Source organism: Pleurodeles waltl, chromosome 1_2, assembly GCF_031143425.1.
Source record: "Pleurodeles waltl isolate 20211129_DDA chromosome 1_2, aPleWal1.hap1.20221129, whole genome shotgun sequence".
NCBI classification, from domain to species: Eukaryota; Metazoa; Chordata; class Amphibia; order Caudata; family Salamandridae; genus Pleurodeles; species Pleurodeles waltl.
The window spans coordinates 725,691,065-725,835,243 of NC_090437.1; positions in this window are offsets into that span (position 1 = coordinate 725,691,065).

Genomic DNA, 144,179 nt, shown 5'->3' on the forward strand with positions numbered 1-144,179 from the left:
GTCACCGACCCCATGGAGATCATCCTCCCAATGTGAGCACCAGCTCAACCATCCTAAGCAGAATGTCTTTGGCCACAAATACAGGCCTGGTCCATTCCACAGAACCTACAAACTGTTAGTTTGATAAAAACATCACAGTGTTTATCCCAGAGTAATCTTCATGAGGGAGTATGGCCACTCTAAATAGGTCAAATATCCTGCTAGTTCTGCAACACATTCCAGGATTGGCACATAACATATCAGATGATCTGACACTGGTACAATTTAAACCTCTGAGTTGCATCAAATCAAAAGAAACAACAATTGCCACCTGGATAAACAGTGCCTTTGCCCAAACATTATTTGCTGAAATTACTCAATTTGCCAGTTGAGGCATCCGAGTTCAGGCACCAGAACAAGAAAAGTACCCACATATGCTGATGGAAAGCACCATTATCAAGCCAGGACAAAAGCAAGTAAAGCGTGTATCTCTTCAATACCATCTAGTAATGTCTTTTCAAACTTGAGAATATGGTGTGCTTCCTCTCCAAAGAGGCCAATGGCAACACATGGAATCATAGTAGACTCACAAGCCCCACTCTGCAAAAGTTACTAGCAGCCAACCTGGTAAGGAAGTCTTTAACCCATTTCTAGCATTGAAAGAGCAAACAGATGACACTTCACAATAAACCACAGCAATGCATTAACATTTCTGCAGAGTGCCGACTTGCTACATCTACAAGAAACTCGGTCATTGTCCCGCCATCTAATACTGGGCTCTGCAGAATTCCAGCACCCTTCTAAAAAGATCAACTTATTTGGTAGACCTTCTGGAGGTCTATCCATCTTTGGAAATTTGGAGCTGGTAGCAACATCAGTAATAATAAATCCTACCACGGATATGGTACAGGCTACATTACTGCTTGGCCTGAAGCTGAAGAGGCTTACAACACTGATATTGATAACAAATGTGTAATTCAACTGCAAAGATAGCCTGAGGCATGACAAGATAAGAGAACTTGGGGCACTTTGGAAGACCTAACTCACACCCACCTCATCAGTAAGATAATATTAACTGGCAATGTTAACACCCGCAACATAGGGGACAGACTCACAGAAAAATTCCCTATCAATCCTGCAGGCAATTCATCAACTGAAGTCCGCACAACATGTACTGCCACTCACAGAAAGGCCCAAGTAATATAACAGCATCTCATCACTGGACTACTTGTTCATGAGTTATGCCCTCTTTGGTCTACTTCTGGAGTTATCAATCAAACAGCACAGTCTAGTGACTAGGAAGAACAGCTCGTGTGCTCCAAGAGACCAAGGAAAAGGAGTGATGCTACCGACAATGTTATAGCATAAAGGTGAACGAGAGTAAAAGAACCTTGACTCATGCTACTCACCTCTACAAACAAAATGGATCCAAGGAGTTATGGCACAAATGTGTAACAACCAACAAACTACCCAACAGGAGTGTATTGCAGCATAAAAAGCAACAAGGAGATCTGCAGTGGCTGCATGTCTGAAGCCTCTGGAAACAATATAACGAGGCTGAATTCTAGCAGTATGTCAGTAACTTAAACAGCCACTCTGATGACAGACATAATGGAGACACAGCAGATGCTTGGATTAAGCATATCCAAACACTCTACTGTATGTCTCCCACCAGATCCAGCAATGTCAATCCTCTAGTGCCACACAACAGCATATTACCCCACAACTCGCACACTAGAAACAGGTGTTGACCCCCAACTAGCCAATCATCAAGTCCAATGCAAGAGGACCGCTCCACCATGATTAAAATGAGCATGAACACAAGAAGGGACAGGGCCCCAGACCCGAATGGGCAGCCCTGTCACCTATTCCAGGAGGATTGCACATTCTGGGTTACCTTTCTGACTCCTCTTTACTGGCACTGCAGTGCTTTCACCATAGTCACTAAATCTTGGAAGGGTTCAATTTTACAACCAATGCACAAATCGAACTTGCTTCCCAGCCAAATAACCATCTGCTTTTTGCTTTTTTAATTATTCTGCAGCTTTTGACGACGAGGATAGGAAAATCCTCTTGAACAAATTAAAAAGCAGGAGAATCCTGAAAAAGCTGCTGCATGCTATAATCACACTCTATTCCCAAACCTGGGTTCAAATCAAGCTCACCCAAAATGCGGCAACAGCTATAGTGTACACGGACCAAGCCCTTAAACAAGGTTGTGTCCTTGTGCGCCATGCTTTTTAATCTGTACACCACCGCCCTAGGAAAATCTTTAAAAACTGCAAATCTGCGAGTACCTTAAACTGGGCAGGAGTATCTATCGCTGATGCAGTAAGCCGATGACTAATGGACCACACGGAACTGGGAATGCTTAGAGCCCTGGATATATTAACTGCATGTAACCTCACCCACAAACTAGTGTTGAACTGCAAGAAGACAAGTTCATCATATTCAGGCATTACCCCAATAAACATAAGCTGCAGTGGAGACTGGAAAACCTGAAAATAAGGACCTCTCCCAACTACAACTAACAGGGTGTGTGGTTTGCGAGCAACATCAAGCCGAAGGTGTGTTTCACCCGCACAGAAGAAAAGGGCAAGGCAGCGGCCTATGCCTTGGGCAAACTATACACCACCCTACATAGCCCAACCACCAAAGCCATTCAGAAGGTAGTCAGAGCAAACCTTCAATCCTTCATCTGTTATGGCCAAATAGTCTTTCCAGAGGCTTTAACGGACACCCTTACACTTAAAACGGCATCTTACAAATCCCCTCATATGTCCACAACTCCATAACACGCCTGTAAGTAGCCTCCCGGGTGCTACTTGTGCGCACTGCCCCACTCCGTGACGAAGTACGGAGTCTGGAGCGAGGGGCTTAAAAATAACCCGAGGCGGGGCCGCAAGGTCTTTTCTGCGCTCGAACTACAGAGCGCATGTGTGCATGTTTTATTGCGGCTCCTGAGACACACGGGTGGCAGGCCGTGAAATTATATCGGCCTGCACCCTCTACATTTGGTGACGAGGCGGTGCCCACGCGCTGCGCTTGCCTGCGCCCGCTCCACCGGACCAGAACTTTTGTTTTCCTTTCTCCTGCTCCACGGCCCCAGTGCCCTCGGGGCCCAGCGCAGGAATAAGGCCGGCAGGCCTCAGGAGATCTCGAGGCCCTCCACAATGCACACGTGTGGTGCAGTCTGCTGGGTGTCCTGGCTACTTCTCCCTTGAAGAGACTGGAGGACACACTCATCTCCACGGCACAGCAAAGAGTGAGTCTGCCACCCCTCCTCTCAGTTTGCCTGTCACCGTGTGCTGGAGTGCAAGGATCAGCACCTGCTCCTCCTACTGCCAGCCCTGCAGAGGTGTTTGATCCTGCTGTCAGGGGCAGACTGCGCTGGAGCAAGACATCAAGGCTGCCACCCCCACTCAGTGGACTCGAGGCTGGGCGTCTACGCTGCCCAAGAAGCTGCATCCCTCAGGACGAGGGAAGGAGGTACCCTTACTCTTGTCGCTCCACTCCTCATCCACACCAGGCACACGAAGGGAACTGTGGCTAATTCCCAAGCGTGGTCATGAGCTCCCCACCAGAAGCCAACGCCCACCGCCCAGTCCACCACCATGGATCCCACTCTGCAGGCCCGGATGGAGGAAAAGGGGTGTGGCAATTGAGGCGGTGAACACCGTATGCCAGGTGCGTGCCCAGCAAGAGGCAAGAACTGCTCCAGATGCGACAAACCCAACCACTTCGCCAAGGTCTGCCGAGGCGGGCGACCTCGTACTGGAACCACTCCCACGTGAAGGGCCATGGTAAAGCGGATGACAGACAGGCGGCAACCGTGGCAGCGGCAAACCGACACCCGGACACCACCCAGTATGTCGATGAGGACGAAGAGGAAATATTTTTGGTCTCTTTTGCTGACAGACGGGATCAGAGGCAGCGGCCTCCTCCCATGTACACCATAACAGTCAACGACACTTCGATATCAGCACTCATTGACACCGGAGCATCGGTCAATGTTATGGACGTCGAGCAATTCAACAGACTATCTCCTCCTCCTGAGCTTAAACCCTGCTGCACAAAGATATATGTGTGCGGTGGCGTGGAGCCTCTTCCACTCAGAGGAGCAATAGAAGTCACGGTCAGCAGCGACGGGCATGCCACGCAAGCAAAATTCCATGTGGCGGAAGGAAAAAAGGGCACACTCCTAGGGTGTCACACGCCAGAAGATCTGGAGCTGGTGTTCTTCACCCGCCAGGTGCACGATTCACATGCAGAAGCGGTGCTAGAAGAATTCCCAGACCTCTTCCGCGGACTGGGGAAGCTGAAAGGCAAGCAGTTTCATATACATGTGGACCCGGTTGTTCACCCCATGGCCTTGAGACATCGGACGGTGCCGTTTCACCTGAGGCCTCAGGTGGAACAAGAACTGAGGACACTTGAAGAGCTGGGGTAATAGAGAAAGTGAGTGGGCCCACACCATGGGTTTCACCTCTGGTCATCACCCCAAAACCCAAACAGCCCGAAGCCATTCGTCTCTGTGTGGACATGCGCCTCCCCAACAGTGCCATCAAACGGGAGCACCACATCACACCCACTATGGATGACATCATAGCGGACTTGAACGGAGCACAATGGTTCTCCAAGCAGGATTTGAACTCAGGATACCACCAACTTGAGCTAACCCCGGAGAGCCGCATTATTACCACCTTTTCAACACATGTGGGGCTCCGCCGGTACAGACGTTTACGTTTTGGAGTATCATCAGCGGCCGAGATTTTCCAGAACGCCATCCAAGAGAATCTGTCAGGCCTGGCAGGCGTTATCAATTTAAGTGATGACATTTTGATTTTCTCCAGCTCTCTGGAAGACCATCATAAGCACCTGCAAGACACTCTCCAACGATTGTCAGAGGCGGGGCTAACATTGAATAGAAAAAAATGTGCCTTCTACTGCAACTCCGTTGATTTTTTTGGCTACATTTTCTCGGCGGAATGGCTGAGAGTCGACCCCAAGAAAGTGGAAGCCATAAGAGGAGCGTCAATACCCCCCAACGCCACAGAGGTCAGGAGCTTCATCGGGATGGCCACCTACTGCGGGAGGTTCATCCCCAATCTTGCCATGCTCTCCGATCCCCTCCAGCGACTCACGAAGACCAACATTCCATGGGAGTGGGGTCCGGAAGAGGACAAAGCTTTCCGGGCCGTAAAGGCAGCCCTACTAGACACTGCAGTGATGGCTTATTTTCACCCACACAGGAGAACTGAAGTGGTAGTAGATGCCAGCTCCTTTGGGCTAGGAGCAGTGCGGCTGCAGGAACAGAGGCACCAGCAGTGGACGCCGGTCGCTTACGCCAGCCGAGCCCTCACGAACATGGAAGCTCGGTACGCACAAATCGAAAGAGAGGCATTATCCATTAGGTGGGCCTGTCAGCATTTCCACTTATATCTCTGCTGAAACGAGTTCAGTGTTGTCACCGATCACAAGCCGTTGGCATCCCTCTTCGCAGGCTCCACCAGGCTTGCTCCTCCACGCATTGAGAGGTGGGCTGTTCTTCTGCAGTCGCATCAGTCCCAAGTTGTATTCCGCCCCAGAGTTAACGGTCCCGCAGACTATCTGTCGAGACATCCTTGCTCGGAGGAACAATCAGATGAAGAGGGTGAGCGGGTAGAGAGTTTCGTAAGCATGATAGTGGACATGGCCTGCCCTACGGCTCTCACAGTAGGCGAAATTGCCGATGCCTCAGCTGGAGACACCCTCATAAGCCGGGCGAAGGAGGCCCTATGCACTCGCTCCTGGAAACGTTTCCTGGACAAACAATCGGTGTCTGACACAGATATGAGGAGAGCGATGCAACAACTGTGGAAAGTGAGGCTGGAACTCTCGGTGAGTCCCGAGGGTCTTCTCCTAAGAGGGCAACGGTTGGTGGTACCCCGCAGCCTACAAGGTTGAGTGGTGGATCTGGCGCACCAAGGCCATCAAGGAACCGCGAAGACGAAGGCGCGCCTGCGAAGTAAGGTGTGGTTCCCAGGAATGGACACCATGGTGGACGATGTGATAGGGAAGTGCCATCCATGTGCCATCACCACTCAGGAAAATGTCATTGCCCCTGTGTCGTAACGGAGCCACCCAGCACTCGTCCATGGTACACAGAATCAGCCTAGATTTTGGCAGTTTCCCAGATGGGCGTCTGACGGCTGTGATGGTAGACACATGTACCCGGTTCCCCGTGGTAGAGTTGGTGGTGTCGACGGCGTTCGAACACGTCCGTCCTGTTCTGGAGAAGACGTTCGCTTTGTTGGGTTTGCCGGATGAGATACGAACTGACAATGGACCCCCTTTCCATGGTCAGGAGTTCCATGATTACTTGCTCTCACTGGCCATAACGCATAGAAGAATCACCCAGCAATGGCCTCAGGCGAATGGAGACATTGAGAGCTTCATGAGGACATTTAATCGCGCCCTGCGAATAGGTGTGAGCCAGCAAGAGAACCCCGAGCTTTGCCTCCACACTTTCCTGAGGGCCTACCGTCAAACCCCCCTCAGCACCACGGGGTGTGCCCCGGCAACTTTGCTTTTCAGCTCGCCACCCAGAGACTGTGTACCAGCGGGTGGAGGCTGGCTTCTGGCTGCCTTGGACATATTCAGGACGCAGGAGAAAAGAAGAATGACCAACCCTAAGGCCAGCGCCAACAGAAGGGCAAAGCGCCCCGACCTGCATGTTGGAGACACAGTCATTCTGAAGGACTGCCACCCCGGATGGAAGTTTTGCACCCCATTCGAGCACGATGTTTGGAGAGTGGAGAGCATCATAGGGACCATGGTGACCGCCACGAGAGGAGGACGGCAGGTGACAAGGAACGTGTTGTGGTTCCGGAAGGTGGTGCCCTCGGAACGGGGTGTTGGCACAGGAGACGGAGAGGAGGAAGAATGCAGAGAGTTTGAAACCGGGCATGGTTCGCAGTCAGGTCGGTCGACATAAGAGTCGCAAAGAACCAGGGAGTTGGGCCGCAATGTCCCGGTAAGAGTCAGCTCCCCTGACGAGCAGCCTGCAGGGAGGCCTGAGCCCCGAGATGGATGGACCAGGTACCACTTGCGGCCGAACCCCCATCCCAGCCAGAGGCTGAAGGACTTCCTGTGCTGAAGAGGACTGTTGATGATATATATATATATATATATATATATATATATATATATATATATATATATATATATAATTTCTCTCTCTCTCTCTCTCTCTCTCTCTCTCTCTGTCTCTGTCTTCTCTACTTGGTTTGGGTGATTTGTATTTTGTTCTGGTGTTGGTTGTGATGTACTAAAACCGGGGGGGATGTAAGGAGCCTCCCAGGCGCTACTTGTGCGCACTGCCCCACTCCGTGACGAAGTACGGAGTCCGGAGCGAGGGGCTTAAAAATAAAAGGAGGCGGGCCGTGAGGTCTTTTCTGCGCTCGAACTACAGAGCGCGTGTGTGCGTATTTTATTGCGGCTCCTGAGACACGTGGGCGACAGGCCATGAAATTATACCGGCCTGTGCCCTCTTCAACGCCTTGTGTTTGGTTTGAACGAGCAACCTCTGGAGAAGTGAGCAGCTTTAGTCCGACATTACTCTAGAGTCTGTGCTTTATCACTACATACTATGAAAGAAATAATGAAGGGCATTTTCAGAAATGAGAAGAGCCTGTGGTCAGAGTATCTGCCTGCAGGCTGCTCTAAACTAAATCTGGTCACAAACAATTGGGAAAACCTGGTAAGCCACCCCACAGTATTAAAAACTGTACTGAAAAAACAAGTCATGTTTTTATCCAGGCAGTAAGACTTCAAATCCATCAAAGACTCCAATAGTAACATCCAGGTCATACTGAACTTGCACAGAGAAAAATGCTGCATGACATATTTAAACGTAAATATTAAGAAAGCCTATTCTCAAGCAGATTCTCTTCACAAAACTCATGGCACTCCCAATTAAGAAGTGTAATATCAGCTAGAAGTAATTTGCAAATATTGACACATGTAGACTCTGTCAGTCACAGGAGGGATCACTGGTTTACCTGATCCGCATATGTCCGGCTCTCTTAAATGCACACCACACTTTATAAAGCCACTCTTTTTAAAATATGGTTCACATTTATGCAGAGGCAAATGAGATGCTCTTCAACCTGTTAACCTCCACAGAGCTGGCAAGAGTCATCAAATGTATTGATTTATCTCAAAAGCTGAGGCAAGAAGAACACACATTTGAACCTAGGTGGTCTCAGCAAAATGACATTCTAAATACTGCCAGCATCTTGCACTTCAACGTATGGTGCAAACCAAAAGGACTCACTATGGAGCAATATCGTAATTGAACCTAGGATCGTGTCCATGCAACTGAACGTGAAATAGGGAACACGTTTCTACAAGTAGAACTTTGCACTTTAGTGGACCAGTGCCCCCTGCTGGCTGTCCGTAAGACCCAAAAAACACAGTCTACACTTTTACAACCGGCACTTTGCACCTTTGTGACTCTGTACTCCTTGCTGGCTGCCGGTTAAGTGTCACAAGTACAGGCCCAGTAAGTAAGGCCTGTTAGAAATGGGGTTTTTGGTTGGCAGTCAGGTTACCCCCTGTCCAAGCAAAAGCCCTCACTCTAGTCAGGGTAAGTCACACACAATCCAAGATTATCCTGTGCCCACCCTCTGGTAGCTTGGCACGAGCAGTCAGGCTTAACTTAGAAGGCAATGTGTAAAGTATTTGTGCAATAAATCATACAATACCACCAGATAGCACCACAAAAATACACCACACAGTGTTTAGAAAAATATATAATATTTATCTGGATAATTGTAGGTCAAAAAGAATAAAGTTTGCAATGGGAAATTGTAGGGATATCACTGAAAAGTGATATACAGGCCCTCATTCTGACCCTGGCGGATTGAATCCGCCAGGGCCGAGGGCAGCGAATGCACCGCCAACAGGCTGGCGGTGCATTCATGGGCATTCTGACCGCGGCGGTAACGCCGCGGTCAGGAACGGGAAACCAGCGGTCTCCCGCCGGTTTCCCGCTGCCCATGGGAATCCTCCATGGCGGCGCAGCAAGCTGCGCCGCCATGGGGATTCCGACCCCTTTCCCGCCAGCCTGGTTCTGGCGGTTTACACCGCCAGAACCTGGCTGGCGGGAACGGGTGTCGTGGGGCCCCTGGGGGCCCCTGCAGTGCCCATGCCAATGGCATGGGCACTGCAGGGGCCCCCTAACAGGGCCCCACATTGCTTTTCAGTGTCTGCTTAGCAGACACTGAAAAGCGCGATGGGTGCCACAGCACCCGTCGCACACCTTCCACTCCGTCGGCTCCATTCGGAGCCGGCATCCTCGTGGAAGGCGCTTTCCCGCTGGGCCGGCGGGCGATCTTTTGCAGATCGCCCGCCGGCCCAGCGGGAAAGTTGAAATGCCCCCCGCGGTCTTCTGACCGCGGGGCGGTGTTTGGGCTGTTTCCGCCCGGCGGGCGGCGTCCGCCGCCCGTCCGGGTCGGAATGAGGCCCACAGTGTCTTAAGTCTTTAGAATATAAACAAAGTCTCTTTCAAGCACAAGTACCTGGTTTGTAGTGGAAAAATCTCCTCAGAGGGCCACAAAAGAAGAGGTGCGTGGAAAAAGGGTGTGTGCGTCCATTTCTCCCCAGCACACACGGACTTGCGTCGTTATTTTCCACGCGGGGAAGTCGTGCGTCGTTTTCCGGCGTGCGGACAGTCTCTTTTCGTGGATCGCAGGGATTACCAGATGTCCCGGGTCTGTGCGTGGATTTTCCTGCTTGTTTTCCGGCTGCGCGTCGTTCTGCGGGGCTGCGCGTCGAAATTACGATCTCACGGCAGGCGTCGCGTTGATTTCTCCTCTAGAGGTCAGGCGGCGTTGTCCTTGCGAAGCCGCACGTCGGATTTTCGGTCGTCCCAAGAGCGTTGCGTCGATCAGCGTCGGTGTGCGGCGTTTTTCTTGCCGCAGAACAAGCTGTGCGTCTAAATTTTCACCGCACGGAGCGTCCAAGTGAAAGAGAGAAGTCTTTTTGGTCCTGAGACTTCAGGGAACAGGAGACAAGCTCTATCCAAGCCCTTGGAGAGCACTTTCACAGCCAGACAAGAGTTCAGCAAGGCAGCAGGCCAACAGCAAGGCAGCAGTCCTTTGTAGAAAGCAGACAGGTGAGTCCTTTGAGCAGCCAGGCAGTTCTTCTTGGCAGGATGTAGTTTCTGGCTCAGGTTTCTTCTCCAGCAAGTGTCTGATGAGGTAGGGCAGAGGCCCTGTTTTATACCCAAATGTGCCTTTGAAGTGGGGGAGACTTCAAAGAGTGGCTAAGAAGTGCACCAGGTCCCCTTTCAGTTCAATCCTGTCTGCCAGGGTCCCAGTAGGGGGTGTGGCAGTCCTTTGTGTGAGAGCAGGCCCTCCACCCTCCCAGCCCAGGAAGACCCATTCAAAATGCAGATGTATGCAAGTGAGGCTGAGTACCCTGTGTTTGGGGTGTGTCTGAGTGAATGCACAAGGAGCTGTCAACCAAGCCCAGCCAGACGTGGATTGTAAGGCACAGAAGGATTTAAGTGCAAAGAAAAGCTCACTTTCTAAAAGTGGCATTTCTAGAATAGTAATATTAAATCCGACTTCACCAGTCAGCAGGATTTTGTATTACCATTCTGGCCATACTAAATATGACCTTCCTGCTCCTTTCAGATCAGCAGCTGCCACTTCAACAGTGAATGAGGGCAGCCCCAATGTTAGCCTATGAGGGGAGCAGGCCTCACTGTAGTGTAAAAACGAATTTAGGAGTTTTACACTACCAGGACATATAACTACACAGGTACATGTCCTGCCTTTTACCTACACAGCACCCTGCTCTAGGGGTTACCTAGGGCACACTTTAAGGGTGACTTATATGTAGAAAAAGGGGAGTTCTAGGCTTGGCAAGTACTTTTAAATGCCAAGTCGAGGTGGCAGTGAAACTGCACACACAGGCCTTGCAGTGGCAGGCCTGAGACAAGGAAAAGGGGCTACTTAAGTGGGTGGCACAACCAGTGCTGCTGGCCCACTAGTAGCAGTTAATTTACCAGCCCTATGCACATAAAGTGCACCTTACTAGGGACTTATAAGTAAATTAATAGTCCAATCAGGTATGATTCAAGGTTACCATGTTTTAAGGGAGAGTGCAAATGCACTTTAGCACTGGTTAGCAGTGGTAAAGTGCACAGAGTCTAAAAACCAGCAAAAACAGTGTCCACAAAGTGGAGGGAGGTAGGCAAAAAGTTAGGGGTGACTACCCTAAGGCTGTCAGGTCTAACATGTGTCCCCTCCCAGCTGAAAGTGGGGAGAGCTACCCGACCTCCTGGGAGCTCTCATCGCTAAGGCGGAAGTACCTGGAGAGACCATCAGCATTGGCGTGGTCACCCGCTGGGCGATGTTCCACCGTAAAGTCCATCCCTGTAGGGAAATGGACCACCTCAAGAGTTTTGGATTCTCACCCCTCATCTGCATGAGCCATCTGAGGGGCCTGTGGTCTGTCTGAACCCGGAAGTGAGTCCTCAAACAGGTAGGGTCTTAGCTTCTTCAGTGCTCAGACCACAGCAAAAGCTTCTCTCTCAATAGCACTCCACCTCTGTTCCCGTGGTAATAGCCTTCTGCTAATAAAGACTACCGGTTGATCTCGGCCCTCCTCATTTAGCTGTGCTAGGACTGCCCCTATGCCATGCTCTGAAGCGTCTGTCTGCACGATAAATTCCTGGGAGTAGTCAGGGGCCTTGAGCACGGGGGCCGTGCACATGGCTTCCTTCAGGGCGTCAAAGGCTTGCTGACAAGCCTCTGTCCAATTCACCAACCTAGGTTGTTTCTTGGAAGTGAGTTCCGCCAAGGGTGATACAATGGTACTATAGCCCTTGACAAATCTGCGGTGGTATCCTGTGAGGCCTAAAAAGGCTCTCACCTCAGTCTGCGTTCATGGTGGTTGCCAGGCCTTGATAGTTTCAATCTTGGCCTGGAGTGGCTGCCCTTGCCACCACCCACTAGGTGTCCCAAGTACACCACGGAACCCTGCCCAATGTGGCACTTACTAGCCTTGATGGTCAGGCCTGCCTGTTGCAGGGCCTGAAGCACCTCCTTGAGGTGAAGCAGGTGTTCCTCCCAGCTGGAACTGTAGACAGCATGTCATCCAGGTAGGCTGCACAGAAGGCATCCTTGCCAGCTAGGACCCCGTTAACCAACCGTTGGAAGGTAGCGGGGGCATTTTTCAATCCAAACGGCATCACCCGGAACTGGTAATGGCCATCAGGGGTTGAAAATGCGGATCTTTCCTTAGCCCCCTCAGTCAGGGCGATCTGCCAGTACCCTGAAGTAAGATCAAACGTACTCAGGAACTTGGCAGCGCCCAGCCTGTCAACGAGCTCCTCAGCTCGGGGGATGGGGTGAGCATCAGTCCGTGTGACTGAGTTGAGACCCCGGTAGTCCACACAGAACCGGAGTTCTGGCTTCGCACCTGGGGCAGTAGCCTTAGGGACCAACACCACTGGGCTGGCCCAGGGACTACTGGATTTCTCGATAACCCCTAGAGTCAACATCTTGGAGACCTCCTCCTTGATGCTGGCCTTCACCTTATCCGACAACCTGTAAATTTTGTTCTTCACAGGGAGACTGTCACCGGTGTCAATATCATGAACACAGAGGTGGGTCAGTCCAGGAGTAAGGGAGAACAGGGGGGAGAACTGCTCCAACAGCTTATAGCAGTCTCCTTTCTGGTTTAGAGTCAGGGAGTCAGAAAGAATGACCCCGCTTACTGACCCATCACCTTCTTGGGCAGAGAGGAGGTCGGGGAGAGGTTCACTCTCCTCTTCCATTCCTTCATCTGTGACCAGAAGCATGTTGATCTCCGACCTCTCAAAATGAGCCTTTAGTCGGTTCACATGGAGCACCCTTAGGGGATTCCTAGGGGTTTGGAGGTCCACTAGGTAAGTGGCCTCCCCTTTCCGCTCCTTGATTTCAAATGGGCCAGACCAGCGGTCCTAGAGAGCTCTAGGCTCTACTGGCTCTATTACCCACACTTTGTCTCCAGGTTGAAGCTCTACCAGGGTGGCCTTGTGGTCACACCAGTGTTTCATTACCTCTTGACTGGCCTCAAGGTTACTTTGGGCCTCTTTCCAGAAGCGGGTCATCTGGTTGCGGAGGGCCAACATGTAGCTGACCACGTCCTGAGGGGGTGCCTTTGGAGCTTTCTCCAATCCCTCCTTGACAATGCTTAAGGGTCCCCTGACAGGGTACCCATAGAGAAGCTCAAAGGGACTGAACCCTACCCCCCTCTGGGGGACCTCTCTGTAAGCAAAGAGAAGGCATGGTAAGAGGACGTCCCACTTACGCCTCATGGCCTCAGGGAGGCCACCAATCATGCCTTTCAGGGTCTTGTTGAATCTCTCCACAAGACCATTAGACTGGGGGTGATAGGGTGTGGTGAACTTGTAGGTTACACCACACGCATCCCACAGAGACTTCATGATTGCAGACATGAAGTTAGTGCCTCTGTCAGACACTATCTCCTTGGGGAATCCCACACGGGTAAATATACCCATCAGAGTTCTGGTCACCACCGGTGCAGTTACGGTCCTCAGAGGGATTGCCTCTGGGTAACGGGTGGCATGGTCCACCAAAACCAGGATGAACCTGTTGCCTAAGGCAGTTTTGGGTTCCAAGGGACCAACAATGTCGAAGCCCACCCTTTCAAAGGGGGTGCCAACGGCAGGAAGTGGAATCAGGGGGCTTTTAACCCTTTTTCCTGCTTTAACACTGGCCTGGCAGGTAGGACAAGATCTGCAGAATTTATCTGAGTGTGTTCTCATTTTGGGCCAATAAAAGTGGGTGACAAGCCTGTCAAAGGTCTTGCATTGCCCCAAATGTCCTGGCAGGGGAATGTCGTGATCCAGACCCAGTAGGAAGGTTCGGTAACATTGGGGGACCACCAGCGTACGTGCTGCCCCAAAGGCCGGAACCTTAAGCTCACTGTAGAGGAGATCATTCTGCCAATATAGGTGGTGATCGCCAGAGGTGTCACCTGCCGCCTGGTTTGAGGCTTGTTTCCTCAGACCTTCTAGAGTGGGACATTCTTTCTGCGCCTTGCAGAATTCCTCCCTGGTGGGTCCACTCTCAACTTGCCAGCCAGCAAGCTCAGGTAAGTCACCTAGGGTGGCAATGCCTTCCCCAGTTGGCTCGGGAGCCTCCTCCTCAGGAGCCCCGTCAGCCACTGCGGGAACTTCTGGGGCCGGTTTCCCGTGTCCCTGGTCCCTCATCTTGGCAGCTCTCTGGGCCATCGTTCCAGGCTCCAGACGACCTTGACTTCCCTCTCGGTCAGCCATGGACCGTGTGGTCATGCAGACCCACTCAGGTAACCCTAACATCTCCAGGTGAGACTTGAGCTCCACTTCTTTCCAAGCAGTATGCTCAAGATCATTGCCTAACAGACAATCTACAGGCATGGCAGAACTCACAGCTACTTTCAGAGTACCAGAGACCCCCCCCACTCAAAGGGAACCAGAGCCACCGGTAGGTGACTCTCGCGATTGTCAGCGACTATGACCTGTTGGAATGTATTAGGTACTATCTGCTCTGTTGACACCAGCTGACTCTTGATAGTAGTCATACTGGCTCCTGTGTCACGCAGAGCCTCCATCTTCTGCCCATCAATGGTGACCCACTGCCGGTACTTGGAAGCATTTTTGGGCATGTGGACCTTGGGCACCATTTCTCCTTCTCCCAGGGACACTAGGGAAATCTCTACCTGTTCCCCAAAGCTATCTGGGTCCATCTCCCCCCGAGCGCTACACTCGTCAACCCAGGTGTCTGTCCGGTAGTGGACGTGCCCTCTTGGGGCACTGGGGATCACCTTTATAGTGACCATACTGGTAACTCTCCATGCATTTGGGGTTAGGTTTCCCTGACCTGTCATATGTCCCTGGCTTTTTCCCAAATTTGGAAAAGGAAGGGTTGCCACCCCCTCCCTGGGAATTTTTTTGGGGGCCTTTGGAGAGTTCCTTATCTGCAAGTTTATCTCCCCCCTCTTTCTTCTGTTGGGAACCCTGACCACCTTTGTGGGAGTCCCCCCCAGGTACCTTCTTGGAAACTCTGGTGCTAACCCAGAGGTCCGCCTCCTCAGCAAGCTTCCTGGGATCAGTCTGCTTGCTCTCCACTAAGTGCTGGCGCAACTCTGTATAAGTAGTATTAAGCATATGCTCTCTTAGAATCAAGTCATATAAACCTTTATAATCAGCTACCTTGTTGCCCCGCACCCATCCATTCAGTGCCTTACTGGAGAAGTCAAAGAAATCTACCCATGTTTGTGTGGTTTGTTTGGTGCTGTCCCTGAACCTCTGACGGTATCCCTCAGGGGTCAGCCCAAACTTGGCAAGTAAAGTGGCTTTCTGAAGTGGGTATGTGTTTTGATCAGGTTGATCCAATGTGAGGAGTGTATCCCTCCCCAATGGCGGTACATAACCCCACATAGCTACCCCTCATTGCCCTTCAGGAACCTCATGAGCCCTTAGTGCAACTTCATAAGCAGCTAACCATTTATCTATGTCATCTCCCACCACAAAACTGGGCACCACATTTTTGGGTATACAAACCTTCTTTTCTCCAGCAGGTCCTGTCAGTATGCTGCCACCATTATTGCTGGATTCAGACTGTCTTGCCTTGATCTCCAGCTCCTTGAGACTCAGTTCATGAGCCAACAATAGTTTCTTTTCAGCCAAAGCTCTCTCAGCCTCCACCTGTTTGGTTTCTCTTTCTGCTTCAATTTGTTTGGCTGCTCTTTCAGCCTCAGCTTGCTTGGCTTCTCTTTCTGCCCTTCTCTCCTCCTGTTGAGCCTCAATTTTCAGTTTTGCCATTTGCAATTGGAACTCCCTTTCTTCTCTCCTTTCCTCTGCGGTCACGCTTTGCACAGCGACACTGCTCCCTGGTCTGGAAGGGGGCACAATTGCAGTGGTAACACCATCCACAGAAAGTGAAAATTCCTCTGAGGGGCCATTTTCTGGCTCCTCTTCATCCTCTAAATGGGCTTCTGCCCAGGCCCTCAGCGCCACTTAAAAGTCCTCCTTTCCGGAGGCCCCTTGGGTGGGTACCCTCAATGCCCTGCAGAATCCTCTTAGTTGTTTGACCGTATATGTATCCAACTGGACTAGGTCAAAGTCCCCTGTCTGAGACCCAGTCAGAGGCATGTTGAGTGAGGATTTAGTTTTTGAAAATTGTCAGGAAAAAAACGGATTTGCAAAAAGAGATAAAAACCAAGTTGACCTTCAACTGTGGGTAGGTAGTGAAATACTTAGCTACTGTATGTCACTGCACAAATACAAGTCCTATCCTCACCGCTGATCACCAATGTTAGAAATGGGGTTTTTGGTTGGCAGTCAGGTTACCCCCTGTCCAAGCAAAAGCCCTCACTCTAGTCAGGGTAAGTCACACACAATCCAAGATTATCCTGTGCCCACCCTCTGGTAGCTTGGCACGAGCAGTCAGGCTTAACTTAGAAGGCAATGTGTAAAGTATTTGTGCAATAAATCATACAATAACACCATATAGCACCACAAAAATACACCACACAGTGTTTAGAAAAATATATAATATTTATCTGGATACTTGTAGGTCAAAAAGAATAAAGTTTGCAATGGGAAATTGTAGGGATATCACTGAAAAGTGATATACAGTGTCTTAAGTCTTTAGAATATAAACAAAGTATCTTTCAAGCACAAGTACCTGGTTTGTAGTGGAAAAATCTCCTCAGAGGGCCACAAAAGAAGAGGTGCATGGAAAAAGGGTGTGTGCGTCGATTTCTCCCCAGCACACATGGACTTGCGTCATTATTTTCCACGCGGGGAAGTCGTGCGTCGTTTTCCGGCGTGCGGACAGTCTCTTTTCGTGGATCGCGGGGATTACCAGATGTCCCGGGTCTGTGCGTGGATTTTCCTGCTTGTTTTCCGGCTGCGCGTCGTTCTGCGGGGCTGCGCGTCGAAATTACGATCTCACGGCAGGCATCGCGTCGATTTCTCCTCTAGAGGTCGGGCGGTGTTGTCCTTGCGAAGCCTCACGTCGGATTTTCGGTCGTCCCAAGAGTGTTGCGTCGATCAGCGTCGGTATGCGGCATTTTTCTCGCCGCGGAACAAGCTGTGCATCGAAATTTTTGGCGCACGGAGCATCCAAGTGAAAGAGAGAAGTCTTTTTGGTCCTGAGACTTCAGGGAACAGGAGGCAAGCTCTATCCAAGCCCTTGGAGAGCACTTTCACAGCCAGACAAGAGTTCAGCAAGGCAGCAGGCCAACAGCAAGGCAGCAGTCCTTTGTAGAAAGCAGACAGGTGAGTCCTTTGAGCAGCCAGGCAGTTCTTCTTGGCAGGGTGTAGTTTCTGGTTCAGGTTTCTTCTCCAGCAAGTGTCTGATGAGGTAGGGCAGAGGCCCTGTTTTATACCCAAATGTGCCTTTGAAGTGGGGGAGACTTCAAAGAGTGGCTAAGAAGTGCACCAGGTCCCCTTTCAGTTCAATCCTGTCTGCCAGGGTCCCAGTAGGGGGTGTGGCAGTCCTTTGTGTGAGAGCAGGCCCTCCACCCTCCCAGCCCAGGAAGACCCATTCAAAATGCAGATGTATGCAAGTGAGGCTGAGTACCCTGTGTTTGGGGTGTGTCTGAGTGAATGCACAAGGAGCTGTCAACCAAGCCCAGCCAGACGTGGATTGTAAGGCACAGAAGGATTTAAGTGCAAAGAAATGCTCACTTTCTAAAAGTGGCATTTCTAGAATAGTAATATTAAATCCGACTTCACCAGTCAGCAGGATTTTGTATTACCATTCTGGCCATACTAAATATGACCTTCCTGCTCCTTTCAGATCAGCAGCTGCCACTTCAACAGTGTATGAGGGCAGCCCCAATGTTAGCCTATGAAGGGAGCAGGCCTCACAGTAGTGTAAAAACGAATTTAGGAGTTTTACACTACCAGGACATATAACTACACAGGTACATGTCCTGCCTTTTACCTACACAGCACCCTGCTCTAGGGGTTACCTAGGGCACACATTAAGGGTGACTTATATGTAGAAAAAGGGGAGTTCTAGGTTTGGCAAGTACTTTTAAATGCCAAGTCCAGGTGGCAGTGAAACTGCACACACAGGCTTTGCAATGGCAGGCCTGAGACAAGGAAAAGGGGCTACTTAAGTGGGTGGCACAACCAGTGCTGCTGGCCCACTAGTAGCAGTTAATTTACCAGCCCTATGCACATAAAGTGCACCTTACTAGGGACTTATAAGTAAATTAATAGTCCAATCATGTATGATTCAAGGTTACCATGTTTTAAGGGAGAGAGCATATGCACTTTAGCACTGGTTAGCAGTGGTAAAGTGCGCAGAGTCTAAAAACCAGCAAAAACAGTGTCCACAAAGTGGAGGGAGGCAGGCAAAAAGTTAGGGGTGACTACCCTAAGGCTGTCAGGTCTAACAAGGCCCCATTGATAACTCCTGATCTTGTTTGACACTCTCAACACTTTCGTCTTTTAATATCCCTGTGTCCCTTGTCGGTGGCCAGTTAAGCCACAAGCACAGACTATGATTCATCATCAGCACTCTGTACTTTACTGACTTTGTGCTTCTTGTTGGCTGCCGGAAAGATCCACAAGCACAGGCTGATAGATTGGGATTGAGTTGCATAGCTATGCTACCTATTGCTCACTGTTCTATTGGAGAATTACTAATTTTATCACCAATCTTTAGGCCCCAGTGGGCTCCTGTAATGTGGCCGAGAAGGTTCATTGCATACACAAATTGCATTTTATTGACCGTGTGTTATAGTGATCGTTATATTTTTTATGATTCATAAGACATTGCCTGAAATCTTTCAAGTATGACAAATGTTATTTTATGTTCCATGACATCTTTGTAACAACTTTAATAAATTGAAACAAATAAAGTATTACTTACCAATGCAACAAAAAATAATAAATGTTACTAAATTACAAAACAAAGAATTAGCAAATAATACTCTTTTATCATTTTACACAGACTACCCAAAAGAAAGAAAAATTACTTTTAACCCAACAAACTGGTAGACAATCTCAACTATGACAAGGCACCACAATATATTAGTAAGTAAGTATACATAAAAAATAAATTATAAATTCACCCTAACAGTGGCCAAAAATACACACAATGCCATAAACCTCAACAAACTAGCAAAAAATACATTTTTAAATTACTTTTTTCCTCTTTCAACAGAAAACATTTGCTTCATGTTAAAACGAGCTGAAAGGAAAAGCTGCAAAACCATGCAAACCATTTGAACAAAACACAAAAGTAAGTAAATAAAAAGTAAATGCATTTTTAAATATATTTATAACTAACATGCAATAGTGGAACTATATTATATATTTCTATTATTAATGTACTTACAGATGTAATGCCAGAGTGAGCCAAATTTATCAATTCACAGAAAGGAAAGCAATTGTTAAGTCTCAGGGGCTACACCTACACCAAAGGAAGTGCTTGGGCAGAAATTATTGAACTGGAAATGTACTAAATATTATTCTAATACATGCTATGGAAGAACAACTACAAAAGAAAATGTTGTAATTAATGTAAAAGTGTACAACAACCCCCCTAAATATTACAGAAATAGAAGTTAGATAAGTTCTACAGTGTATAAGAGAGGCAAGCAGCACTAGTTCTTATAACTCCACAAGCAGGCGGAATCCTTAAAATTATACTACCCAAAGTCCTGAAACACATAGCAGCCTAACTACCATCTATTCCCACTCTAACACGTCTGATTACATGCACTGAAAAAGCCACCAGTGATATCCTACCTGCTCCTAGAAGATACCAAGACATAGACAAAACAGACCATTTAACAATTACACATAATGAAGTGAAGAATATTCCAGAAAAAGACAATTCTCTTTCAAAGTAAAAAAAAATGATGCCTCCCTCCTCCTTTGCTGCCACAACAATGAGCCCAACGCTTATAAGCGACTTTCATTCTCCACTACGTGGGAGCCCTGAAATTGGCTTGGCTTGGGTGGAACTTCATCCTCCAGCCTCCTTTGATGCTATGACAATGTGCCTTTCATTCTTTGCAGAGCGGGAGCCTTGAAGTGAATTTGGTTGGAGTGGGACTTCGTCCCGTAGCCTCCTTTATTGCCACAACAATGAGCCCAGCATTTATAACCACCTTTCATTACCCACGCCGCAGAGAGCATGTGGGACACACACTGGCGTGTACCCAGGTGAAGACCGGGCCAAGGGACCCCCACCCCCTCTGCTCCCTTTCAAGTTGTACTTTGTGAATTAGTTGTTATTTACTATATTTGTGTGTTTACTTCTAGGAGGACCTTGTGAGTGCCCTCAACCATGAAGACTACTTGTACTTGCATGTAAAGTGTCATTTAGTTACCATGAGGGTACACGTGCCTGCCTGCCTTTTTCTCTTTCTACTCACATTATTAAGAAATTGGCTGTGGCTCACTTTTTAAGGGGCATATTTATGAAAAGTGGTGCTGCACCTAGTGCAGGACCACTTTACGGCCCCCCTTAATGCCACAATGTGTGCATTGTATTTAATATATGGCGCACCATGGCAGTAGTTAGGGGACTAGTGTCAGAATTGTTTACGGTAATTCGGTGCTGTGCAGGATTAGCATAAAAAATGTTGACGCTAATTCCTCAAAGAACCCAGAGGCCCATTGTAACCAATGGGAGCCTCCTTCAACGCTTGCTTTGAGCAGGCATTAAATGTGCCGAAAAAAATGATGCAAAGAAATCTCATTGAGTTCTTTGCGCGATTATTCCACCCCCCCACTAATAGGGGAATGTCCCCTATTCATACATTATGCCTGGCGCAGGTATAATGTAGCACACAGGATTACAAAGTGGTGCAATGTATGCATTGCGCCACTTTGTAAATATGGCACAGCGTTTTCGGCTATCTAACGCCACATTAGCGTAATAAAAATAATGCTGTGTCATTAGAATGGTGCTAAGCCGTCTTAAATCTGGGCCTAAATGTAAAGACCCCATAGGTCAATCACTCAAGCCATTGTAAATTTGCTGATTATTGTCTTTGCATTGCTATATTGTTTGTGATTTGCTGAGGGTACAATAAGGGATTCTTCATTGCACTATCTGCCCCATAACTCTGATCAACAGGCTTTTGTTGCTTACTTTCATACTTCCTCACTCCGATCCTGAAAGCAGTCTTTCCAGAACTAGGAACAACAATAGGAAAACAAAAGTGCATCGAAAAACATTCAGGTGAGCCCATAAACAAGAAAACCCCTGGCCCAGCCCCTACAATTGCATGTTACAAGACGTTGACAATCTCATTGAGGAAGTAGAGCAAATCCTATGCCCCAATATCTCAAACTCAACAGACACAACAAAAAAATACAAAGGCAGCATTTCAATTTGGCAAAAAGGGATCTAAAAACAAATCCTCAGAGTCCAATGAACCCCTTGCCCTGCATAAAAAGATACCTATGCCCGAGGATAACACTGTTATTGACCCCTGAGCCCAACTCTAAATAGAACCTCACATCCCGTTTGAACCCATGATACTTTGTACAAATCGTTTTTCACCTTTGGCAACCTGTGATGCATTGAATAAGGGGACCAGCTTGAGATCAGCTGGCACTGAACAGCCAAGTTGGTCAGACATGATTATAGAGTGAATAAAGGATCTATGGAAAATCATTAACATCATTAGGGCAGAGATATCGGAATTAAGAGCTAAGGTGTGCTTGTTGTTGGAGCAGCACCCATGGCACAGGCCACCCACTATGCGTCTGAACTGTCAATCAACTGGGGCTGAGTAGAAGAGCTTTGGGGCAGATTCCAGCTCTCTTCTGCTTTTTGGGGAGCACTACCCTTCAGGCTGACCTCGCCCACAACATTGCCCTCTGGCACACAAATGGAAATAGCCTTGGGCCCCCTATATTCTGATAGGAAAACTGGTTGACAGCCTCACCAGCACTCCTATGTATAGTGTGGACCCAGGATGCTTGTTTCTGGTCCAGGGAGGGCCTGACTTAGCAGTTTGGCTGGACTATTCAAATGGGGAGCATGGCCAAGACTAATTTGTATATGGCTGGGTGATGTGCCAACCAAAATAATGATGGATTAAACCCAGATCTGTGACTGGGGGTGACTGGGGGTGAGTGTTTGAAAACTTTCAAATCTCCCACCATCATTATGTTTTGTAGTGTTCCTGTCCTCGGGACCTCACACCTACCTTCTGCAGGTGGCAACTCAGATTCCATCAAGTTGACATTTAAGAGTTCCTCCATTGTAAGTGGCCTTTTATCACTCAAAGCCCATACATTCCCACCATCTAACTCTAATATTTTAAACCCACCTGCACTAGAAGAAATAGAGAGCTCTTGAGTTCCCTCCAGTGTGCCCTCATTGATTTACTGGAGCTACCTGGGAAAATTACTCCTAATAGACCAACATGGGTAACACTAAAATCCAGGCAGGGGAACCCCACAGAAAATTACAATTAGAATATAAATCTTCTGTTGGCTCTCCCTGAGTTGGTTCAAACTGACTGCCTTATTGTGGGATAGCCACCCATTCCAACTTTGCCTTGCATGTCTCTAATGCTGACAACAATATGCTCTCAAGGAGTTTAGACGATTAACACTCCTGATGATAACACTCTATCAATAGATTCATGAAGAATAGTAGTACTAAGGAGTAAAATGCCATTAGGTGACTGGGGGCTCTTTTTGATTGAGCAGATGTAATCATGATCAAGGAAACTTGGGAATTAGCTCCATCTTGCTAATAAAGGTTTAAAACCTTTTACATACCAGCCATAGGATCCCAGTCTGGTAGGCTATCTTGGGGCTTGTTATGTAGGTCAGAAGTTCCCTGGACTGCTGGACTAAAGAACTAACTATTGATTCTCCTGACATACTAGGGTTAGTCTTTTCATCCAAGAATGTGAAAAAATGCTCTATATATAATGTGTACAATAGAAGCATAACAAAGTGAACCGAGTCACAGGTTACACTACTCTTGAGAGAGTGCACAGCAAGGGCAGACAAGACCACTGCTTTCATTGTTGGGGGACATTTTAAAGTATGTTTTGAACCTTCATCCTTCTTACAGGACATCTCATGTGATGAAGATCAATTATGGGGCATTCTGCAGTTATTAGGTCCCTGGACATCGTCCGTGGCTAAGGTTGCTTTGGAAATAGCTGAACAGCCTCAGATCTGATAAGAAGGCCCACCTACAAAAGGAACAAATCTCTGAGTAACATAGACTATACCTACATCTAAATTCCTGGCCAAACCTCATCAATATGGAAGTTTTGTTGCGATTTGAAAGGGACCACTTCCCCTTGTTCTTCTCCCTCAAGTGCAGCCCTGAGCCAACTGGTTCTTGATCAGAGCTGCCCAGTGGGGACTTAACTATTAACAACAATTGGAGGGATGTTATGTGGGACACTGTAGTTAATTATGAGGATGCACACAGCCATTTATATCACCCTTTAAGTACAATTGTGTCCATATTTTGTGGTCATGGCCTCTCCCCACACAGTGGTATTGACCACCATAACAAATGCTTTGAGGATCTGAAGAACTCATTCTTCATTAAACCCCCTGCAGTGCAGCAACCTACACCAACTGTCAACCCAACATGGTATGAGAAGGCCTGCAGAATAGTCAAATCCCACTTAATTAAAAGTGTCCCTCCATCTGACATCTAGGCCACTAAAGCCAAGTACAAAAATGCCAAAAAACATGCGAAAGCAGTCTGGGGTACATCTACCTGTGGTGACATTCTGGATGTTGACCAGCCTGGGAACCAGGCAGCTTTCTGGCAAATGATCAATCATGGTAGCAAAAGCAACATAATAAGACCAGAGGTTCATTCATTGATTACTTTACTTTATTCGGTACAAAAAGACCTTAAAATACATCAAATAAATAAAACATACAAGTTTCTCAATCATAAAATTTTTCTAAAAAACAATATTAATACATTTTCCGAATACCATGAGCAGCATATATAAAATTGAACAGAGCCTGAATTATGTCCATATTTCCCAAATCATGTAGGTGGGAATAAGCAAGCTGGCTAGTTCTAATACTGTTAGACAGAAATAACGGATGTAAAAACCTTTTTCTTGGAATAGCATATAAAGTGCAAAAAAGCATAAAATGTAATGTACTCTGAGATGTCTTTCCGTCGCAACGACAAGGAGGAAGGTTCTTGAACCAGGTTCCACATACTGGAAATGCTGCCAGGTAGTGTTAAGTATTTAAACGTAGCCTCGTGAGTAAAAACCTTTGTCGCTCGTGATTAATAATGGTCTAATACAGCAGCTTTGGTTGAAGTTGTTGTGTCTCATGCCTCATCCATAGTCTCATTACACCAGAGGCTGGCTCCATGGCCTGATTTTTCTGCCAGGATATGTCTTTAACCTTCTTGATGTCCTGTCTTGTTAGAGTATCTGGTTTAAGGAAAAATTCTCCTAATCCTAATGATAGGAGAGAGAGATAAACATGTCTGAGCCAGGGTATATCCAGAAATCGTGACAAGAGGAGACAATCCTGTATCACCTTTCTACATAAAAACGCTACTGGCTTAGTCCAGATTTTTACCCACAATATAACAGGTTGAAGTTTTATATAGCTAGATATGTATCGCAAACCTACTTCTTTATGATAGAACATTACTGGCGTAGATTGAGTGTCTGCTAATAACCTTCTTAAAAATGTATTTTCTATAATCTGAAGTCCTGTACATTCTGCATACCCCCAAACCCCAGCTCCAAATGTCGCACTAGAGAGACACTTAGAGGAGAAGACAGTCATCATTTCCTTAACAGGTTTATGTCTGAGTCTTTTCGCTAACCTAAAAACAGCTTCAATGGCTTTTTGGAATTGTATTGAACGTATACTAACTAAAAATTTCCCTTTAAAATCTACATCAATGGGGACCCCCAGATATGTAAAATGTGGGACCTTAAGTATCTCATGCCCGTCTAAAATGAATTTTTTCGTTTTTGCTAATTTGGGTCCGGTCTTCATCACAAATGACTTAGTTCTGTTAATTTTAAGACCGAGGTTCCCCATAAAAATATTAAAAGCATTTAACAAAATCTGGAGGCCATTTGCTGTCCTTGAAATGAGTACTGCATCGTCCGCATACAAGAGTACAGGGATTGGAGAATTATTGATGACTGGAGAATCCTTCCCTGATTCACAAAGAAATTTCTCTAGCCCATTTATATACAAGAGAAAAAGAAAAGGGGCAAGAACACATCCCTGTCTGACCCACTTTAATTAGGGAAATTTCTCTGTCAAACATCCCTCCCGGGAATAACGGACCCGAGCCTCTGAACAGGCATGACGTTTGCTAAGTAATATAACTATATCTTTATCCACGCCTGTTGGACCTGACATGCCTTAGGGTGGTCACCCCTAACTTTTTGCCTGCCTCCCTCCACTTTTTGGACCCTGTTTTGCTGGCTTTTAGACTCTGCACACTTTATCACTGCTAACCAGTGCTAAAGTGCATATGCTCTCTTCCTTTTTAAACATGGTAACTTTGGATCATACCTGATTGGACTATTTAATCTACTTATAAGTCCCTAGTAATGTGCACTACATGTGCCTAGGGCCTGTAGATTAAATGCTACTAGTGGACCTGCAGCACTGGTTGTGCCACCCACTTAAGTAGCCCCCTTAACCTTGTCTCAGGCTTGCCATTGCAAGGCCTGTGTGTGCAGTTTCACTGCCACCTCGACTTGGCATTTAAAAGTACTTGCCAAGCCTAGAACTCCCCCTTTTCTACATATAAGTCACCCTTAATGTGTGCCCTAGGTAACCCCTAGAGCAGGGTGCTGTAAAGGTAAAAGGCAGGACATGTACCTGTGTAATTATATGTCCTGGTAGTGTAAAACTCCTAAATTCATTTTTACACTACTGTGAGGCCTGCTCCCTTCATAGGCTAACATTGGGGCTGCCCTCCTACACTGTTGAAGTGACAGCTGCTGATCTGAAAGGAGCAGGAAGGTCATATTTAGTATGGCCAGAATAGTAATACCAAATCCTGCTGACTGGTGAAGTCGGATTTACTATTACTATTCTAGAAATGCCACTTTTAGAAAGTGAGCATTTCTTTGCACTTAAATCTTTCTGTGCCTTACAATCCACGTCTGGCTGGGCTTGGTTGACAGCTCCTTGTGCATTCACTCAGACACACCCCAAACACAGGGTACTCAGCCTCACTTGCATACATCTGCATTTTGAATGGGTCTTCCTGGGCTGGGAGGGTGGAGGGCCTGCTCTCACACAAAGGACTGCCACACCCCCTACTGGGACCCTGGCAGACAGGATTGAACTGAAAGGGGACCTGGTGCACTTCTTAGCCACTCTTTGAAGTCTCCCCCACTTCAAAGGCACATTTGGGTATAAAACAGGGCCTCTGCCCTACCTCATCAGACACTTGCTGGAGAAGAAACCTGAACCAGAAACTATATCCTGCCAAGAAGAACTGCCTGGCTGCTCAAAGGACTCACCTGTCTGCTTTCTACAAAGGACTGCTGCCTTGCTGTTGGCCTGCTGCCTTGCTGAACTCTTGTCTGGCTGTGAAAGTGCTCTCCAAGGGCTTGGATAGAGCTTGCCTCCTGTTCCCTGAAGTCTCAGGACCAAAAAGACTTCCCTTTTTCACTTGGACGCTCCGTGCGCCGAAAATTTCGACGCACAGCTTGTGCCGCAGCGAGAAAAACGCCGCACACCGACGCTGATCAACGCGACGCTCTGGGGACGACTGGAAATCCGACGCATGGCTTCGCAAGGACAACGCCGCCCGACCTCTAGAGGAGAAATCGACGCAACGCCTGCCGTGAGATCGTAATTTCAACGCGCAGCCCCGCAGAACGACGCGCAGCCGGAAAACAAGCAGGAAAATCCACGCACAGACCCGGGACATCTGGTAATCCCCGCAATCCACAGAAAGAGACTGTCCGTGCGCCGGAAAACGACGCACGACTTCCCCACGTGGAAAATAACGACGCAAGTCTGGGTGTGCTGGGGAGAAATCGACGCACACACCCTTTTTCCACGCACCTCTTCATTTGTGGCCCACTGAGGAGATTTTTCCACTCTAAACCAGGTACTTGTGCTTGAAAGAGACTTTGTTTATATTCTAAAGACTTAAGACACTTTATATCACTTTTCAGTGATATCTCTACAATTTCCCATTGCAACTTTATTCTTTTTGACCTACAATTATCCTGATAAATATTATATATTTTTCTAAACACTGTGTGGTGTATTTTTGTGGTGCTATATGGTGGTATTGTATGATTTATTGCACAAATACTTTACACATTGCCTTCTAAGTTAAGCCTGACTGCTCGTGCCAAGCTACCAGAGGGTGGGCACAGGAAAATCTTGGATTGTGTGTGACTTACCCTGACTAGAGTGAGGGCTTTTGCTTGGACAGGGGGTAACCTGACTGCCAACCAAAAACCCCATTTCTAACAACGCCCATACCCAGCAATACCCTCCACAATTTCTTCCTGTTAACTGTGTCAAAGGCACAGGACAGATCCATGAATGCTAGATGTATACAACCCCTTTTGGCTTTAGTGTATTTCTGGACTATAAGAGTCAAGTTAAGAGTTTGTTCTACTGTGCCCACACCTGGGCGAAAGCCAAATTGTATTTCTGAAAGGGAGTGAGATTCAATCGCCCATTCTTCTAGCTTATTTAGGATCACTCGACCTAAAATTTTGACTGAACTATCCAATAAAGAAATTGGGCGATAACACAAGGGATCTGCCCTATCTCCCTTCTTAAAAATTGGAACGATGATCGCCTCTTTCCAAGAATCTACTAGAGGGCCTGCCACAGCCGATCTCAGGACGTTGGTAAGCAATGGTCCCCAGAAATCCGGAAGTGCTATATATAAATCAGCAGGAATTCTGTCTGGGCCAGGGGCTTTCTCAGAGGGGCAGTCTTGAATGGCTTGTTTAACATCATCCACACTCTTATAATATTGCTAAAAGCCAGACTTAGCTGATCATTTCCTGCAAGCTTCAGACAATTTAACATTTCTGATTGAGCATTTGTCTCTATGGCGAAAGTTTTTATAAAATAGTCCACCCAAGTCTTGGCTGGAATGACAGTGTCCATGGGCGTCTCATGTTTATCATTCAGCAATGAAGAGTTAACCACACACCAAAATGCAGTTGTGTCTTTGATTTTACTTGCAACCATCAGTTCCTCCCACGCAGATTCGCTTAGTTCGACTTTCCTTTTGGCAAGTGCTTCTTTATAATTTTTCCTAGCAATCTTAATTGCTTGTCGATCTTTGGGAGATGCATTGGTTGTTTTTTTTAGCTTGCTTCAGGATGTGGTACATGCATGGTTAAACCATCTTGAGCCATGGACTTTGTTAGCACGTGAGGGCTGTAATTTCTCCACCATATACTTTGTCAGAGAGGAAAATGCACGGATAATTTCATGGGGGGCCCTATCTTCATCCAGGGATGTCATAACGTCTGACCATTTATTCAAGAATAGATCTTTGAAGAAGGTATTACTATTTATCTTTCCCCATTTGATTGTGAGTCCTTTTTGGGATGAGAGCTTCATAGCAGGGTGTCGCTTCCCTCTTCTTGAATCGCTCGTCAGGTCAAAGTTAATCACGATAGATAGGGGGTTATGGTCACTAATACAGGTCGGGATCACCCTGAATTGTCCTGCAATAGAGGATAATTCTCTAAAGTAAATAATATAGTCGATAGTAGTATGAGTATCCCCCCTTACAAATGTTGGCATCCCTCTAATAACTGGTGTGGGAAAAAAAAGAGAATTTACTGTTATCAGAGAGTTGAGGGCATTCCCATATGGGGAATGTTTAAAATGTTGAATGGGATTATCATTTTCGTCCAAAAGTCCACAGCAATCCAAGAACTCTGGCTCCCACAGGTGGGCATTAAAATCACCAACCCAGACTATTCTTAGGTCCTTTTTGCTAAAAGTTGTTACCTTATGTATTAGCGTCTCCAAACTACTGACCACACTTATATCAGAATTATCAAAGGTGTTATTATAGTAATTGATCAATAGTATATCAAATGGCTCTGCTAATTTCAAAGATAAAGCCAGAAAAAAGGGGATGTGCCCACAAAACGTGCTTCCATCCCTCCGGCCTCCACAGATAAAAAGGTAACCCGACAGCCCTTAGCTCCACCTGCGGAGGCCTTAGTTGCAGGAACACTATATGTGGTATAACCATTAATATGCGGGGATTCTGTGAGCCAGGTCTCCTGGCAGCAGATAAAGAGATTTTCCGTCACTAATTTTGTCCAGTCAGGGTTTCCAATTTTAGATTTTAAACCTGCAACATTCCTGGAAATAATCCCTAGGGCTGTCATACTCTGTGTGTTATATATGTCGGGGGCTCCTTTAGATTGTGAGGGGGACTGTGGAAATATATTTGTCTCCAGGGGGCCTTGCAAAAAAGGCTTGATTACTAATGGTCAATCTAACTGCTCTAGTGAGGTCAAAGGCTCATACCTGTTAGACAATGTCAAGACAGTGTCAGGGGAGTTGGAGGGACCAGGGTTGCTAAAATTCTGATTCCCAAGATGAGTTTGATCAGGATAGCATGGAGTTGATGTCGGGAGATAAACTTAGTCAAACGTTGTACTCTTATATGCCCTACAGATGCTCTCATAGTCAAAAGATGGTAGTACAGAGCATTGACAATACAGGGACTTCTAAAGTTTATTATAATACAATCCCCAGGTGATGCTTTAGGGGATGAGCCAACCCAAGGAACCCTTCTTCCAGTTAAAATGTCCCCATGGAAATCTACCCGCCCTCCCGAATGTTTTCCTACCCAATGAGTCACTTTATTTAACAGTGACACATGGGACTCGGGTGAGTATTTTCTAATATAGGGACATTTTCCAGGATTAAAATATAGGGGGCACATGCCAACGGAATCCTCGGGCAGGCTACTTGAGTTCTTGTAATCTCATGACCCACTAAGCCTTCCCGTTTGGTTGTACCCCACTGAGACTGTAGGTTTATAGAATCCTGGAGTACCTCTAAGTTCAGAGGTTTTTGGGTTGGGTTCTGGGCAGGAGTCAATCTAAAGTTTCGATGCTGATGAATGGGCGGAGCTGGTAAACTTTCAGGGATGGAGTGATTATTCTGAGGTTCTACCCTCGGTGGTATAGGTTTTATTATAAGTTCAACCTTCTGCTCGAGGATAGCCACTCTCTCCAGAACTGATGAACACAGCTTTTTTATGTCTCTAAGTTGATCTTCAATCTGAGAAAAACAGGTTATAATTGGATCCAGATTTTTACAGTCTTTTGGCTGTTTCCCTATAGTTTTTTTTTTTTTTGAGGTTTAGATAGACATTTCCTCTTGTTCTTCTTAATTCCCAATAGGGACACTCCAAAGTCATCCCTGTCTGCAGGAGATCCAACTTGATCTATGGGGTTGCTGCAGTATGGGGGGGGGGAATTACTTGCCTGCTTTTTTTTGGAGGTGGACTCTCTGGAGTTGTGGGAGTAATTAAATCAATTTATGTTGTTACACAAGGGTTTCCTATCTTAGTCTTGCTTAACGAAGATGTTACAGGCAAAGTCCTTCCCTCCCACCTACCCTTTCCTGCTTTCTCAAGAGACGACTTTAGAGTGGCTTCTACTCTCCCTATCTCCGTCTCAATGGCACCCATTACTGAAGTTAGGTAGCTTGTTATTAACCTAGGTGGGGGGGCCTCCTGAATGGGTTCCCTTCCCCCGTTATCTCCCTTACGTTTTACCATTTAGGCAGGCTAGTCCTTTATCCCAAAAAAAAAGGCGCCATATATTTCTTTAACAAGTGTGTTAGTCTCAATGCCCCAAGTTAGGGAGAAGTAAAGCCAAGTTATACTCAGGTCCTGCTTGGCTCAAATTGTCCAGCCACAACCTTCTGCCACACCAAACCCCCTCAAGTTGTAGCGCAGTAGGCCTTACGCGTATTTCGCCTATATTAGTCAGCAGGGTACAGGGCACAAACTAATTTGAAAATAAATAAATTTTAAATACCCAAATCACAAATGGCGAAGACTCCTCCTTGTCTTCCTTAAGTCAGCGGCTCTCCATAGGAAAGGACCTCCAGAAAAGAAAAAATGAAAGGGAGGGGGACCAGCCCAGTCTCTTCCTGGCGATGACGGGCGAAGGACGGGCCCACCCTTGGCCCGGGCTTTGCCCAGGCGCCGCCTGCGCGCGTCCCGCGCGGCGGGAGTGCATCCTTAGTTTTAAAGGGCTCCTGCCCTGCTTCACCACCAGCACCACCAGCAAACGTGCGCTTCCCCCGAGGCGGGAGCGCGTCCTTAGTTTTAAAGGGCTCCTGCCCTGCTTCACCACCAGCAAACTCGCGCTTCCCGAGAGGCGGGAGCGCGTCCTTAGTTTTAAAGGGCTCCTGCCCTGCTTCACCACCAGCACCACCAGCAAACACGCGCTTCCCCAGAGGTTAACATCTTAGCCGGGTCTGGTTTAGTCACTTTCAAGCTCTCTACACTGAGGATACCACTGGTTCTGTAGGCCATGATACCCTACATTTAAAAGAGCCATCTATAGAATTAGATAATGATCTATTTTGTGCAAGTACCATGGTGTTGAGGAAGCCAGTTGACGACAATGATTTTTTTCTCTGGCCAAAACAAGCCAAGTCAAGCCATCTGTGTGCAGAAAGCAGGCAAGTCTCCAGTGCTGGTCAAAATCCCGATCACTGTGGATCTATTCAAATCAGGCTAGAAATGTAGGCCCCCTTTCTTTGATATGGTCTGCAGAGGCACCAGTGTATCTTAAGTGAAGCTGGATTACTGCTTCCTCTGCTGGATAATATAGTGTGCCTTCAGACTGATAACTATGCACAAATTAGATGGGGAACTACCGGGGAAAAACAGACCAGCTAAAGGTCGTTAAAGGGGTCAGACAAGGATGTGTCCTTGCCCCTACACTATTCTTATTATTTATAAATGGTTGTGTGGGTTGTGAAAATGATTGTCCAGTCCTGGGGGCATAAAGTTTTATCACAACCTTTCCTTCAAACCACAGGTGGAGAGTGCAATTGGGACTTGTTTTGGCCTTTTCTAGTTCCTGAGGAAAAACTTGTTTGTGCTCCCAGCTCCTTGTCAGAAGATGGTAGTCCATGCATTCCTAACATCCCAGGTAGACTACGCCAATGAATTATACTGAGTTATCCCTCAGTACCAACTTAAGAGACTCCAGTTGGTGCAGAACAGTACAGCTCGACTCCTGCTTAACATTCCAAAGAACATCTCTGTTCAGGCCCATCTCAAGGAGTTGCATTCGAGAGTAACATTCAAGGGTCTTGTGCTAGCCACAGTGCTTTCTGTGGCCTAGGCCGCAAATACTTAAGAGACGTCCCCACTATAATCCATCCAGAAATTTACATTCTGCTGATGAAGAGGAAGAAATAGGGAGACACCTCCTTCTCTGTGTTAGCAGCTATGGCTGGAATACTCTTACCCTGCACCTTAGTGTCATTAAGGATGCTGGTTCCTGTGAATGCGGCTTGAAAACCTGGCTTTTTAACTATGCCTTTGAGCTTTTGTCCCTCTCTTGTGAGATCAGCAGTCAAGGAACCTGTAGTGTCAGGACACTTTCTAGAGTAGCCGTGCACTTTATAAGTTCCATTTAATTTGGTTTGATAAAGACCTTGTCCTACTTTTTATTGACAAAACTTTATTAGTGTCAGAAACCACCAAAGGAATTGAGACTGTCCTTGCCAGGTTTAACCTCTCCTGCACCAATCACAGCTTAGCTATTACTACCAGATACACCGCCAACTACCATACAGTGCACCAACACCACTGACAACATCACCACCCCATAGAACATCTCAACTTCAAGCTCCACATTGACAACAAAACAACAATCAGAGGCACTCTCACATATCTACCCCCAGACACGCACCCCAGCTTCTGCAACGCCCTCACAGACTTCATTGTACTCCTAGCCTTAGACTACAAGGACTACATCTTCCTCAGCAACCTTAATGTCCAGACTGACACACCCAACGACAACACTGCACACTCCCTCTACAGTACATACAGCCATGTTACATACCTCACTTGGATCAGTCACTCCACCATCCACTGCACCATCTCCAGTCCCTGCACCTCTACCTCAAAGAAGACCAGCACCCCTACTGAAGGTGGAGCAAAATCTCAGAGACCAGCTGGGCAGACACCCTCAACACCACCAACCCTACTACCGTCACCAACCTTGAACAGGGAGTGAAAAACTTCAATGCCTACATCGCCAATTGCGCCAACAGCATTGTCCCATTCAAGAGCAACATCCAGAGAAAATCCTCCAAAAAGGCTAAATGGTACACCCAAAAATCCAGAACAGTGAAACGAGAGAGCATACAGCTGGAGAGGAGATGGTCGCCAACAAGGTCTCCACTGACAGAGCAGCCTTCAAAACCTACCACAACCTGTACCACTGCCTGGTTAGGGTTAGACAGCCCTTTCCACACGCATCAAAACCAGTGCCAACAACACCAAGGAACTTTTGAACATCATTAAGGAACTCTCCAACCCGGCTGCCAGCGAAAGTAACATCACACCTCACAGGAGCTGCATGACAAACTTGCCTACTTTTTCCATGACAAAATTGCACCCATATACAGAAACTTTGAACCCCAACCGACACCTACGGACTTCCTCAACAGATAGGCCACCACCGTAATCAACACAAACCATATACTCACCACCTGAAATAGCCTCTCCACCCAGAACATCACCTCCACCATGAAATCCATCCACTCGGAAGCTCCCACAGACCCATGCCCACACTACATCTTCAACCTTGGAAACCAAAGGATCGGACAGGAACTCACCACCCTGTTCAACATCTCTATCAACACTGCAACGCTGATGCCTGGAAACACCGCAAAGTCAGAACACTACTCAAAAAACCCTCTGCCAACCCCAGTGAACCCAAAAATTACTGGCCAATCTCCCTGCTCTCATTCCTAGTGAAAGTACTGGAAAAGATCATCAACAAGCAAATCATGACATATCTCGAGCAGAACCAACTAATCAATGCCTCTCAATCTCGCCTCCACGGCAATCACAACACCAAAACTGACCTGATCACAGCCACCGACGACATCCGAACCCTCCTCGACTGAGGCCAAACAAAAGCTTTGACCTCTCTGGAGCCTTCAACAACATATCCCACCTCATGCTGATGGATGGTTCCATGGATGTGGTGTCTGGGGGTATGTTGGGGATGGTGGATAGGTCTGTGGGTGTGCTGCCTGGTGTATGTTGGGGATGTGGATGGGTCTGCGGGTGTAGGTGTGGTATCTGGGGGTATGTTGGGGGTGATGGATGGTCTGTGTGTGTGGTATGTGGGGTATGTTGGGGCGGTGGTGGTGAGGGGGGAGTATCTGGTGAGTGTTGTCTGCTTGTATGTTTTGTGGTGTTTCTGCTTTTGTGTGCTGCTTCGAATGCTTAGTGTGTATCTGCTTATGTGCAAGTGTGCTTTGAACAGGCTCCCTGTTTGTTGTGTCATGACCGGAGATACCATAGCCAGCTGATTCCCCACAGATGTCAGCCCTGCCTCCCCTTCTTGCCTGGGATGATGCTAAAATGACAAATACAAATAGGTTTATTGCATGTGCCAGAACACACTTGACCAACAGTGCTGTTCACAGAACGTTACTAAAATATACAGTAGACCCCAGCTGCAAGGTCCACTAAATTGGTTTCAACATTAGCAAGATCACGTGCATGCATGGTACATGACCTGTAAATAGTTGCTCACAGTAAATTCATAATCATAGACAGCTCCAATTGCATGAGGGAAGTTGTCTTATCACAATACCTATGTATCAGGTAGGAGACCTCATCAGCTTGAATAGTTTGCCTCTTGTAGCATACCCCAGTAACCTGATGTCATCGAATAGTATGGCAATGCCAAATTCATTTCTACAGATTCCAATAAAGGAAGCAATCAGCAAATGTTCATATGCCTAATACCACATCATGATGAAATGCTGGTCAACTAATAAAATGCACTGCATTATATATCAATTTAGGACAGTCAACGTCATATGTGACACACTAGTGAGATAGCATCACCCTTCACACACTGATGACAAGTGGACTGTTGAGTGCAAATGTCACCCACAACATCCAACAACATGAGCTGATTAATCACTGTACTCAGCCATCTGTCTGCCCAACACAGTAGATTTGTAGTGGACTGGATTCTGCTGTGTTCCTGGTCATAAGGACAAAAGGCAAACCACATCAGTATGCACCTACTACCAAACCTAGATGGACAATTACTCTTCTTGTGCATCACAAATGGCTCTCCCTCAATATTGATGGGGAGATGCCTGCCCATAACACACAAATTTAGCAATGTAACATATGATTCTTGCCAGGACTCACCCCCTTGTAGTTGCTGTGATTCCCTAAACCTCCTATCAAGCTCAAGGCAGGCCACTGCCAGTAAGCATGCCATTAGGGGGTCAGGGTCTGGTGTTCGGCCCATCCACATTGGGAGGACAGTTCCAGCTGGACCTCCATGCCCAGTGGCTCCCCCAGGTTCCTCACCTTCTGGATGATGGCTCTCCAAATGGCTTGTTTCTGATTTGTGTTGACCTGTAAGGATGCAATAGATGAATAAACAGATCATAATTGCATATTTTAGTGTGTATATATATTTGGTTATCACACATTTTGTATACACCTAGCACACACATTTTTAAATTGTTAACACACTACATGTGTAATTCTCACATGCTGAAAACTACAGGGACATAAGTAGACACTTTTGTAGTCAAGTGCTGACTATCGTCAATCCTGATCATGACATACACCGACTAAGCCAGCCCACTAACATCATGTAGCCCAGAGCCAACCGACATGTACTGTGATGTGAGCTACTATCAAACACAAAACACCATTGTGATCTTTCGAAAGGTAAACTACTTGTGTATGACTATACAGGCACCTTTACAGCCAGGTCCATTGACTTGTTGCATACAGTCCAAACAGGCTAAAAGGGCTGGCATGTGTGTCACTGAGAGCTTCCTCTCTGGGGATGTGTGGACATGTGAACTACATAATAGAATATCATACTATGTCTGAGTTTGTGTGGTATGCACTGATATCTCATGAGACACCTTTTACCATCTGTGGTAATGTTAGAAAGGTGACATTCAACATACCATTGCATGTTTTATTCGATTGGTTGAATGTAACAAAGCAAGTGAATCACTTGTAATGATCTCTTCAGAATTAACCAACTATCTGCAATGTATGCTTATCACTTGTGCAGTAGACCTGTACAGTGCAAACATGACTTATGGAAATGTGACAACAGACTGTTGGAGTAAGGTACTCATCATCAGTAAATGTCACACATTGACAATGAGGGTCAATGGAATGATGTACCAGGTCAGAGGGTTACCCCAGTCACCATTCCAAATGTAGTCTATGTAAAAGCATTCAGGGCTACTATTGGTTCAGAAGACCCATTTTGGTAACATTCACAGATCTGCAGGTCTACAGGAAGATTACCCTGTGCATCAGTTGTATTGACACAGTAATGAGCCATGGCCCATAATGGGCAAAACCGCTTGTCACACCTTTCTCTCTGCAGACTGACCGTACTGAACCCACATGAACATCACATTTCCATCACTTCAATACATAACAGTACATCTTGTGGCCATCCTATATGTGAGCTCAAAGTTGCGTGGCACTCTGAAGGGGTCAGTGAGTTTTAAACAGCTCTCAGGCAACAGTTTACCAAGGCCTGATCTGGGCTGAGTGATATGTGGGACTCTAAACATAGCTAACATTCTCCTCAACTGCTTCTAACAGTATACATACACTGCTCATCCTGTAATGCAAATACATGCATTTTCTCATTTACCATCATCTGATAATCAAATATATCACAGGTACCCTGAAAAGTATACTTGCATTTATATGTGAATGCAACAGAAGGAGGATCTTGGGCTGTCATACATCACACAACAAAATGGTGATTTGAACTACATAAAGTACAGGGCTCCTTAATCCATTCTATTTTCACCCTTTTTATAGACCATAAAATGGAGCTACAGTAATCTAAAAATCTCTTTGAGACTCAGAGGCACATTGTAGCCTGTGAGAAAAAAAGGATGGTGTTCAACGGAGTCAAATATGTATATGAGATACCTGTTCCTCTGGTGAGCCACAGAGCTGACCGCATAGGGGAAGGACTTTTTCAACAAGTTTCTCTAGCTCTGGAGAGAAGGCAGGGGCCCTCTCATCTGCTTGACCTGACATGAATGAGCCCATAGGTGGCAGACAGCAGCTAAAGTGAAGGAGGTGCTGATGACAGAAGAGTTAGGAGGCAAGTGAGTTTTTTTTCAAACCACAGTGAACGTGTACGCTATATATGCGGTCATCAGAGTAGACAGGCACAGCCATTGGCCCACTACCATCACAGTCAACATTAGCCTATGGCTGTGTCCACCATAAATAAAACCACCCACTATGCGGTCGACTTCTGCCAGCAGTGACAGCTTCCAAAAGTCCAAGATATGAGGTCAGGTATCCGCTATTTTAGAAGTTGAAACTACAGTATTGGTGACTGGTAAATGCATCCCCACCAACACGTCACCACCACTACAAATGTGTTGTAGCATGTTTACATATGTACTCCTCCATTGATCAGTAATTTCTTTTACTCAATCATCAGTGTAGTACATTGCTGGTCATAAATGCCATATAACTGCAGTGCACTGTACACCTCCAGTGATGGTATTTTGGGAGAACAAAACAAACTTTACAATATCAAGGTGATCATGAGAAATATTTAGGTGTATAATGTGCACATACATGTTGCAGACATATGTGTAGACCACAAAGGGGATTTTAACAGGATTTTGGGTAGTAGACAATTGTAATGTGAAATATGTGTAATGGGTTTTAGCCAAGAATGTTTTGTCACATGACTTACTCATCATATATGTTACTCTGTACGCTGTGATAAATGTTTGAATGTATTTGATTCAACACATAGGTACCCTGGGAGAGGGAGGAGACAACAACCTCCAGTGTACCGTTTATTTCCAGACCGTCAGACAATGGAGGAAAAGGATGTTATAAAGAAGTTTTGTCTGAATAGGCAAGCAATACAAAATTTATGTTGTCAGTTGGACCATGAACTCATGCCTCAAAATACTAATCCAATATGTATACACCCTATTGGGAGACTCATGGTAGTATTACACTTTCTGGCCACAGGATCATTTCAATATACAGTAGCTATATCTGGTGGTATGTTGCAACCTATGTTTCGTGGTGTATTAAAAGACGTGCTTTAAGCAATGATAAAAAACATTGACAGCTATATCAGGTTCCCGAGATGTGAGGATTTAGCCAAAGGGAAGGTTAACTTTTATGGATTTGGTCACCTCCCACATGTGATTGAAGCCATTGAAGGCACCCATATTGCATTAGTGCCACCGCAAGCCAGTGAACAAGTCTATCACAACAGGAAGCACTTCTATTCTATCAACATGCAAGTTGTCTGCATGCCAGATTTGTATATTTCAAACGTCTGTGCCGGTTCCCAGGTTCAGCCCATGATCCCTTTGTAATGCGGAACATCACCATACCCCAGCTGATGTCACAACTACAACAAGAGAGGGCCTGGCTTGTTGGTAAGTAAGATCTGTCCTTAATTTTTGTGTGCAGTGTCAGGTGCTTTAATCAGAAAGTGTGTGACTCACTGTACCAGTTATGTCTTATTACAAGACAGGAGACTCCGCATACCCCAACTGTCCTTGGTTGTTAACACCGCTGAGGAATCCAACTATGCCAGAGGAAGTCTGATTCAGTGAGGCCCATGGAAGAACACAGCGGCCAGTGGAGTGGGCTTTTGGGCTCTTGAAGGCCACATTTCATTCTCTGGACAAGACTGGGGGAGCCCTCTATTCACCCAGAAAGGTGTGTCAAATCACTATTCCCTGCTGCATGCTCCATAACATCACCCTGTAACAGAACATCCCTTACATCACAGAGGAGGGAGAGCCTGAAGTGCCACCAGATGAGAATCTTGAAATATCAAATGATGATGATAGTGGTAAAGAGGAAGGAACTGACTTGCGATAAGATCTCATCAACAGCTCTTCTCATGAATGAAAGTATGTCATGAGATGTCATAACTTTGGCTATTCAATCATCTCTTGTTGTGATGATCTAAGGAATATGTTTGTTGCAAATGTTAGGAAGCTGAAGCTCTGGCAAAATGTGTGAAAGGGTGTTTGCTGAAGAAAGTTTTGAGACATTCTCATTTTGTCAATTTTGCTTTGTTATGGTCAGATGTATTGCCATGGACTGCATTCTCCAGACTCTTTCTATGTGAATTGTGCCATATGCATGGTTTCATCTTCATTTGGACATTTCAGAGTTGTGACATTAGCAGGTATATGATGCTGTTGAGTAGACATTGATAGTTCCTGGGAATGTATGTCACAGACTTTGGGTGTACAAGACCTGTGTCAAGACATATTACACAGTAATAGGATGGAAGTAGTGTCCATAAAGCATTATTTGTGTCATCATATGCTCAGACAATATGTATTTGTAGGCCCAATTCATGTTACTTTCCCTTCACATTGGCTAAGTACTCTTTTTGTATGAAATTTATGTAGCTGTTGATGTGTTTCATCATTGTAGGCCAAAGTGCTTGTGGTACATCACTGTCATTTGTTTGTGACACACCTCCAGCTGCAGAAACACTGGATTGTAATGACCCTGTTTATCAGAAACTGTTATACTGCTATTTGTCTGAGTCTTGCTTTACATGATGCAGGATTCCTTTTTTGGAGTCGGCAATATGGCTCCATCTGATGACCTCAACCAATTTCATTTTTGCCTTTTTTACAAGACAATGTCTAGTACATCCCCTCTGTTCATCTTCTGGAAGTCTGTGCCTGTAAATGTGATCACTTACGCAGCATAATTCAGTCATGGATGATTTGCTGTGTTTCTGTCATCTTGCCAGCCTATTAATGGAATAATGGAATAGAAATGTCATAAGCCGAGACACTTGTTTGGATCAGTTGGTGTAATATGGTTGTGATCCTGAGGTAAACATTGTGTACATGCAACATATCCATGCCTACACAATTAGCTTGTTTTGTCATTGTATAGCTGACATGGTATGACATATCTACATTGTTAAATATGAAATTTACTACAGCAGACAATGTGTTTGTGACTTTATTAAAGTGGTAAAGGTGAAGACATACTTAGCACAAAAACAGGCATACAAGAAAAGTGAAGTAGTCAGTGATGGTGAATGAAACAATAGATTTAGATGCCAAATCATCTGAAATCCAAAGTCCAGATCACTCCGCCCATCAGAAATGAAATAGTGCTCAGAATTAGCCCACAGAGAGAATGTGTGACACACAATGGAGGAAATTAAGGTTGGGTTTTCTTGCTGGCAGTGGTGGGTATCTTGCCATCTGCACCTCCTGGATATTTACATGGACATCTCCTCTTGCAGAGGAGCTAGGGGGGATCAGCTGCTACAGAGGCAGAGGAGTCTGAAGGTGCTTCTTCCTCTGGCAGGGCCTCCCATTCTGTGGCTGACAGAGATGTAGATGAGCTTGATGTAGTTGCATTACAGGAAGGGTTTGATGGTGGTGGAAAAGCCCTGCTCAAGGTTGTATGGATGTCTATCAGCACCCATGTTAGGCAGCCCAGGTTTGAGTTATGAGCCTCCATCTGTTGGTACATGTCCCTCTGCAGCTGCTTCATTTCCTGGAGTTCTGTGAGTTCGTGGTACATCACTCCTTGGGACTCCTGATAGACACCTAAGACTTGGCTGATGGTGCACTGGTCATGGTAACCCCAGTGGCCTCACTCTGCTGGACCACAGCATCCCTCTCAGGGACCCTACCCCCACGAGCCTGTGCCCTTGGCCCAGAGTGCCCTCTCCAACTGGATCCTGATTCCTCTTTGTCAGGGCTGATGATTTGCACTTCAGGATCCAAGACTGGGGGCACACAACTTGACTAACTGGGATAGGTATACAGGTTAGGGGAATGTTGTTGGCTGAGATGTTGTTGTAGCTGGGTTGGGAGGTGTTGGTGTGGACACAGTGAGACACTGCTGCCGTCTGCCCAGGCTGACCAGATATGCCAGGTCTGTCATCTACGTCCACACGTCCATGAGTGTTGTCATCACTGAGGGCTTCATCCGGGGATAGATTGGGAGTCTGTTCAGTGGACAATCTCTGCCGAGGTTCTGTTCCAGATCGACATGTTCTGTAATAGAGCATTGTTATTAGTGAAAGTGTGGAATCTACATCCAAATGTTTTGTGTCACAGTAAGTAGAGACCTAGGGAGATCTTAACATGAAGGGTTTCCTGTTGTGATATATTTCCATGGTATTGAACTAGTTGACAAGACATTTGTAGAGGTTGCAAACATTTGTTAGAATTGATCAGCTCATTAAATGTGCTGATATGTTGCATTTTGGATGAAGAAATACACAAGACATCTACCAAACAGCTAAGCCAACACAGTGGAGCAGTAACAAGCGTCTTTGACCATTGCAAGGCCTAGTTGTGTATGATACAAGCAAACACACAACCTGGTTGTATATGTAGCATTAGTCATCATGTGAGTAGTGCAGAGTCTATGGGTTACCTGCCACTTTCAAATGGACGAAGCACCTTATTGACTTACAAATAAGTGCTGTACACACTTGGTAAGGTGTCGTTCATGCCATCAATAGTTTCAATTGAGGAGACCAGGAAGGCAGACACATCTCTGAGTAGAGCATGATATATAGATTGCACAGTCCATGAGAAGTAAAAATCGGTTGTTACATGGCAAACAAGTGAAAATGGCAAGAGCACAAACGCCTCTTGTTTTGAGTCACAGCAATAGGGCCCAATGGCATTTGTAGTCATGCCACTCTTTCTGCTTCCCAACACTTGACAAATGGTTAGTCTTACATACCTGTTGCCAAACTGCAGTTATGTTGGACCATACATTTACATATTGACACATACCGTGGGTCCTGGTATTATTTTTTAATAGCAACATACTTCAAGACCTAATACCAACACATGGCATATAGTGGAGAATAATACATGTGATGTTATATACAACAATACACGTTGACAATCTAACGTCTCTGATACTTTGGGTTTCAAATGTTAGGAAAGTAGATGGACAGCACAATGGCAATAGCTGAGATGAGAGCATACAGGACATTAAAGTTCTGTGACAGTTATTGTGGTGTAACTTACCAGACTCTGCTCCCCCAGCTATTCCTGTCAAGCCTCAGGATGCAGGATGGCCAAGACCTTCTCCGCCCAGGGAAAGAGGTGTAATGTGGCACTGGAAGGACCATCACTGTTCTTCTGGGCCTCCATGCATTGCTTGGAGGCCAGGGAAAGCACCTTCTCCCTAAGGTTTTTCCATCTCTTCCTAATATCCTCCTTGTCTGCAAGGTGGTGCCTACAGCATTCACTCTGTCAACTATCCTTTGCCACATTTCCATTTTCCTACTGAAGAGAGCATGTTGGACTTTGGCTCCAACAATTGTGGCTCTAGTTTTATGATCTCATCCACCATGACTGTCAACTCATATTTTTGGTTATAACGACGACTTTATAGAATTGAAAATTGACCACTCTCACAGGTTCTCTCAGCAATGATTTTCTAATTTATTGTTCTCGACATGAGGGGACTAAACTATTGACGTTTATGGAGATAGTTCTGCTAGCTTTTCTATTTTAAAAGTAATACATTGGCTCATGAACTTTTAAATGTTTTAATCTATCACAGCACTTTACCTTAGTTGTATTATATGCAAGCTTCTTAGGAAAATCTTTGTAACTGTAATTTTTTATATGTTGTTTCGGTTTTGAACTCTATTGTCTATTGGATATGTTGTTTTATATGAAATAATGAACATTGTATAATGTGTAAGCTGCTTTTAAGTTCTTTGTCCAAAATAACCGGTTTTGAATGAAGGAACAATAGCACTAGCCTATGTTCCTGTCACAGAGGTAGTCAACCACTATAACTTACTAATAGAGAGCCCTTTTCACCAACAAAATAAAGACACACATAGGGCCTGATTACGAATCTGACAGTCTAAAAAACCGCCAGACTCAAGGTGGCTGTGGCGGTCTGACTGCTGCATTACGAACCTGGTGGTCCAACTGCCGTCTCCACCAGGATCTCTGATCCTGATTGGATGATGGCGGTCTTGGTTGTAATTAGCCAGAGCAATGCAGAAGTCATTGTTGCCCTACTGATTACAACATTGTTCTCCTCCAGCCTTTTCATGGCAGTTCAATCGTCATGAAAAGGGGTCACAGGGAGTCACTGCACTATCCCTGCATATGGCTGTCCCCCTGCCCAGCACCCTTACTGTTCAGACAGTGCACATTTCAGGGGTGCTGGTGCAACCTGAGTGTAGCAGCATTGCCAGCAGCTCAATTATGAGCCGGGAACAATACTGCACACCTTTTCCACTGAGCAGGTTCCCGCCCATCTGCCCTGTGGGAAAGTTGTAATGGGGCTGGTGGGGAGATCTGGAATTTGACGGTTGGATGTTTCCAACTGCCAAACTCCTAATGACCCCTTTAATCCCATAATGGACTATTCTGAAGACACTGGGTTTAGCAGACTGCATTGGCCAGAACATAGACTCCAAGCAAAATCCCAGATACCATGGTGGAATGACAGCACCCTGGCAAAAGAAGCCAAAATAAAGAAAGCAGCAGAAGGATGGCACGATGCCTTCCAAGCCCCACTAGGTAGAACTCAACCTACTTTATACCAATTTATTAAAGCATTACAATAAGACCAAATCCACCTAGAATGGAGAATAGAACAATCTGTGACCCAAGCTGGCCCTTAACTTAATAAAGAAAATAAAAAATGTACCACAATCTACAATGTAAAGTCAAAATCTTCATAAAAAAGAAAGGACTAGACTACTTAGAAATAATATCAACATTTATCCTCAAGTACATTTTAACCTACCAAAAAACTCAAAATCTACAAAATACTCCAAAACAAAAAAACATATATATATATTTTAATAATAATATAAATATTTTATTACATCAGTGAAAATATTATATAATGGGGAAAATTAATATTCACTGCCATAATTAAACTATAAATATTTTTAATTATAAAATATAAGACTGACCAACTAACCAACTTCAAAACAAATGCAATCCATCACATCAAATAAATACAATACTCAATCCAACATTTCAATATAATAATAACATAAATATAGCATGAACAACATACTATCACATTTCCCACCCACAACAACAAATTATTATAAAACTTAGGACCTTATTACGAGGCCGGCGGGCTTAAGACCACTAGCCTCGCGGTCGGACTGCAGAGGCTGTGGTGGTCCGACCGCACATTTCGAGGTTGGCTGGCAGACCCGCCAACCTACTGTTGTCCCTGCCAGGATCAGTGATCCCGACAGGCTGACGGCAGTCCTGGTTGTAATCAGCCAGGGCGGCGCTGAACTCATCGTCATCCTGCTGATTACGCACCTTGTTTTCTGACAGACTTTTCATGACGGTCTCACCGTCATGAAAAGGTTGGTGAAAAAAAGTGCAGTGAGCTCCAGGGGGCCCTTTCAGTGCCCATGGCCAAGGGGTCCCCTTGCCCAGCACTCTCGAAATGCGCACTTTCTACTGTTGAGACATTGTGCATTATGAGGATGCTGGTGCCCTCTGCGTGCAGCAGCATTGCCGCCGGCTCTATTATGAGCCGACGACAACTCTGCTACACCTTTCCTATTGTGCTGACCAGGGGAAACCTTGGGTTCTGCCAGTCAGCCCAGTGGGAAATTTGGAATGTGGCGTGCTGAGAGGTCGCCAGCACCGCAGCGACCTCCCCTTCAGACGGGTCTAGCACCAAAGTATAAATATGAAGTTCCTTTTGCACTGAATTAGAGTTAAAAAAAATTACGCTAATTCAGTGCAAACAGAGTATAAATCTGCCCCTTAGCGTCAAAAAATGAAGCTAATCTGGTTAGAGTAATTTATTTTGACTCTAACCTGCCTAACATCATTTTTTTAAGCTAGCCTACCGTTTGCAACAGCTTGCACCATTCCATAAATATGGTGCCCAGCTGGTGCTAAAAAATGGTGCAAGCCGGTGCAAACCTTTTTGGTGCAAAACTGCATTAGTGCACTTTTGCACCAAAAAGTATAAATAAGGCCCTTAATATTCACACTTCAATGTAAACCGGCTCAGGAAAGGTGACAGGCAGTAAAGGGGTGACATTTACTGTTCCCACTTCAATGTAAACCAACTCATGGAAGGTTTTGAACACTAGGGTGGTGACATTTACTATTCCCACTCCAATCTCAACAAATTTGGGGAAGGTTTTGGACTCTCAAGGGGTGACATTTACTATTCCCACTCCAATTTAAACCAACTCAGGAAAGGTGTTTGACACTTCAAGGGAAACATTTATTATTCCCACTCCAATCTAAACCAACCTAAGGAAGATGTTGGACACAAAAAGGGTAAAATTTAGAATCCCCACTCCATGGTTGGAGACGCTACTTGTTGTATGGTGTTTGAAAAAGATGAGTTTTGATTCTCCTATAGACTTTTGAAATTCGCCTTTGGTTCTCAGTTGGGCAGGGATAGCATTCCAGAGTGACAGCTACTGGCTCTGGAATGCTTTGGTGACATCATCCACCAAGCGCTTCATACTTTTCTGGGCAGATAGCAAATAGGTTATGTGTGGCTACTTTAAAAAACTTGCTTACTTTTGGATATCTTCTGCATTGTTTCCCTTCTCTGTCTCCTAAGGTATGCTGTTTGCATTAAAGACTATTTCAAAAACCCTGTATGCGACTTATAATAACTTGCATTTATACAGCTTCTAATAGCTGTGAAGAACAGCCATCAAAATTAGCCATGTTAATGTCACTCAAAATGTGTTGTCCTCAGAAGAAAAAGGCTAAATTAGCCTTACCAGTTTTCAAACTTTATGTTAAATATCATAACAGTATAGATTCACAAAGCGACTGTGTGCAGAATAATCAGGATTGACTTAAGTGTTAGTGGTGCCTGGTGCAACAGTTTTTTTTGGCCTCTTCCCCCCATGACCACCTCTTCGAATTCCTTCACTACCAGCCAGCAAACGTGCTCCTCATCTCTCCATAGCTACTCTCTTACATACATTTAATTTGGTTTAAGGTGCTTGTAAAGCTGGCTTTACTAATCCACTCAGCTATCCACATAAAAGATAGTTCTGCTCTTTACAGCAGGCATATTAACTCTCTGCACTACTTTATGGTGAGTCAAAACTGCAACTGGACAGAACTCTGATCTTTCTTTCTATCAGGAACATTAATCACAAGAGTTATTTTTACATTTAATTTGCTACCTGAAAGCTGGATGTGCAAGGAAGTTGTCAGGAGGTGCTTTTAAATCACAAGTTAAATTGTAAGTCATTGCTAAACACAGCACCCCTCCTTTAGTCAGTGCCACTATCTCAAGGAAAGCCAGGGTCGGCTTTAGCTGGTGATGCCCTGTGTGACAATGTTTGTGGCTGCCCCCAAATGACCACCTTTGCCATGGATTCCTTCATTACCAGCCTTTTATAGTCCCATCAAGAAGTCTCTATAACCACTCCCTCTCAGATGCATTTAATTCGTTTTATAGCGCCACTCATGCTAGTGCAGTGTGTCAGAGCACTTTACATCACAAGCACATTACACAGAGGCAAATGAATCATATGTGTGTAAATCAGTGCATAGGAAATATTACATAAGACTGAGGACTATAAGTTGTAAGAATCATGTCATCCCTATTGGTAGCCAGTATAGATTAAGAGTGCTTGTTCTGGAGAAGCACAAACATAAAATTGTAAAGACCCCACCATGGTTGGGGGTTATCTTCACTAATACAAAGTGATTTCTACCCAAATGAACCGTTTTTGCAACATTTGGATCATGAAAGACTGGGTTAAAAATCATAACCCACTAACCCAGTGGTCTTCAAACTTTTTAATGCCGCGCACCCCCAGGTGAAACAAAAAAACATTGGGCCCCCCTCAGAATTTTTCACAATTATTTTAGAAAGATGGCAATGTTTAAACAGGTCTAGACCTATTTAAACATTGCAGTTAATTACTGTTACCTTTTTAAAACTACAATAACATGCTTCTGATTAAAACAAAGGCATGTTATCTGTATAATATTTCTTTTGGCCAGAGTTTGCTCCCCCCCCCTGGGATCACTTGAGGCCCCCCAAGGGGGGCCCGCCCCACAGTTTGAAGACCTCTGCTCTAACCTATAAATTGCATTTTCCATGCAGCTCTTTGGTGACATTTTCTAGCTCATTGTTCTATATTAGAAACTGCAAGTAACTAAAGAATCTGTCTGATAAAAGAAGTAAATCACTGACCTATTAACATTATATGCACCTTGTAATCTGCATGTTACATGTTCTTTGCATGAGGCATATTAACCCTCTGCGCTACCTTATGATGAGTTCAAACTTCCACTGGACAAAACTCGATCTCTCTCTCTCCAGCAGGCCCATTAATTATCGGAGTTATCTTCTGCTTTTAAAACCATAATATACTTGCAAACACAGCGCCCTCACCTGAAGTCAACGCCGGTGCAGTGGCACCGGTAGCACCGCCTTAGAGCCGGCCCTGAGCATAATGCTTTGAATTGGGGTGCAAACACCCTCATGATGTCTACTGTGAGGGATTTGCTCTAACTTCCACTTGAATAGCGGCTGTGTTTGGTAAGTTACACTTTGCCAATCATATTCAAATTTATCAGGCAGAAATTGACGGTGTGCCTCATCATTCTCAATAGTGAATGCTCATACAAAAGTCTGGCAGCACAGCAGTACTCCATCATAGCGTTTAACTTTGCAATGTTCCAGCATTAGAAACCCTGTGATATAAAGGAACAGAATTTGTAAATTACTCAAAATGTGGTCTCTAAGGAAAAGATATTGGTGTGAGAATGCTGTGTTCCTTGAAAACACATGGCCTCATTGCAAATTTGGGGGTAATGAGACTGCCAAACTCGCTGTGGCGGTCAGACCGTTGCGACTTTGATGATCCTACCACTAAATTACTACTTTGGCGGTCGTACTGCCAAAGGACAGCCATCGCCACTGGGAGCATGGTTCCCGATGGCATGGCAGCAGTCAGTCTTACAATCAGCCATGGTGGCCTGAACTCAGCACAGTCTGGCTGACTACAACCCCACTTTCCTCCAGCATTTTCACGGCAGGCTCCTGATGGAAAGCAAGTGCCAGGGGCCACAGGGAGGCCCCTGCACTGCCCATTATCATGTTGTGGGCACAACATGGGCCTCCAGCCCAGCACAGTCATAATGTGCACTGTCAGCTTTGCAGACAGCGTGCAGTCAGAGGGTGCTGGGGTGTTAGGATATTGCCTAGGCTCCCTTAAGGGAGCCAGGACCAATATTATAACACAGTTCATGTCGGTCAGTCCAGCAGGAATGTGAATTACAATGTCCCCACCAGTCAGCACGGCAGGAACATTGTAATACGCTGAACATTGTAATACGCTCAGGGACAATGTCACCGCTATGGCGGTGGCGTCCTGGCCATGAGTTTGGCAGTCCAGTGGGGGGATCACCAAACTTTTAATGAAGCCCACTGCCTGCTATTTGCAATTGCTTTAGTCTTGAGATGCTGAGTGTAAGCTGGCAAAAATTGACGGCCTACACTCTGAAAGTGGTTACCCAATGCCATAGGCAGACTCTACTATTTCCATGGTTAGTATCTTCAGAACAGGTTTGTTATACCTTTCATCCTTGGCGTGGTCTCCCCTGTCTTTTTTACCTCTGCCTCCCATGTTTTGACTGTGTTTTTGCTGTTTTTGTTACTCTGGGCAGTTTACCACTGCTGACCAGTGCTAAAGTGCAAGTGCTCCCTGTGTACAATGGATGTATAAATGGCTTTTCCATGATTGGCACATTTGATTTACTAGTAAGACCCTAGTGCAGTGCACCAGAGGGGCCCAGGGCCTGTAAATCAAATGCTACTAGTGGGCCTGCAGCACTAGTTGTGCCAACTACATGAGTAGCTCTGTAAACATGGCTCCGGCCTGCCACTGCCACTGCAATGTCTGTGTGTGCAGTTATAAACTTCCAATTTGACCTGGCAAGTGTACCCATTTACCAGGCCCAAACCTTCCCTTTTGATACAAGGTAGGCCCTAGGTATCCCCAGGGGCAGGAAGCAGTGTATGTTAGAGGTGGGACATGTACTGATGTGTTTTACATGTACTAGCAGTAAAATACTTCAAAATCCGTTATTTATTGCTGCAATGACTATCTCTCTCATTGGTTAACATGGGAGTTGCTTTTAAATATTCTTAAAGTGCAGTTTCCCTTTGAGAGAAGATAGAGGTGTGGAGTCTGGGGTCTCCAAACTCACAATTTAAAATTACATCTTTTGGTAACGTTGTTTTTTAAATTGTTTGTTTGAAAATGCCACTTTTAGAAAGTGGGCATTTTCTTGCTTAAGCCACTTTGTGACTCTGCCTGCTTGTGTATTCCCTGTCTGGGTCTGTTTAACAGTTGGGCTGTTTGTGAAACCCCTATAGACAGTGAGACAAAAGAGCTGGGGTGTAGCCTGCATATCCTGATGAGCCATCTGATGCTAGAGTGGAAGGAAGGAGTGGTCACTTACACCTGAATGGGCTGTACCTGCCCTCACACAATGCAGTCTCCAACCCCCTGGTGTGAGTCTGGAGCCAGGCCTAAAAAAGGCATGATCTTGTGAACAACAGAAACTTTCTTTTGAAGTTTGCCTACTTCAAAGGCAGAAAGGGGTATAAGTAGTGGACCCAAAACTACAGATTTTTAGATTGCTTCTGGAATCAAGAGGAACCTCTGCCAAGGAAACGAGCTGAAGAGCAGGAGGAGGATTACTGCCCCTTTGCCTGTAACAGTGCTTTGTTGGGTTGGCCTACAGTTACTGCTTCTGCCTGAAAGAGGACAAAGACCGGATTTTGTGATATATTCCTGCTTGTGAAGAATCCCCAAGGGCTTGGCTTGAGCTTGCCTTCTGTTTTGAAGTCTCAGGGCATCAAAGACTTCCTCTGCCAGCACCTGGACACTCTGCTGAGACTCCTGCCCTGTCAAGTGATTCCCCATCCAGTCTCACACAGAACACCATGCAGGGAAAATGTTGATGCTCCACCTGGAACGCAGCTGAAAAATGATGTGCCACCCTCAATGCAGCTAAAATCAATGCTCCACCTGCATTGCGGCTAGGATATCAATGCATTGCGGCTGGAGAAATGACGCAACACCTGATTGCAGTTCGTTGCTAACCCCATGCAGCCTGGTTTTTCAACAATGTCCAGCCGGATTTCTCACACATCATCGCTGGGCACCATAGTCATTGAGAACCTGCGCAGATCTAAGGTGCCCTGTCCGGGAATCGATGCATCACTCTCTTGATGGAAGAAAATCGATGCATCAATGACTTTTCTGATGCACGCTTGCCCATGCAGCTTTATTTTTGACGCAAACCAGGTACTTTGTGTAAAAGCATTGTTTCCATTGTTTTCTATGGAGTAAGACTCTTATTCTTTTGAAAATTCATATCTTGACTTGTGTATGTTGGATTTTTGTCATTTTGGTCTTGTTTGATTTACATAAATAATACCTTTATTTCTAAACTGGTGTGGTGTCCATTTTGTAGTGTTTTCACTGTATTACTGTGCATGTTGGTACAAATATGTTACACATTGCCTTTGAGATGTCTGACTGCCTGTGCCAAGCTACCAAAGGGGTGAGCAAGGGTTATAAGTGTGTATCTCCATTGCCCTGACTAGAATGAGAGTCCCTGCTTGGAGAGTGTGCAAACTGACTGCCAACCAGAGACACCATTTCTAACAAGCTTTGAAAGTGTGTTACCGGTAGAATAAAACATAACCTGTAACATATAGGACCTGTTAGACCTGACAGCCTTAGGGTGGTCAACCCTAATGTTTTGCCTGCATCCCTCCACTTTTTGGACACTGTATTTGCTGGTTTTTAGACTCTGCGCACTTTATCACTGCTAACCAGTGCTAAAGTGCATATGCTCTCTCCCTTTAAACATGGTAACCTTGGATCATACCTGATTGGACTATTTAATTTACTTATAAGTCCCTAGTAATGTGCACTAGATGTGCCTAGGGCCCCGTAGATTAAATGCTACTAGTGGGCCTGCAGCACTGGTTGTGCCACCCACTTAAGTAGCCCCTTTACCTTGTCTCAGGCCTGCTATTGCAAGGCCTGTGGGTGCAGTTTCACTGTCACCTCGACTTTGCATTTAAAAGTACTTGCCATGCCTAAACCTCCCCTTTCTCCACATATAAGTCACCTCTAATGTGTGCCCTAGGTAACCCCTAGAGCAGGGTGCTGTGTGGGTGAAAGGCAGGACATGTACCTGTGTAGTTTACATGTCCTGGTAGTGTAAAACTCCTAAATTCGTTTTTGCACTACTGTGAGGCCTGCTCCCTTCATAGGCTAACATTGGGGCTGCCCTCATACAGTATTGGAGTGGTAGCTGCTGATCTGAAAGGAGTAGGAAAGTCATTTTTAGTATGGCCAGAATGGTAATACCAAATCCTGCTGACTGGTGAAGTTGGATTTAATATTACTATTCTAGAAATGCCACTTTTAGAAAGTGAGGATTTCTTTGCACTTAAATCTTTCTGTGCCTTACAATCCACGTCTGGCTGGGCTTGGTTGACAGCTCCTTGTGCATTCACTCAGACACACCCCAAACACAGGGTACTCAGCCTCACTTGCATACATCTGCATCTTGAATGGGTCTTCCTGAGCTGGGAGGGTGGAGGGCCTGCTCTCACACAAAGGACTGCCACACCCCCTACTGGGACCCTGGCAGACAGGATTGAACTGAAAGGGGACCTGGTGCACTTCTTAGCCACTCTTTGAAGTCTCCCCCACTTCAAAGGCACATTTGGGTATAAAACAGGGCCTCTGCCCTACCTCATCAGACATTTGCTGGAGAAGAAACCTGAACCAGAAACTACATCCTGCCAAGAAGAACTGCCTGGCTGCTCAAAGGACTCACCTGTCTGCTTTCTACAAAGGACTGCTGCCTTGCTGTTGGCCTGCTGCCTTGCTGAACTCTTGTCTGGCTGTGAAAGTGCTCTCCAAGGGCTTGGATAGAGCTTGCCTCCTGTTCCCTGAAGTCTCAGGACCAAAAAGACTTCTCTTTTTCACTTGGACGCGTGCGCCGAAATTTTCGATGCACAGTTTGTTCCGCAGCAAGAAAAACGCCGCACAACGACGCTGATCGATGCGACGCCTTCGGGACGACCCGAACTTTGACGCACGGCCTTGCAAGGACAATGCCGCCCGACCTCCAGAGGAGAAATCGATGCGATGCCTGCCGTGAAAGCAAAACTTCAACGCGCAGCCCCTCAGAACGAAGCGCAGCCGGAAAACAAGCAGAAAAATCCACGCACAGACCCGGGACATCTGGTAATCCCCGTGATCCACAGAAAGAGACTGTCCGCGTGCCGGAAAACGACGCACGACTTCCCCGCGTGGAAAATAACGACGCAAGTCCATGTGTGCTGGGGAGAAATCGACGCACACACCATTTTTTCCACGTATCTCTTCTTCTGTGGCCCTCTGAGGAGATTTTCCACTCCAAACCAGGTACTTTGTGCTTGAAAGAGACTTTGGTGGTCATTACAACCCTGGCGGATGGTGTAAAAGGTGGGGTAATACCGCAAACAGGCCGGTGGAAAAAAGAAGGGAATTACGACCCTGGCGGTAACCGTCAACAAAAACAGTCACTTTAACACTTCGCCCGCCAAGGTGGTACAGACAAACAGCGTGGTGGTCACCGCCAACAGACAGGCGGGAGACAAAGTACCGCCCACACTATTACAACACACCAAGCCGCCACCTTTTCCGGGGTGGATTCACCGTGGATAAAAACACGGCGGAAACAGCCTTTGCTTTGGGAAAACGCTCACCTCAACACACTCCACGAGGAACGACGACTCCATGGAGCCGGAACTCCAAATACTACCTGCCCTTGTCTTTCTGCTCCTGTGCGAACAACAGCGACGTAGGCGCAGAACATACCGTTGAGTACTGCATCTACGACACGGGGGAGGGGGGAGGCAAAAGTTAGGGGGACACCCACCAAACAGCCCCACCCTTGCATATTACAACATACACACCAATGCAGTCAAAAATATCACATTAACAACCCACAATCCCCCCGGAAGAATGCAAAGACAAAGCGAGATCCGTTCAAATATTGTAATGTGCCAATATACATGTCATATAAAAATATACTGAATCATATCTCGAAATCTGTCATATTTATATATACAATACAAGAAGTAGTGCAGATATGTACACAACAATGTCCGTGCACCAATAGTCCAAAAATGCATGGGCGAGGCCCACAATAGATACCTGACCAAAATCCGAGAGAACACTGCCAGGGCATCAGATTGAAACACTACAGGCACCTCAGGGGGAAGGGAAGAGGGGGCACCTCAGCCACATGACTGCACAGCCAGATCCACGACGGGGCACCAGCCCATTGATGTATCCTGGGGAGTGCAAAGCCACAGTCTCTCATGTCTCTACAGTGGGTGGTTTGCCCACTGGACCATCCTGGGGAGTGCAAAGCCACAGTCTCTCAAGTCTCTACAGTGGGTGGTTTGCCCACTGTGCCATCCTGGGGAGTGCAAAGCCACAGTCTCTCAAGTCTATACAGTGGGTGGCTTGCCCACTGTGCCATCCTGGGGAGTGCAAAGCCACAGTCTCTCAAGTCTCTACAGTGGGTGGCTTGCCCACTGTGCCATCCTGGGGAGTGCAAAGCCACAGTCTCTCAAGTCTATACAGTGGGTGGCTTGCCCACTGTGCCATCCTGGGGAGTGCAAAGCCACAGTCTCTCAAGTCTCTACAGTGGGTGGCTTGCCCACTGGACCATCCTGGGGAGTGCAAAGCCACATTGACGCAAGTAGATGCAGTTCTCAACTGGCACTGGGTGGGACTGGTGGCCAGACTGGATGAGTCTCCCCGTGAAAGTTCCTGTCCTGTCACTGTCCCAGCTGCACATGGGAGAAGGATGCCTGATGTGGCGGCCTATTCATACCCACACAGTGTTTGCCCTGATCAGCGGTCTTCACCATGGCGGTCTTGGCCTTGTTCAGCGGTGCTTTGCCATGGCTGGCTATGGACTGTTCAGCGGTCTTCACCATGGCGGTCTTGGCCTTGTTCAGCGGTGCTTTGCCATGGCTGGCTATGGACTGTTCAGCGGTAGCCTGAGATGGCGGTTCAGATACTGACATTGGTGTGTGGCATGACGAACTCCACACTGGACATTGGTGTGTGGCATGACGAACTCCACACTGGACATTGGGGTGTGGCATGACGTTCCATCATCGCCCAGCGGGGCTGTGGGATCCTGGTCCCTCCTGGGCACTGACTCCGGCGGTGGTCTCCTGACCAGTGACGATACTTGGGCCCTCCTGGGCACTGACTCTGGCGGTGGTCTCCTGACCAGTAACGATACTTGGGCCCTCCTGGGCAATGACTCTGGCGGTGGTCTCCTGACCAGTAATGATACTTGGGCCCTCCTGGGCAATCACTCTGGCGGTGGTCTCCTGACCAGTAACAATACTTGGGCCCTCCTGGGCACTGACTCCGGCGGTGGTCTCCTGACCAGTATCGATACTTGGGCCCTCCTGGGCAATGACTCCGGCGGTGGTCTCCCGACCAGTAACGATACTTGGGCCCTCCTGGGCAAAGACTCCGGCGGTGGTCTCTGGACCAGTAACGACGGTGCTGGCGGTTGTGTCTGGACCCCCGGAAATGATGGCGCACTTCTCCGCCGTGACACTCACAACAGGCTGGGCAGACTTCCTCGGAACCTTCCCCACCTTCTTTGGAGTTACAGCTGACTCACCAATCGCCTTCGATCCCATTTCACTTGTTGTCCCACCAGGAGTCTTGACACGGTCCCGTCGTCCACTCTCCAATTTCGGTGCCTTTACAGGGGGTGGGCTGACAGTGCCTTGGCTCCGGGTCCTACTGCCTGCCCTGGTGGATGGTGCACTCCAAAAACCTGGAACACGCACCACTGGTACTGGAGGCTTTTTGGCTGAGGCGCTACGACGGGACTGATGAACTGGAGGGGGAGTGGGGGCAAACAGGTCAATTTGACAGAGGGACAGTTTCTGATGGACACTGGGATGGGTAGTTGGAGGGTGTCTGGGAGTGGAGGTAGAGGAGGTGGTTGTAGGAGGTGTCACTTTAGGTGTTTTGGGTGCAGGTGCAGGTACTGGAGGCTGTCGTGAGGTGGATGGATGTTGGGTGAGTGATTGCCGGCGTTTGTGTACTTTGGGAGGGGGCGTCACAGACACACTGGGAGAGGACACAGGGGACGTGTAAATGGCAGTGGAGGTGGTGAGTGCAGGTGAGCGGCTTGTGGTGCTGGGTGTTCTGGTGCGAGTCCTAGTGCCTGTAGATGTGATGCATGCAGGTGTGTGTGTAGACGAGACTGGGAGGGAGGAGGGAGAAGAGGAGGAGGGGGACACAGTGGAGACAGTGGATGTTGCTGTGTCTGTATGGGTGTGATGCTTCTGTGAGTGCCTGTGGTGTGTGTGGTGCCTATGTTTGCTTGAGCTACTTTTGGGTGTTGACTTGTGTGCCTGCTGGTCTGTAGGTGTGCTTGGGATGGGCTTGGGTACAGGGGATTGGGTCTGGGTGGAGGAGGTTGGAGGGGGAGGCTGGACACAGGGACAATGGCTGCCATCAGTGCTGAAGCCAGAGATTGCAGGGTTCGCTGAAGGACAGCCTGACCAGAATGAATGCCTTCCAGGAATGCATTACCGTGTTTCAACTCTCGTTCTACACCCTGGATGGCATTCACAATGGTAGACTGCCCAACAGTGAGTGACCTGAGGAGGTCAATGGCCTCCTCACTGAGGGCAGCAGGGGTGACTGGGACAGGGCCTGAGGTGCCTGGGGCGAAGGTGATGCCCACCCTCCTGGGTGAGCGGGCACAGGACACACGCTGAGGGGCTGCTGGGAGGGCGGTGCTGGTAAGGGAGGTGGCGGCTGTACCTGTAGAAGTGGGGCACACAGATTGTGCCGCCACCACAGGGGAGCTCCCATCGGCGACCGAGTCCGTGTTGCTGGTTGGTGATCTGGTGGCTGACGTGAAGCTCCCCTCGCCCTCCATCCCACTGGTGAATTCAGAGTCTGTGGTGTGGCCCTCCATGGCCATGTGGGATGCAGCTCCCTCATGCTCCGGTGCCACTGTACCTCCGCCTGTTGATGCTGATGTACAAAAGGACAGGGAGAGCAGGAAAAGGGGGGAAACAGAAGAAAGAGAGTTTTAGTGCATGGCATACCGCTACCGTTGACGGACAAGACAGACGCAGCAGCCCCATGCATTACGCCGTGCTCCTGACCTCTGCACATGCTATTTCTGGGATATGGCCTACATGGCAATGGTAGTAATCTGCCCACATGGATGGCAAAGGGGCAACTATACATCAACTTCCCTCTGTTTTGAGCTGGGGTAGAGTGCCACATGGCCTACATAACGGAGGGGCCTTGCCTACCTAACTCGCCCTGGCCTAGGGACACCCACATCCCACCACCCCCACCCAGACACGTCCACTGCACGTAAAGTCCATATGATGAGGTAGTACTCACCCCCTTGTGTCTGCTGTGATGTCCTTAAGCGCCCATCCAACTCCGGGTTGGCCACCGCCAGGATCCAGAACATCAGGGGGGTCATGGTGCGACGGGCACCCCTCCCACGTTGGGAGGCCATCCCCAGCTGAGCCTCCCCTGTCTTCTTGCTGCAGCGGCGAATGTCCTCCCATCTCTTACGGCAGTGGGTGCTCCGTCTCTGGTGGGCCCCCAGGGTCCGGACTTCCTTGGCGATGGCACGCCAAATGTCCCTCTTCTGGTGGGCGCTGACCTACATGACATGCACAAGGAAAGAGGACAGTCATTACCTACTGCACAGTCTTTGTGATTGGCCCCCTCCCAACTCTATCCCTGTGGTCCATTCATCCCCATGCATAACTGTTCTATGTACTCTGCCCCCTTCCCTCATCCACCCAGCCCTCTCCACCCAAGCCTAGCCCATACAACGTGCTCCCTGTGTTGGTCTGGAGGACCGTAGAGTAGCGTGTACTGGGGGAGGACCCCATCCACAAGTTTCTCCAACTCCTGTGCAGTGAAGGCAGGGGCCCTTTCCCCAGACGCAGCAGCCATCGTCGCTTCCAGACCGAGGTCACAGCAGCACTAGCAGTGTAGGTCCTCTCCTGTCGAATGTCAGGTATCTAGTGATTGAAGAGATAGAAAATGGTGGTGACGTCCGCGGCGGTGACGTCCGCGGCGGTGCGCATCATCACCGGCGGCGCACCTGTTCATTGGCTCCTGGGACCCATAGGGTCCAATGTTAACCAATGCAGCATTGCGCCGCGCTCTACGACCGCCTACCGCGACGGTGTCCAACGCCAGCGCAGTTACCCCACAATCCCATTGTCCCAGTTTAGAGGTCAGGCAGCAGCCATTTCAGGGGCCCACATGGCTTCAATTACTACTGCGTCACACATACCGAGGCCTACACTCAAAACCTTACCCGGATGGGTTAATTGTTTGTTGTAGTCTTGTGTGTGTCTGTGGGTACATACCTGGAGGAATGCTGACAGTTTCTTAGCTGTTGTCCTTCTTAGGCACTGTCAGTTGGGACATATTGGAAGATGGCGGAATCCGCCGGTGTACCGACCGCTGGTGGACCTGTTGACAATGGAAGAGAGACATGTCATCGTGACCTACAGGTTTGACCGTGCCACAATCCAGGAACTATGTACCCAGTTGGAGCCAGACCTTATGTCACCAATCCGCCATCCGACTGGAATCCCCCCTGACGCGCAGGTGCTGTCAGTGCTGCATTTCCTTGCAAGTGGGTCTTTTCAGACAACAGTGGCCATGGCATCAGGGATGTCCCAGCCTATGTTTTCCAACGTCTTGTCCAGAGTGTTGTCTGCACTTCTGAAACACGTAAGGAGATACATCATTTTCCCTGAGGTGGAGGATTTGCCTACAGTGAAAGCTGATTTCTATGCCCTTGGACATATCCCCAACTTCATAGGTGCCATTGATGGGACCCATGTAGCTCTGGTCCCCCCCACAGGAATGAACAGGTGTACAGGAACAGGAAGAGTTATCATTCGATGAATGTCCAGATGGTCTGTTTGGCAGACCAGTACATCTCGCAGGTAAATGCTATGTTCCCTGGCTCTGTGCATGACGCCTACATCCTGCGGAATAGCAGCATCCCTGATATGATGGGTCAACTCCAGAGGCACCGTGTATGGCTATTGGGGGACTCTGGTTACCCCAACCTGTCATGGCTATTGACCCCAGTGAGGAGTCCCAGGACCAGGGCAGAGGAACGGTACAATGAGGCCCATGGGCGGACTAGGAGGGTGATCGAGCGGACCATTCGGCCTCCTGAAGGCCAGGTACAGGTGCCTCCATATGACTGGTGGATCCCTATTCTACTCACCGAAGAAGGTGTGCGACATCATCATCGCCTGCTCGATGCTCCATAACTTGGCATTGCGACGCCAGGTGCCTTTTCTGCAGGAGGGAAACATCCTGAACAACTAGGTCTAAACAACTACTTGCCTGAACCACTACTGCTAAACAACTAAAAAGTCTCTACAACTAAGTACTGAACAACTACTGTCTAAACAACAATTGTGCCTGAATAACAATTGTCTGAACAACTAATTTTAAGGTAAGGTTTTCTTTTTGGTTTTTATGGTTTATTAGTTGTTTAGAATATATATATATATATTAGTTGTTCAGGCAATTGTTATTCAGGCACAATTGTTGTTTAGACAGTAGTTGTTCAGTACTTAGTTGTAGAGACTTTTTAGTTGTTTAGCAGTAGTGGTTTGGGCTATAGTTGTTTAGGACCTAGTTGTTCTGTCACATATTCCTGCAGGAGGATGATCCAGATGACAGTGTTGTTGCAGCGGGGGAGCCTGTGGAGCCTGTGGACAGTGATGAGGAGGAAGCTGATGAAGATGAAAACGACAACAAGGAGTCAGTCATACAGCAATATTTTCAGTGAGACACAGGTAAGTGCATTTTCATGTTTCACATATTATTAACTTTCACACGTCTACCTCTATCCTGTACCTATATTTCACTCCCTATTTGTTAACTGAGCTGTCCCCTTCCATTTCAGTTTCACTATTGTGGTAACCTACGTGTCAACAGCTTGCACCCTTGAAAGGCTTGTGATGTGTGACATTGGTATGTTGACCTTCCAATGGGTAACTTTTTTAACACTGTAATTGACAATACAAAGTTCACAATCATTGACTGACTCCAGTTTTATTAGTGTTTCAAGGGTGTTTATTTAAGTGCATAACAATGAAAGGGGGTTGTGAAATGGGGATGGGTGATGGTAGAGGAATGTCCATGGCAGAGTCCAGTCTATTAGTCTCACAGGTACATTGCACATCTGACCATTGGAAGTGGAGCTGGGGCAGTTCCGATTTGGACAGGGTAACAAAGTGGGACAGTGGGAGGACGATCAGGGTAGTCTTATTTCCTGGCGGGGGTCTTGCCATCTTGCTCTGTCCTGTTCCTGGATCTCAGGGCCCGCTTGCGTGGTGGTGGTCCGTCTGCAGGGGATGGGGTGCTGGTGTGTTGGTCCTGTGGCGGTGCCTCCTGTCCACTAGCGCCGGCGGAGGTGGTTGGCATTTCATCGTCGTGGCTAGTGTCAGGGGCCCCTTGGAGTGCCACGGTGTCCCTCAAGGTCTTTTGAATGTCCGTCAGCACCCCTACAATGGTGCCCAGGGCGGAGCCGATGGTCCTGAGCTTCTCCTTGAACCCCAAATACTGTTCTTCCTGCAGACGCAGGGTCTCCTGCAACTTGGCCAGTACCGTTGCCATTGTCTCCTGGGAGTGGTGGTATGCTCCCATGATGGAGGAGAGGGCCTCATTGAGAGTAGGTTCCCTCGGCCTGTCCTCCCTCTGTCGCACAGCAGCCCTCCCAGTTCCCCTGTGTTCCTGTGCCTCCGTTCCCTGGACCGTGTGCCCACTACCACTGCCCCCAGGTCCCTGTTGTTGTTGGGGTGGTGGGTTCGCCTCGGTGCCCTGTAGTGGTGGACACACCGCTGATTGACCTGTCCTGGGTAGGGAGGTTTGGGCCCGCTGGGTGGGTGCTGTGCTGGTGTTCCCAGAGGGTGGCAGTTCGGAGTTGGGCTGTGGCTGGGCAAGGGGAACGGACTGTCCTGAGGCCCACGATGGTCCGGGCTGGTCATCAAGATCCAGTGGGGCAGAGCTACTGTCATCACTGTGGGCCTCTTCTGGTGGTGGAGTGGTGTTGTCTGGACCCTCTGGTGTGGTGACGTTCCTTCGGGTTCCTGCGGGGGTATGAGTACATGATTATTGCATGTGTGTGTTTCATGATGTGCAATGTTTGGGTGTGCATGTACCCCAGTGCAGGCATTCCTGTGTGGGGGCTTGTGTGGTGATAGTTGGGGGGTGTTGTGGGTCTGTGCAGTGGGCATGCTTTAGTGATGGGTATCCATGCTTAGTTAGGTCATGCAGGTTTTGGGGTTGGGATGGGTGGTTGGTGTCATGGGTAGATAGGTGAGGATTTGGAGTGATAGGGGAGGGTGTGAGGATGGGGGTGTGTGATAGTATGCAGGTAGGGTGGGGGATATGATAGTTGAAATTTGACTTACCAGTGTCCGTTCCTCCAACGACTCCTGCGAGGCCCTCAGGATGCAAGATGGACAAGACTTGCTCCTCCCATGTTGTTAGTTGTGGGGGAGGAGGTGGGTGTCCGCCGCCAGTCCGCTGTACCGCAATGTTGTGCCAGGATACCGTGGAACGCACCTTCCCCCGTAGGTCGTTCCACCTCTTCCTGATGTCCTCCCTATTTCTTGGGTGCTGTCCCACAGCGTTGACCCTGTCGACTATTCTTTGCCATAGCTCCATCTTCCTGGCGATTGATGTGTGCTGTACCTGTGATCCAAATAGCTGTGGCTCTACCCGTAGGATTTCCTCGACCATGACCCTGAGCTCCTCCTCGGAGAAGCGGGGTGTCTTTTGCGTGCCATGGGGTGGTGCGTGTGATGTGTGGGGTGGTGTATGTGTTGATGAGTGTGGTGAGTGTAGTGGTATGTGGTGTTTTGTGCGTGGGTGTTGTGCGGGTGATGCTGTAGTGTGCCTCTGTGTGATGGGGTTCTCTATTCTGTGCTGTATCTCTCTGGCCTTCTCTCAGAAATTGTGGTAGTAGGGGTTTGTGGGTGATGTGGTTGTGTGTTTTATATTGTACTGGGTGTGTGGGAGTGGTGTGTGTATGTGTATCAGGTGTGTGTATTTCAAAATGTCCAATGTGGCGGTGTTTTGGAGCTGTGTGTGTATTTTGAGCGCGGCGGGGTGTACCGCCAATGGAATACCGCGGTTAAAAGACCGCCACGTGGATTCGTGGGTCGTAATAGCATGGGCCTGTTTCTGTTGGCGTGGAGGATTTGTTTCCCCATGTTTATCGCTGACCTTTGGTGTGGCGGTGTTGTGTGGGTGTCTGAATTTGGGCGGATTCCGAGATGTGTGTCATAATAGCTGTGGCGGTCTACCGCGGCCGCGGCGGTGTATTGGCGGTCTTCTGCACAGCGGTAAGCGCCTTATACCGCCAAGGTCGTAATGACCCCCTTTGTTTGCTTTTTAAACACTTAAGACACTTTATATCACTTTTCAGTGATATCTCTACAAATTCACATTGCAACTTTATTCGTTTTGACCTACAATTATTCTGATAAATATTATATATTTTTCTAAACACTGTGTGGTGTATTTCTGTGGTGCTATATGGTGGTATTGTATGATTTATTGCACAAATACTTTACACATTGCCTTCTAAGTTAAGCCTGACTGCTCGTGCCAAGCTACCAGAGGGTAGGCACAGGATAATCTTGGATTGCGTGTGACTTACCCTGACTAGAGTGAGGGTTTTTGTTTGGACAGGGGGTAACCTGACTGCCAACCAAAAAACCCATTTCTAACAGACTTAATTCTGATTTCTTAGAAAAATGTCAGATTAGAAACCAACAGTTGTTACTGCCTAATTTAGAATTTCAAGGGCTGAGTATTGGATAGTGGCAAATTTTACACAGGAATAAAAAGCAATCTTTGAAGTAATGCAGTGGTAATTGTGTAGTTTTACTGTGTTAGAACCAAAACAGCATGATATTCCTCATTCAAACCTGCAATATTGAAAATGGGCAGAAAATTCATTCTTCTGAAAAATCCCTATTTTTAATAATGGTTAATGGTTATTCCTCAAGGCAATTTCAGCTCGAAATGAGAGTCATAATATATATTAATAATACTGTGAGTCTCTCAAGGTTGCACAAATGTATGCCACAAATTTGACAAATTTGCTTTTAGGGGGTCCGAATCCGTTTAAAGAGGAAGTGCATACGAACGAGCTTTAAAAAAAAACAATGGTTTGAATCTGGTATACATCACATAAAGTACACCGATGTATTTAGAATTATTTTAACCTTACTGTCTGTGTTTCCATCACACTTCTATGCTACGAGGGAAAGTTCCTTTTCTGCACTTGGGTGAGTGTCGTAGTTTGAAAATATCTGGACATTTTTTAAAAGAAATAAACAGATTTTACATTTGTATGTTTTGATAAAGCTCTAAGCTTTGTTCCTTCTCCTCACACTGTGCATCGGTCACATTTTACTTTGAGACATACATGAACAAAGATATGCATAATAAATAGAAATAGTAGTAGTTTGTTAAAAGTATTCTGCTTTAACTTACTTCTATGGTATGATTTTCGAGCAAAGCGTTATCCTTAGCCTCTATTCTCTGCTAGTCTTCTCTTCATCCATAAATAGGAAGGTTCTGCTGCACCACCCCCACTCTGAGTTCCAGCATCCCTGCCTACTTTGTTCTTTTTCGCAAAAGCAGCATGGCTATATACAGCTCTGGGACTTGTACTGGTGGATTTGGCATCTGTTACTGTTCCATATATACGTAATACAGAGAAATTCTTTAAGCTATCTTATCTTGAATCAAAACTACCACTGTATTTGACAGGGACACAGACTTCGTTTACTTTCTGTAAAGTGCTAACGCTATGTGAGTGTGATTTACATATCCCTCTCCAAGAGAACCTACATTTACAAACTACGATCAAACGGCGCAAACTAGCAAAATACAATTGGATTTTGCTGGTTTGCGCCGTTTTTGCGTCAAAAAGCGGCGCAAATGCGGCGCTAAAAAAGTATCAATATGGGCCTTACAGTGTAGTTCTGGGATCCCAAATGGAAATAAATGAAATTAGGAGATTTGAATAAGAAGCCCCAGTTTGGCGGAAAAACAAACTGAAAGAACTATACTGACCAGACGTTCTGAAACGTAGAGAAAAAACAGAATATTGACGCAACTTGCGAGTAGGGCCTAGAAGAGTGAGCCAATCCTGGAGCTGTTAGGGCCAGGACAATAGTGAAGTGATATATACTTCTCAGCATATACTTTTGCGTGCAGTTGAAAGAATACTGTGTGCATATTTAGGAATATGTGCAATATTTGGAGGATCTTTTTAAAAAAGCATAACCTCAACTGGATAGATGTTTCTCTATCAGTGTCTGTCAAAAACAAATATGCACTTTTTGTACGAGCTGGGGTGCTTTAAAAGACTCTAGGAGGGGTCCTTCGCAGGTGTGAGTATTTCATCCTCTAATATATGGGAGATACATGGACATCAGAATTCCTTTTTTGCTCTCAAACCACGCTACCTTCTGTATCTGAGAGAGACTCTGGGGCATATTTAAGAGCCCCTAGCGCCACTGAAGCGTCACTTTATGTGACTCTCCAATGGCGATATCCTCTACCCCATATTTACAATGAGATATAACGCCACTCACTTTTTGTGCATTACACCATCTTGTAAATATGGGCCCCATCGATGCAGTTTTCTGCATCAGAGGGGCGTGCAATGGGTGTTGCTGTGGGCGTGCCACTGCAACACCTATTGCATTTTGACACTGCCTCAGATTTATGAGATTTTGTAAACCTGAGGCAGCACCAAAATCTAACTCCATCCCAGGGCTGGCATTAGCAAGGTACAATGATGAGGAATACTTGTATTTTTGACTGAAATTATTGTTTATGTGCGGGAAGGTGTCCCTTCCTGCACATAAACAATCATTTCAAAATGACGCTTTGGAACTTCTGTGTGTGCTGCAGAAGTGCAAAATCACCATTGGTGTTGGAAGGTACACTTTCCCACACATAAATAATCACATCCCCCAGTGCAAAGATCCCTGCATGATGGTGCAAGGATGCCTGCATTTGAGCTGGCAGCTAAATTGAGGACCAGTGCAGGGGAAAACAAAGGGGTGTGCCATTTTCAATTAAATACAGCGCATCCCTGCATTGTTAAAATGACGGAGTGCAGGGCTGCCAATTTTGGTGCAGCGTTGTGCTCTTTTATTTTCTATTAAATATGGGCCTCTCATTCCATACGTTCACAAACTGTATTTTATAGTTCATTTAATAGTACTACTATAGTATTACTCGCATACTACAAAATGCTATTTGCTAACCTACGTGTGAAGACTGATGCTGCCCCTAACCTTTCTACTTCAGAAATTTCCCCCCTCCAATTGCTGAGATATACAGAGACATAGCCCTATGTTTTTATAGTAAATGTGGGAGTAATGGAGGATTGGCTGGAAAATGGGCAACGATTACTACGAAATTGGAGGGGCTTACGAAGGGGTTAGAAGAGGTTAATGTTGGGTTAAAGAGGACTTTAAGGAGGAACAAGCTGCCACGCACAAAAGAGTAAGATCATTGCTATTCACCAATTGCAGTTCTAAAGTTACTTTAGAAAAAAAGAACGCGAAACAGGAGTAAATGTACTCTGGCTCAGACCTGAAGTAAACACCACACATGGCCGTCCACTGGTACTGTAACACCCTCCCACAGAACAAAATGGAGTCAGGAACCTAAAATAGAACCCCATAGGAAATTATTTTAAAGTTAGTTACTTTATTAAGACTTTTTATAAATACACTTAAACTTTTTTAACTTTTTAAATTTGAAAATACATGTAATTTCCTTCTTTAAAAATTGATTAAATTAATTTAAAATAATTTTCCACATAATATTTTGCCATTCCTAATACCGAATAGGTAAATGTAAGCATTTGCTTTCAGTTAGATTTTTTAAAAGAAATCTTTAAAAACATTTTAAAAAATGTTCCAAAACATAATGTTAATTTAATTTGATATTTTTTAATTACTCAAATATTGAATTCAAAATTATAGTAATAGTATTGCAGCATTTTTATTTTGGTCTGTATTTAAAACAAATAGAGAAGGAAAGAAAATAAATGTATGCAATTAACATTCATAGTTCATAAAAACGAATTTGACTATTTTTGTAGTTCAATGAACTTTTTACATTTTCCCTATACCTTTCTTTTAGAAATGGGGTCTCTAGTCTAGTTGACAGTCAGTGTGCACTCTGTCTAAAAAGGACCCTCACTATAGTCAGGGTAAAGGAGATACACGCCTAGGATAACCTCTGCTCACTCCCTTGGTAGCTTGGCACAAGTAGTCAGGCTTATCTCAGAGGCAATGTGTAAAGTATTTGTACAATCATACACAGTAACACAGTTAGAAACATAGCCAATATTTATCTGAGTAAAACAAGACCAAAACGACAAAAATCCAGCATACACAGGCAAAGTTACATATTTGTAAAGATTAAAGTTCCATAAATACCGCTTTCCAAGATAAGTGGATGGGGCCTTTTGAGGTGGTGGAGCACAAGGCTGCGGCAGTGTATGGCCTGTGGGGTCCTAGCACTCCAGCGAAGACCACGGCTTCAGTTGCAGGCAAAGTCGTGGAATCCGGCAGAGGTGCCAGTCCAGACGTCATCTGAAGTAGGGTCACTTGGTTATTCTTCTTTTTTAACCAGCTTCTTCTTTCAAGGGCCCAGGGACTGGATTAGGCTCCACTTGGCAGGGTAGACGTCTCAGCAGAGAGTCCAGGTGCTGGTAAAGGAAGTCTTTGAGGGTCCTGAGACTTCAGAACAGGGAGCAAGCTCAGTCTACGCCCTTGGAGAAACTTCACAAACAGGATGCACAGCAAAGTCCAGTCTTTGTCCTCTTTAAGACAGAAGCAGCAGCTGCAGGCCAACCCAGCAAAGCACACAAAGACAAAGGGGCAGTACACCTCTTCAACTCTTCTCCTTGGCAAAGGTTCTTCTTGATCCAGAAGTGTTTTAAAAATCTGGGTTTTTGGGTCCTCTACTTATACCCCTTTCTGACTTTGAATTAGGCAAACTTCAAAGGAAATTCTCTGTTGTTCACAAGATCCTGACTTGCCCAGGTCTGGTCCCAGACACACACCGGGGGTTGGCAAATGCATTGTGTGAGGGGAGACACAGTCCATTCAGGTGTAAGTGTCAGCTCCTCCCTCCACTCTAGCCCTGTGACCCATCAGGATATGCAGGCTATACCCCAGCTCCCTTTGTATCACTGTCTAGTGGAGATTCACAAACATCCCAACTGTCAGTCTGACCCAGACAGGGAAAACACAAGCAGGCAGAGTCACAGAATGGTTTAAGCAAGAAAGTGCCCACTTTCTAAAAGTGGCAGTTTCAAACTGACAATAGAAAAATCAACTTTTCCAAAAGTTGTATTTTTAAATTGTGAGTTTGGAGACCCGAAACTCCACATCTCTATCTGCTTCCAAAGAAAAACTGCACTTAAACATTATTTAAATGTAGCCCCCATGTTAACCTACGGGAGAGAAAAGCCTTTCAACAGTGAAAACTGAAATCTGCAGTATGTCACAATCAGGACATGTAAATAAACATCAGTACATGTTCTACCTTTAACATACACTGCACCCGGCCCAGGGGGCTACATAGGGCCTACCTTAGGAGTTCCTTACATGTATAAAAAGCAGGATTTGGGCCTGGCAAGTCAAATTGGCAGTTGATAACTGCACATACAGCCACTGCAGTGGCAGGTCTGAGCCATGTTTACAGGGCTACTCATGTGGGTGGCACAAAGAGTGCTGCATGCCCACTAGTAGCATTTGATGTACAGATCCTAGTCACCTTTAGTGCACTTTACTAGGGACTTACTAGTGAATCAAATATGCCAATCATGGAAAAGCCAATTGCACATACAGGGAGAACTTGCACCTTAGCACTGGTGGTAAAGTGCCCAGAGTACCAAAACCAGCAAAAACAAAGGCCAGCACACAGTCACAACATAGGAATCAGAGGTAAAAAGGCAGGAGAGACCACACCAAGGTTGCCAGGTCGAACACTTACTATCGGGATCGCTCAGTCCAGGTGGTGGCAAACATAGCCTACATGTGAAAAGTTGCTTGGAGTAACTTTGCACTATTAAGTTAATGATGAATCAAATATTCAATTTAGTTAAGTAAACTACAGTAAAATAAAATATTAAAACATGTTTAAAAAATCCCACCTTAAGTAAAATGTGTGCATAAAAATAGAAAACCCTATTTACAGAAGGCATTAAATCAATTGTATTATTTAAAAACATGGTAACATGCATTTTTGAATTAGAAAAAAGGTTAATAAAATATGTTATCAAAATAATATTTCTTTTTATTTAGAAATCGATGGCAATTAAATTAAATTTATGTTTGTTTCCAAAAAGTAAAAATAAATGAATTTGTTTTAGCAATATTTGCTATAGGCTTCTATATTAGGTATCTGACTCCTTTGTGTTCCTTAGGAGAGTGTTGCAGTATCAGTGCTTGGCCATATGTGGTGCTGGACTTACTCCAGTCTCAATTTTATGGCTCTATTAACCCTACCCACGTATGTTTGGCATCATCACCATTTTTAAGGGGTGTAGGTATCTAAGTCTACACTTTTAAGTAATTTTACACGTGTATCTGATGACTAGCCATAATAAAGTTACTCAAACATGTAAGAGTAAATTTATATGTATAACTTATTCACAGGTGTAAGTTACCTTTCAGAATAGCCCTGCCCATTTTCTGCTATGAAGACATTTAAGACTAACCTTTGTGGTAGATTTCCACACATAAAGGATAAATAGCAAAAGTAGCAAATTTATCAGAAATGTAAGAGGAAATGTAAATCAGCAGGTTTACTTACCTGTGCATTTTCCTTTGTGAAAAGACCTGAATGACTTAATTCCAAGGCTGGTTAAGCATGAAGCAAGGCTATCAATATAAAGCAATTGTAAGGTTAATCAGAATATACACTAAAGGACATTGTCAGAATTTCATGTTGCATTTCAAAGCACACCCTCATGTCCGTGTCCGTACGGGCTGCATTACTATTTTCGCTTCTCAGAGCTGACTGCATAGCTCTTTCGTCAAAACACAGACGTGTAGTGAATTGAATTGAAATAGTTTCATTTAAGAGGCTCTGCTGTCACAGTGCTTTCAGAAGAAGAAAATGGTTGTGTGTCAAAGCAGTTATTACTGCTGAGTGTGAAGTGATGGAGCTTCGCGTAGTCTGCATGGGGGTGCCAGTCAATTTACCGGAAGAAAGCGAGTAGACAAAGGAAACATGGTAACCTACTTTTAAATTCCCTATGATTTTCCACCATAGAAATCACATCAATACAGTTTTGTATTCTCGGGGTAATGAAAAAATGAAACTAATTTATACTTGACAGAACCTGTCAGCCATTGAGGATCTGCTGGCGTTGGAAGAGTTGAAAACAATGGCAAGAGCTGGGAATTCTGGGATATGAAGGTCAAAAGCAAGCAGACTGGCACTTAATGAAATCATCGGTTGTCTGGAACGACTCCCACCTCTAAATTTATCTCTTTTTAAATTGCATATTGTAAATCCAGCTGAAATGTTTGCCTGTGAATGTTAATGGAAGTGGTGCAAGCCCTTTAATTGGCATGGTACAGGTGCCTGCTCGTCAGAGAAAAATAATGGGTATTTGTCCTGTGAGGCCAAAATACTGACTTGCCTCATCAGCAAAGGGATACAGTGGGGATGATGTGTAAGGGGGTCAAATAGGACAATACATTACCTCACTCAGGTAATAGCCAGTTATGAGGTGTTATATCTACAAGATACAGAGCATTTCGGTCCTCCCCTCTGCGCTGGTGCACAATGGGCTCCCTAGCGCCAAAGCAGGCATCCTCGCAACATGGTGTAAGGATGTCTACATCGCAGAAAGGATTGTTTCTGTGCAGGAAGGGACACTGTTTTTTTCCTCTTTCTATGTGTGCGGTCGAATGCAGCCAGGAAAGAAAGAAAGAAAAGAAGAATGAAAGAGCGAAAGAACATGGATGAGAAAGCAAGAAAGCAAGAATGAAAGAAAGAAAGGAAGACAGAAGGAAAGAAAGAAAGAAAGGAAAAGAAAAATTGAAATCAGGTAAGAAAAAAGATAGAATGAGAAAAGAAAATGGAAAAAGAATATAACTGAATACAGAACAGTTTCAAACGGACACAATCCAGTATGTTTTGAAATAGCAGCAGTCAGAAAAGCAGGATCCTGCAAGATGAATTTACAATTGCATTGGCAGGAAATGAGATCTGATAAAGATGAAATGTGCATCAGACGTGTGCTCTGTCACTTCACTGTAAACACAAAGACAACACTAAAGTAATTATAATGTAAAAACAAAAACTGTAGCACTGAAGGGAATTCGCTTGCGTTTGAGCAAAATGCAGTCACTCGAAGTGAAGTTAATCAGTGGCTTAGGCAGCTGATACTGTAGTGGGTAGAAAAAAAATGTAAATGACACAAAACAGATCAATGGATGAAGAGAGGTAACTGAAATCCCTTACATGTAAGTATACTATATCTATTTTAGTAAAATCAAAGGTCTTGGCTAACGCTAGACCTAAAAATAACTATTGTCTCACCTGCAAAGTGGATAACCCTTCCTGAACTGCATGGTCACATCCCAGCTAAACAGGAACACCAACAACCCCAGAAGATTTAAAGACTATGAGGCTGTTTACAAGACTGCCAGACTCATGGCGGACGTCAGACCGCCTCAGCTGTGGTGGTCCAACATTACAAAGTTGATGGGCAGACCTGCCAACCTACCACCTTCACCTTCTTGGTTGTGGTCAGCCAGAGCCACGTTAAACTCAGCACTGCCCTGCTGATTACAACCTTGTTCTCTATCAGCTTTTTCCCGGTGGTTCCACCACCATGAAAAGGCTGGTGGAGAACAAGTGCAGGGGACAACACGCGTGCCCCTGCACTGCCCATGCCCATAGCAAGGACAGCGCAGGGGCCTCTGGCCCAGCACCATCAGAATGCACACTGTCTGATTTGAAGACAGTGTGCATTCAGAGGGGGGATGGTGGCCCCCCTCTGTGCTATGAGATAGCACTCGGTTCCTTAAAGAGAGCCGAGTTCTATCTCGTAGCAGTGTTAACACCAGAAAGTTAAAACTAGAATGTAGATTTGACAATCTAAAATCCTTCCTATTCTTTAATTTGTTTTTCCCATAGACTTTTTATCTTCAATCTCTCACAGTTTGTAGTCTTGTTTCACTGTACTCCTTAATAAATTCATGCTCTTATTCACTCAAACCACACACAGATCGACATTTAATAGCTTTACCTTTGTGCTTAATTGGTGCAATTTTACCATAAATTACCATAGTTCATACCATCATTTGATTCTTAATTGTCGAAGATAGGCATAGCCTCCAGGTACATGTTAAAATCCAACAAAAAGACAAAATACATTATTATTAAATATGCTTACAAACACTGTGCATGCCAACTCATAAGAATCACCTGGCAGCTGTGTATATATACCACCCTCACCTGTAGAAGAAGGAAGGAAAATCCAAATGAAACAATTCTTAACCTTTAAAATATCAGAATACTCTTTTATTATTTTAGTGTGAATGTTATCTTGAAATCCACTAACTAAACTTTCCCTATGTTTCAGTGTGTTTTATTTCACCTTAGCATGTACTGTTTTTAATGCAGCTCTTGTGGAAATAATTCCTACCACACAGCAAGTACTGCAACAGACTAACAAAGGGCCTCATTATGAGTTTGGTAGTCTGACTGCAACACCGCCACGGTGGCGGCAGCCAAAAGACTGCTATGTTGGCGGTCACACTGACCGCCGTATTATGAGTTACACAGCCAAGACTGCCAAAACCCAGCCACAAAACTGACACTGACAGGACTCTGGAGGGTGGAAAATAGGCTGTCCAATTCCCAGCACCACCAGCCCATCAACCTACCACTGAACCTATTACGAGTAACAAATCACAATGGCGGTTCTTCAGTGACATCCCTCCAATTGTGGTCTGAACCACGACAGTCCACGGTCATTCCCGTACAACACAACACCACATTGGTTTGATTTGAAAATAACACAGCTTACACACATACACACACCCAACACACCTAAAAACCACACTATAAAACACACCCCTTCACAAACCACAAACCTTTGCAACTACTATGCCACAAACAAACAGAGAGAGGCTAGAAACAATACCCAAAACAAGAAGAGCCACCCCTCAAACTTTCTCAACCACATATCCCTCACCTGCCCAATACATCCACCACACACAATAGCACCTCTAAACCCCATTTCATAGCCATTATCCCCTCAGCACACCGCACCTACACCCCATCACTTAACTTTTGTCTTGTATCCCACCACCATGTCACCACGAAAACATCCCTGTTTCACAGATGATGAGTTAAGAGTCATGATGTATGAAATTATCAGAGTAGAGCCACAACCCTATGGAGCACAAATCCAGCAGAACACTATCGCTTGGAAAATAGAAATGAGGCAAAGGATAGTTGACAGAGGTAATTCTGTAGGCAGCTACCTGCGCACAAGGGAGGTCATCAGGAAGAGGGAAAATGACCTCAGGAGGAAGGTACATTCCATGGCCACCAGGCACGAGCTTGCGGGAAACACAAGACTGGTGGTGGTCCCCCACAATTCACATCATGGGAGGAGAAGGTCTTGGACATCCAGCTTCATGAGAGACTGACAGAAATACCTGGGGGAGTGGAGTCGGGTAAGTCCATACACCAACAATGTCACCTATATGTATTTGCATTCATGCGTGCTCACTGATCACCATTTGACAACTTCACTGCCACACCACTCACCAACCCTGTGTACAACTGTCCAAAGACCCCTGTCTGTCATCTCACATGTGAAGAGAACACACCCACGGGGCAAAGTTTCTGGGTGTGGTGTGGGTATTACAAGGACTGATAACACTACAACTCCCAGCAGGCACTGTTTCACGATAACCAAAATCACAACTGTGTACCAAATTGTAATAACCAGGCTCAGAAACTTAACAATGGAGAATACTCAAAAGGTTCATATCAGTATATACTGTAGGTATAGGACAGGCAATGACAACAATACAATGGACAGCTGCTTATACAAAACCACTGACACATACTACAACTGTGTCCTCTGCTACTCTGTCTCTTCTACCTCCCATCACCCATAGAACTGTACCCACCTGGGGGGCTAATAATTGAATAGTCTGTGGGCATAGGACACCCAATGACGGGAATGCTGAGGACAGCTGCCACTGGAATACTACTTACACCCTGCTACTACTGTGTCCACTGACACTCTGGTCCTTCTAACTCCCATCATCCATCAAACTGGACTCGCCTGGGGAAATCCAATATGTATGCAGTGTGTTGTACTAGGTGTGGCCATGTATCCAGGTAGAATGGTCAATCCAAATCTGAAGTCCACATCAGTGTCCACATGACAATGTGCAGCTGTTTGTTAACTTAAACATGTGTTTTACCTAACAGGGAGGTAGCATGAACCAGATGATGTTCCACTGCTGCCAAGATATGGGTCTATGAATGATATACAATTGCCAAGGTACCCAGACATTCCGTAGCAAGGTGACTTGAAATAAAATCCTCAGAAACCCCAAAGGGCAGCACGGTGATATTGAAAGTTGAGGTCCCTGTAACATAAGGGCATTAACTAACCGCTAAGGAAGGATAGGACATGTCACAATACAACCTGTAACAGTCTGTTTTCTATCTTCAACAGGTTTACCTGCCACTGGGACTATTCAAACCATTTCTGAGACTGCCACTCCCCCCTGGATGAAGACCTCAGTGTTGACACTACTCTTGGCTGTGTGGACGTTGAGGGTAAAGCCTCACCCTGCGCTTATTGACTCCTCCCAGCCCAGTTGTATTGACATCCCAGGCAAACAGGTGACTCCAAAACTGTGTTCTGAGTACCACCATCTTATGCCCCCCAGTCCAGGTACCAGAGACACAACTCAAAATCCCTGACAATGATGGACCTGACAGTGGCTAAACTGTGCCAAGGGCACAGGCACATGGGGGTAGGGGATGTGAGAGGGATGGTGCGGGTCAGCTCCATTAAGCTGCTAGGGACAGTTCTGGTCAGGACACAATCTCCCAAGTCTTAGGAGCTTACCAACAATCTTAAGGCGTGATGGGCCACGTGCTTGACATGCTGGGAGCAATCAAAACAGATGCAGGGGGACAACCACTAGGATATCATGCAACAGTGGTCAGCCCTCAATGGCCACATAGCCTCCTTCACAGGGGTGATAAGAGACATAAACAAGACCCTGAGCAGGGATAGATAACAACACCACACCCCTTCCATTGCCCAAGTTACACCAGCCCCTACTACCTCTGTAGTACCCAGTGGAAAGGAGGCCCTGCCAGGGGAAAGATCTGCCTCAGGCACCCTTTCCTCTGTAGCTGGAGAACCCCCCGCAAGTGTGGATGCCCACAAAGACATCCAGGAGGTGCAGATGCCAAGACACTAACCACTGCCAGGAAGTAACCTCTGACTGATGGAACCCCTTTCTCTGCCACAGATGCACCCTGTTGACTTTTCTCAAACTGCTTTCCATTTTCCCTCATAGTGGGACACTGGATGTGAAACGACAAATGTTGTGGCTGCTACTCTGATGATCACATCCACCTTGACTAATCCATTTTTTCACACAATCAGCCTAAAATCCTGTGCATGAGAAAATTAACAGTCTTAAAATGCCATCTATGTATTGTGAGCATCAACCACCAATGTGAGTAAAGTAGTTTGCTAAATGTGTTACAGGCTCCCAATTCGAACATCAGAAGGTGATGTCAGGAGGGACATGCCACAGGTAATGCATTGCTGAGGATCCCTAACAACACAAATACCCAAGTCAAACTTTTCCAAAAAACATTTTCATTACACTTTGCAGCACACAGGCAGCACAATTGTCAGGCCTGTCATAGTCAAGTCTGTTGAAAAATATATATATCTTTGTTCAGATATCTCTAAGTGCCATCTCACAGGCCACTGAAGTCATGGACATGTCAGGCAGTGTCCGACTGAATGGCCAACAGAAATCGTCATCCGCTTCACCGTTATCACATACCTACACCATGCCTAGCAAAAATACATACCTAATTGTACAGACAGCTAACAGTACTGCAGTCCCTAGTCACAGGTTGTGTCACTTACAATGGCCATACATTTGTAGGCATGTGACACACCTATGTCAGTATTGTGCTACAGGCACTGTGGCCGGCCTGCAATGAGGGAACACAATGCTACCTTCATACCAATTACACAATGTGAAGGTAGAGAGAATGGTTTGCACTGGATTCCATGCGACAGGGGCAACAAATCACAAAAAGGACACTATTTGTACACACCTACCATGGCAAACAAGTCCATTGTGTAGCACAGGTCTCTGCCCTCCCACTGTCCTGGCAGTCTGGGCATGGGCCTCATAAACCCCAATTAGTTTTAACACATTGCCTGCATCAATCCATGTCCACTTCACGTCAGACCAGCTCCATCCAACTTCCAATGACTCAACTCAGATATGTCAATGTGAGGATGGCATAGTAAAGACACCTGGAAGGATAAAACTGTAACATATGAATGATAGCCAGGTGAAGGCTTACATGACTTACAAGTTTCCATAACAATTTGTTAACTCAGACTGTGCTGTGCAGTGCCCGAAACGTAGGTGTTCCTCACGAAATTCACAATTGCAAGTCAGGAAAACCTTGTACACTTCTGCTGCATACTGCATAGCATCAAATGACTTGTCAGATGTTCACTCAGTGACCGTTCAGATACAACCATCAACCCTATTGTACCCTTAGGAATTGGTCAAATCACAGATCATTATATACTTACACTCAGGTAAAGTACTGATTGATGAGATCAACCCTCATGTCTCCTCCTTCATCCACATCACTGTTATCCTCACTTGGCATTTCTGCAATCTCACCCAGTGGCACTGCTAGCTCCTCCTTATCTGGGATGTATCTTATCTGTTGCCTCAGGGCAAAGTTGTGGAGCATGCAGCAGGCTACAATGATTTAACACACTTTAGCAGGTGAGTAGAGGAGGCTCCACCAGACTTATCGATGCAGCGAAATCGTGCCTCCAGGAGCCTAAAAGCTCACTCCACGACACGCCTTGTCCTTCCATGAGCCTTGTTGAAGCGGACTTCCCCTGGCGTGGTTGGATTCCTCAGGAGAATAATTATAAGGGGGTTCCCTGAAAGAATGCACGTAGCTCAAGCAGGGAAATAATCAACGTAGGAAAAACTACTGAGAGAGCTACAAGAATAAACATGAAGATACAATAATCTTCAAGAATAAATCACTATAAGTTTTGATAGTTACAACACTATATAGTAGAACCTATTAATGACAAATGATACTCGGCTGCTGTACATTAATAAATAATCACAAATAAGGTAATTCTATTACAAATTCGTACCTTTTTTATTTAATAACTATACAATCATTGAAATACATTGATGCCAAATATAAAAGAACAGTCAAGGAAAGGGACAAGAATACCTAACTCAGACACTCCACACTCAAACTAAATAAAAAGAAATAATGAAAAATTTCTATACAGATGGCAATCTGCTCATATTGTGCTTGTCCTAATAACATAGGAAGACTAAAAAAGTTTCTTGATAATGAAGGTATACAAATATTGAGTCTTCTAATACAAAGATAAATCTTATATAGAAAAGAAAACTATAATGACGTTGCTCTATCGAAGAGGTACCGTGGGGACTGGAGGCCTACGCGCGTTTCAGTGTTTCTAAATATTATAGGTCACCTTCATCAGGGCCATTCCCAATGGTACTGTTCAGTATCATCTAGTCTTAGCAGCCGAATATACTGGTCGAATTAATTTGAGGTTCTGGATATACTTTGATAGTGTATTCAAGGTACTTGTGGAGTCTTTTATATCGGTTTATATGATGCAGACATCTAATAACCGTTTCAATTTCATTGAAAGGCACAATGGTGCCAGTTGTTATGAAGAGAAAAGGACTAGCTGAGATTAGCCGGTGTTGACTGTTCGAATGGAAACCATTTAATGATTGTTATCGGTGCTCAAACTCAAGGAAATGCCAAAAACGGGTCCATGATATATGGATGTAGGAAAAGGAGCGGAATGTTGGAACGCGTCCAATCTGCTGACTAGAGTCGTGGTTGGATTCCTCACTGGTGTCAACAAGCAGGGACAGTTTGGGTATGCTGTATCCCCTATAAGAGAATGCAACATGGGAAGAAACATAAGTTCAGGGCATCATCACATGTGGCAGCAGTCATTGCAAACTAACACACATAACAAATGTGACTCACCAACCAGCCAGGCCCTCTCTGAGTACAGTTGTGTCATCAGCTTGGAAATAGCACTGTTCTGCATGATGAAGGCATCATGGTCTGACCCAGGATACTGGGTACATACTTGGGAGATGTAAAGGTCTGCCAAACAGTCTACCTGGACATTTATGGAATAGAAGTTTTTCCAGTTCCGATAGACCTGTGTGGGAACCAAGTCTACATGGGTAGCATCTATGGCTCCCACTATATGTGGGATTTGTGCCAAACCATAGAGCAGGCCCTTCAGATGGTCAAAATGCTCATGTTTGGGAACACTGCTGTAGCTTTCCAGGTGTTTTAACAATGCAGATAGTACATCCCTCAAGACAAGACTGATCATAGGCTGGGACATCCCAGCAGTTAGTGCTGCTGTATTTTGGAAATAACCTGTAGCTAGGAAATACAGCACAGACATGACTTGCACTATGGATAGTATGCTATTTGGATGACTGATGGCAGGCATTAGATCTGGCTCCAACTGACAAAAGAAATCCTTGATTCTCTGCCTATCCAGACGGTACGTTTGTATCACATGACGATTCTCCATCGTCTGCAAATCTTCCAGTGTATGGTACACAGGAGTTTGTCTGACTCTTTTTATTCCAGGAAAACTATGTGAGAGGAAATAAGAAGGTATTTCCATCAATCATTACGTCATCTGTATGTGACAATACATGTGTCACATAAAAACATTGATATATACCAATTGAAACAGTGAAAACATGTCACACATAACGTACCAATTGATTCAGTGGCACCATACTGGCATTTCTTCTCATTGTCCAAAATAAATGGACATATCCCTGACATCATGCCACAGCGACTGTATGTGAAATTTACATCAGACATTAGCTGTGATCAATGGCCCAAAAAACATCTCTGTGCATGGCAGAGAGGGTGGTGACAGTACCCCCTTGATTTCTTTGAGATGAGTATGCCAACATAACAATATGACCCATCTATCAGTAAATACACATATTTGTATTCAAGAGCAACACAAATGTGTGGGATGTAGTACTTTTTTAAATGTTGTGATGCATCAACAGTGACGTTTTCCTACCATTTAAAGGCATTAACATGGTGACTACTTGACGTCCGCGACATGAGAGGCTGTGTACTGCCTCTGGGAGCAATCATGCCAAATCCTACAGGTGAAAGGGCCCCTGCTTCTTACAAAAAGAGCTGGATACGTTTGAGGAGGAAGTCCTTCCCCTGGATGGACAGCTCTATGGTGCACCAGAGCAGAAGGTAAGAGCACCACGTGCAGATCTGTTTCAGTTGCTCACCTCCAGCATTAGTGTAGGAAGTTGGCTCTGTATGTGCTATTTCAAAGTAAGGAATAGCATGCACAGAGTCCAAGGGTTCCCCTTAGAGGTAAAATAGTGGTAAAAATAGATAATACTAATGCTCTATTTTGTGGTAGTGTGGTCGAGCAGTAGGCTTATCCAAGGAGTAGTGTTAAGCATTTGTTGTACATACACATAGACAATAAATGAGGTACACACACTCAGAGACAAATCCAGCCAATAGGTTTTTATATAGAAAAATATCTTTTCTTAGTTTATTTTAAGAACCACAGGTTCAAATTCTACATGTAATAGCTCATTTGAAAGGTATTGCAGGTAAGTACTTTAGGAACTCTAAGTCATAAAAATTGCATGTATACTTTTCAAGTTATTGACAAATAGCTGTTTTAAAAGTGGACACTTAGTGCAATTTTCACAGTTCCTAGGGGAGGTAAGTTTTGGTTAGTTGTACCAGGTAAGTAAGACACTTACAGGGTTCAGTTCTTGGTCCAAGGTAGCCCACCGTTGGGGGTTCAGAGCAACCCCAAAGTCACCACACCAGTAGCTCAGGGCCGGTCAGGTGCAGAGTTCAGAGTGGTGCCCAAAACACATAGGCTAGAATGGAGAGAAGGGGGTGCCCCGGTTCCGGTCTGCTTGCAGGTAAGTACCCGCGTCTTCGGAGGGCAGACCAGGGGGGTTTTGTAGGGCACCGGGGGGGACACAAGTCCACACAGAAATTTCACCCTCAGCAGCGCGGGGGCGGCCGGGTGCAGTGTAGAAACAAGCGTCGGGTTTGTAATGGAAGTCAATGGGAGATCTAGGGATCTCTTCAGCGCTGCAGGCAGGCAAGGGGGGGGTTCCTCGGGGAAACCTCCACTTGGTCAAGGGAGAGGGACTCCTGGGGGTCACTCCTCCAGTGAAAGTCCGGTCCTTCAGGTCCTGGGGGCTGCGGGTGCAGGGTCTCTCCCAGGTGTCGGGACTTAGGATTCAAAGAGTCGCGGTCAGGGGAAGCCTCGGGATTCCCTCTGCAGGCGGCGCTGTGGGGGCTCAGGGGGGACAGGTTTTTGTACTCACAGTCTTAGAGTAGTCCTGGGGTCCCTCCTGAGGTGTTGGATCGCCACCAGCCGAGTCGGAGTCGCCGGGTGCAGTGTTGCAAGTCTCACGCTTCTTGCGGGGAGCTTGCAGGGATCTTTAATGCTGCTGGAAACAAAGTTGCAGCTTTTCTTGGAGCAGGTCCGCTGTCCTCGGGAGTTTCTTGTCTTTTCGAAGCAGGGGCAGTCCTCAGAGGATGTCGAGGTCGCTGGTCCCTTTGGAAGGCGTCGCTGGAGCAGGATCTTTGGAAGGCAGGAGACAGGCCGGTGAGTTTCTGGAGCCAAGGCAGTTGTCGTCTTCTGGTCTTCCTCTGCAGGGGTTTTCAGCTAGGCAGTCCTTCTTCTTGTAGTTGCAGGAATCTAATTTTCTAGGGTTCAGGGGAGCCCTTAAATACTAAATTTAAGGGCGTGTTTAGGTCTGGGGGGTTAGTAGCCAATGGCTACTAGCCCTGAGGGTGGGTACACCCTCTTTGTGCCTCCTCCCAAGGGGAGGGGGTCACAATCCTAACCCTATTGGGGGAATCCTCCATCTGCAAGATGGAGGATTTCTAAAAGTCAGAGTCACCTCAGCTCAGGACACTTTAGGGGCTGTCCTGACTGGCCAGTGACTCCTCCTTGTTTTTCTCATTATTTTCTCCGGCCTTGCCGCCAAAAGTGGGGCCTGGTCGGAGGGGGCGGGCAACTCCACTAGCTGGAGTGTCCTGCTGGGTTGGCACAAAGGAGGTGAGCCTTTGAGGCTCACCGCCAGGTGTGACAATTCCTGCCTGGGAGAGGTGTTAGCATCTCCACCCAGTGCAGGCTTTGTTACTGGCCTCAGAGTGACAAAGGCACTCTCCCCATGGGGCCAGCAACATGTCTCGGTTTGTGGCAGGCTGCTAAAACTAGTCAGCCTACACAGATAGTCGGTTAAGTTTCAGGGGGCACCTCTAAGGTGCCCTCTGTGGTGTATTTTACAATAAAATGCACACTGGCATCAGTGTGCATTTATTGTGCTGAGAAGTTTGATACCAAACTTCCCAGTTTTCAGTGTAGCCATTATGGTGCTGTGGAGTTCGTGTTTGACAAACTCCCAGACCATATACTCTTATGGCTACCCTGCACTTACAATGTCTAAGGTTTTGTTTAGACACTGTAGGGGTACCATGCTCATGCACTGGTACCCTCACCTATGGTATAGTGCACCCTGCCTTAGGGCTGTAAGGCCTGCTAGAGGGGTGTCTTACCTATACTGCATAGGCAGTGAGAGGCTGGCATGGCACCCTGAGGGGAGTGCCATGTCGACTTACTCGTTTTGTCCTCACTAGCACACACAAGCTGGCAAGCAGTGTGTCTGTGCTGAGTGAGAGGTCTCCAGGGTGGCATAAGACATGCTGCAGCCCTTAGAGACCTTCCTTGGCATCAGGGCCCTTGGTACTAGAAGTACCAGTTACAAGGGACTTATCTGGATGCCAGGGTCTGCCAATTGTGGATACAAAAGTACAGGTTAGGGAAAGAACACTGGTGCTGGGGCCTGGTTAGCAGGCCTCAGCACACTTTCAATTGTAAACATAGCATCAGCAAAGGCAAAAAGTCAGGGGGCAACCATGCCAAGGAGGCATTTCCTTACACAACCCCCCCCCAAACGAAAGAGGATGAGACTAACCTTTCCCAAGAGAGTCTTCATTTTCTAAGTGGAAGAACCTGGAAAGGCCATCTGCATTGGCATGGGCAGTCCCAGGTCTGTGTTCCACTATAAAGTCCATTCCCTGTAGGGAGATGGACCACCTCAACAGTTTAGGATTTTCACCTTTCATTTGCATCAGCCATTTGAGAGGTCTGTGGTCAGTTTGAACTAGGAAGTGAGTCCCAAAGAGGTATGGTCTCAGCTTCTTCAGGGACCCAACCACAGCAAAGGCCTCCCTCTCAATGGCACTCCAACGCTGCTCCCTGGGGAGTAACCTCCTGCTAATGAAAGCAACAGGCTGGTCAAGGCCATCATCATTTGTTTGGGACAAAACTGCCCCTATCCCATGTTCAGAGGCATCAGTCTGCACAATGAACTGCTTAGAATAATCTGGAGCTTTGAGAACTGGTGCTGAGCACATTGCCTGTTTCAGGGTGTCAAAGGCCTGTTGGCATTCCACAGTCCAGTTTACTTTCTTGGGCATTTTCTTGGAGGTGAGTTCAGTGAGGGCTGTCACAATGGATCCATATCCCTTCACAAACCTCCTGTAATACCCAGTCAAGCCAAGGAATGCCCTGACTTGAGTCTGGGTTTTTGGAGCTACCCAGTCCAGAATAGTCTGGATCTTGGGTTGGAGTGGCTGAACTTGGCCTCCACCTACCAGGTGGCCCAAGTAAACCACAGTTCCCTGCCCTATCTGGCATTTGGATGCCTTGATAGAGAGGCCTGCAGATTGCAGAGCCTTCAAAACCTTCTTCAGGTGGACCAGGTGATCCTGCCAGGTGGAGCTAAAGACAGCAATATCATCAAGATAAGCTGTGCTAAAGGACTCCAAGCCAGCAAGGACTTGATTCACCAACCTTTGGAAGGTGGCAGGGGCATTCTTTAAACCAAAGGGCATAACAGTAAACTGATAATGCCCATCAGGTGTGGAGAATGCTGTCTTTTCTTTTGCTCCAGGTGCCATTTTTATTTGCCAGTACCCTGCTGTCAAGTCAAAGGTACTTAGAAATTTGGCAGCACCTAATTTATCAATGAGCTCATCAGCTCTTGGAATTGGATGGGCATCTGTCTTGGTGACAGAATTGAGCCCTCTGTAGTCCACACAAAACCTCATCTCCTTCTTTCCATCTTTGGTGTGAGGTTTGGGGACTAAGACCACTGGGCTAGCCCAGGGGCTGTCAGAGCGCTCAATTACTCCCAATTCCAGCATCTTGTGGACTTCCACCTTGATGCTTTCCTTAACATGGTCAGACTGTCTAAAGATTTTGTTCTTGACAGGCATGCTGTCCCCTGTGTCCACATCATGGGTACACAGGTGTGTCTGACCAGGGGTTAAGGAGAAGAGTTCAGGAAACTGTTGTAGGACTCTCCTACAATCAGCTTGCTGTTGGCCAGAGAGGGTGTCTGAGTAGATCACTCCATCTACTGTACCATCTTTTGGGTCTGATGACAGAAGATCAGGGAGAGGTTCACTCTCTGCCTCCTGATCCTCATCTGTTACCATCAACAGATTGACATCAGCCCTGTCGTGGAAGAGCTTAAGGCGGTTTACATGGATCACCCTCTTGGGGCTCCTGCTTGTGCCCAGGTCCACCAAGTAGGTGACCTGACTCTTCCTCTCTAGTACTGGGTAAGGGCCACTCCATTTGTCCTGGAGTGCCCTGGGAGCCACAGGCTCCAGAACCCAGACTTTCTGCCCTGGTTGGAACTCAACCAGTGCAGCCTTTTGGTCATACCAAAACTTCTGGAGCTGTTGGCTGGCCTCAAGGTTTTTGGTTGCCTTTTCCATGTACTCTGCCATTCTAGAGCGAAGGCCAAGTACATAGTCCACTATGTCCTGTTTAGGCTCATGGAGAGGTCTCTCCCAGCCTTCTTTAACAAGGGCAAGTGGTCCCCTTACAGGATGACCAAACAGAAGTTCAAAGGGTGAGAATCCTACTCCCTTCTGTGGCACCTCTCTGTAAGCGAAAAGCAGGCATGGCAAGAGGACATCCCATCTCCTTTTGAGTTTTTCTGGGAGCCCCATGATCATGCCCTTTAATGTCTTGTTGAATCTCTCAACTAAGCCATTAGTTTGTGGATGGTATGGGGTAGTGAATTTATAAGTCACCCCACACTCATTCCACATGTGCTTTAGGTATGCTGACATGAAGTTGGTACCTCTGTCAGACACCACCTCCTTAGGGAAACCCACTCTGGTAAAGATACCAATGAGGGCCTTGGCTACTGCAGGGGCAGTAGTCGACCTAAGGGGAATAGCTTCAGGATACCTGGTAGCATGATCCACTACTACCAGGATATACATATTTCCTGAGGCTGTGGGAGGTTCTAGTGGACCAACTATGTCCACACCCACTCTTTCAAAGGGAACCCCCACCACTGGAAGTGGAATGAGGGGGGCCTTTGGATGTCCACCTGTCTTACCACTGGCTTGACAGGTGGGGCAGGAGAGGCAAAACTCCTTAACCATGTTGGACATATTGGGCCAGTAGAAGTGGTTGACTAACCTCTCCCACGTCTTGGTTTGTCCCAAATGTCCAGCAAGGGGAATGTCATGGGCCAATGTTAGGATGAACTTCCTGAACAGCTGAGGCACTACCACTCTCCTAGTGGCACCAGGTTTGGGGTCTCTGGCCTCAGTGTACAGGAGTCCATCTTCCCAATAGACCCTATGCGTTCCATTTTTCTTGCCTTTGGACTCTTCAGCAGCTTGCTGCCTAAGGCCTTCAAGAGAGGGACAGGTTTCTTGTCCCTTACACAGCTCCTCCCTTGAGGGTCCCCCTGGGCCTAAGAGCTCAACCTGATAAGGTTCAAGCTCCAAAGGCTCAGTTCCCTCAGAGGGCAGAACTTCTTCCTGAGAAGAGAGGTTCCCTTTCTTTTGCTGTGTTGCAGTTGGTTTCCCAACTGACTTTCCTGTTCTCTTGGTAGGCTGGGCCATTCTTCCAGACTCCAGCTCTACTTGTTCACCCTGTGCCTTGCATTGTGCTCTTGTTTTCACACACACCAGTTCAGGGATACCCAGCATTGCTGCATGGGTTTTTAGTTCTACCTCAGCCCATGCTGAGGACTCCAGGTCATTTCCAAGCAGACAGTCCACTGGGATATTTGAGGAGACCACCACCTGTTTCAGGCCATTGACCCCTCCCCATTCTAAAGTAACCATTGCCATGGGATGTACTTTTCTCTGATTGTCAGCGTTGGTGACTGTGTAAGTTTTTCCAGTCAGGTATTGGCCAGGGGAAACCAGTTTCTCTGTCACCATGGTGACACTGGCACCTGTATCCCTCAGGCCCTCTATTCTAGTCCCATTAATTAAGAGTTGCTGTCTGTATTTTTGCATGTTAGGCGGCCAGACAGCTAGTGTGGCTAAATCCACCCCACCCTCAGAAACTAGAGTAGCTTCAGTGTGGACCCTGATTTGCTCTGGGCACACTGTTGATCCCACTTGGAGACTAGCCATACCAGTGTTACCTGGATGGGAGTTTGGAGTGGAACCTTTCTTGGGACAGGCCTTGTCTCCAGTTTGGTGTCCATGCTGTTTACAGCTATGACACCAGGCCTTTTTGGGATCAAAGTTTTTACCCTTGTACCCATTGTTTTGTGAAGAGGCTCTGGGCCCACCCTCCTGTGCAGGTTTTTGGGGGCCTGTAGAAGACTCTTTACTATTTTTAGTTTTGGTTGTCTCATCACCCTTCCCCTGGGGAGTCTTTGTGACCCCTTTCTTTTGGTCACCCCCTGTTGAAGTCTTGGACACCCTTGTCTTGACCCAATGGTCCGCCTTCTTTCCCAATTCTTGGGGAGAAATTGGTCCTAGGTCTACCAGATGCTGATGCAGTTTATCATTGAAACAATTACTTAACAGGTGTTCTTTCACAAATAAATTGTACAGCCCATCATAATTACTTACACCACTGCCTTGAATCCAACCATCTAGTGTCTTCACTGAGTAGTCAACAAAGTCAACCCAGGTCTGGCTCGAGGATTTTTGAGCCCCCCTGAACCTAATCCTGTACTCCTCAGTGGAGAATCCAAAGCCCTCAATCAGGGTACCCTTCATGAGGTCATAAGATTCTGCATCTTGTCCAGAGAGTGTGAGGAGTCTATCCCTACACTTTCCTGTGAACATTTCCCAAAGGAGAGCACCCCAGTGAGATCTGTTCACTTTTCTGGTTACACAAGCCCTCTCAAAAGCTGTGAACCATTTGGTGATGTCATCACCATCTTCATATTTAGTTACAATCCCTTTAGGGATTTTCAACATGTCAGGAGAATCTCTGACCCTATTTATGTTGCTGCCACCATTGATGGGTCCTAGGCCCATCTCTTGTCTTTCCCTCTCTATGGCTAGGATCTGTCTTTCCAAAGCCAATCTTTTGGCCATCCTGGCTAACTGGATGTCCTCTTCACTGGGGCTATCCTCAGTGATTTCAGAGGTGTTGGTCTCTCCTGTGAGGGAACCAGCATCTCTGACTATTATTTTTGGAGTCAGGGTTTGAGAGACCCTGTTCTCCCTAGATAGGACTGGTAGGGGGGAATTGTCCTCCAAGTCACTATCCTCTTCCTCTGAGTTGCCACCCTCAGAGGGGTTGGTCTTTTCAAACTCTGCCAAAAGCTCCTGGAGCTGTATTTTGGTAGGTTTGGGGCCCATTGTTATTTTCTTTATTTTACAGAGTGACCTTAGCTCCCTCATCTTAAGATGGAGGTAAGGTGTGGTGTCGAGTTCCACCACAGTCACATCTGTGCTAGACATTTTGCTTCTAAAAGTTGGAATACTTTTTAAGAATCTACAACTGGTTCTAGAATCTAATTCAAACTTTTACAAATTTTTAAACTCTAAAAGAAATGCTAAACAGGGACTTAACACACAAGGCCCTAGCAGGACTTTTAAGAATTTAGAAAACTTTTCAAATTGCAAAAATCAATTTCTAATGACAATTTTGGAATTTGTCGTGTGATCAGGTATTGGCTGAGTAGTCCAGCAAATGCAAAGTCTTGTACCCCACCGCTGATCCACCAATGTAGGATGTTGGCTCTGTATGTGCTATTTCAAAGTAAGGAATAGCATGCACAGAGTCCAAGGGTTCCCCTTAGAGGTAAAATAGTGGTAAAAATAGATAATACTAATGCTCTATTTTGTGGTAGTGTGGTCGAGCAGTAGGCTTATCCAAGGAGTAGTGTTAAGCATTTGTTGTACATACACATAGACAATAAATGAGGTACACACACTCAGAGACAAATCCAGCCAATAGGTTTTTATATAGAAAAATATCTTTTCTTAGTTTATTTTAAGAACCACAGGTTCAAATTCTACATGTAATAGCTCATTTGAAAGGTATTGCAGGTAAGTACTTTAGGAACTCTAAGTCATAAAAATTGCATGTATACTTTTCAAGTTATTGACAAATAGCTGTTTTAAAAGTGGACACAGTGCAATTTTCACAGTTCCTAGGGGAGGTAAGTTTTGGTTAGTTGTACCAGGTAAGTAAGACACTTACAGGGTTCAGTTCTTGGTCCAAGGTAGCCCACCGTTGGGGGTTCAGAGCAACCCCAAAGTCACCACACCAGTAGCTCAGGGCCGGTCAGGTGCAGAGTTCAGAGTGGTGCCCAAAACACATAGGCTAGAATGGAGAGAAGGGGGTGCCCCGGTTCCGGTCTGCTTGCAGGTAAGTACCCGCGTCTTCGGAGGGCAGACCAGGGGGGTTTTGTAGGGCACCGGGGGGGACACAAGTCCACACAGAAATTTCACCCTCAGCAGCGCGGGGGCGGCCGGGTGCAGTGTAGAAACAAGCGTCGGGTTTGTAATGGAAGTCAATGGGAGATCTAGGGATCTCTTCAGCGCTGCAGGCAGGCAAGGGGGGGGTTCCTCGGGGAAACCTCCACTTGGTCAAGGGAGAGGGACTCCTGGGGGTCACTCCTCCAGTGAAAGTCCGGTCCTTCAGGTCCTGGGGGCTGCGGGTGCAGGGTCTCTCCCAGGTGTCGGGACTTAGGATTCAAAGAGTCGCGGTCAGGGGAAGCCTCGGGATTCCCTCTGCAGGCGGCGCTGTGGGGGCTCAGGGGGGACAGGTTTTTGTACTCACAGTCTTAGAGTAGTCCTGGGGTCCCTCCTGAGGTGTTGGATCGCCACCAGCCGAGTCGGAGTCGCCGGGTGCAGTGTTGCAAGTCTCACGCTTCTTGCGGGGAGCTTGCAGGGATCTTTAAAGCTGCTGGAAACAAAGTTGCAGCTTTTCTTGGAGCAGGTCCGCTGTCCTCGGGAGTTTCTTGTCTTTTCGAAGCAGGGGCAGTCCTCAGAGGATGTCGAGGTCGCTGGTCCCTTTGGAAGGCGTCGCTGGAGCAGGATCTTTGGAAGGCAGGAGACAGGCCGGTGAGTTTCTGGAGCCAAGGCAGTTGTCGTCTTCTGGTCTTCCTCTGCAGGGGTTTTCAGCTAGGCAGTCCTTCTTCTTGTAGTTGCAGGAATCTAATTTTCTAGGGTTCAGGGGAGCCCTTAAATACTAAATTTAAGGGCGTGTTTAGGTCTGGGGGGTTAGTAGCCAATGGCTACTAGCCCTGAGGGTGGGTACACCCTCTTTGTGCCTCCTCCCAAGGGGAGGGGGTCACAATCCTAACCCTATTGGGGGAATCCTCCATCTGCAAGATGGAGGATTTCTAAAAGTCAGAGTCACCTCAGCTCAGGACACTTTAGGGGCTGTCCTGACTGGCCAGTGACTCCTCCTTGTTTTTCTCATTATTTTCTCCGGCCTTGCCGCCAAAAGTGGGGCCTGGTCGGAGGGGGCGGGCAACTCCACTAGCTGGAGTGTCCTGCTGGGTTGGCACAAAGGAGGTGAGCCTTTGAGGCTCACCGCCAGGTGTGACAATTCCTGCCTGGGAGAGGTGTTAGCATCTCCACCCAGTGCAGGCTTTGTTACTGGCCTCAGAGTGACAAAGGCACTCTCCCCATGGGGTGGGGCCAGCAACATGTCTCGGTTTGTGGCAGGCTGCTAAAACTAGTCAGCCTACACAGATAGTCGGTTAAGTTTCAGGGGGCACCTCTAAGGTGCCCTCTGTGGTGTATTTTACAATAAAATGCACACTGGCATCAGTGTGCATTTATTGTGCTGAGAAGTTTGATACCAAACTTCCCAGTTTTCAGTGTAGCCATTATGGTGCTGTGGAGTTCGTGTTTGACAAACTCCCAGACCATATACTCTTATGGCTACCCTGCACTTACAATGTCTAAGGTTTTGTTTAGACACTGTAGGGGTACCATGCTCATGCACTGGTACCCTCACCTATGGTATAGTGCACCCTGCCTTAGGGCTGTAAGGCCTGCTAGAGGGGTGTCTTACCTATACTGCATAGGCAGTGAGAGGCTGGCATGGCACCCTGAGGGGAGTGCCATGTCGACTTACTCGTTTTGTCCTCACTAGCACACACAAGCTGGCAAGCAGTGTGTCTGTGCTGAGTGAGAGGTCTCCAGGGTGGCATAAGACATGCTGCAGCCCTTAGAGACCTTCCTTGGCATCAGGGCCCTTGGTACTAGAAGTACCAGTTACAAGGGACTTATCTGGATGCCAGGGTCTGCCAATTGTGGATACAAAAGTACAGGTTAGGGAAAGAACACTGGTGCTGGGGCCTGGTTAGCAGGCCTCAGCACACTTTCAATTGTAAACATAGCATCAGCAAAGGCAAAAAGTCAGGGGGCAACCATGCCAAGGAGGCATTTCCTTACAATTAGTTAATCCTACCCTGGCATATGGGTTAAAAGTGAGATTGTGTCCTTTAATCCTTTTAAGTGCTATTAGTGTGCATACATGGTAGAGTTACTGTGCAAGTAACTACATGAGGTAGTTGAATGAGTGTTCTCTGACCCACCATGGAAATGAAACCCATGTGAACATAAACCGTAAACTTCGCACTTGTATAGCACACTACTCACTGGTTAGAGTGTCAAGGCACTGTACGCATACCACTGTGTAACCCCTCCTGGATTTTCCCTGGGAGGCACCCACTCCTGGGTAATCCCCAGGCATCTAAGCACTGTCAGGGCTGTTGTGGAGATTAAGCAAGCTATTGCCCAGAGTTACAGAGTGGGACCCATTAATTAGATTAGGCACCATGGCAAGAATTATCTGGTCCAAGGGATTTGAGCCCAAGACCTGCAGAGGAGGGAATTGAGCTCTGGTCCCAGGCCAGATTTCTGCATCAGGGTCTGCCACTCTAACCACTGTGCCACATTTCTCCTCTGTGTAACTAAGGCATGTAATGGGCACCTTTATAGTAAGTGTGTGCAGTGATTTCTCTCTATCCAATTCTACTATGTGCCACAGGTGGCAGGATTTTCTGGACAGGTTCTCATTGACTTGTTGCCATTACCTGAATATGACACCGGCTGTTCTTGTGTGGGCTTGTGAACATGATTTTCTTTCTTGTCTTCTGCATTCCTGCAGGTCAACACCCATCAGAAGAAGGGGATTTGGCATGCTATCGCCAAGAAGGTGCAGACACTGGGAGGTCCACAACCGGCAGAGCGCCCACTGTCGGAAGAGGTGGGAGGACCTTAAATATTGGGCCTGGAAGACCGCAGAGGCCCAGATGGGGCAGTCCTCGCAACGAGGACGGGGTGTCCATCGGACCATGATCCCCCGAATTGCCTGCATTTTGGTGGTGGCCAACCCTGAGTTGGATGGGCATTTGAAGGCAGCAAGGCTGTTACAAGGGAGTAAGTGCATTCCTAACTCATGTTTGACCTCTTACCAGGTGAATGAGTGAAGGACTGAATGCTACATCTGAGCATGTGGGACATGTCGTGTTGTTCTGTGCCCACATCGATGTACTTGGGTCATGTATTGCCAACATGTGTACACATCCATTTTTGCTCTGGACCTGGTGCATACCATGATTTCCCCCCCAGTCTTATACTACAGATTTCTATGATTTGAAATTGTATTGTCCTAGTATGAACAGCTTGAACTCCCCAGGTGGGTGTAACTTCAAACAAACAGGTAGATCATCCTCAATTCTTACAGTAGGAATGTGGGTAGGTTCTAGCACACAGTCCACTATTATGTATCATAGGATATGTCCATGTGAATGTGAGATGCAGAAATGGTCAAGCATCTTGATTTAATGTTGCTCACTGATGTGTCACAGCTTTATGTTATGCTTTTGTGTCCATCATACGTGTTAGATGATTTGCAGAGATGAACTCTTGTCAGCTGAAGCAAGGTTATCTCCCTTAGTAAGAGAGTTATATACATAGCCACGTGTAATGTTACACCACAATTGCCCAAATGCATCTCAAATGCCTGCGTGCTTGAGCTACTTTTCTAGTGTGACACAGTATTGTGTATAAGATGTAAGCATATGACAGACATTATGATGTCCTCATGCATGAGACTCCTGACAATGGCGTCCTTCTGACACAATTAGTAGGAATGGTACATAGGCAATGGATGTCCAATCACAGCAATGGACCAGACAATCATGTGTCAACATCATGTATATACTGCCTTCAGTGATCACACCTCACAGATTGCATTTTGTAACATGTCCCCAATATAGCTATAAATGATCTAACGCATGGGGCCAGGTTTTTTTGGCCATGATATGTTTAAAATCGTACATCATTTTGGATGCTGTGCTGGTTGTAATACACCTGTGTATAGTTTGGGATATGTCCACTGAGAATGGCTCCATGGATTGCATTTTGTAACATGTCCCCAATATAGCTATAAATGATCTAACGCATGGGGCCAGGTTTTTCTGGCCATGATATGTTTAAAATGGTACATCATTTTGGCTGCTGTGCTGGTTGTAATACACCTGTGTATAGTTTGGGATATGTCCACTGAGAATGGCTCCATGGATTGTGTTCCAACCATGTTCATCTTACTGATGTAGTGAGCCTGGGTTAACCCCACTGAAGGATGCCACGCTTACCATGTCTGATTTGTGTGTACAGATATTGTTTTTCATAGTGCTGACATTAAGTGTATTTCATGTAGTGATAGCAGGCTCTGTTTCCCTCCTCCTGCACAATGTTCTTGACAATGTGGTCCATAGACAAAGGATACGTTTTTCCTATTGCATTGGACAGGTGTTACATGCTGACATGACATTTGATGGTATATGTCCATGGTGTTCGGATTATCCAATGTCACTTGATGTAGGTATGGTTTGCTGATACTAGTGTTGCCTGCCTTTACTTTGGAATCTATGTAATGGTTTGCTAAATGATTTCAGGACAACGTCTTAGTGAAGATGGCAATAGGTCTGTGTCAATCTTTAGCTATCTTGGAAATGGGAATACATTGCATATCTACTGCAGTACATGACACCCATTACTGGTAGATAGGTCACCTAGGCATGGCTTAGTTAGATCGTTGTTCTAGGTAATCTGTGCTAATGTGATTTTCAAATAGGTAGCTCTGATGGTGTGTTTCCCTAATGAATGTGATACACATGCGTTGTTTTGTGTTGTTACGTGATGTTGGCATTTTTTGTCCACTTCCTACGGCTGGATCAGTTGTTCTTAGGATATGTTTTGTACATCTTTTCTGTATGATGGAAGTGTTCTTATGTGTATGTCCTGACCCTACTTCACTATCTGTTTTCAGCATCATCAGGTGAAGGAGTTGAGGCACAGCTGAGTGGGGAAGCTACTGGCCATGGACCGCCTGTCAAGACACCACAGACAACGAGGGACCCAGTGGCCCAGAAGCTGAGGGGAGTGCCACAGGGGAGACTGCACCTTCCACTTCATCTTCAGACTCCTTCTCTTTGTCCACTCCCCAGTGTTCGAAGACCTATTGGGGACCCCCCAGTACTATCTCTGTCTGCCACCCCGTTCTATCACTGCCTTCCCTGTAGCTCCCCACCCATATGGCCATACCTGCTCACCCAGGAGGGTGGGTGTCTCCTTTGCCCCATGCACCTCTACCCCAGGCCCTGTTAGCCCTGCTTCCCTCAATGAGAAGGCTATTGACCTCTTGAGGTCAATCTCTGTGGGTCAGTCCACCATTGTGAATGCCATCCAGGGACTGGCAAGCCAGGTCCAACAGAGCAATGCATTATTGTAGGGCATTCACAGTGCAATGACTGGCCTACCGAGATCTTTTCAGGCTTTGGTCCTCCACATTGACGGCAGCCAGTCACCCCATATCTCCCATCCCCCCTCCACCTTCCTCTTCCCAGTCCAAATCCCCTCCTCACCGATCCAGCCAAAGAACACAGTCAGATTGGCAATCATCCACCTCAACAGACTAGAGAAGTTCACCCAAACACAAGCACCACAAAACACACCACAGACATGCAGACAAACAACATCCACCTGCAGACACATCAAAAGTCACAACCTGACACCCCCCCTTGCCCAGTGTGTCAGACACAACACCAGGCACACCTACAGACACCACACCAACATTCACTGGTCCAGCCAGAACACCCATCCTACCCACAGACACCGACACACCACAGCATCCCTCAGTACCTCCACCCACCTCAGCCCAAGACACATAAACGCCCTCACTCACCCACCCAACAGACACCCACCACACAAGTTCACCTCCCACAAACACACATCCAAAACATCCACACTTCTACATCATACAACCATTCAAACCCCCTTCTGATGATCCTCCCCGTGTGTCTAAGAAAGTCTTTCTATGTATTCTTGACCTTTTCCCTACTCTGCCCCCATGACACCATCAAAAGATCCCTCACACTGCCAAAGGCAATCCTTTCTACCTTTAATGCCTCCTCTATCCCCGCCAGAGCCCATGCCCCTTCCCCCGCCAAGATGAAGTCCACCCCTCTCAACAAGGTTCCCCCCTCCCAAACCTAGACCTAAACCCACTTCTCCCAAGCCCAAACTCCCTCCCCTCCACCCCCCAAAGTCCCCTGAGGTGCCTGGCTGCCCCCTTGATACTCCTACTTGGGGAGGTTACATGGCAGTCAGGAGTCAAGGTAGGGCACCTTTTTGTGTCTTTGGTGTTGATCACACTATTGTGGACTGGCCAATGACCTTGGACTATGACATTTGTCAGATCTATGACGTTAAAGCAAACTATTTCTTGGTTTGTTGAATACATCTTTTCACTGCATTTGATTCCCTAGGTGTATGTTCTTCCTGGCTGACATTGGTTGAGTATAAGTATTTGTGTGTGCTGTTGAAGATCCATATGTGGTGGTTTGATGTCTGTGGGTTTGTGTGCAGTGTTGTAGTCCCCCAAGGGAAGGGTATGTGTACTGTGTTAGGGTTGGAAGTGTATCATAAATGTTGTTGTCATGGTATTGTGTTATGTTTGTAGTGGTATATGTTTGATGTGGTTATGTGCAATGTGGACATATATTGTGTATGCCTTGTACCCTGATGTGGCTTTTCTGCACCTGTGGTATGTGCTGTGGAATTTTGGAGTGTGTTGTGCTTTTTTGCTTTGCTTTTGTGTTCATGTGACTGTTTAGTTGTGTGTCCCTTGGGGCTTTCTGGTGTTTTGTATGGTGCTTGGAGTGGTGTATGCTTTGTATGTTCCCCCTTCACCCATATGTGTGCCTGTGCAGTTCCTTTGTTATTGATTATGCTTGTCTCTCAGTTGTGAATTTGGCCTGTTCATGTGGATATGTTATTTTGGGCCTGGTTCAAATGATATGTGTCCCAGTATAGGCTCCTTCTATGTGTGGTCTTGCTGCTGTCATCGCTGCTGTACCGTTCTTATTGTGGTGTGTCACTTTGTGTGTTTGGCATGTTTGTGTGTGTGTGTGTTGTGCATGTCCTAATTGAACCTATGTGCTATGTGTGATGTGTGTGTCTATTTGTGTGTGATTTGACGAAGGTGTTTTGTGTCAATGATGGTACATGGATGTATATGTGTGTTGTATGTGTATCCAGTCTATGGTAAGTGTTGTGCGTGAGTGTGTGAAATGTATTTGTGTAGCAGTTGTGTTGTTGTGAATTTGTATGTTGTGTGGTGTTGTGTGACCCTGGGCCTGTGTTGTGTTGGTGTGCATATATGTGCGTATATGTGTGGTTTTGATGTGTATGTCTGTGTGTGTGTGTGTGGGCTGATGTGTGCGTATTGTGTATGTGTGGGATTACTTAATGCTGTATCTGGAAGTATGTCAATGTGCTGTAACGTGTGCATGCAGGCCCTCGCACCGCCCCCCTCCCTTTGTAATGGTTTGTTGCATTACAATTTACATTACAATTTTTAACATTTCACAGTTGGCACAGGTGTGTGTGTCTTTACTTAAGGTTGTAGTCGTCCTCGTCGGTGTGGATTCCTTTAACTTTCTGTGAGCAGCGGGATGACTTCTAGGTGTGGATCCATGTCAGCTCCGGACGTGTATGGCTTCCTGGAGTTGAATGACTTTTATACTGTTTGTTTCCTCCTGGTGCTTCATGGTGGTTGGACCGGGGTGGTCACATTGGCAGTGTGCTACCCTGTTATGAGTCTGGCAAAAACATGGTTTCCACCAGCCTGTTTGTGACTCTTACATACCGTGGAAGTCTGGGCTGGCTGGCGGTTCTGGTGGACCACTGTTGGCTTCTGGGTTCCCGACCACCAAACTCATAATATGGTGGTCAGTTCCACCAGCCTGTTTTCCATCGGACCACCACAGCCAACATGGCGTTCATAGGACTGCCAAACTCACAATCATCCCCTAAGACTATTAATATTGTTAACAAAACAAGTAAACCAATAACATTTCTGCATTTGCTGTAGTCCATTAACTGTCAAGACTAAAAATGTATTGTCAGGCTAGAAATTTTGAAATTAGTAAAGATTTTCTTATAAACAATAATACATTTCTTCTTTTCTTATTTCTTTCAAAACAATAAACAATCCAAAAAATAAGTTCCAAATAATCATTTTTTTTCAAATGTTTTTCAGTTAATACTCTTTTTCTTTTTGTTTCAATTTAAAAATTCAATATTTACAGTATTTTAGAACTATTCAAGGTGGTTCTTCTTCTTCTCATTCACTTTCAAAATCACACTCCAAACTATATTGGCATCGATTTGTTGGGCTGTTGATTTCTGACTCTGAATATTCTTCATTTGACACTATAGCTAGATATACCCATTCAGGTGATGCATGCTTTCTATTTGGTGTTCTCTTTCTAACTAGTCTTTAAGCAACAGGCGGTCTACTTCCACTATTTTCTGAATCTAGTTCAATTACTTCCGAACTTCTATTTATTGGATTTCATCTCTCTTGTTCTTCTGGTTGACAATGCTTCCTTTTGCAACTTTTTTTTCTGTTACTTATTTCGTTCTGTACCTTCTGTTCTCTCTATTTCACTTGTTTCTCCACTTACTTATGAACTTGAACCTTGATCAATTCCAACTGCATGATTCACTGCAAGCTGTTTTCTTCCTCTGTGGTTTCTTTTGATTCATATTTTAAATTGAAGTCTTTCATGGTTTGGGTCAGAGACTACTTCTCCTTGCTGTCACTCAAGTCTTTTAATTTGACATTGCAACAGCTTGTCACACTGATCCCTACTTTGAAGCTAGAAAACAGCACCACTCGTAGAGGCACCAGGTTCTTCACCAGAACATTCACCGATCTGCACTGTTATGATCTCATTTTCTTTACAGTTTTCATCTGTTTCAGAGTGTTCAACACCGACTGGATTTACGCCATGAACTTGAGCTTAACTCTGTGAAGCAGAGGTTATTTTCACCACTTCTTCATCCTTCACCTTCACTCTTTTTGTGTGAGCGATATTGATCCACTATAGGATTCTAGCACACTTCATCTCAGTGTTTGTCTTTAAGATCACCTAACAGGGCCCACACCATCGCACCTCAAGGCAATACGTCCTCATATGTTTTTGGACTACTCTCCTGTCTCCAGGATTCAACCCATGGCATTATACTTCATTTGTTGCTTCTGCCTCCCCATTCACCTCATGAGAGAGATTTCACCATATCTCCCAGGCCTTTGAAATAACCAATCATAATGTCTTCAGTGATTGAAACTAATGCAGCTGAAGGTATATAAGCCAATCTCATGCTCGTATCTGGTTAGTTGACTGCTTGTCATATGCTGAGTACTTTTATTTATTTATAGGATCTTAACTGAGTATAGGACATATACAATTACAGTATGGCCCATCACTATTACTTCACTATGTTCAAAGGCAACAGAAGCAGCTGCAACCAATTGCGGACAACCAAGATGACTTACAGCTATTGGATCTAACACAGCTGATAGATGGGCTAAGGGTCTCATCATTCTGTCATGTCTCTGTGTAGGAATTGATCATGCACACCCACATTTCCCATTGCAGTACAAAAAGTAGGTCACATTGTGGCCAGGCATTCCAAGGGAGGGTGCACTGCATAAACTCTCTCTCCATTCCAGGAATGCCTCTGAAGACTGTTTGTCAAATGGTGGCAGGTCCTTTATGTCACTGTGAGTTAGCCTTATTAAGGGTTTTGCAATTAATGAAAAGTTTGGAACCCATTAACAAAAGTAGCCAACAATCCTTATGAAATTCCTAGAAATGTCTTCTCATCTCTCTGGGTGGTGGGAGTTCATTTTCGGGAATTGCAGTTCCATGTTCTTTTTGAGATTTTCTCTATGCCATTCTCAATATGGTAACCAAGATAAATGTCCCCCTTTTTACAATACTGCATATTTGTTGGAGAAACTTTGTGACCACTACCAGCTAAATGATTCAGCAAAGCAGTTGTGTCAGGTTTATAGTCCTCTTTTGTCTTTTCTGCAACCAATAAATCATCGGTATACTGCATTAAGACTGTGTTACAGGACAACCTTACATTTTCTAGATATTTCTTTAAAATGTAGCTAAAAATTTAAGGACTTTCAGTGTACCCTTGGGGATGTCTACAACACAAAAGAACTTTATTTTGAAATTGAAATGCAAAAAGGAACGGGCGTGTCTTGTTGAGGAATTCAAAAGAATGCAGGGCATTAGTCAATGACTGCATCCTATTTTGCATCTGAAGGAATTTAGAACAAAATCACTACTGGATTTGGTACCACTGGACAACATGGAATGGCAATTTTATTAGGTGTTCTTAGGTCCTACGAAATGCACTATTTCCCACTGAGTTTCTGTATCCCTATCACAGGAGAATTGCAAGGGCTACCAAGATCCTTCAGAAGCATTCCCTGCTTAATTATTGTTTCAATACTGGTTTCATTTTCCTCTCGCTGCTCTTCAATGTTTATATTTCTTAATTTTGGGGGGAAAAAATCAGGTTTTATTTTCATTTTAACTGGTTCTGCACTTTTTATCAGCCCAATCTATTTTCCAGAGAAATCCCACATGTTTTCTTTGACAGCATGTCTTAAATATAATGCAGGTCATCTTTTGTTAAAGTGTGAAACAATTGAACCATTGAACTTTGTGATTTGATTGTGAACACTGCATCTTTACCTTGTGTTTCAATCAGAGTATCATTTGGTGTGCAGTAAATTACACATAATTTAGTTTGCAAAAGAGGTCCTTGCCCAATAAGTTCATAAAGAACTGAATCATGTGAAATGGTCTGATTTTATTCTCCATTTGCCCTATTTAACTTGAACATTGGCTCTAACCTGACTAACTACTTGGATTTCTCTTCTCAAGAGGGGTAAATGTTGAACTTCCACAGGATGGCCATTGACTTCACCATCAATATATGGGCCGTTTTGGTCTACCGCTAAGACTGCCCTGAGTAATTAATCTTCCTTCCCTTTGTGGAACCTCCATTATGAATTACTCCCTGTATAAACATGAGAAGAATCATTAACCAGAATCAATGGATTCTGTTGGTACTATGGGCTAAATGGCATTTTTTAAACTATGATGTTTTGCTGCATCACTAAGGTTGAAGTTATTGCCTTGCGAAATGGTTTCTGATTATGCATACTCTGCAGAGAAATCAATTGTATCAGGACCATGGACAATGTATTTTTCTGCATCTGAGGAACATACTCATTCTGTTTTCTATGTGGATTGTGTCTACATTCATGTTTCCAGTGAATAATTATACCACAGAAGTGACAAGTGATGTTCATCTTTAACATTTCAACATTTGCTTTCATTCCAGAATTATTAACTATTACTTTTCTACCATCTTGCATTGGCTTTGACCCATTTCCCATTTGCGTACTGTGCTTCTGAGTCATTCCATTCATTCCAGCATTTTCAGATTGAATATTACCCATGTCTGAACCCATCAAATGATTTCAGGAATACACCTCAAATTGCTTTGTCTGGGCAACCATCAGCTTGCCCTTGATTCTCGCCTGTAGAGCATCAAACCAATCACTACTGCATGTGGCCAGCTTCAGTATATCATCTATATTCTTTGTGTGCCAGCACATTTCACTTTTCTGTATGTAACTATGCAGTTTTAGATGCAAACCCATAATGAAATCAGAAACAAAACAACTCAAACCATCTTTCTCTGAATCATCAACTCCACTGAGCCTCTTGAAAATCTGCAGGAGCCTTTCATATTAAGCATGCACTGACTCATTCAACACCTGTGAAGTTTTAAAGATATTTGCCAAATTAATATCTTTTTCAGGCACCTGTGTATAATTATCCACTACCTCTTCAAACATAGTATTACTAGAAGCAACTCCAGCTGATTCCTATGTTGGCCAAGCAACAGCAGTCTTACGTTCAGACCACAAGTTTCTGGGGATTACAGACTCAATTAATGAATTAAAATAAGTCAACAGAATGTTAAACTGCTGTCAACCTATGAATTTACTTGTACCAATTTTCACGGTCCGCTAGCAGTTTTGGAAAATATGTAGTAAGAACATAAAGATCAACTGTCATTCATGGCATAAGTGATCTTCCCCATGTACCTCTACTAAAAGACATTTTAAAATTGTTCCTAATGTCACTTGTGAAACACTATCTGATCCCTTCTTCATACTCTCTGATTCCTTAACCTGCTTTTTGTTTGCTGTCCTTCTTTCCCATCTCTATATTTCTTCAACTAACCCCATTCCCTTGTATTCTCTGTTAGATCCTATGGTTGATTCTTCTAATTTATTATGTGCTTCATTTGCCCATCTGGCTGCTTCTTTGATCAAGTACTTCATTTCATCATAATTATATGACAATCTTCTATTTAAATCAGTTGTCCCTTGCAATATTTCTCCAAATTCAATGTTCAAAAGGCCAAGATCAATAGTTCTCTCTTTCAGAGTTTCTTCAACCATGACCTTAGTAAAAGGTGGATCGATTTGAATTTGAGAAATAACAGGGGTGTTTCTCTGCTAGTTCTAGACAATGCTGTTGTTGCAATTTCAGGTGAGGCACTGCTGTGTATACCCCTCGATGCCCTTACATACTCAGAGTATATAAGGCTTATGCTGAGGGGTGTGCCGTGCCCTTACACACACTGCAGTGATTACCTCAGAGTGTGCAAGGGCACCTGGGGGTATGCCCAGCAGTACCAAATGCACTTACACTGCATACCCCATGGTGCCCTTACATACTCTGCAAAAATCACTGGAGAGTATGTGAGAAATACTCTGCAATAATCACTGTGGTGTGTGGAAGGGCATGAAGGGTATGCACTGAAGTGCATTTGCTATTTATCATTGTTATTTTTAGCGCACAATGTATCCTTGCACTCATTTTTAGACACGAGCATCAAAGTCCCACATTGCCCCATCGCGGGATCTCGCAGAACTTTAATGTTAATCCACAGAATTCCATGACATCATATTTCACCAATTCCGCCCACTCCTAGATCAAATCAACAATTGAGCCCAAATTCAATATTGCATAACCAGACACCTCACAAACAACACAACAATCCATCACACAAATTCGATACATCAGCGGTACATCAGCGGTATGTCACAAACACCTCAAAACAGGGCTGGTGGCAGGCATATTTTTTAATTAAAATTCTTCTAAAAATGAAGACCTCACCTTTTTTGTGGAATGACTTGGAAAGCTGAAATATAATAGATCTCATGTGAAAGTGGATCTGCAAAACATATTTTCTTAAGTGAGGAAAAGCTTCACAATTAATATGTTAAAGCAAGATCTGGTCTCCTTCATGCATGTTCGTAGTGAAGAAGGTGGTTCGTTTATGGAGATCTAGTTCAAATTCGTTACTACCTCATAGAAATCTTGTCTATATAGTTAAATGCTTGGTGAGAAAAATTATATGTTTTTAAAAAAAAGTTACATTTGCAGTTTCCTAGCCAACTCATTGTTATGTACTTCTTATCCCCACTTCACATATTGAATCCCTCATGACATGTTAAATTACATTAACAATTACTACAACATTACTTTAAGGGTGCACCAGATGTATAGTTCCAGGGGTTCCTAAGGATTGGAACCAAATGGCAAATGTCCAAGGGAACATCGTGACATTAATAAAAAGTGGCAAGCAAGGCTGAGCTATCGGATGATTTCCGGCTGTCATCCATTCAGAGTTTCTCTGCAAATGTTAGTGAATGATTATAAATACAGATATTGAGGCCTGCAGAGTATGGTGAATATAAGCTTCCACAGTTGCATTTACAAAGCGCTGGAATTGTAGACCCACCCCTGGACAGAACATGTGCTACAGTGCCAGAAATATATGGTGCAATGTGAAGGAACATTGGAGGGAGCAGGCAGTAGTCTATGTAACTGCAGTGTATCTTTCACTCTGACACAGCTTCCACACTATCAATGGTTACTGACTGCTCCTGGCCAACCACAATCATCTTGTAATAGTTTGTGACTGCAGAGGCAGCACAAATCGTGGATACATTTTCTCTGCAAGTTTAAAGGAGGTTTTACTGCTCTCTATCCCTTGCGACTTGCGAGGTGTTACAAAAAGAATGGTGCATTTAGCAAAGTTGTTTGCTGCTTTCAGAATGAATCTGTTTAGTATTTTGCAGGCTGGGTTTTAGCAATCTTAAGGTCTGCCAATTTGTGGACCATTTTTGAGATTTCAAAATGTTATGCACCTCAGATGTTGCAATGGAGCAAACTGGCCTTTCCACCAATCTGGCAATTGTTAAGTATGGCGCAGGACAAAGGAGCTGCTTTGAGAGGAGAATGAGCCACCATGACTTAACTGTGCACTCTGACTTATTTTCGCCACAGCCTCCTGTAACGAGTGACTGTTTTGAACGTTTTGCTAGGGCTGAGTTTGGTTTCCATTCCAGCCCAGATGCCATGTCATGTAAGAGGTGGGCTTCTGAAGGTATGAAGCACTGAAAAAACAAGTTGGGAGACCCTTTTGCTTGATAAATCATGTAGAGAAACATACCTGCCTTTTATTTTGTAAGCTTCAAAATTAGGCTCGCATGTTACACTGTGATGTTTTACTATTTGTATAAGAGGTTAACTGGTTTGCATGAGAAAAATATCAAGAAATTGACTGTTGCTGCTTTTCCGTTAAGCTTTCCATTAAGCAAAAGAAGTGAATTCACTTTTGACTTTTTGAACTTACTTTTCTGAAAAAGTATACATTGATTTTCTGTTGGAGAACTGGCAATAAAAATAAATCAGATAGATTCATAATTGATAAAAGGCACTTGTGAAATTATTACTTCTACCGAATGATGCTTCAGTAATTATGCTATCTGACAACTCTAGAGATTACTTCAGGGAGGAAAAGTGCGAACTGTTTGACAGGAGCACGAACGGAAACATCCTGAACAAGAGGCACACTAGCAAAGTGCTGTTTTGCAGTACTCTTAGCTTAAAAAAGTGGAGGATAAGGAAGGAATACCAAAGGTGCAAATTATTAGAATGAGAAAGTGAATGGGTCCCCTGGTGTTGATTTCTCAAATGGAATAATGTAGGCATACCAAAGGAGCAAATTATTAGAATGAGAGAGTGAGTGGGTCCCCTGGTGTTGATTTCTCAAATGGAATGATGTAGGCATATCTTGGACTAATGAGCAGGAGGTAGCTCTTCCTAGTATTCAAACAATTCCAATTGTAATGCATCTAAAGCTGTGGCGGCCGTTCAAAGACTTACAGGTGATCCTTGATCTATTTTTCCAGGTTAAGATGAGTCTGGCTGACATCAACATACGTGTGTTATTCTACTTGTAAACTATTTGAGGGGAGGGGATTAGGTAAGTACTAAAAAGGTTTGGTGACATGTCTATGGCCAGTCCAAAGCCAATAAATATTTAGATAGTCAATGCAAAGGAGAAGAATGGTGTAGGTCTATCAGTGTCATAGAGATTTTATTACACCTCCTTTGGTACGTTGATGTGGTGTGTGGCGATATGCTTGATGTTCTTCATTGACAAAAGATCGAAGTCTGGGAAACAGTGGATAGGGCACTACCACCATTTCGGTGAGAAAGGACTACAACTTTGATGCTTATTTTTAAGTCTGTTGAAGAGATGTATTATTACGTGCATTTAAAGGCAGATGGACTCCTACCAGAGAGTATATCTTTTTTTGCCAGAGGGTTTTCTGAAGGAAAGATTGCTTTTGATAACTATCCAAAGTGATTTTGCATTTTTTACCAGATTGGGCATGAATCTTTCCAATTTCAACTTAAATACCAACTCCAAGACCTGAGCTTGTTTTGTTTTGTTGAAGCCACAGATGTATTTGTGGGATTAATGTCGAGGTAGACACTACACAGGTGGATGCCAATGAGTGTGAGGCAGCTTCATAAATTCACTTTGTATGTTATTGGTCTACTGGCGAATCTCGGTAAACAGGAGAACTCTGAGAGTTTGTATAGAGTGAAGATGTCAGGGTTTGGATCGATTTTTTTGGACATGCTGGAAAGATTAGAGGAGAATTACTGTATCGGTGGTGTCTTAAAATTACATGAATGTTGCCCGCATGTTAATCAGGACCTTCTCAATGAAAGCATCAAGTGTTGCTTAAAAAACAAGCAGTGTTAGACGGTAGTGTTGCCCCGCACAGTTGTATTTTGTTGTTGATATTGTAAAACCTATGGCCAGGGATTGGTTTGATTTTGTGGTTCCAAGTTTGAATTACACCAGTAGAAGCTAAGAGGCCACTGGAGTCAAGGTTTTCTTTCTTCATTAATGAGAATGTGTTGAGTTTTAAGAGTTAAAAGTTAAAGGCAATTATTATTTTGAAGAGAGATGTGACTCCCTCTAAGGGGATTATATTCACAGGAGGAAGGGAGAAAGCTGAATTCAGACATGGCGACTTTAAAGGCAGAGCAAATGTCCGCAAAATTGATCATTAGGAAAGGTCTGTTCTATTATATGTTGCAGGGATACACGAACTTTACTCACTCTATATTGTTGATACGTTTCATTTATCTATTTAGCAGTTTTTTATACCATGAAAAAGACCCAATGGGTGTTAGAACGATTTACATTTGAACAGTTTCCTATTGCGAGAGTATTTTACAAAAGAATGATTTCAAAGGAATATTTAACATGGGGCAGTTATGTAGTGTACCAATCGTTTTGCTTAAGAACCTTTTATAGCAAAATTGTACAATCACAAAGATTCACATAGGCTAACTGCAGAGGTTTTATTATGGCACAGCAGTTCAAAGAAAAGCCGAGTTCAGCATTGTCAAGACATCCTTTCTCGTCAATGACTCCGAGGTTATGTGAAAGACAGTGTGCAACATGCTCATTTCTGCTTGCTTTCTAGCCCAGATACCCGTAGGGGTGATAGTGATTGATTGAACAATCACAGCTCATGTTTTTATGCAAGAATAAGATTGTTGAAATAAAAGCTCTAAAAGACATATTTGCATCTTTTGTGTCTCATCTTGGGTATGCTGGGTGAAAACGAAAGGATAGCTCTGTTTCCATGACTTCCTTGGGAAACTGAGTAGTCATGTTTCAGGTTGCTAAAAGCATCCAGTACCCTGATGTGTTTAGGGGGAGTCAGATGGGACACTGTGAGCTAGCTGTCAACATATATTGAGAGTATGTGGGAACTGAGTCCTTATACCTTTATGTTGACCAGATACACAGTCCTACTTGATTCGTAGTAACCGTATAACAAAACCTACCCCCTTGGCTCCCCTCTGTGATGCAAGTCAATACCAATTATATGGGTCCAGATTCTTTCTCTTTTTTAAGTGGATCATTGATCGTGGAATGCACTTATAAAGGGTTTTGGATTTACCTAATGCAACGCTCGACAGGTTTAATGGAACTTTACCTCCCTTGGAGGCTGCTATTATTGTATTCTGAAAAAGTATTAATTCAAACAAATTGTGAGAAATAAATATCACGTCAAAACTACTGTGATGTGAAAAATATTGTGGAACAGAATACAGAAGTTAAGAATATTATTATTTCAATATTTTGTATCATTTTTATAAATATTTTATGTAATATTGCTTTTTAATTGTTTAGGTTTGTTTTATTCGTTTTTGTGTTGTAATTCAAAAGTTATCATCATATTGCTAAGTATATTTACTGAATGTTTGTGTGATTTTGCTTTTTTGATTTGGTAATAGAACGTTTTCTTATTTAGAGCCCTATTATGAGTTTGGCAATCGGACAGCCAGACTGCCATGTTAGCAGCCCAAAAAGAGCATCATGTTTCAGACTGCCGTATTATGAGTTATACAGGCAGGACTGCAGATGCCCAGCAAAAATGGCAGACCGCCAGTGGCCTGGCAGCCTGGAAGTAGGCAGTCTGACCTCCAGTGCTGATAGCACTGCGACCAACCACCAAACCTATTACTAGCTCTTAGTCACTGTGACAGTTCCCCATGGCAGTCGGCCAGTGGTGGTTCAAACCACAGCAGTTTGTGGTCAGCAAAGCAATATATAACTGCACATTGGATGAATTTGAAAATAACACAGCTGACACACAGTCACAGTGACCACTCCTGCAAAGGACACTATATAAAACATACTTCTTCACAGACCACAATTCTTTGCATTTGCAACACCAAACAGAGAGGCCAGAGTGACTTTTTTTCACAAACACTCCATAGAAGGCACCTTTTTTTCACCATCCCATAGAACACCCTGCGCACACTTTTTTACATTCACGCCATTTTACAATTCTCCTGTTTAGTGAGTCACTGTCACCCGTAGTTTTTTTTTCCAGCATGACACATTTAAAAAGTACCTGTTTTCAGAAGATGAGTTAACGGTGGATGAAGTCATAAAAGTAGAGCCACAATTATTTGGAGCACAAGTCAAGCACACTCCTTGCAGTAGGAAACTCAAAATGTGGGACAGATTAGTCAACAGTGTCAATGCTGTATGCACAACCCTGAGCACAAAGGAGGACATCAGGAAGAGGTAGTATGACCTCTCGGACAAGGTCCATTCCCTGGTCTCCAGGCACTCACTGCAGGCCAAGAAGAGTGGTGGTGGCCCTCCCAGTACCCCATTACATCTCTTTTCCCGGGAGGAGAAAGTCTTCGCCATCCTTTACAGGGACAGGAATACCTGGAGGAGTGGAGTCTGGTAAGTCACAACACAGCAAAGTCACCAAAATGTAATGTTATTCATGCTCACAGCTTAACGTTTGCCACTGCCTTGTTCATGTACTCCACCAAAATGCAATACACAGAGCATCTGAGTGTAAGCAATGTCATTTTTATTGTTGGACCCAACAGCACAGCTACGAAGGTCCATCAAATGCTATTGGTTCAAATGGGGCCTGCATGTCTTTTAATATACAATAATAATCCCAAGACTCATGGTATGTCTCAACAGGTCTGCATACACATATGTAATACCCAACATTTGTATAGTGTGTGTAGTAGAGAGAGTAACCTGACTGCAACTCCCAGGGGACGCTGTTTCACTAAATCCAAACAGCAGACCAGTTCTCACATTTCCACATACAATGTTTCTAAACTCTGAATTGAAGTGTACTCTCCTGGGAGGATACCATTTGTCAAGTGTGGGAAGAAGAAGGAGTGACCTGACTACTAAGGCCAGGAGGCCCTGTGACTGTAATTCCAACCACCAGCCCAGTGTACACTTGCCCCAGCTCCCCTGTTTGGTTACTCCCAACTGAAGTGTACTCACGTGGGAGGAAACCATTTGTCAAGTATGTGTAGACGAGAGAGTTACCTGACTGCAACTTCCAGGAGGCACTGTTTCTTTAACTCCAAACACCAGACCAGTGTTCACTTGTCCAAAGAGCCCTTTTTGCAAACTTTCAAGTGAAAAGTCTACTCACCTGAAGATTTGTATAGTGTGTGCAGTACATGGACTGGCATGACTGCAACTCCCAGGAGGCACTATTTCTATAACTCCAAACACCAGACCAGAGTTCTCTTCTCTATTTGTTATCTCTCAATTGAAGTGTACTCACCTGGGAGGATACCATGTATATGGTGTGTGTAGTACAAGGACTGACAAGACTGCTAAGGCCAGGAGGCCTTGTGTCTCCAACTCCAAACACCAGACCAGGGTTGACTTGTTCAAATCTATCTGTTAGTGAAGTCTCAAATGAGGTTTACTCACCTGGGAGGATACCATGGGACAGATTTATGGAAAATGGCAGTGCAGCTAGTGCTGTGCCACTTTTCTTGCATCCCCCTAATGCCGCCATGTGTTTGCTATATGTAAAATAATGTGCACTATGGCGGTAGTCAGGGGTACTTGCGTCATAATTCTTTACGCTAGTCTGTGGCTTTGCAGGATTAGCATAAACATTTTTTACATTAATCCTGTAAAGCACCCAGAGGCCCATTGAAAACAATCAGAGCCTCTTTTTAATGCCTGCTTTTAGCAGCCATTAAAAATGCTGATGAAAATGATGCAAAGAAATCTCTTCGATTTCTTTGTGCCATTCCCCCCTAGTGGCGGAACGCACCCCCGGCATACATTATGCCTGGCACAGGCATAATGTGGCACAAGGAGTTGCAAAGTGGTGCAATGCAAGCATTGTGCCACTTTCTAAATATGACACTGCGTTTTTGACCATCCAATGCCACATTAGCGTTAAAAAAATGACGCTAAGGTAGTATTGGAATGGTGCTAGGCCTTCATAAATCTGGGCCCATGTTAATAGTGGTGGGAAGTAGAGGGAGCAACCTGAATGCAAAGCCCAATAGGCCCTGTTTCTCTAACTCCATCCACGAGCACCGTGTTCACTTGCCCAATCCATCTGTTAGTGAACTCTAAATTGAAGATTACTCACCTGGGAGTATGCCATTTGACAAGTGTTGGGAAGTAGAGAGAGTGACTTGACTGTTTTTCCAGGACGCCCTGTTTTTTTTGCATGAACACACTTGTTTGTTAACTCTCAAATGAAGTATACTTACCTGGGAGGATAACATTTGTCAAGTGTGTTTAGTATAGAGACACAGTTTCTCCAACTCCAACCACCAGCACAATTGTCACATGCTACAATACATCTATTTGTCAACTCTCAAATGAAGTATTCTCACCTGGGAGTGATCAAGCACAGTTTATACTCAAATCACGGAAGTATCTGTCAGCATATATCCATGTTGACTTGCTAACCCAAGATGACATTTTTGAGGCCAGAAATGACACCTTTCCCAGTGTGCAGAACAATGATCCCTAAGGCCTCAAGATGCATAACCAGAATGTTATTTGCAGCAGACACATTCACCCTCAACTGGCCACATGATGACTCCAATCATAAGTTGTTGGAAAGTGAATTATTGGTAAGGGCAGGTAAGTACCTACAGTTAGCAATAGGCCACTAACCCCCACTAGGTTCAGTTAGGTCTCAATACATTAACCCCAGCTCAATCCTTGGTAGCTTGCCAATGAGCAACAAGGCTTAACTTAGGAGATAAAGGGGCACATTACAACATTGGTGAGAAGTGCCACCCACGGCTGCGGCGACGGCTGCCAAAAGAACATCGCCACGGCTAACATCCGTCTGCCAAATTATGACCACAGCCGGATTTCCTCCACAAGAAGGGCGGAAATCCAGCTGTGGCCACACTGGTGGATGGTGTTAAGGTGGAGCTGCTACCACCAGCTGCACCACGCCAGTAGACCACTGCCAGAAGTATTATTAAAAATAATACGGCTTGGCGGTGTTCTGCTGGCGGGTGCTGCTGGCGGTGGCATCTCCCCATCCTGTCAACTGCCAGAAGACCCTTTGGATACAGGTAAGTTGGGATTCTGACAGGGAAGGGGTGGGGGGTGTTGTGTGTGGGGGGGTGCATGAATGTGTGAGTGTGTGCATGAATGCGAATGAGTGTGTAGTGTTGTTTGCATGTTTGTATGCATGTGTGAGAATACCTGTATGAATGGAAATATGAATGCCTGTCTGCGTGTCAGTGTGAATGTGGTATGGATGTGTGCATGAATGAATGGATGCATGCATGTATGCCTGTGTGAGTGAGTGTTTATATGTGTGGTGGGTGGTACTCCTATCAGTGACAATGAAGGAATTCCCTGTCACTGGTAGGGCCTACCGCCATGGTTTTCGTGGCATTACGAATGCCACGAAAACCTTGGGGGTAGGCAGGGTCAAAATGCCGCCGGAGGTACATTAGCGGTCGCCAGGCTGGAGATTCTAATCTCTGACCCGGCGGCTGCTACCGCCATGGCTGAAGCCAACACGCCAATGTCATAGTGTGGCGGTACTACCGCTACATTATCACCGACCACTGGGGTCATAATGACCCCCAAAGTGTGTAACGCATTGAAGTATTACAAAACAGTAATTAAATAAAACACAGGAAACAGTTTAAAAATCCTAAGCCAATTTATAATAATAGGAAATATTTGTATCTTTAGTTTGACACCAGAACGAATAAAATCGGATAAGGGGAACCGGAGATATGAATTTGTATAGAATTAGGTGGTCATTATGACCTTGCCGGTCTTCTGACTGTGGCGGTATCACCGTCAACAGGCTGGCGTCAATGTCTGCCAAATTATGACCATGATGGTGATCCCTCCCATACACAGCCAATATACCAGACCAACCACCAGCGCAGTACGAACACCAAACACGGCAGTAGCCACCTACAGGCAGGCAGAAGGCAGGGATCCACCTACCATATTATAACATAGCACACCGCCATGATTTCCTGGGTGGTAGCAACAACACCAAAAGCCTGGCGGGAACACATCATTTAAAAGGAGCCACTCACCTCCAAGGACACACAGGTGTCCGAGGCCGCAATGGAACCTGAACTGCAAGTATTCCAGATGCTGTACCACGCCATGGCCGTCCTGGAGCGCCAGCACCGATGAAGACGATGACGCTGAGTACAGCCGCCTAGCACACAAGGATGGGAGAGAGGGGGGAGAGTGACACACACATGCACAACACACACCATACACACACCACACACCCAGAAACACATGCACATGAATAAACAGTAACAGAACCTCGGAATAAATAAAAGTAGGACACATACACAGTTCCAACCACTGTAATCCTTTTGTATGAATATGTAAAATGCAAAAACATGCACAACTTCATAAATAAATAAATAAATGTAGGCCCAAAGGCCAGTTCAAAGTCGCTAATGCCCACAGGGCAAAGTCCCAACTTGACTCCTGACAACATCGGGACTCCACTGTTCAGGGGCATCATGTTGGAAATGGGCAGGCACCTCAGGGGGTTCGGGCATGGGGTTGGTGGTGTTGCAACTCATTGCAAGGGGGATCCTAGCCCACTGGTTCTGGCGGGGCTTTCCTGCCCACAGGTTGATGAGGGGGCTGGCTGCCCACTGGTTCTGGAGGCGGCTTACTGCCCACAGGATGAGGGGGGCTTCCTGTCCACAGGATGAGAAAGGGGCTGATTGCCCACTGGTTATTGATGGTGCCCCTTGGCCTCTCGTTCCGGATGCTGCTCCCTGGCCTCTGGTTCCGGATACTGCTCCATGTCCACAATATTGTGGGCCTCCTTGTCCATGGACTTCTGGGGGGCCTCCTAGTCCAGGGATTTCTGGGGGGCCTCTTTGTCCATTGATTTCTGGGTGGCATCCTCGGCCTTTGATCTCTGGAGGGCTTCTTGAGCCTTGGATGTCTGGGTGGCCTCCCTGGCCTTTGATTTCTGGGGGCCCTCCTTGTCCTTTGACTTCTGGGGGGCCTCTTTCGCCTTGGATGTCGGGGGCCTCCTTGGCCTTTGATTTTGGGGGGCCTCCTTGGCCTTTGATTTATGGGGTGCCTCCTTGGCCTTTTCTTTCTGGGGGGGCTCCTTGGCCTTATATTCTGGGGGGCCTTCTTGGCCTTTGATTTTTGGGGGCCTCCTTGGGCAGGGACTTCGTTGGGACATCCTGGGACCTGGGTTTTGGAGATGGTCCATGGTCTTGCCAGTCTGTTTGGGAGGGTGTGAAACTTTAGCCCTCAGTTTGGGGGGGGAGGAGTGTCCATGTTGCAGGTGTTCGGCTTCTTACTCCTGTGGCCCTTAGTGGCAGCTGGTGACTTTGGGGGTGGAGCTGTGTCGGATTGGGTGCTTGGGGTACTTGCCTCTGGTCGTGTGCCCTTCCTCTTACGGGCAGGAGGGAGAAGGGGAAGGAAGAGGTCAAGGCAGGCAACGAATAGCTTCTAAGGGCCAATGGGGTACGATGTGAGAGGAGGGATGGGAGTAGAGTTAGAGGGATTGCCTGTAGGAGGAGGAGGTTTGCTGGACTTGGGTGCAGGTGCATGGACAGTGTGCGTGTGTGAGGTGGATGGCTGTTGGGGGTCTGAATGTGATGTGTTACTGGAGCGGGGAAGACAGGGTGGGAGAAGATAAACAGGACATGTGTATGTATATTGTGGTGGTGTCTGCAAGTGAGGTGGTTGTGCTGCATGAGGTGGTGGTGGTCGTGACTGCGCATGTGGTGTGTGGGGTGCATGTCAACGGGTCTGCTGTTGTGGTGACTGTGGGCAAGGCTGTGCAGGTGGCAGGATCTGGGACTGTTGATGCAGGTGTGAGTGAGTATGTGATTGTGAGGGAGGAAGAGGAGGGGGAGACAGTGGATGCATTGGATGATGTTGTGTGTGCATCTCTCTGTTGGCTGTGTGAGTGCTTGTGGACTGAAGTGTGCTGCTTGTGTTTCTCTGTGCGAGACTTGTGTGTTCTTTTGGGTGCATGTCTCAATGTGTGTGTGGGATGGATTGGGGGTATGGAGACTGCGACTGGGTAGTACTACTTGAAGGGGGATGAATGAAACAGAGACAGTGGCTGTCATCAGTGAAGAGACCAGAGCCTGAAACGATCTCTGTAGGGCCACCAGCCCACTGTGGATACCCTCCAGGAAGGCACTGCATTGCTGCATCTGGGACGCCAGCCCCTGGATAGCATTCACAATGCTTGCCTGCCCTACAGAGATGGATCTCAGGAGGTCAATAGCCTCCTCACTCGGGGCAGCAGGACTCACTGGGGCAGGGCTCAATGTGCCTGGGGTGAAGGAGATGCCCACACTCCTGTGTGAGCGGGCACGGGCAACTTGGTGGGGGGCTACTGGAAGGGTGGTCCTGGTACGGTGAATGGTGGTAAAACCTGTAGCTGGAGTGGTCCCAGAGGGGTCCGCCACCACCAGGGAGCTCCCATTGGAGGACGAATCAGAGTCAGTGGTGTCACCTCCTGTTCCCAGCATGGTGCTTCCCCCCACCCTCTGTCCCACTGGTCCCCTCAGTGTCAGTAGACTCTGCCTCATGGGTCTCGTGGGCTGCAGCTCCCTCAGTCACCAGTACCCCTGCTACTTTGCCAGATGATGCTAATGCACACATGGACAGGACGACAAAAGGAGAGAGGGGAGAGAGAGAAAGGGAGCACAGGGTCAATCTCAGCACCAACAGCACAAATGGCAGACACATCACTGCCACACTATGAGACTGAGAATGGGCAGTATGGTCCACTCTAACATATCATTGGCTAAGTACCACAGCAGGTAGGAGCCAAACTGTGCCAGCTACACACCAACTGGGACTAGCTAAGCCCTGCCTGACATGGGAAGCCACCTACCTAGCTATCTAACACATACTTTGCACCCTATTGTCCTGAGCTGGACCACGCAGCAATATCTAAACTGGCATATTGGGGCACTGACTAGTACCCTGCAATCAAATCCCATGCCAGGCAACAGAGATGGTTGACATGCACACTGTACTCAACCCCTTGTGGATGCTTTGATGCCCTCAAGCGCCCATCCAGCTCTGGGTAGGCCGCCTCCCGTTTACAGGCTTTCCGGGGGGTCAGGTTCTGACAGGCACCCCTCCCTCATTGGGAGGCCATCCCCAGCTGGGCCTCTTTGGTCTTCGGGGCCCAGCGTCTCAGGTCCTCCCACCGTTTCCTGCAGTGGGTGCTATGCCTGCTATAGACCCCCAGGGTCCACACGTCCTTCGCAATGACAGACAACAATCCCTTCTTCTGATGGGCACTGACCTGCAGAGGTAACACAGAAGGTGGGACACCATGAACCTGACAATCCAGCCTGTCACACATATGGCCCACAAAAAGCATTTCCCTCATCAGGCACAAACATGACCTTTACCCCTGCAGTGATGCTGCCACCAGCCACACACCCCCAACTGACACACTGCCAGCACACACACACATCTCCATGCAGTCATGTTACATGCAACGTACACATGGTGCACTCACCTGTTGGTCTGGAGGCCCATACAACTGGCAATACTGGGGTAGGACCCCGTCCACGAGGCACTCCAACTCCTCCAACATGAAGGCTGATGCCCTTTCCCCTGTAGCATGAGCCATGGCAGGTTCCAGACACAGGTCACAGCAGCACACACAGTGGAGACGTCGTACCGTGGAAAGTCAGGAATCAAGTGAAGTGTTAGAAAGGAATTGGTGGTCACGTCCGCAGCTTTGAACACCTTCACCGCCAGCGTAGATCATCATTGGTTCACATACTCCATAAAGGGCCATGGTAGCCAATGAGGAATTTCACGGCGGACCGCCTTCTGCCATGACGCCAATGCCAGCAGCGTGGGGTCACTTCCACCTGTTTCTGAATACAGGACAGGTGGGTGCCATTTTCTTATGCTCGTTCACATGTACAGATTATTTAGTGTGTCATTGTAGTTTAATGCACTCACCTACACAGTTCCAGTGTCCAACATACAAACATGCTCTGTGTACACTGCTGTAGTGTGTTCATGGTTCCTGTTGTCACTCCTTTTCTACATTTGGGTCCCTTAGGTACCAACCACTGCGGAGGAATAGGAGGAGGCAAACACCCATGTTCAGACTCTTTGTGGATTTGGCTACACTGGAGGACTAGCACATCATGGTCACCTATTGTCTGGACAGGGCCACAATCACAGAGTTGTGTGCACAATTGAAGCCTGCTATCTGTTGCATCACAGCAATCTCCCCTCTTGTGCAGGTACTCTCAGTGCTCCATTTCCTGGCAACAGGCTCTTTCCAGGTGACAGTGGGCTTGGCTGCAGGGATGTCACAGCCAATGTTCTCAATTGTGCTGGCAAGGGTTTTGTCTGCCTTGCTCAAGCACATGTACAGCTACAACACATCCCCCCAGATAGAGGATTTCCCCACTGTGAAGGCTGGATTCTATGCAATGGGACATATACCTCATGTTATTGGGGCCATCAATGGGACCCATATTGCCTTAGTCCCCCCCAGGGCCGATGAACAGGTGTACAGGAATCAGAAGAGTTTCCACTCACTCAATGTTCAGATAGTGTGCCTGGCTGACTAGTACATCTCCTACTTCACTGCCAAGTATGCAGGGTTGATGCATGATGCCTTTGTCCTGAGGAATAGCAGTGTCCCACAGCTGATGGCACAACTACAGAGGCTAATAGGCAAGCCTGTGTTCCCACCCAATGTTTGTGAGTGTATGCCGTCAGGAGTCATGGCCCATGCCATTTTGCAGGAATAATGTGTGTCCCTTACTTCCTGCAGGTGATTCCAGCTACCCAAACCTGTCCTGACTCCTGACCCCTGTTAGAAATCCAAGAACAGGGGCTGAAAATAGGTACAATGATGTCCATGTGTGTACCAGGAGGATTGTAGAAAGGACCTTCGGTCTCCTGAAGGCTAGGTTCAGGTGCCTCCATCTGACAGGAGGATCCCTATGCTACTCCCTTGAGAAGGTCTGCAGAATTGTTGTTGTGTGCTGCATGTTGCCCAATTTGACCCTCAGATGGCATGTGCCCTATCTGCAGGAGGAGGGGGGTAACAATGCAGCTGTGGCAGCAGTGGACACTGAGGACAGTGAGGAGGAGTAATAGGAGGAGGATGTTGCCAAGAGGTCACATTTAATTCAGCAGTACTTCCATTGACACTCATGTAAGACTGTTGAACTAAGCTATACTACATTTTAGTGTTTTACTGTGTGACTGCAGCATGATGCCAGTCATTCCTTTTGTATTCCACATGACTGTCACCCATATCTTCCCTTATTGCAGATGTTGCGTTTGTTACAACAGGCTACTGCTGTGATGTGTACAGACTGCTGCGACACATTTGTTGGATGGGTCAAAATGTTACTAGATATTTACACAGGATCATGCAGATAATTACAGTTTGTTACATTGTACATTACCTGTAGATAAAGCACTATTACTCAAGTAATGTCTAAGGGTGTTTCTTGAAAATTGTTCTACAATGGGAAGTGCAATATAGTGAGGTGATGGTTGGGAATAGTCCAGGGTAGTGGTCCAGTCTCTTTTTAGCACAGGTCCAGTGTCCAATGGGCCATAGGAATGGGAGCAATGGCAGTTCAAGGTGGACAAGGTGACACAGTGTAACACAAGGGGGGGCATTCAGGAGGGGCTCATTTTCTAGCAGTGGTCTTGGTCTTGGCAAGTGTCTCTGGTGTCTGTCTGGGTCGCAGGGAACCTTTGCGGGGCAGTTCACCTTCTGCAGGGGGAGGGGTGCGAGTGGTCTGTGGGTCTTCTGGCAGGGCCTCCTGTCCACTAGCTGAAGCACATGTGGAGGGCTGGTCAGTTGACTGGCTAGTGGAAGGGGTCCGCTGGTGTGATGTGTACTCCCTCATGATGTTAGCCATACCACCCAGCACCCCTGCTATGGAGAGCATGGTGGTGTTCAGGGCCTGCAATTCTTTCTTGATCTGCTGGTGGTGTTCCTCCTGCAGCCTCTGGTTCTCCTCCAAGATGTCTATCACCTGACCCATCTTGTCCTGGTATTGTCGGTAAGCCCCCTTGGACATTAGTGAGTGCCTCCTGGACAGTTGGTTCCCTGGGCCTGTCCTCCCCTGGCGAATTGAATAAATAGGTTTAGTGGTTTGTGTGCTTGCTAAAGTGATATTTGTCTAATATGAAGATTAAAAGAATGAAAGAGATCGTTTATAAAACTCAAATCAGGAACCTAACAGTCTCCTGGCAGACACTGAACCGACCATCTAGAGAGCTGTCCTCTGAGTGTCCCTGCCCCCCATGCCTGTGTACCCTGAACAGTGTGCCCACTACCACTGACCCCAGGACCCTCTTTCCCTCATTTGTTTTGCTGTCAGATGTAGACTGGGGTACCTGTAGGCACACTGCTGATTGACGTGTCCTGGGGAGAGAGGACTAGGGACGTTGGGTGGCTGCTGTGGTGTTGGATACTGAGGGGGGAGGCTCTGTGGTAGAGTGGGTGTGGGATGGGGCATCCGACTGACCAGTGGTCCCTGATGGGCCAGGGAGTTCCTCCAGATCCAGAACCTCAGAGTTGCTGTCATCAGTTTGGGGAATCTTCTGGTGGGGGACTGGGTAGCCATGGTACCTCCTTGCCAGTGTGATTGGCTAAGGCACCCGTGGGGATGTAGATGGTGCATTATGCTACATGTCTGTGACATATTCTGTATCCCTAGCGTCCCCTATATTGGTGCTGTTGCCCTGCCACCTTTGTTGTGTATGGTGAAGTATTGTGGGATTGTCAGTTGCTGTGCATGCATTGGTGGTGGGTATACATGCAGGGCTGGAAGGGATCTGCATGCAGTGTGTATGGCATGCAGTGCTTGGTATTTAGGCTAGTTAATTGTGGTGGTGCACTGTGTGGGATGGAGTGGAGTTATGGGTTTCAAGGTGAGGGGTGGTGGTGGCATGCAGGTATGGGGATAGGTGATAAAATTGACTCAGCAGTGTCCAGCCTTCCAACAACTCCAGTGAGTCCCTCAGGATGCAGGATTGCCAAGACTTGCTCCTCCCATGCTGTCAGCTGTTGGGTAAGAGGTGGGAATCCACTGCAGTCCTATCAATGGCGTGCTGGTGCCTTGCTGTTATGGAATGTACCTTCCCCCGTAGGTCATTCCACCTCTTCCTGATGTCGTCCCTTGTTCATTGATGCTGTCCCACAGTGTTCACTCAGTTCACAATTCTCTGCCACTGCCATAGTCCCATCTTCCTGGCAATGGATATCTGCTGGATCTGTGCTAAAAACAACTGTGGCTCTACCCTGACTATTTCCTCAACCATAACCTACAACTCCTCATCAGTGAAACGGTTTGCCCTTGTTGGGACCTGGGTGTTGAGTTGTGTGTGTTGTGCAGGGGTGTTGAGTTATGTGGCAGGGTGTAGGGTGCATGAAAGTTGAATGTGTGGTTGTGGTGTGTGTGTGAAGTTGTCTCTGTGATTTATGTGGCTAGCTATTACAAATGTTTGTGTTAGCAAAGGATTGTGGGTAATGTGATTGTGTGTTTTATAGTGCTGTTGGTAGGTGTGAGAGATGTGTGTAATTGTGTCAGGTGTGGGGTTTTTGTTCTGTCCAATGTTGTCTTGTTTTATCTTTTGGTGGCCTTATCTGCTGTGGCGGTGTTCACCACCAATGGTTTACGGTAGTTGAATGTCCGCTGTGGTGATTGATGGGTCATTATTTGGAGGGTGTACTGTTGGTGGCGTGATGGTATGGGTGGTAGTACAGTCTATCACGTTCAGTGGGTGTGGCAGAATTGTGGTTGTGGCTGTTTTCTGACAATTTTGTATGTCAGTTTTATAATGTGGGGGATGGATATCCGCCTCCGCGGCAGTATGCTGGCGGCCGTCAGCACAGCGGCATTCGGTATTTACTGCCAAGGTCATAATGAGGGCCTTAATGTTTTCTAGCACATAGAAACAAAAAGTGCCAATCTGATCATCTGGCCGCATCTCGACCGGGGCAAAGTCAAAGTTTAAGACACGATGGAGCCTTGCTCGGCTACAGCAAGCGGGAGGCCTCGGTCAAAAGTTTACCTTCGGACTTAGTCATTTTCTTGAAGATTTTCTTCAGCAAGACGAAGTCGCCAGTCCGATCTGACCTCCCTGGATCCCACTTCGGATATGCATCACAGGAGACTTTGGTGAAGACTGATACTTTTGGACTTAGAAGATTTTTCTACACAAAAAACGTAATTCGGGCCTGAATCTTGATCTGACTTCCCTGGAGCCCTCTTCGGATACCCTGCACGGGACATCCTGGTCAACTTTCTACATTTGGGCATAGTCACTTTTTTTAGCTTTCTCCTTCTGACAGGGGTCAACCCTCTTCAGCAAGCCTATTTCAATGCAAGTTCATTGGATCACATTTCTCAGAGCCCCCGGTGAATTCCGGTGCTCCAGAGCTTTTTATCAGATGAAACTGCAAGTGAGGCCTGGTCGCAATTGAGGCAAGCTGGCTAGACTCACCATGGTGGGTCGGTCTCTTTATGGAGCTTCTAACCAAAAGTTCTCCAGTCTTCTGGATCTTCTTCAAGAAGGTTTTTGAAGGTCCTTTAGGAGTCTGCAGCTCTTCTCAAGTTTCCTGAAGCTCTGAGTTGCTCCTTGAGGGTGCGGACTCCAACTCCCAGAATGCACCCTGTTCAAACTCCAAAATGGCCACTGGACAGTGGTCAGCAGGTCAGTTTCTTCAGGATGTGAGGAAGGGGGCTCTGGTTAATTATTTTTCATCTACAGCATCTGGAACCAGTTGAGGCCAGGCAAAGGCCTTTTTGTGGTGAAGCCCAAGTGTGCAGCTGGTGTAGCGCTTTCGAATGCAGTGTCTAGGTTCAGGTCAGTGGTCCAGCATGGAAGTCCTTCTTCTTCTGATGTTCTTCCTTGTAGGGATCTGAGGTATGTGTGCAGCTCTGCCATATTTGTCCTTGCTCCTGGGTGGAAAGCAAAGGGGTCATGTTTGCCTAATCCCAGGCAGGCTCCTTCCCCCTTCGACGGCCACTTCCTGGGAAGTGTGGCAAAAATCAATCCAGGGGTAGCACCATTCTTCAAAAATCCAACATGGCTGAAAGTGATTTTTTAAGCTTAAATCTGGTTGAGCCCACCCACTGGTTTGGCTAAAAATCCTAAACAAACCCCTATCCAGCTCTCTCCTAATCTAATAAAGAGGGTACCTACTTGTCTGGGGTTGCAGGGAGTGAGGGTGGTCCTGAGCTGCTCCAAAGGTCCTTTTCTGCCTTTGAAGACCAGTTTGGCTGCTCTTCCCCTATCCTGTTTCCCAATCTGCTGAGGCAGATCTCTTCCCCCAGGCACATCCTTTGTGTTCAGCCCAGGCCACTTCACACCTCATCAAAACTAGGTTGGCCAATCAGACAAGGGCACTACAGGGATAAAGTTGGCAACTTTCAGGTAGAGTTTAAAACTATTTACTTGAACTAGTTATACCAAATCCAACAATTGTAAGTTGTGGAATTTATTATAACAATCAATTTGATACCAAACACAAAGTATCTGACACTTAAGGGGACTTTGTTAATTAAAATAAAGTCTCCCCGTTTTAGGCTATGGAGGCCATTCACTACAGTGAGGGAAACATGAATTGGGCTATTTTACCTTACCAGGGCTAATAAAACAAATGTATGAGGCCCCTGCTTATAGTTACATGGCACCTAACCATAAGGGCACATAGGAGACGCATTAGGGATGACTTAAATGTAAAAATAAGGTACTTTAAGAATTTGGAAGAACTTTTAATTCCAAAGTCAAATTTGCATATAACTTTAGTTTAAAAGCGGCCAGGAAGGCAGGCCTGCCTTTAAAATGACACTGGGCACATCAGCAGTGCACCTATGGATGCATTAACTATGCTAGGGTCCCTAAACCTACATGCCTTACCATCTACTAGAGATGTATCAGTAGGTTTATACTGCCAATTACAGTTAACCTAATTTGCATATCCACTTTGCACAGAGCACTGGCCCTGGGACTAGTATGCAGTACCCAGGCCACTGCCAAGAGTCAGTAACCACCAGTAACTGTCCAAAAAGTTTGGGCGTTACAAGTGCAAAAAGGTGGACTTTCCTACACATATACAACAACCTCCTGGGTCTGCCTCTATCACAATCAACTAGACCTCAAAATGGCCGAAGCTATATCTTGCCTAGCCACTGTTTTGCCTGCACTAGTGTCAAGATTGCATTCTCAGGCCATCCTCACAAGTGCTAATGATCTGCACTTTGCAACAGCTGATGAACGTAAATGGAATGTACATGCTTCACAAATGTCATGTCTATACCATAGGTACTTGCCACAATAGGATTAACTGCAATGCAACTTTCTACAAGGTCTCTGCTTAGTATAACACTAAACTGTTGGAGTGAGATGTCACAATACAACCAGTAACAATGCACATTTTACATCAACAGGTCGAGCTGCCCCTGGGTACACAGAGGCCACAGAAAAGACTGCCATTACCCTCCTGGACAAAGTCCTCAGTGAAGAAGACACTCCTGGATGTCTGAACATTGAAGACAGTTTGGATCCATTTGGGCAATCTGGTCAGACACCAACAGTGAGTCTCACCATGGCCACATCAACACCTCCTAGCCTGGTTGCCTCAACAACACAGGCAATCATTTCCCCCCCAGTCTGTGTACCTAGCACAGTGTCTACCATCTTGTGCCACTCACCACCAGTCCTGGTTCCTGAGTTGCAGTGCAACACTTCTGACAATGACGGTCCAAGAACAAGTTGGAGAGGGCACTGTGTGACTAGGGCACAGGCCGTGGGGGTAGGGTTTATAGGAGGGATTCTGTGGGCCAGAAGCGTCTGCCATATCTTGGTGGTCTATCAGGAGTCCCAAGACGTGATGGACCAGATCTTGACTGAACTCCGGGAAATCAAACAGCTACAGAGGGACATGCACAGAGACATGCAAGAACAGATGGAGGCACACAATTTCAACATGGCCTCTCTAACAGGGGTGCTGAGGGACATTCACACACTCTGAGTAGGGCTTTTTAACATCAGTCTACCCCTTCTTTTTGGCTCATCAACACCAGGTACATCTATATCGGTACCAGCCACTGGAAAGGAGGCCCTGCCAGAGGGAGACCCAGACCAAGACACCCCTGCCTCTGTATCAGCAGGCCCCTCTCCCATGCGAGCGGCGATGTCCAGCAAAGAATCCAGGAGGTGTGTATGACAAGACATCCACCACTGCCAGAAAGTTGTCTCTTCGCTAATGTTCTACTTTGTGTGTTTCACATTCATTCTGTTCACTGACACTGAACCACCTACTAGTTCCAATGGGAGAAGTGCTCTGGACTTTGTACTCCCAATAGTGTGGCATGTACTCCAATGATTTCATTCACCATTACTGGCCCATTCACTTTACTTTTTTGTTTCTTCATGTCACAAATGTATTTTGCTGCATTGGCACTGTAATAAATTCACCCATCACAAACTCATTGTCTTCTTGTTAATTTTCAACTTTTTTCTATGTTGAGATGTGAGACCATGTGAATCAGATGATGAAGACACAAGCTACTTGTGCAAGGAGGGATATGCTACATATACACAGTCTCCAGCTCAAGATTACAACCAGTATTCACCAACACTTTAGTACAAGTGCCTGCTCTAACCAAACATTTGATTCGGGTGTATAGCACATAAGCGTTTAATATGTTGGGACTTTTGCAAACAAGAATGTGTGACTCATACCGAGTCAAAGTACTTATTTCACGGTACAGTTCCCCAGACCATGAAAGGAAGGGATTTGTCAGACATTGTCCTGTAGAATAGGCAAACATTAAAGTGGTTGTTGTCACAAGCTTGAGCCGTTTCACATGCCACATCAAAGTAATCCAACATCACATTATCCAAGATGGCAGCACAACAATCCCTGATCACAGGCCCATCAGAATCCAATGATCATGCATCTCGTGCTATGACGCAAGCATATGTCAGTGTTGTGGCACAGGTACTGTGGCCTGCAGTGATGACACACATCTACAGCTATATACTGGTCAGGGAAAAAAGAGTGTTTAGCCAATGTGAAGGTAAAATGACTTGGTCAAAAGCTAGGACTACATATCTTGTGACCACATGATGGCTCAAATGATAAATCAGGCCCATGACAAGACACAAAACAAGTCCAATATGCACTTCTGTACCTCCACCAAAACACTGTGCAAACTGACTTTGTATAGGTCTCATACATCCAAACTCTGTAACCTACATTACCTGGAACAATCCATGACCACTTTGTATGTAGGATCAGCATCAGATACCTGCCAATGTCATAACTCTGAAATGCCCACATGAAGATGACATGCTGAAAGTATCTGTTCAAAGAACAAAACAAGGAGTATAGACTTGACACCATATCTATGACACAAGACACATAGAAAGCAACAGGAAAAGAAAGTACATAGCAAGGAAACTGACACAAACAAAGCAACATCATCAAGGTAAGGATGTGTCAAAGGGTGTCTTATCAAGCAACCTTTGGCTGAAAATTGCAGAGTATCCACTCCATGTTTCCAAAAGATTCAACTTCACACATTCTCACAACTACAGTTCATTGTACGGTCACAGTCATGACATCAATCACATGACATACTTAAACTCATGAAAAGTAGCTGTTGATGAGATCTTACCACAAGTAAGCTCCTTCCTCTGCACCACTGTAAACCTGATTTAGCATTTCAGGAGTTTCACCCTGTGGCACTGTCAGCTCCCCCTCCTCTGGGATGTATGAGATATTCCTCCGCTGGGTGATGTTGTGGAGCATGCTGCACGTCACAGTGATCTGACACACTTTCCCTGGTGAGAAGAGGAGGGCTCCACCAGCCTAGCCAAGACAGTGAAATCTGGCTTTCAGGAGCCCGAAAGCCCTCTCCACTGGCCGTTTTATTCTTCCATGGGTCACATTGAAGCAGATTTCCCCTGGCATAGTTGGATTCCTCAATGATCGTTTGGCTATGCTGAGGCTCCAGTTGAGGAATGGCACAGAAGTGCAACACTGAGCCACGCACTTCCTGATTGTAGCCCCTGGCATTACACACACACAATCAGATGTGACTTACCAACCAGCAAGGCCCTCTCTGGATTCAGCTGTGACACAGCTGTGGTATAGTGCTGTTTCACAAAATAAAGGAATCCTGGGCTGATCCAGAAAAATGGGCACATACGTTTGAGATGTAGAGATCTGCTGAACAGAAAACTTGAACATTGATGGAATGGAAGTTCTTTCTGTTGCAATAGACTTGTTCAGTTGCCTGCAGTGGCACCAATTCAACATGTGCACCATCAATGCCCCCCACACGTGTGAGGCACCCAAAACCATAGAAGTCATCCTTCTCATTGTCTAAATTCTCATGTCAGGGGAACCTGATAGAGCTGTCAATGTGGTTCAACATTGTTGAGAAGAATTCCTTCAACACCAGAATAAACATAGTTTGGGACATACCAGCAGATAGGGCACCTGTATGTTGGAAGGATCCTGTGGCCAGGAAGTGCAAAACAGACATGACTAGCACAATTTGTGATATGCAGATTGGATAACTAATAGCTGGCATTAAATCAGGCTCCAATTGATGGCATAAGCCCACTATTTTTTACCTATTCAGGTGGTAGTACATGATGATATGGCATTCTTTCGTGGTCTGAAGGTCTGGCAGTGGACGGTAAACTCTGTGTGAAGAGACATGAGTTGTGACATTAGTCAGTGTGCCCACAGAAACATACATGATGCATGCCAATGATATCATGTAACAAATCATTTCTGGCTGGATAGACATGACACCCATTGCACATCACAGCTGCCAAATACACAAGGGTTTCATGTGATCCCCATGATTTTCAACACATGTGGGCAAAATATGGATTTGAACAAAACTCATAGATGTGCAACACAAGTTCGCCTCGAAATGTGACTGTATATTCTGACCACCAAAATGATTATCCCTACTGTAAAATTGCCATCTGCGTCCTGCAGCATACTACAATGATGGTTGAGTAGGAAGACCTATATGACAAGACATGATAAGGATGTTCGTAAAGCAACGAAACAGGTATTATAAGTGTGATACAGTTTAGAAAGCCCAATACACCATTTCAGTCCGCCAAAACCATCTATGACTGCCAGCGGAATTCGTCATGTCGGTAGGCAGTTGCAACCGTGGCAGACACAGCCATAGATTAATGTTGTTGCTAGTGGTGATCGCAGGCCAATGGCTGTGTCCGCCAGCAGTAACGATGTGTATGTTTCAGACGTGACTACCATTGTTGTACAGATTCACTTACTTGACTCCTGACACTGCTGCCAGCAACACCTTCATGACCTGAGCTGCTGTGTGCCACCTCTGGGAGCAAACATTCCATGGCCACATGGGTGAAAGGGCCCCTACTTTCTCTCCAGAGCCCTGTAGAGGGAGCTGTATAACTCACCAGAGGAGCAGATAAGTAGTTCATGTGCACAATTTTCTCTGTACTTCACATTAATTTCCTCCTCACAGGCTACAGTGTGCCCCTGTGTGCCAGTTAGACTTCTTGTGTGTGACATCAATGGGATGTACAGTGTGCAGGTATTGTTGGTCGGTACTATATGTGAAGTTCAGTCACATTGTGTTATGTGAGGTGTTTGGGGTCCTAGATCCTCCTTGTGCTGGATGCACATTACTAGGCAAGGAGACCTTACTGCCATCCAATGACATCTCTTTCTTCATGATTGTTGTAGTTTTTGGACAACATGTATGTAGATGACAGCATGAGTTGTGTATGCATCTTGTATAAGCCATTTGAGAATCTTGTAAGCAATGTGTATAGTACCACAAGTCTGTCAACCCACATCTTGCCTTGCCAAACTGTTGTCTAGAATCCATATCCTGACTCACAGTGCCCTTCAGGTTATCACACACACCACATGCCAAATTCCTGATGTCTCTATGATGTACTGTCATACATGATAGGAAGGAAGTGTCATATAGGTTATGTATGCTCAAGCAGCAGAGACCAGGACCTGTCAAATGTATCTCCCAGTATGGGATCCAGTCGACGCTGCCTTACTCCTACAGCTCTGTTGTCACCTTCGCACAGGTCATATTTGTCCTGTGCTAGCTTATTGCACAAATGACAGTCCTATAGTGCAGACAATGTAAGGAGTTTACGTTTCAGAAGCCACATATGTGTGTAGTATTTCATTGTGGTTCACATCACAGCACATTTTACTTGAGCATGGGATGCCTGATATCATTAAGCTTACTTAGTCATTGTAGGCCATGAGCTGGGGAGTAGATTAGTCTGCAGATGGAAATATATATGTCTGTAGTCATGTCCCTATATGTATTGGCTTGTGTGTTTCACACTTGTGGAGTGTTTACGAAATGAAAAGATCTAGTTTGTTGTTTCTCACATGTATGTGACACAACCATTTGGGTATAAACATGTGATTGTAATCTCTTGATTTATCTTTTGCATCCATGCAGGTTAACACTCATCAGAAGAAGGAGGTGTGGAGAGCCATTGCTAGGAAGGTGTGGACCCTGGGGGTCTAAAGCTGGCAGAGCGCCCACTGTTGGAAGAGGTGAGAGGACCTGAGATGCTGGGCGTGGACGAATGCAGTGGTCCAGCTGGGGCTGTCCTCCCAACGTGGACGGGGCACAGGTCAGACCATGACCCCCCCTAATGGCCTGCATTCTGTTTGTGGCCTTCCCGGAGCTTGATGGGAATTTGAGGAAAGTACAGCAGCCACAAGGGGTTGAGTACAGGGCATATTCCTGCCAGTCACATTGCCAAGTGAATGTGTTCTGACATCTCCCCCAGTGATTAAGGATGAGCCATGTGTAACACAGTAGATGAGTGATTATTTGTGTAGACATATCATGTGGTGTATACTGATGTGACTTGCCTATTGGCCAACGGACGTAGGACACAACTGTGTACAATCCATAAACATTTTGCTCTCGACGGACAACATATGGCTGTGTACATTGATCAATCAAGTATTGTTTTTTGCTGTAGTGGGTTTGAATTCTATGCAACAGACCAATACTCTGCAGGGTTACAGGCCAAAAGGAATGCAGTAATGATTCACTGTCCTCAGCCATGTGTCTGGTGAAATGCGTATTGGCATCCCTCACCAAGAGGCTACTTGTTTTCTCTGTGTTATGGGTGCTGGTACCTCACTACTGTTTTTATTGTGAAGATGGCCATCATACGTGACAAAGCATACATCATTTTGTGGGGGGGTGCAGCTACAGACCAATACTTTCCCTTGGTAAGTGGGTATGCCATCACTGTTGCCAACCTTCCTTGTGCATACATGTCTGTATTTGTCCTTTTCTCTTTTGGAAAACATTTGTAAGCTGCTGTTTCATGCATAGTCTATCTGTATTAAAGGGATCATTTCTATATACCCTCACATACATGTGCATACCAACCTGTGTTTGGAGTAGGACAGTTACAATGGGGCTACATTTCATGTGGTGCCATTGATTATTGGCTGACACATACCCTCACCCATAATAGCATATTATTTGGCATGTACAACTGCAGTAGCAACGAGGGACAAGACATGTATGACTAGATATTGTAGCCACAATATGCATTTCTATGCCACTGATGTGGCATCAAGTAGCTGAGTGCATTGGACATGTGTAATGGTGACATTTTGTAACCTGACCTTTAGTATGGATTATGGGGTGACTTGCAGTTATGTTGAAATCACATATAGTTAGGTACAACCATTCATCTACAGACATCTGGGTTTGCATCTCTGGGCCTCTCCAACAGTTAACGGACTAATGGCATCTATGTGTATGTCATGCTCTGGGGTGCCAGACATTAGTGGTGATTTCCCTGGGACTTGCTGATTCATTGTGTTGTGAATTTTAGGGATCTATCTCCCTGACATTTTGCACATAATGTCTACAGTATACATTTTCATGCCAAATGTGTGGTATATCTGAGAAACATTGGTACTACTTCCATGATTCAACAAGGACATATGTCACTTGGTGAAGTGTGCATTGCTGATATTTTTTCAGTGTGACATTCGTATTTCCATGTCACCTTCTCCTGACTATTGTACTGTTGTCAGCAACATGGCATGTTCTTGGAGCATCATTTCACATTGTTGTGTTATTGTGTTCGTAACAAAAACATGTCTGCGTGACCTTGTGTGGAATCTGTGAGAATGCATTTGGCACTGGGCTACTATTCGATGAAAACACGTAACTGCGGTATGCTCTACGAGGCAAAGCATTGAAGGTGATGTAGTCTGCTACTTGTTCAATGGTTACTGTGATTATACAACTTCATCCATGCAATGGTAGTTGTCTGAGATTCTGATTTTCATGTGTACGTCTGTTGACAGTTTAGATGGCATGCATATGCTATGGTACATGTATGGACCACTTAGGTGGAGTTTGCTGATGGGGCCTACTTGACATCATGGTAATGTTTGCTAATCACAGCTGTTCAAGTGTGATTATGGACATGTGATAATCCTATTTCTCTTTGTTTTTGCAACATCAGCCCAGGGATGCGAAGGAGACATGCCACAGCCAAGTGGAGAAGAATTTGGCCACAGGACCTCAGGTCAAGACACCACAGACACAGAGGGAACCAGTGACACAGAGGAGAGTGGATCTACATCCTCATTATCAGATTCTTTCTCCAGTGACCACTCCCTAGTGGTGGCAGACCCTTCGGGACATACTCAAGTACCACCATTATATCCCAGTTTTATCCCCCCTCCCTGTTGTTCCCCATCGAGTTGGACATGCTCGATCACTCAATAAGGTGCAAAACTCCTTTGCCGCAGTCACTCTGCTCCTGTTGCCACTGCTGCCATGAGTGATGAGTCTACTGAACTCCAGAGGAGTATCTCTGTGGGTCAGACAGCCATTGTGAATGGCATTCATAGACTGGCCTTCCAACTTCTACAGACCAATGCTTTCCTGAAAGGCATTCAGAGTGCCATGTCTGGCCTACAGAGATCTTTTCAGGCCCTGGCCTCCTTATTGACAGCAGCTAGTCACCTCCACCTTCCATCCCTTATCTACCTCCCTCTTCGAAATCCAAATCCCCCATTCCGCTACCTATCACAAGCACACAGACAGATCCGCATGCACCCACTGCAACACACAAAAGCAGCACACATAAACACAAACACCACAAAACAGACCGGCATGCAGCACTCAATAGACACAAACACAAACAGTATCAGCCATCACTTTCCACCCCTCCAATCCCCTCGGCTTACATACCACATCCACCATACCCACAGGCACCACCACAACAGGCAGTGACACACCCATCACAGCCACCAGGCCGCTGACACCACCCCAACACCCACACAGACATCCAACACTCCCACATTACCCACAGACACCACCCAAACAGACACATAGACATCCACCACATCCACAATACCTGCAGACACCACACCAACAGATACACACACACACATCCACCACTACAAACATACCCACAGTCACCACCCCAAACAATACACACAAATCCACCACTCCCACATCACCCAGCACCTCTACCTCCCAGTCCCCAAGAAATGCAAATGCCCACACTCATACATGCAACAGACACCGCCGAACCACAAGCATACCTCACACATACACACAAGTCATCCACACTGCCACACCAGATAACCACACATTAAGCTTCCAAATCGTCACCCCCTTCTAGAGTGTCCTTGTGTTCATAAGGAAAGTTTTTTTTTAGCTTGCCCTTTCCCCTGTTCCCTTGAACCCGTCCCAAACCCAAGAGGCCCTGACCACATCTCAACCCATCCCTTTCACCTCTAAGTTCTCCCCTGTCACACCTTCCTCCCGAAAGCACCCATACCCCCCAAGAAAGAGACCACCACTCCCAAAGCCGAACTCAACCCCTCCCCTCCTAAATCCAATTCCCCCAGATGATCCCTGGGGGCCTGTCTTCCCAATCGATACCACTTCCTGTAGCTGTTCCCTGTCAGTAATAGGAGTCAAGTGTTGACAGTACTGTGTAATGAAATACTAATGGACTGGCCAATGGCCTTGGGCATTTTGCCATTACTTGTTAATAAACCCAAACAATATTTTCATTGGGTACACATTTGTCATGCAATTCTTTATCTACCTATATGTTGTTCCTTAGTAGCTTGTGTTGTTTGCCTACAGTTGTGTGTGTTTCAGCCTGCTTGCTTATCCATTTGCTGTTGTTTGCAAAATCTGACTTTTTGGGCAGTGCTGGTGTTATCCAAGACAAAAGTAGATGTTGACTGTCTGGACATGTGGGTGTAAATGCATTTGTGGTGTCATTGCATTGTGCTCTGTTTGGTATGGTAAGTATTTCACCTTGTATTGTCCAATGTGAGTAGGTATGGTGTGTATTGTCCCCCTGATATGGACTGTGCATTTGCCTCATATGTGGGAGCTCGAGCTTTGTTTGCCTAGACATGGATGTTGTTTGGTTGTGCTAGATTCCTTAACATTTGACTGTGCATGTGTCCATTTTGCTGTGTGTACCTTGCAACTACTTCATCTAGATGTCTGACCCATGCATTTGCAGTTGTATGTGTTTTCTCAACTTGCATTTCAACACTGTGTAGATAGACATGTCACTTGGCTCTACTATTGTTGTACTAGAGATACCTGTAGGGCCAGTTCCTGTGCAAATGTTGTTTTAGGGGCATATGCAAAGTGAAATGTGTCCCAGTGCAGCATCCTTCTCTGAGTGCTCCTGCTGCCCCCATCCCTATTGTGCAAGTATTGTTTGCATAGTGAGCTTTGTTTATTTGTCTCTCTCTCTGTTGTGCCTCACATTGTCCTTCCATTGTGTTGCAATGTGTGTGTTTTGTGTCCATTGCAGGGCTGTTGTTTGGGAATGGTGTTTGTGTTGCATGGCACATCCAGACATATGTGTGTTGAATGTGATGGCAGTCCAAAGCATGTTGCAATGTGAGGATGTCTGTTGTTTTGGAACTGTGTTGTTCCTGTGTTGTTGGCTTTGTGTGACACAATGTTCCGCACACTTCATTTCCTTGTGACTGAGATGGGCAGATGTCTGTTTTTTTGTAGTGTTGAGGTGCAGCAAGAGTGACCTGCCCAAAGGGGGCATTTGTGGCTGGGAATGTTTACTTCTTTGTGAATGACTCAGTCTGTGTTCATAATGATACATTGCTGCCCGTAGCGTGACCCCCATATGATTTGGATGACGATGCAACAATTGGTGATGGGCTCCATTGCGGCACAGGATGTGTAAGGCTGCCTGCAGGTGAGTTGCTCCCTTTAAACTCTCTGTTTATATCTGCTGAGATGTGGTAGTTGGACCGTCACAGTCACATTGGCAGTATGCAACCTCATAATGTGTCAGGCGAATAAATTGTCTCCGCCTTCCCGTTTGTGCTGCCTTGTGACTGTGGCGTTCTATGCTGCGTGCCGGCAGGACTACGGTGGGCTTTGCTTCATAGGCCCACATAACTCATAATAGAGTTGTCTGACCGATAAGCCGATGGCGGTCAGACCGCCACAGCTGCTATGGGGGTGCACAGACTGCCAAACTCATAATAAAGCCCTTGGGCCTTATTTATACTTTTTATTTTCTTAGCACCGCATTTGCACTGCTTTTTGATGCAAAAGTATTTTGGAGGTTTGCGCTGCTTTTCAGTCCAAAAGTGGTGCAAATGCAGTGCTAAAAAAGTATAAATATGGGCCTTAGTGTCAAATCTTTTTTGGGTAGGTGTTGAGTTTGTAGAGGAATAGGGTAGAAAGATTTCTAAATATTTTTTTTTCAAAATATTATAAATCTTTAAAAAAATGTATTTTGATGATTAGATAATTATTTATGTAACTGTTTTATGTATTTAATAAATAATTCTAAAAATGTGGTAATTATTTATTTAGTATTTGTTAATTTGTAATTGGATAAGTGTTAATTATTGGTATTTTTTAATTGGTTGTTCAGATTATAGTGGTAAATATTAAATTGCTCTATAAATTGTGATAGTATTAACATATATTATGATTAATCATTTTTGTATAAAAATTCATTTTGTAGTGTTATTATTTTTTAAAATAATGTGTATTGGGACTTTGTTTCTGTTATAATTTCATTTGTTTTTTGTGTTTGTTCGAATTTTAGGGAAACAGGTTAGGAAGTATTCTCATTCTCTTTTTTCCATCCTTTAGTAAAAAAAATGATATTACATTATCAATAATTGTTTATGTTAATTTCATGTTTGTAGTTTTTAATTATTCATACATAATGTAATAAATAGTTGTAGTATGTTACTGATATTTTTGTCATTATTATTTTGTCATACAACTGATTTTGGCCCTGTTTGGTTGGTTATCTTGGAACTGGGTGTTGTGTTGTTTACCTTCTAGTTAGAATAACCTTGCTTGTTGTCAGTAAAAATGTAGGTGCTCCAGTGTGCAAAGGATTTTAGCATAATTAAGTGCTTTTTTAGTGAATGGATTGGGGTGTGTTAACTTCTATTTTGGGTTCTGGAGTGTTCTGGTGTGAGCTGTAAAGTCAGTTTTAGAGTGAGGAAGTATTGCTTTTATTTTGGGATATACTTTAAAGCTAAATACTGAAGATTGATGGATTCAGGCTCGCTGTTGGTTGCCTAGTGGTAAATGAGGATTGGGATGGTGATGAGGCCTGATAATTGGAGTGCACTGTCATTGAGGTATGGCCTTAGGTCTGCTTAGTGTTGAAGAAAAGATTAATAATGTTGGCTTTGGATGGGTTACTTGGGTAATGTGTTATTTGACGTTTGTATTGAGGATGAGGTAAAAGGTTGCTTCTTCTACAGCTTTGGTTAAAATGACTCCTTCGAGATTGAGGTTCCTAAGAAAAGTAGTATTAGCACAGTTGATGGAGGAAATTGTGATTAATTCTATGATTCTATGATTCACTTGATGCAGAGTTTGTCAAGTCCTGGTGTTCTGTAGATCAACTGGACACTGTCCCACTAAGAGCTGAGACAGAGACTTGGACTTGGCAGGAGAGGAGCACAACAGAATGTAAGATAGAGGCTTCCTGGGGAGGGATCAGTGATGTAATATCGATCACAAAAATATCTTGACACATAAATATTGTGTCAAAAATATTGTTTCTTTATACTTATAAAGGTAAGTACAAAAATTTTAAAATGTATTGTTTTACACTAATATCCTTACAAAACATACACAAATATAAATTTTTAATATACTCTTAGCTTAAAATAGTACATCTTGAATATTTTAACATTAATATAATGTAAACAAAATAAATGTAAGTAACATGTAATACTATGTATAAATCAATACTTACTTAAACATGCACACATAAATTAATTATGTGTCTGTATGTTTATAAATATATATATATGTATATATATATAATTAAGACATAACACTTATTAAAAAATGTTATTTACAATATATTATATTTTGTGTTTTTTTAATGTACTACTATAAAAAGCATATATATATATATATATATATATATATTTATACATAAAAAATAACAAATTAAACACTAATATTAAATACAATACCATATTTAAAAAATTAAAAAATACATTTACTAAACATAATAAGTAACAGAACAAACAATGCATACATGCATATATACACAAATACAGATAGCATACAATTAATAAATAAACAAATAATAATAATACATATATTTAATTTATAAAAAGTAATAAAGTCTGAAAATAATAGATATACTATTTTCACTCCAAAGCATACAGCAGTAGGGAAAGTGTTAGATTTCAGAGGGGTACCATTTCCTGTTTCAGCTTCAGTCTATACAACAGTAGGGAAAGCATTGGACTCAGAAGTGGTTACATTTACTATCCCCACTCTGGTCTGTGCAATAGAAGGGAAATCGTTGGACTCCACGCTACTACTCCCACTCCAGTCTATGCAAGAGTGGGGAAAGCATTGGACTCCATTTACTATTCCCACTCCAGTCTGTGGAACAATAGGGGAAGCATTGGACTGCAGAAGAGTAAACTTTACTATTCCCACACCAGTCTGTGCAACAGTAGGGAAAGCGCTGAACTTCGGAGGGGAAACATTTACTATTCCCACTCCAGTCTGAAAAACAGTAGGTAAAACGTTGGACTCTGGAGGGGTAAAATGTACTATTCCAACTACAGTCTGTTCAAAATTAGTGAAGTTTTTGGACTCTGATAGGGTAAAATGCTCTATTCCTACTCCGACAACACAAAAGAATGATGGATGGAGTGCTGAAACCCTTCAGTCACAGATCTGGGTTTAATCCATTGTACTTTAGCTCACCATGCGACCCCAGTTTGGACCCCGCCATATGCAAATCGGTCTTGAGCCTGTTCCCCATGGGAACAGTTCAGCCTGAGCCTGCCAGGACAGGTCCTCCCTGGACCGGAAACAAGCATCTGGGACCAGTTTCAGGGTATCCCCCTTCATCAGCCAGGATAGCTTGAATCCAGTGACCCAGTGAGCACAGGACCCACGTCTGGGTATACCCTTCCCGCTTAGGGCAACTTTAGCAACACAAAAGGATGATGGACAGAGTGCTGACACTTTTCAAACACTCTCCCGCAGTCACAGATCTGGATTTAATCCATCGTTCAACATCCTATTCCTACTCCATTCTGTGCAACAGTAGGGAAAGTGTTGACCTTCAGAGGGGAAACAATTCCCATTCCCATTCCAGTCTTCACTTGAAATACATAACATCTATAAAGCATAACCCTATTGACTTATAACAAATATAAACTCTTACTATGAACTTTAATAATTAACCAAAACTATACGTATGCAAAATTAAAAATCAACTGCACAATTAACATGATTAGTAAACAAATTAATATTTTTCATTTAAAAAGCCATTTATTTATTACTCAATTAACATACCCCACAAACCTACCAGTCCAGACTTGAATTATAACTAAAATAAATAAAAACAGCACAATTATCATAACTGATAATCAATTACACATTAATTAACCATGTAATCATTAACAATTAATAATTTAATAATTAATAGTGAATTACTAATTACCTTTTAACCCTATACCCATACAAACCCAGCAGCCTGCACCAAATATATAACTTAAAAAATACAAGTATTACACAAATTACATATTTAACAATGAATTAAATAATTAGCAATACATTAATAATTAATTGGTAAGTATTACTTAACATGATTCTAAACCTATACCTTGTCAAACCTAGAGCTCAAATTTAATATATAAGTGAAAAAAACAATTAGTACACAATTTACTTAATTTATTAATCAATTAAATAATTAATAATACATTTTAAAGTATTATTAATTAATTATTACTTATTTGACTTCCCACCCTATATCCTTACAAACCCAGCAGCCTGCACCTAATACATAACTTAAAAAATATAATTATTACACAATTAGCATAATTAATAATCAATTAAACAATTAATAAAGAAATATTAAATCATTATTTTTTAATTAAACATAATTAACTTCTCAACCTATACTCCTACAAACCCAGTATCCCGCACCTAACATATCACTGAAAAGTTTAATAATTACATAATTAACACAAGTAATATTCAATAAAATAATTAATAAAACAGTGTTAAATAATTATTAATTAATTATACTTAATTAACTTCCCACCCTATAATCATACAAACCTCACATCCCCTCAATTACTATTAGCAATTAAATTAAAAATTAGAAATAACTAAAACATATAAACTATATTTAAAATTATTGTTAACGATTATACAAACAATATTTAATATATACAATTAATGTAATGCTAAAACACATTAAAATAATTAAAAAACATTATTATTTACAACTAATTAAAAAAAATATTAAAACACAGATATTTTTTAAAGCGATATTACTTACCTAAAAAGTCGAAATTAAGGTGAACAATATTTCTGCATCTCAATATTTTTGTTTCAAAATATGTTTAATGAATTTTTCTGTAGCTCGATATTTTTGAAACAATGTTATGTTTGAGCACCCTGTAGGGTGTGGACAATGGGGTCTATAATATGTGTAAAAATAGGGAGACATCAATTAAAATGCATCTCAGTGACGAAAAGAGACATTTAGCTTTTGACTGATGGCCTGCCAAGTTACTGGAGTGGTGGAGTCTCCACTTCTGCTTGCCCCATATCAGACTGCCTTCTTTGAGATCTCATCTGCAATGTATTGAAAGTATGCTTACTCACATAGCAAGAGCACCTTCTTTTCTATTATTGTTTTATGTGTGCATTTTTAACAACAATTGTACAGTGCAGAGCACAGATCAAACCCACATGGTTCAACCCCATCAGGCTTACAGCAACGGATTTGAACATGCATAGCAGAACAATAATTCCAATGACTAATATACTGCATAGTTATCTAGTAATATGAGAGTATGTGGTGGGGATCCATATTCTGTACATCTAACTAGCAATTCCCGCTGTAATAGCGGTTCATAGACTATCCTCATATTGTGGTCCTGTAATTTACTAATTTCAGAAAAGTACAATGTAAGGCCACATCAGGGCAGAGTCTCTCGGTTCTTTTCTGTGTTTCTCAAGGTCATGGCTCAGTAGCTATATCAGCAAGGAGGCCCATCTCTATCTCTGAGACATTGAGTTGGGGTAGCATGGAGCAACATAGATCTAACTGGTCATTACAGAAGTCAATCTTGCACCTGAGGTCTCCCGGTACCACACCACACATATGATAGTCATCTCTTGGCCCGCAATAGGGTTAAGCAGGTGAAGCACCAAACAGTGTTCTGTATATTTTATGTGTAGCACTAGAGTGTAATCTTCGGAGTCAAGTCTATCTCCTCTGTAATCATATCTGACAGGGCTCGACCAATCTCACTCTAATATCTGGCCACTGCAAAGCAATTCCAAGCAAGATGCATTAAGTCCACTCCTGCCACACTACAGCAGGCACAACAGGAGTGCTCTTGGATAAGCTGGAGTCACCCATTATGAAACAGTTCCCCTATTTGGCCACAACAATGCGACTATTCCTTGTCCAAAAAAGGATTTTCCTAGATCTAAATCCCACTGTGCTCTGGTGCTGATGGATGATAAGGGAGTCTCAGCTTGTATAGAGGTTTTTTTGGTTGATCACCAAGCGTCTATTCATAGGCATTGTCAAGAATAGCAGCTGTGTGTTTCTCTCAGCGGGAGTCTGAGGGAAGGCAGGGTAATGCTCCATCCATGTTGCCCAGAGGCAGTAGTATGTGAATATGTCTATTGAGGTGTGTGCACAGCTCTCCATCTCAGTCAGGCAGGCAGAAATCTGCCCAATGAGAAGAAATCACTCATAGTGTGCATCCTCTATTGATTGAGTCATTGTAGGAGGGGCATATTACAAGTAAGTCAGCCAAGGGGAAGTGAGATAGTGACTGTTTAGGTGTGTAGAGTATTGGGCACTACAGGCACTTACAATATTTATCCATGTCAGCTGTGTACTAGCTACTGTGTCGACTTCCACTCAGCTACAACATAGGGTTTGATCCAGCAGTGTCTCTAGTGGTATCGCTATGCATTACCTTTTCTATCGTCAGGTGTGCCAGGTATGGTACAAGTCCGTAAAAGTGGTAGGCAAAATACACTTGGGCTCACCAATAGTAGAATTTAAAATAGAGAGCTGCCAGGTCCCCTTGCTCCTGTGGTAGCGTTAGTGTTTCCCACTTCACTCGTAGTTGTTGGCCCACCCAGACTAGCATGACAAAGTGCAATTTTAGTATATGAAATAAGTGCCAGGTAAGTGGTATAGAAAACTGTCCCATCAGTGATAGTGGCAGTGATATCCAGCAACGGATTTGCTCTTCTATTCAAGCCATGGTGGTACCTAGATGTTCTATATCACTGCTTCTTTGTCATGAATCACCCAGATGCTGAGATATTTAACAGTTTGTGCAGTCCATGACAGCAGAAAATACAAAGGACGAGGATGTGTTGCTGGTTTAAAATAGTGAATTTATTTCAATTATTAGCAACCACCACAAGCATTTGAAAGAGATTGAATTCATATATTAGCGGAGTCAAATTTTGGGTTGGATTGGATAGATACAGAGCAGTGCTTTAAAAGGGCAGGTACTGTCTGGTACTGAGTACCTGCACATCTTTAATTTGAAAGGCAGAGTACCTGTACTTTTCAACACTGCTGCAATACATTCAGGGCCATATTTATACTTTTTGATGCAAAACTGCGCCGCCGCAGTTTTGCGTAAAAAATGTTACCGTCGGCTAACGCCATTTCGATGCGCCGTGCGGGCATCAAATTTATACTTTGACGCACGGCGGCGCAATCAACAGGTGGGAGTCCTTTTTTTTTACGCACATCGCGGCGTCAAGTCGTAAAGGAAAACGACGTTAACGCGACGTAAACGACTGTGGGTCGATTTACGACACCGCAACCCGGATATGCGCCATTTTTTTTGCTGCAATAGCGTCAAAAATACCCGCGAACACTGCCCTTTCAGCAGAGGAGAGCCAAAATGGATCCCAGATGCCACTACAGACCCCAGGAAGATTACAACAGACATATATAGAAAAAAAAGAAAGTGTCGCTTCAGTGCAGAGAAGCAGGAAATTCTGGTTAAAGAGGTGACGGAACACCAGCACCAACTGTTCATCACCTCTAAGTTGCCAATTAGTAGGAGAGAGGCCATATGGCAACAAATTGTTGACAAGATCAACAGTGTGGCTGAAGTACGCAGAACAGTCACCGAGTGTAAGAAACGCTGGCATGACTGCAAACGTAGGACAAAGGAAAAAATGGCCAGGAACAGGAAGGCAGCACTGCAGACTGGAGGTGGGAGTCCAGCACACCAGGAGGCCCTGGACCACATGGAGGAGATGGTTGCAGCCTTCATCCCTGAGGAGATCGTCACAGGGATTCAAGGACCGGACAGTGCAGACTACCACGAGACAACGCACATGCAGGGTAAGTCGCATGGGGAATTAAAATACAATAATGTTGACTGTAAGCAGGGGGGGAAATACCTACTACACATTGCATGTAAGTCAGCATATACATGGAGTGGCATGGGTAAAGAGGCACGGCAGGGGGGCATGCCCTGCACATACAGAAGCTGGGGCACAACATAACACAACACCAACAACAGTCCCATGGGGGCATCCTGTCATGCTAACAATGGAGCAAAGGGAAAGCCTCGACAGGAGGGAAGGCCACTACGTCAAACTTACATCCTGGCACTCGTCAGCCAAAATATCTCCTACATTAACTAGGGTCCTATCAGCAATCCTCTAGCCAAAACAACAACTGCAATGTAACTGCAACAACAGTTGACACTACCACCTCTGATCTCTGTGCAGCTATAGTAATCAATGGCAGTAACCTCCCCATGGAACATACATACCTACATTAGGGGGTGAGGATGACATCTGCAACAATCTCCTGCAACAAGACAAAGGCCCCAGTACACTCATATGTCAATGCCCATAGTTGTCACATACATCAGCCAAAGTAAACAGCAATAGGAGCGAAACAGCACTAAGGACACACACATGCTGCATATGTCAGGGTCCTTCCCGTGCCTGGCTAACAAGGCAACATCACAAATGTCAGACTGCTCAGACAACAGCATTGAGGAGGGGACACATGCAACTGGTCACTTAAATACACCTGCACAGTCAGAGGACCAAATAGGACATTGATACGATAATCAGGGCAATCCAATGTAACACACATTACCCAACATCAGCAGGACACATTAACAATGTCTACATCCATATCACATCATAACATTGCCATGCATAGGATATGCCACATGTCAATTACATTAAAGTCAATGTGAACAATCAGGGATTGGGGCAGGTCCTGAGAGGCAAGTGTGCTGCCAGGGCAATGAGAACACCCACAGCCAGTGAAAGGTCTCACCATAAGAATGGATATACACGGAGGGTCGAGTAGGACAAAAAGGTGGCTATTCCCTATTTGGTACAAAGCAACACCTAGAGGCGATTAGGCAGACAAGTCTGATAACTCAATATCATACATGTGACACACAGGTGGGCCATAGGCCTATAACAATGCCCATATGAAGGACAGCAGATACCAATACAAAACAAGATCACAAAGTAAATTCATCAAAAGGCTGGCATGTTACGTAAAAATTGTCACAAAACAGACACACTAATTGTACCCTGTTTCATTGCAGAGGAACATGGATCTCCTGCCGATATGCCTGTCCCTTATTTCCCTGATGACATGGATGACGAGCCCATAAACATTCCCCAGGAGACCATTCAAAAGGTCCTTGAAACCCTCCCGACCCCACCTTCTCTCACAAGGAGGAGCACAGAACAAGCAGCCATCACAGAAGAACCACCCACCACCCCAACTGCAAGACCTGCCAGCTCCTACACAGCTGAGGACTCTGACGACACTGGCACCAGCTTTGAAAGAACTGTAGTTGGAGTACAGAGGGAGCTGGCCAAGGAGGTGCGGGTGGGGATGCAAAATATGACAGCCAGCCTTGAGGGGGTGCGCTCGTGCATGATGTCATCTGCAGATCAGGCAGCAGCTATGCAAGCCCTAACATCCATACTGCAAGGACTACAAGAAACTGTCAAGGAATTCACCACTGCAGTAAGGGAATTGCCAAAACACCTCGCACCCCAAACTTTCCACTGCATGCACGAATGTAATCATGACTCCCTCAGGGCCGACCTGGCTGCCTACCATCGTGATGTAGCTGCTATTCTCAAAAACCAGCAGGCCCTCCTTGCTGCAGTACTGCCCTTAAGACCTTCACAGGGAGCAGCGACCGGGATGTCTGACTCCACGTCTTCTAACACTGAGGTGTGTGTTGCCCCTTCACAACCAACAACAACAAGGACGAAGCAGGCAACACACACATCAGAAGAAGAAGACATGGAACAGATCACATTCACACGGAAGAGTACCCGGAAGCACTAGTCCCTGCACCATGGCCTACTTTGACCAAGGTCCTACGTTTTGTCAATTGCCAGTCTCACTACCACTATACTCAATGACTGTTCTGCTAACCACTGTATGACTTGTCAGCATTGCCAGTGAATGTCTCTCTCCTACTAATTGGCAAAACCTGTCCCTCTGCACTGTCTGTAACATCACCCCAGCATGTCAGGAGCATCATCCACACCCCTTCTGTAGGATCACCATGTATGAATGCACTAGAACGGACTCAGCAAACATGGACAATGTACATTTTGCATTACAGCACCTATCAATAAATAGCACTTGCACACCTAATATGTCTCTGTGTAATTTGACACATCAACTGTGCAGTAGATAACTCAAAAGTGCCTGTGTGACAACCATGTAGCTTGTCAATACAACTGTCCTGACATCATGTAGTCAGATACATCTGTGCAGTGGCCAGGATTGCATCATAGCCTGACCATCCTGAGGAGAATAACTGATGAAGGGAGAAACCACACACAATTTTGCTGTGTTTGACAGAATAATGCTCCATCAATAGCAATCAAAGTCAACTAATGGTGGCTAATAAATGTGGGCACCATGCAATACTAAAACATTACATTGTGCAGTCTAATCTGAGCAAACACAACTAAACACAGCATCAATCACCCTTTCTGAGTAAACTTCCAAATAGGTACTCATGCTCATTTTTTGCACGCATGATCTATGTCAGTAATGAAGACAAGAGTGTTAACAACACCTCATCTACAAAGATGTCCCTGAACATCACACTGCAGTCCGACCTATTACATTCCCCACAATACCAAGTCTGGAAGCACACTTTGTGATGTGGAAAACATACTCATCAACACAAATCCTTTGTGATCCATGTAAACTCCAAATGGTGGTTCTATCAAATGGTGGATACTTACCAAGTTAGCACAGGGGTAGCCGCCATTTTAAACCTCTTATTTCTTTGGTTTGTAGCATAGGACACAAATGTCATAGAACAACAATCACCTACACTGATGGCAAGGCCATGATCAAGTAGCAGTTAACACATAATGCAAAGGGTTAACTATATATTTATTCATAAGTATTCACACCAGAGGCAACTAAGGGAAAAGTCATACCTACACTAATCTAACCTGACTACTCCTAACCCACAACTGTCCCTAACTAACCTAAGCTAAACTTACTCTACACATATAACGAATCGATCTAAACATCAACCCCCCACCCACCATTATGAGACAGGACACATGCAGGACAACACATACTAACCTACACACATACTATACTATCCTAAACAATCATATATTTTTTTGGATATTTTTTTTATATATATATATTTTTTTTCCTTTTTTTCTAAACAGACAGGAATCCCAACATTGACCAACACACACAATAATGAAAAATAGAAAGAATAAGGACCCCCCACCCTCCTCCCTAACACTAACTAAGCTAACAACCTATACTAACCTAACACTAATCCCCAAAACCCACCTATCATGATAAAAAGGAAAGAGGAGAGAGGGGAGGGATAAATTAAAATAGACCATATAAGTCCTAGAGGTTGGCCCTCTGTAGGGTCCGCCTGATGGACCTGACCCGCTTCTTTATGTACGCCACATCCTGGCTCAGCTTGTCCACCTTCCGAATGAACTTGTCCATTTTGCGGTCTAAAGCCTGGAATGCCGCAGGGTCAATTGGAGGTGCTGCTGCTGTCTGTGTGCTGGGCGAGGCGCTCTGTGTGGGAGATGATTGTAGCCCACTGGACTGTCCTGCAGCTCTTATATTGCTGGGTCCTGGTCATGCTGCAGAGGCAGGGACAACTGTCCCCGCCGTTGCTGGGGCCACTTGGGGAGAACTGGTGGTTGTGGTGGTGGTGGCTGTAGTGGGCAACGTTGGGCCACCCTGTGGTGAGGCCCACCATGCTCCGGAGGCCCGATCCACCTGGTATTTTCGGGCCATCCGTCGGAACCCCGACTGCACCTGCAGGATGTGCCGGTACCTCATGGCCCGCCTCTCAAATTCATGCCTCTGTGCGGCACTCATGTTTGCAGCTGTGAAGAGAAAGGGCAACTATTTACCATAGGACATGCATTGGGTGGAATAGCACAATGGGTCAATTGGAAATTGCTTTTACTGTAGTTGTAACAGCTCATATCACCATATAGATCATTGAAAGTCTCATAGGAAGTACATGTGAAGCCTGCATACAAAGGGCATCTCTTACATAGCATATACAATTATCTACATGATGGGTGACATCAGCCTAAACTTCTCATCATAAAAATTACTAATGCAGCTGACATTATGGCTGCACCTCCTCCGCCTATTGCCTGGACTACATATGTCAGTGTATGTGATAACAATCACAACCCTCAATATCTGCGATTTGTAATTGGATTTGCTAGTATAGAATTCATGTGCCATAACCAAGTGTGTACACTAGGTTCAAAACAAAGTTTCAAATGGTCACAAGTATGTGTAACATACTGGTTGCTACAGTCCTAGGTACCCTATTCCCAAACACATGGCTGACTTTGAGGGGGGGGGTTTGGAAGAACATCCAACAATCCCATAATCAATGCACACCCAGGAGTGTATAGAAAGCTCAACATGTTTTTGCCTCCACACACACACCACCAGTGAAGGGCTAGCAACAAATCGGAGTCAGCTAAACCTTGTCCTATCCAAGGTCCACACATGTCAAAATGTACTGACTTAGACAAACATCACATACTACCAGTGAGGCATATTTTTCTACAGACACAGAGGAGCAAGAACACCCATGATCATGAATAGCATGTACACCTAGGCCGTTGCACTCTAGTCCCACACACTTCTAGTACAACTTGTGGAAGTACATCCCCCCGGAAGATCCAACCTACAGTGTACTTAGTCCATCGTTAACTAGGGAAGCAGCAGATTTCAGACAAGCCATTTGCAGAAGCTATCTGAGAGAATGTCAGTCTGAAATGCAGACTCAGTCCGAGACAAGTCCCAGAGCAACTCTTACATTAACTAGTGTATTCCACATGACTCAACCCATTCCCCATAGCGGGCCCTACTGGAATGGCCTACAGACCCAAAATCAGAGAAATGGATAAGCATAGGTCAACTCAAAATGAAGTGATAACTGAAATCCCAATAATGGAACAATACTAATGAATGGCAGCGCATCAAACCTTGAATTCTGTTGAACACACAGTAGTCCATCATGCATCACCAGTAAACATTAAAAATAGCACACATGCAACACTCACTGTAGGTGTCGGGGTCCTCAAAATGAGCCACCTCTCCCACTGTGTACGGTGCAGGTCCACCTGTAAAGCATGGAAGGAAGAATATACTCAGAATCCGTGCACTGACGAACAATTGCAATTACAAAGACAATGTGAAAATATGACATGAGTAATGAAACCCTTTCACACATGCTCATACTGCATGGAATTATTCATGTGCAACATTTACATTGGATGAGTCTCCTGCTACAGTTGCACACACTACTACACACATGCAGTGGCCTGGACAGTCATGTGGTGGCAAAGATGCACCTCCATTAGTATGCTGCAACAATATAGGGGTGCATTCATCTTATCATGTGCATCCAAGAGAGACATCCAAAAGCTGGTTACTTGAGGACTGCATGACCTCTCAAACTCAAACAGCCTATGTGGTCATGACACATATGTGACTGATAGGTACATGGTACAGAGGGCCAGGTACTTTGCCAATACCTCATGTTGTTACAGTTTCATACATTGATGTGTCCTAACTATAGTGATTGGCACCAAACATAGATGTTTGTACCCTAATCCATACCTTTGGACTGCAATCCCTATTCTGATTTGGGCACAAGTGACAATACATACCAGTCTAATGTTAGCTGAGGGCACCTGAGTCCTTAACAAATATGGTTCATGCTCAGATCAGGCATGTAACAATTATATGTGAAGGAGCACATTTATCACGACAAAGCATGGCACTTTCAAGAACAATTTCCATACACACCAACCAGACACACATGTGACATATGTGTCGACAACATTGCTAACTTCAATTGACGTGAAGGCAGCACTCATTTATAGCATCATGTAGGGTTTACAAATGTCAGTCTAGCTATGGCGTCTACATATGTAGGTATGATGTATCAACATCCATTTTTCACTGGCTATTGTGACCTGTAGAGTCCTAATTGCGTCATTAATGTGTTGCTTGTCTGACACAAAGGCAGCACTACATTACATTCTGCTACAGGCAACCAGTATGTGTAGAAAACATGAGCTACCTGACTGCTAGTATTTGTCTTCCTTCACATTGTGCATTGATTACCCAGTAGGTTTCCCTAGCATTACACACAGTCAGCTACTTATCTGGCAGATTGGGTAACAATCATCACATGTCACCACACAGCTTTAAATTGTGCACATGTAATTGATCTGTACTCACCAACATGGCCACCAATCCTGATTCCCAGGTGGTCCAGCAGATCCTGCTCCCAGGATATCAGATCAGCCCAGCGGTGTTTCAATTGATGGTCATTCCTTTGGCTACCATATAGCCGGACCAAGTGATGGCGCACCGTCCCCCACCGGACTTTACGGGCCTCCGTGTGATGCCCCTGTATATCCCTACCCCCAGCCTCCAGCATGAGTGGGAGGAAATGGCAAACAAGCCATATAAATCCCCCCAATTCCTCCTCACCCATCCTGGAAAGCCCTGGTCTACCAGACATGTCAGCACTGACAAAGGGGAAAAAGTTGTAGAAAAAAGGAAAAGGGGGAAATGGGGAAAGGTAGAGTGGTGAAATACAAAGAAAACTTAAGAAGAAGAGCCCAACTATCCCCTATATTACAGTACCCACAACAGACTCCCACAGACAATAAATAAAACACTGGACTTGACAAAATAATACAACACAGACTCAGACAGTATTCAACAACAAGACAATGATGACAAAAGCACAATTGAGATGGTACACTGGACACAAAAGCACTAATACACAGGACAACACTTTGCACACAGCCACACAGTCTAGAATAATCTGAGACTGCAAAGTGAAAGGGAAAGTACACCCACTGTACAGATTCTGTAAAAAGGATATCCTATTACATCAAATCCTGCATAAAATGGCCGCCGTTTATTTTCCGCTATGCGTAATTTTTTCACGCATACAGCTTGTGCGTCATATTTTTTGACGCATAGGAGTGCAAATAAGAGTCAAAAAAGATTTCTTCATTGGTCGAATATATTTGTTTGAGGCATATTTTACAGTTCTAGAGTTGAAAATTAAGCCCCTGGAAAATATGATATCTAAATATGAAAAATAATTTTGACTCTGCATTAACTGCACTCCTGTGCATCAAAAATTATGACGC